This window comes from Pinus tabuliformis, chromosome 1_1 (assembly GCF_031772625.1).
Source record: "Pinus tabuliformis cultivar Carrire ecotype Pingquan chromosome 1_1, CPIR1, whole genome shotgun sequence".
In the NCBI taxonomy this organism is placed as follows: Eukaryota; Viridiplantae; Streptophyta; class Pinopsida; order Pinales; family Pinaceae; genus Pinus; species Pinus tabuliformis.
The window spans coordinates 39,850,596-39,994,774 of record NC_142297.1 but is presented as its reverse complement, the minus strand read 5'-3'; the positions used below and the strand labels follow the sequence as shown (position 1 = coordinate 39,994,774).

Here is a 144,179-nt window from a genome sequence, read left to right as displayed (position 1 = left end):
ACCTTGGATCCTCATGATAAAGCATTTCACCCGACTTCAGAAGATTTACGACCTCATGCTTTAAGGGGCAACTGTTATAGACATATTTGGGCATTGCAACCCCAATCACATATGTCAATAAACCAAGGGCTTTTAAACCCCTAAAAGTGCGTTTCATACCCTAAAGGATCATGGTCAACTGATTACATCATTTCCCAGAAGTTCCACCTGAAAAACTACTCAGAACTGGTCAAAACTGACCCATACAGACTGTTCCTTGGTTAAGGTGTGATGCATCTCACCTATTACACACAGAGGGTGCGATGCATACTGAAAAGGCCTTCTGTAGGGTGTGATGGGCGAGAGTAGACAAATGGCAGAGACAGTTTGCTACGTGGAAACCTAGAGAATCTTCTAGAAACTTCTCATATGACACTTGCCTCTCTGAATTCGCCTAGGGATGAGTAAGAGATCATGAAATCTCCAAGTGGAACCAAGAACTATCAGTGAAATGACACTAATCAAAAACCCAGAAGCTGACTCACCCCCTTGCAAATATCTATATATGGATCCCTCATCACAGAGATATAGAGGCTAAAATTTTGTAATTTGTAAGGAAGTGTTGTTGGTTTCTCTTTGAGACATTGTATTGTTGGGTGATATTTCTTTTCATGAGGTGAAGAGGGCTTTCATGCTAGGAGGATGATGCTGGATCAGACAGCTGGGTTGTAATCCTCTCTTCTACTTCTACTATCAATAAAGTTATTTGAGTTTTCCTCCATATACTTGTGTATTTGTGAATCTTGTATTTGTGAATGCAATTGTATGGTTAATGTACTTTTGATTCTGCATTGTTTATGGTATCATAGATCTCTATGCTTTGATGGTGTTTTGTTGCTTTGCCTCCACAGGTGTTCTTTGAAGCGGGACAAGTGAGAAAGTAGCGGCAAGCTCTATCAAAGGAGAGAGGAAACAAGCAAGGAGCCAAGCAAAAGATTAAGGTTCATGCTCTCTGCTTCTCTATTATCTGTCATCCATAAAGGAAAACACAAGTTACTTTGAATTGTTTGTTTCTAAGATAGCTACCCGTCTTAGTGGGACTAGCAGATCAAATAGACACTATTTTTCTCAGAAACACAGTCTACCACCAAGCTCATGGCAAGCTGTGAAGCCTGGTGTAAGGAAGAAGATCCGTTCACTCTGGCTATAGTGAATAGGATGATCCTCAATGATAAACTCTCCACGTGCTTGATTGGAATTTGACTCCCAAACTTTTCTAGATGATTCGGGCAATATATATGCACGTAGTCCTCGATAGAGAGACTACCTCATGATCTGCCTGTGGAATGTACTACCTCTCCCCTCCGAGAAAGGCCTGTGATGAAATAAATATCCTCAATATCTATCTTGAGTGGCATTTGATCAATCATGTATGAGTCATCATCGATGCTCCAGTAGTGAATGAACATTTCAAGCAAGCGAGTGTTTGCTTTCATGTTTGGAATTTTAAAGAAATTTAGCAAACCGCATCCTCTTAAGGCATCCGGGGCCTGGAGATTGTTCATAACCTCATCATCCACTGTGGCATGCTCTCTTTCCCTCCATGTGACTGGCATCCTGAGGAAAAAACAAGTTTGGACCGTTAGATTTTTGTTTTGAAGTTTCACAATGAATACATGGGTCTATTTCATACACAGTCACATCTAGGGCCTGCGTATACGCGGGTTGCATATATCCAACCCGAGTATATGCCGCAACAAATTTTTTGACATAAATTCAACGGTGAAATTTGATTTAAAAATTTTAAAACCAATCACAAATGAATGCAAGATGAGTTTAAGGGTTACCTGGTGATTTTGGGAAGATTTGAATGGTCGAATTCGGCAAATGGAAAAGCTTTCTTCTTTTTATTCACTCCTTGTACTCTCAACTCAAACGGTGATAATGGTGAGTAAAAAAACTATTTTATAAGCTTTGAAAATGTAAAATTTTTTCAAAACTTGATTTTGTTTTGTCTCATGTAACTTTTAACTTGGGAGCTTGGAATGTCGAGAATGGTTTGATTTTCAGGAAAATTTGGATGCTTTTTCGATAGTTTCGAGACGGTTCCATGACTGCTGACCCATCATAGCAGGTATTGTTTTCTCACTGGCATATAGGTTAGGGAAGCCATTTTTCCTTTGCATTATGCATACTAGCCTCCATTTGTCGATACACTTGCCATATGGTCCATCCCATCGTGTTATGGTCTATAAACCATCTTCACTTGCTGATTTTTAAATCATGACATGATGGTAGAGCCATCATTTTCATGGGCATCGTCGTTAGCACCTCACTGACATTTGTTGCCCATGCTACTTCAATTTGAGTAGGCTCGGGAGTCCTCTGTAGTCTTGCCATGACTTATGTGATGAAGACTCATTCCTCTTTGCTTCTTCGCTTCGTTCTGGCCTTATACCCTATTAGTGCCTAAATCTACCTCAGGCTAAAGGAAGGCAGGTCTAGGGTAACATCAAACCCTGCTTAACCTGGTAGCTAGCCCTACCAGGTCGGGAGAGGGCTCTCTTCTTGTCAATCTCAAAGAGAATATGGCAACTAAGGCTTAAGATGACTGAAAGTTAATACGATTTTAGGCTAGGTATATGCTCAGAGGATTTTGATTGATTTTAATGGTTGGTTGTTGGATCAGATGAGGAAGGTAGCTTTGGGTTTGGGAAATCAACTCAGATTTGCAGAGGTTTCTGTGGGGTGAGGTAGGCAAGTGTTTTAGCACTTTGAAATGAATGTGATGGTGAGTCTAAATATTGGTGAGGAGTTGGGGAGGGCATGCAAGGTTCATGATTCCTCTTCAAACAGTATAAAACATTTAAAACTAAATGAAACCCCAAGGCAGAGCACTGAACATCAATGGATTCCACCTATGAATCTTGATTCATTTAGTTATGTAGAAAAAAGATAGATTATGGCACATATACACATAAGAGAAACTAAATAACAGAGGAGAAAACAATTTCAATACACATTAACACAAGAATCCCACAAAATGATGCAAAACCCTGGTTCATTTCCTTGCCAAACTGCAGAAGTGATTTACAATAGTGCTCAATGCATCCACAAGAGTCCAAACTTTAAAAATGACTAAGAAAGTACATAATATAGGCATCAAACCACCTATGCTAGCCGTTAGGGGTTGAATCCATGAGTTAAGGAGCTGTTTCAACAACATCTAAACTAGGAACTAGAAAATAGGCAGTGGAACAATTTGCCTCTAAAACTATGGAAACGGATTCATTCAACCTCAAACCACCTCTAACTAATGTATATACCCCCTCAAGTCATTTTTCATCAAATTTACATCATATTACATCATTTACCATAAAACATTTACTAAGGAGAGGAGAAAAAGTCAACTGATAGTCAAATTGGGCAAAATTATGAGTTTTTAGGCAAAATTGGCAAAATTTGCCTGATGCGCAACACCCTGAGATTGATGCGCAATGCCACTTCAAGGCTTATTTTGGAGGCCTTCCACTTCACCAAATCAGGCCTAAGATAGCTTGTTGGAAAGCCCTGCCTGTCTAGTTTCTGGAACACTTTGAATTTTCTGATTTGGAGGTCATTTACCCCTCAAAAGTGGATTCTCCCAAGACTGGTTCCTGTGTGTCCAAAAAGTGGCAGAGAGGGCACTTTTTGAGTGTTTTTCCTTTTAGGTGACCCAGATCTCCTCCAAATTTTATGAAACTTTCTGGATTTCATTGTTTTTCCATGAGGAATCCAAAACTACAAGCCATTTTGCAAAATACTGAGCCAACTCAATGTGCAGCACCGGTGGCACTGCGCATCAGCCGGAATTTCCTATGTTTCTATTTTTAAAATTTGGAAAATGACAAAATCGTCTCAAAATTTTCCCAATTTTGGCTCAAAGCTGCATCATGGGTTACTTTGTTGGGATAAAGTGACATCAACCAAAATTTTGAGTTTTTCATCCTTATTTTTTCCCTTTGTTCCATTTTTCCCCTACATCCGGAATTCTTGGGACCTCTGCAATGATGGTGGGTAAAAGAGTGAAGTTTATCCTAGCAAGATGTACCATATTGTTATCCATGTTTATCACAAACTGCCTTGCTAACTCATGGTGAAATTTGACCCTCTCAACCATTTCACAAAACTCAAAATAGGACTGATATCTGAAACATGTGGTGGCTAAAGGGCAAGCAAGGAGTTCAGTCATGCTAATAGGTTCCTCCCTAATGATTTTTCCACCTTTGTGAGGCTTCCTGGACTGCACATTTCTTTCCATTGAGCTATCACTAGGAGTTTCTTCTTCAAAATCATACTCACTGCTTCTTTCCATGATGCTTGTCTTAGGGATGTGATGTGATAATGATATGATGGAAAATGATAATGGATGAGGACAAGGAAGATGAGTATGAAAAGATTTTACAAATGTGGAATGGAGTTAGGGAATGAAGGGAGAGATTTTGGAAATTATGGTTTTGAGAGGGACTTAAGGTTTGATGAAGGGAATGAGTTTTCTTAGGGGAGTGGGATAGGGAAAATGGAATTAATGGATTGATTTAGGGAAAACGATGTTGGTTTGGTTATGGAATGAAAGTTTTACAATGGAATGGAAATTTATGAAGACAAGCTAGGGTTTGATTTTCAAGATGTAAAACTCATGAAGAAAACATGTAGAAGACCAAATTCAGCTCAAGACCAATGAGAACTTACTTGTAGGAGAGAAATGCAACATTTTTGAGAGTTTTGGGTGATTTGGAATGGTTTTGGCACTTTATTGGATAATGCGCAGCGCGCTGGGCCCAATGTGCAATGCCCTTGTAATTTTACACTGACTGAAACCCACTGATGCGCAGCGCCAAGCTTGTGATGCGTAGCGCCAGAAAAATTTGCTAGAAAAACAGGGTTTTGACCTTCTTTTGCTCAATTTTCCTCCAAATCGCGATTTTAGCTCTTCAAGGGTGTTTTGCACAATGAAATAGATGAATAGCATAATTTCACTTTATATATGGATGCATTTTAATTTTTCCTTATTTCAAACCCACTTTTATAAAGTCATAGTCACTTTTGCTCAAAAACTCTGTTTTTCATTTGAAGTGTGACTTTTCTTGATCAATTGATGGACTGATGCATTGATGCTTTTGTTTTTTTTTGTAGTGGCTGGAGTTGGCAAGGTGACCAAGGGCAGCTGCTAAACTTATTACATATAGAAACACTTTAAATTACATAAAATTTGTACATAAAATAAAAAACTTTGTTTTCACCTCAAAACAGAGTTTTGAGGTAAAAACCATTTATTGAGCATATCATCAGTGAATTTATGATTCTATGAACTTATAAAACCTCCTCATGTGCCTGCTGACCTTTTATTGAGTTTTGGATGACCATGATGGAAAACCCTAGACCTAGTGAGACTAAAACCCTAAAACTGACTTTTGTAAATGAAATGAAACAAAATGACAGTAAATGACCTAAAACATGTGAAAATAGGCCAGCAAGTGAATGTCATGAGGGAAATTGACATGAACCACTACCATCAGTTGATTCATGACCTAATGGAATGAAACTGATCGGATGGGACACCTAATATGCATGCAAAAAGAGAAATTTGATCACTGATGGAGGGATGAAGATACCGACACTAACATACCCTAGAGGCTCCTTCGTGTTGAGTTGTACTACTGCATTTCATTTTGACCATTTGCACCTTTTGGCCTTGAGCCGGCTTCACTTGGACTCGTGTTTAAGCCAACTTTTGACCATGACTTTTGCAAAATCAAACTTGTATCCCCTTGACTTTTGCAACTTGACACACCCTGACCCATGGAAGGAACACACCTTTGAGTGTCTTTGACCTGTTTTCACCTCCCTGCATTGAGCATAGGATTGTTCCAATCCCAGGAACTAGATCATCTATTCCACCGACACTCGTTCTTTCCACTGTACTATAGCATTCTTTTATTCTTTTTCTAGCTTAAAGAAAATGACAAAAAAAATTATATATTCTAAAAAGGAGTGGGAATGGGTCAATATTTCCACTTATTGTTGGCAGCGAGAGTCAGTCGTGTCACCCTTGAACAAAGCACTCAAAACAAAGTCTCCTCCATTTGAGCGGGATTTAGTTTGACTTAGGTATGCCTTCACCTTGTTATTGAGTCAGTTCTCCCCCAGTTGGTTATCTATTCCAATCATATGGAGGGTTTGTTCATGCCTCCTACATGACGAACTTATACAGAGTCATCATATGCTGCCACATAGTCACATTGAGTCATTCTTTTATTCAAGGGAAGTTAGCCTGAGTCGGCCTCTCTCCGATGTCTCTTGACTCATTTTTCAGTCGGCCATCCCTGGTTGTCAGTGTCTTGTCTATCATCACATCAGTTATATTGGTCCTTTACTCGTGTCAGTTTGAGAAGGTCTCCATTGAATTCTTTCTGGTGGGTCTTGTCCTTATCGACAACGACATCTTGCTCTAAGGACAGGCCTAGAGCCGCACCCTAGCCCTATTTTCATTATTGATAGGTCACCTTGTGCTCAGCATTGATCAGTATCATGGGTCTCTGACTGAGTGGTTTCCGTTGTGTTTGACATCAGCTTATGCTATCACACATTTGGATTCGTGTAGTACCTTGGTTTCCATTTGACTCTATTGGTGGATACCTCGCCTTTGTGACAGCTTTCATTATTGGTTGGTTCAGAGGGTTTCTGTCGTGCGCTAGCCACATCTTGTGTACGCCGGAAACGTGCTTCGGTTGGGTTACTACATCTTTTTTGTTCGATTCCTTCCAAATTATTGGCCTACGAGTTACACTCACGCTAGATTGATGAAAGATGCCTTAATTCCTTCCTTCTAGCAGATCTTTCCCCATCGACTATGACTCATTGCTCTGGGGCAAAGGTCCAGAGTCCATTTGGTAGTACCTTGGGGTTTGCAGTCATTAGTGGCAGATCCTTCGCTATCGACAGTGGGAAACCATCATTGTCTCTTGATTGATAGATACTTACAGGTGTTTGACTCCAGCTCATCTATTCATACTTGTTAGATTGTTCTGGGTACCTTGACGCTCATTATCATTATCGGTGAGTGGTCTCGCGTTTGTTAATGGTCTACATCAATGACCGGTAATCAAATGATTTCTCACATGGTCGACTTCAGATCATTTATTCCCATGGTGTATAAATGTACCATGATGGTCAGTGAAGACCTCGGGTTGCATCAGCGTTCATTGGTTCACTTGACAGTTGCTCCTGTTGCTGCTAGTTGATACCACTCCACCTTATATGTTGCAGTCATTCATGGCGACATTCTATATGCTAGCACCTGAGTTTGTAGTGTAGTACCACCTTACTCCATCATGTTCATTTGGTACCTTTTGGATCACTCTTTGATATCAGTGATCAGCTTCATCCTTCAGCATCATTGACATTCTTATATGTGATATTCAGACATGTACTTGTTCGATCGTGATCAGATGATCCATTATGTATTTTCCAGTCTTCTATACTTGTATACTTAGTGGATCCGCTTGTACTTGATATGCGGACATGCTTTACTTTCTCTGATCATGGATATGCCCGCCTCAGATAGTGTTTCTTTCTGATCTCCTTTTGTGGCTTAGCAGGATGAACTCTGGTGAAGTCCTTCTCAGTTTTTTACAGGTTCCTTTCCATGTACTTACTTAATACATTTCGGCGATCATGTACCCCTTCTGACCTCATATATTAGGGGGAATTTGTTATAGGTCCAAATATCACTCTTGATGTTTGTGATGTTACACTCATGGCCTAGGGAAACCCCTCCTTCCAGACCTGGTCCAAATACTTAAAAAACAGTGTTTTACTCCCTATACGCGACATTTCCCTGAGCTAAATGCGTGTGTACGTGGGTCTGTGTATACCCAACTCACGTATATGTCTTAAAACACTTAAAAAAATTAAATCTCCTTAATTTTGGGTAGAGATCATGGGTTTTACCTGTTTATTACCTATTAGTGCCTGTGGCCTAACTATTCCCAACAAATTCCCAACTAAAAAACTACTTTGGGAGAAGTATAAAAAGGCTTCAATGGGAAGGCCTAAAGGAGGAGATAATAGAGAGAAAAATCACTCTGCTGAGATTATACCTGATCAGGTCTAAAGATCCTTGTGCTTCCAGCACTTCCCCCATTATAGAAAACCCTTGTTTCCTTGAGTTATGATGTCTTTTCATTAGTTGAGATATCCTTGTGTGAGTCATGGAAGGAGCCTTTTGAAGACTTGCGATTGGATGAATGCGGAGGACGGTTCCGCTTGGAGCTTGCAAGAGGAAGATTCAGGTGATATCATTCCTTGTTTTACTTAGTTATTTTCAATAAAGAAAAATTTGTCTTGTTCTCGAAATCAATCTTCTTCATGCTTATGATGTTGTTATTATGGTCCACATATGAATAGCTGTTTCAATTATATAACTAACTACCTTTCAATATGCTATGAAGTTGATTTCTTTCTGATTCTTGGTCCATATACTGATATGCTTCTTTGAATTGGTTATTTTGTAGGTTGAAGGATCGAAAGGAACTCCAAGAGGGTTTGGACCCTGGCTAGATCTACCTGAACGAAGGACCCCCAGGTGCACCTCTCTTCACGTAGTTTGATTTTATTAGTACCATGATTGTGTGGAATGCTTGTTTTTAATTGTAGATAACCCCCACTCTGCTAGGGTATTGACCCAAGACCCTAGGGGACTTTGTCCCTCAACAGCTGGGCCCCTTCATTGACGGTACCAAGAAAAAACTAGGTGGCAAGGGATTGAAAATACCGAAAAATCGCTTCGATAGAGTTGCCTCTCTATAATAACAAAATTAAGGGAGCCAAGGCTGAGAAAAGATGCAAATTAGAGTACCCCTAAACATTGGAAACAAAGAAGAAAATCGACTGTGCAAACACAGAGGAGTGGGAAACCCTAGTTGCCAGCTGAGCAATGGTGCAGAGTTCCTTCAGAGGCAATCCATGAGTGAGAGGTTAAGTAATCAAACTCCCAGTTAATGCCCATTGTTTTAATGTATTCCATTTCCTTTTAATTTCAAATTGGTGGTAAATGGCATGTATAATGCTAGCATTATAATAGGTATGATTCAAATATGAGCTACAAATTAGGTTTTCACATGTAAAATTTTGTTTTGTTTTGATACAAATGTTTTATTGGTGATGTTATGATACAAGAATGAATATCAAAGACTAGCAACCTGAAGGAATAAATCATAATGCACTAAGAGGTGTTCCAAAAGGCAGAATGTATTAAAGTTGAAGATAGATCCTTGGATGATATTTTCTCCTGGGAGACATGATCAATCAACTGATGAGAATAAGAGTAGTCCTACAAAGCAGTTAGCCATCGATTTTGGATTATTTTTAGGAAATGAACATTGTACATGTGCAATGGATATTGATGAAGGAATTCCATAAATATTACAAATGCTCCAAGGATACAAAAAAATTGATGAATTACATCCGCAATGATGGCATTCACCCATGGTTTTCTCTTCCCAAGTAATATTAGCAATTTAGGAATATTGCATTGAACAATATGATTAAAAACCCTAGATGTTAGCAAAAATGTTGGCTTATGGGGGCCTGACCCAGAATCAACATTAGGTAGCCAAACAAATCCCTACACTACTGGCCCTTTCGGTATCAGCCCCCGGAGCGCGAACTGAAGTCTCACCCAAAGTAGTATGGGGGGATGATGGAACCAAGTTTCCACACCCTTGAGATGGTTGTGATGTTGGTTTATTCCAACTATACCTACCTTCGTGTAGGTCGCTTCCCGCTCTGTTCTCAGTATCTTCGTGATCTATTACAATCGGCGTCAGCGCAGCCCTAACTAGGGGCTGAAGTCCTTTCACGTTGCTAGGGTAGTGAACTGCGCTATTTCCCAAACTAGACTAACTGTCTTACTTATCTTATTGACAAATCTTAATTATATTCACATAAAAAGATATTCTTACTTGTGTTCACTTAACCAATATAGTTATACACATTCGTGTATCATATAAGCATTAGAAGTGAACTTCATACCTGATATAACATATGCATAAACAAGAAATAAATATGCAGAAATGATAGAAAACTTCTCTTTATTAATACTTCTAGAAGATTACAGACTCAACTCACCTCGCGAACTCAGCTGTAGGGGTCCGCGCACTCAGCTTCGAACTACTAGGCCTCTGCGCACTCAGCTGCAGAGCCTCTACCTACACTACGACCCAAAACTTAGACTTACACTTTAGAGATATATCACACACATCTTCATTATTCAATCTTAGATTCTCTTTTAACTACTTAAAGATTCGCTCTATTTATACAATCCCATGGTCCACGAACCATAGATAGATCTTCTACAATCGACATTACATTATAAAAATAAGGGCGGACAAACCTATGACTCTTTAACAACTACGTGCTCCGCACCCACAAAATGCAGAGTATTTACCTTGGAATTACAACACTGGATCAAAATCTAGGCTCTAAGCCCCAAAACTTCCCTTAGGGGATCCCTCTCCCAACAGGCCCCCGACACAAACATCGTGACTTGCCCTCGAGTCACTCTGTAGGTACGTAGATCTTAGTGCAGAGACCTCCCAGCTATATTTGGATCGCTACAAGTTCGGTAGCACACTAAGTGGCTACATGCTGGACTTCCTCCATGCACTGTTTGGTGACTGCTGCCCTAAATCCTCTTCTAAGTTACTTGTAGTTGCGCGAGCTTTGCTTCAATGGAGGTTGTAATTGTATATGCCATGTCGATCCATGGCTGTAGGCACGCTTTCAAGACTGCCTCCTTATGCCGAGCGACATCCACCTGTTCCTTGAGCATCTTTTCCTGCTACATCTGTGTAAGCCTTTGTGTAAGGGAAACCATCTGTGCGATCCCTTTTACCTCTTCATATTTCTGTTGCAGCTCATGCACTTTTGTCTCTAGGCACTCCAATTTTGGGTCTTCCTGCAGGGTGGTGAGGACCTCGAATGACTGTTCGAACAACTTCATGCAGTCTGTCACTACACTGTCAATTGCCGCCATTGATGTTGTGGCCACAGTGGTGCACTACTCTCTGACTTCTGGCGGAGTTGAAGGATGCACCTTAAACTGTAGTTCTGCTATCTAAAGGTTCAACTCCAGTTGAACCTTGGCCATTTCTACTCTTGTGTCACGCACCCCTGTGGCTAACTTACGGATGTGCATCTCCACCGGTTCCTCTGCTTGAATGGCCAACTCTAGGACCATTTGGAAGGCTTCCTCCACAACTTGCATTATCTGTTTTTTCAGCTTCATGGCCTCATTGCACTGTAGGCTCAACTGTTCAATGTTGACGTGCTGCTCACTCATTACCTGTAGAGTGCGACTCTCCGTGGCCTGAAGTTCTTTGGTGACTCCATCCTGCAAGAGATAGAGAATCTCCCAAGGGAGCATAGCCATGTTTAATCCGATCCATTTTGAAACTGCTGACCATAGGCCTGTCAGCCTCATTCACTATAATGAGTGATCCATTTGGTTGCACTATTGTGTTGATCATCTTGGTACGAAACATTTCCTCGGCAGCTGAAATGCCGACTAGGAGGCTGGTGGACACTATGCCAGCCTATGGAGTGTGCACCTGCAACTCCTGTATTTGTGTCCAGAGAGCCCCCAATACCAGTTGGTGTTGTTCCTCAAACTGCTAGAGCGCCTCTGTGGTGACATTCCTCACTGTTTCACCGATATCGTGCAAGTCCCATTCAGTGAGGGTGATAGGGTCAAAAGATGTCTTCGAGGCCTTTGTTTTCTTTCACAGCCCTACCTACTCTTGTGGTCACGGATGTTTGAGTTGGGTGGACGTTGTCTATGGGTCCACGCCACCTTGTTCTATGTCTGTCTCTAGTTCAGGCGAAGGTGACTTTTATCATTCGCGCTCTTCGTCTGTTGTTTTCTGCTGCTCCGCCAACTTCACAATGTTGCACACTTCCTGAGCCTTAGCCGTTGCTTCTTCTTTCCTGTGATTTTCCTGCAGTTGTGCCATCTGAAGTTTTGTCACTTCCTTCTTGCACTGTGTGACGAACTTCTCTGCTTCCATCACGGAGTCAGCTGGAGCACGCCACTCTGGCGGCAAAGACTTAAGGACTATGAATATCACAATGTTAGTCGCCAAATACAGTAAATCATGCCACGTATTCATAGGGTCCTTCCGTGCCTTGATGAAGACATGGTGGAAGTCGGCTTTGAATTCTGCAAAGCTCTGCAGATTGTTGTAGACCGTGGGTGATAACCACAGCTTATGATTGATCCCCATTCACATGTTCATTTCCATTAGCACCCAAAATATCTTGCTTCCTCTGATCTGTTGTGTGTCCTTGGTCGCCCACAACGAAGAGTACTTCACTGCCTTTGGAAGGTCCAGTGCGACCGAAGGGAACTGGGTATCTTCGGGTAGTTCCTATGGCACCAATATGATTGACAACATGAGCTTTGCGTAATGAAACATTTTGCCCTGCTCTTGTGCCTCGTGGTAGTTCGCAAGGAACTCACTGCATAGATATTTTGCCTAGTTGAACTGGACCCCTTCTGCACATTGCGTTGCTAGTGCAACTACTGGCGCGGGCACCTCATTCGCGCGACACTTTTGCATCACCTTCCCTACCAATATATGTGTCACGACCTTGACTGCAAGGTTGTTGATGCTGGATATGGCATACCCTCACTTCTTCTCTTCCAACTTAAACTTCTTTTTCATGGCCTCCACGAGGGCCAACTCGCCACCTTTTCCCTCTGAAATGTTTGCTGGATCCTCCCCTAAGCAAGGGAGCTATGTAATCTAGTGAATTAGATGGTTTATGATGGGGACGGGCTCCTCCAGCCACAAGCACCCATCTTGCACCAAGTAGAGAAGCTGCCTAATGACGAAAATGGTCATTGGGGCATGGTGGTAATGTGGCACCCAGAGAAGGTTTAGCAACCCTACTTTCTTGACACCTCTTAGCCATTTGCATGGCTCCAATTCAATCATTCCATCTGGCGTGTCTATCTTCTGGCGCATTAGCTTTGTAGTCACTAAATGCAGGAACCTCTCGTGGTCTGAAAGGTCTCAATCTTCAAATCTCAACGCCGGAACCCGTCCCAAGTGTGGTTCCTCAATAATAATATTGTCAGGGAGCAACGAGGTTTGTAGAGAGTTCTTGCTCTCATTTATATCCTTTGGAAACTTGGCTTTACACTTTCACGGAGGAACATATTCTGGCAACCTAGTGATAGGGTCCATACCCTGGGTTTCGACTTCCATCTCTACATCCTCCTCCTCCACCAGGATTTATTCAAATTCTTCCTCCTCGTCGGCCTCCAAATTAATGGCCTTCCCTTTTTCCTGCAATGTGAGCTTGGTCGTCAGTGGATTTTGGGGCAAGACATGCACTGGTATCATGTTCTGCTTGTTCCTCTTAGGTCTCGGTGTGTGGGGTGATTTAGGGACCTCTGTGATTATTCCGACACTCTTTGGGGCTTCCTGTTATAGACATTTTTGTGCCTTACAGCATTGAGCATGAAATGTCCATAATCTAAGGGATCCAAAGTCCCTAAACATGTTGTTCCTACCCCTAGAGGAACAAGGCCAACAAACCACAGCAATTCACAGAAGTTCTCCACCAGAAACTGCTCAAAAACAAGTCAATTCAGGATCATGTCAATGGCTCCACTGGCTGTCTGCGTTGAATGTCAATGGTAACACTGGCTACCTGCGCTGAATGTCAAAGCCAACACTGGCTACCTGTGCTGAGCGAGAATGGACATGTGGCAGGCTCATTTCTCAAGGTGTCAAAACCCAGGAAGCTTCCAAAATGACACTTGCCTCAGGGAATTCGACTGGTGATGAGTAAGAAGTTCCATATCTCCAAGTGGAAGCAAGAACCTCCAAGTGGAATCAAGAACTGACAGAGGGAGAGGACACTAGTCAGATCTCAAGCTGACTCATCCTCTCTCCAAAACATCTATATATGGATCTCTCCTCCATGAGATCTATAGGTTGGAATCTTGTTATTGCAAAGAATTGCTGTTGGTTTGAGACTGGAATCATTGGGTGCTTAATGCTTTGAAGGGAGGTGAAGATAGGAATTCCATTTTGCTGGGAAGGAGATGCTGGATTGGAGCCCTCTGGGTTGTATCTCTTCCTGAACCTTGTTATTCATCAATAAATCTATCTTGGTTTTCTCCTATATACTGATGTATCTTTGATGTATGATTGCATTAGTGTATTTGGTTTATTTCTAATCCTGAATCAGTTACGAATGTGAATATCTGTCTTTGTGTAGTGTTCTTCTCTTGTCGCAAGTAGTTGTTCTCTTGTCGCAAGTAGCTGTTCTCTTGTGATCTTGCAGGAACCTGTTGAAGCTGGGCGAGCGAGAAGGCAAGTAGCTGTGAACACCCAAAGAGAAGAGGATCTGGATCGAGGGACAAACGGAAGACACCGGTTAGTCCATCCATCTCTCTTCATTCTTAATTAATAAAGGAAGAATACTAGAATAGCTGTCTCTGTTTGTTGCTAAGGCACTGTCACACCTTAGGTGGATAGGATCGTCCTGCATAGACATTTTTCCCCACAACACTTCCACTTCCGCAATTTCCTTCATCTCTTCCTCAGCGGTCACTAGTCCTGTGTCCATGGCTTCTTTAGGTGTTGACATATTGCTATTCCATAGTTCTTTTAGTGTCTCTGGTAGCTGATCAAATAATGAATTCGCTTTCAGAGTCTTGAATAAGTCTTGCTTCATGAATACTTGAGCATGCAACAATTCAGCTCTCAAACTACCAAGTGTTTTTCTCTGGACAACCACTTGTAATTTATAGTGCCTTTTGAATTTGAATTCGACTGTTCTCCCCATGTTTGGTCCATTAATGCTAGATTGGTGGCATATTTTCGAGAATCTAGCCCATAAAGTTCACCTTAAATTCCTGCCGCCTACTCCATTTGGCTTCAAACCAAGCATCAAATCATGAATAATGACTTTAACAGTCACTTTCTAGCCAACCCGCACGCTAGCACAGATGTTCTCGCGTTGTCGTGGACCTTATGACACTTCGCTACTGCATGCAGTCCTGACATCGTGCAATTCCTGGGCAGAGTAGTTTATAGTCCCGTGCCTACTTTCAGCTGCCTAGAGCACTAAGACTATGCCACTTTCATATAGTCACATTGTCAGATCACTGGTGTATTGCTTCAAGCGACTACCATTCACCTTTCCTGGGAAGGGTTCTCAATTCAACTTTACCAACTATACCACGCCTCTGTTGGTAATCTCCTTAATAATATACGTCCCTAACTAGTGCATTCTGAACTTTCCGGGGAACTTATCAAACTTACTATCATACAACAAAACCAGACTGTTTACCTTGATTGTGCGTAGCTTAATATGTCGGTCATGCCATGATTTTTCGTGCTACTTTTGGACATGCTGATGAAATCCAACCAAAAATCGTTCTTCTTCAAGCTCATCCAGCTGCGTGAGCCTCTCTTCCAAGGCTTCACGATCCGTCAAACCTATGAGCATTGCTATGTGTACACTAGGCATGATGTATTCCATAGGCATTACAACTTCCACTCCATAGACAAGCCTAAAAGGTGTTTGTCCCGTCAAATTCTTGCATGTCCTCCGATAAGTCCATAATACTGCAGGTATGTGTAGGTCCCAAAAACTTCGCTGCACATTGCATACGTTGGTCAGTGCATTTTCAAGCACTTTGTTGAACGGCTCCACTATCCTGTTAGCTTGTGGGTGATAAGGTGTGCTCTTCTGGTGATACACCTAAAATTCCTCTGTTAGCGCGCTGATTGTCTTGTTCAGGAAGTGTGTAACGCGATCGCTCATCAAGATCTTCAGACATCCAAATCACATCAGTACATTTTCAAATAGACACTTCGTGGCAATCGCGCCCGTGAAATCCTTCATCAGCTGCACTTCTGCCCAATGAGTTAGATACTCTGTCACAGTGATAATATACCTCGCGCTTGTCTTTCCTTGAGGTTTGATGGGTGCTACAAAATCTATTGCCCATTTTTCTAAAGGTTGCAACGAAAATTTATGGATTCAAAAGCATCTCATCCCTCTGCGATGGCCTGCATATTCTTTGACATACATCACATGCTTTGCAATATGATTTTGAATCCTGATGAAGGGTTGGCCACCACAACCCTTCACGAAGAATCTTCTGCGCAGTTGCTCTTCCTGCATAATGTCCTCTCGTGGCACACCCATGAGCATATGCGAGGATGCTACTTCGTTCAAATTCAGGTACATATCTTCACAGTATTTCATCATTCCCCATCTTGTATAGATGCCCAGCAAGGACAAAAAAATTTGTCACGCGCACCACTAATTCCTTCTTTTGCTGGACAGAGTATCCTTCCGGTGCAGTTCCAGTTGTTAGAATGTTAGGGTCCAAACCTAACCCCCTTATTTATGTAATAGGATCGAGTCATAGTTATAGTTAAGTAAAGAGTCAATAAAGCCCATATTAATAATTGTAAATGGTTAACCTACATTTAATGAAGGGACCACAGTTAGTTGCAAATGGGCCATGGTATTAATAAGAACCATGGTATTGCCCCATGGTATTGCATGTATGAATCTTATATAAAGGATAGAGACTCCCCTCGAGGAGCATCATGTCTTATTTTGTAATTGAGATGAACTCTATTGGAGGCTGCCCCCTTGAAGAGGCAAGTGAACATTGCATTATGAATAATAAAATACTTGTTGTTATTTCTCATTGTTTTATGTTTTGGGTATATTTATTCGCATATTTGGTATTTTGGTATCGTCTTGTTGGTTAATAGAATAACAAGCGGTATCAGAGTGCTTTCCACAGTCGGTGGGATCTCCAATTTTTAGTAAATTTTTTTTTGGCTAGAGACGTGTTCCGACGTCTTTAAACCATGGGATCTATCATTGAGTGCATAAACCTGCGGATTTGGGGAGGTATGCGCACAGGAAATGCAAGAGTTGGTCATGCTTGTTGGACTCCCTTGTAACCCCTGTGGGTACCCCTTAGAGTAGTAGCACATTAGACAGAACCGTGCATAGTCTGTCTTCCAAGTACCCTTTGGGTATATTGGAAGCCCCCTAGCTCCCTTGAAACCTCGCCATAGATACACCGTCGAACATCTTGCTACTACAGTACACCGAGAATAGCACTTAGAGAGATTGCTCGCACGTACGATAGGGTAGTCAGGTTGTATGACTAAGGGTATGGTTGATACTCCTTAGTCAGTGCCCTAAAAAATTGGGCTGAGTACCACTGTCAGACCCTTATGTATATTGCAATCTGTAGCACCTGACACTCCTAAAGACCATAGTTCCCTTCTCTATCTCTAGATCACAAATAATCTTTGCCAGATCAGATCTCACAAGTGGGGTTTTATCGCAGCAGCAATAATTAGTTCCGTCGTTCAGATCTATCAGATCAACCATTCAGATCTATTAGATCCATTAAGATCCGCAGCAGAAATCAGTTCCACCGTTCAGATCTATCATCTCAGCCATTCAGATCTATCAGATCCATCAGATCCGCCATCCCAATCTAGTAGTTTGGGCTCTGTAGCTGTCGTAACAATCAGATCTGCCATTCATATCTAACTAATTGTGGGGTTCGTATACCTGGGCATGATTTTCGCAGGACTTCGGGCAGCATTGACATTTCTAGGATTCGGCTACTATAGTATTCCTAAGCAAGGAGTAAAACTCCGTTTTGAGTAGAAAAAAAAAATGTACCTGAAGAACCAGTTATCTCGTTGCATGCTTTGGCTAGGATTTCTTCTCCCCAAACTCTCAAAATCAGAGGTTTTATTAATCATAACCCAGTAGTAGTCTTGATTGATAGTGGCAGTACACATAATTTTATCCATCAAAGAGTCGTGGAAGTAGTGCATTGTTTTGTCTGAGAAGTTTCTAACTTCCAGGTCCAAATTGTTGATGGGGGGACAATGAAATGTGAAGGCCGCTGTGAAAATGTCAAACTTCAAATGAGGGATTATCAGTTAAAGACCCACATGTTTTCCATACACATGGGAGGGTGCGACATTGTCCTAGGTGCTGAATGGCTTCACACACTTGGCCCAATCACAATGGATTTCCAGGAGTTATATATGAGCTTTAAGAAAAACAACCACACACATACCCTCCACGGACTCCAGGCGAGAGCTCCTTGTTTCTGGGAAAAATAGTGTCTTTTCGATCTGCTAGTCCCACTAAGACGAGTAGCTATCTTAGAAACAAACAATCAAAGCAAATTGTGATTTCCTTTATGTATGATAGATAAGAGAGAAGCAAAGAGTACCAACCTGAATCTTCTGCTTGGCTCCTTGCTTGTTTCCTCTCTCCCTTGATAGAGCTTGCCACTCCTCTCCTACTTGTCCCGCTTTAGAGAATACCTATAGAGGCAAAGCAACAAAACACCATCAAAGCATCTCGATCTATAATACCATAAACAATGCAGAATCAGAAATACATTGACCATACAATTGCATTCACAAATACACGATTATATGGAGGAAAACTCAAATAAATTTATTAATAGTAGAAGAGGGGATTACAACCTAGTTGCCTGATCTAGCACCATCCTCCCAGCATCAAAGCCCTCTTCACCTCATGAAAAGCAAGATCACCCAACAATACAATGTCTCTTCTCAAAGAGAAACCAATAATACTTCCTTGCAAAATACAAAATTCCAGCCTCTAGATCTCTTAGATGAGGGATCCATATATAGATGTCTTGCAAGCGTGTGAGTCAGCTCTGGGTTTTTGATTAGTGTCATTCCACTGATAGTTCTTGGTTCCACTTGGAAATTTCTTTGATCTCTTACTCATCCCTGGGTGAATTAAGAGAGGCAAGTGTCATATGAGAAGTTTCTAGAAGATTCCTTGGGCATCCACCTAGAAAATTGCCTCTGCCATTTATCTATTCTCGCTCATCGCACCCCAAAGAAGGCTCTTTTAGTATGCATCACACCTGGCTGGTGTAGCAGCCATTATGCATCGCACCTTGACCATGGAGTAGTCAATATGGTCCAATTTTGGCCAGTTCTGAGTGGTTTTTCAGGTGGAACCTTTAGGAAATGATGTAATTAGTTGACCATGATCCTTTAGGGTATGAAACAACACTTTTAGGGGCTAAGAAGCCCTTGGTTTATCGACATATATGATTGGGGTTGCAATGCCCAAATATGTCTATACCAGTTGCCTCCTAAAGCATGAGATCATAAATCTTTTGATGTCAGGTGAAATGCTTTATCATGAGGATCCGAGGTATTCGAACTGGAAGGTGACCTGTATAAGATACAATACAATACATCATCATCATATTATTTTCATGATCTAGCTGAGGTAGGCATTCCCATTCTCAGCTTTATAAATTCATTTTCATGTACATGGAATAGATAACCATCTGCAGTTGCAGACTGGTGATTCTTTATATGTAGAGTCATCATCCCTTAGCTTGGATGACCATCTGTGCAGCTTCTGTGTACATTTGATGTCTTTATTTTCCTGAATATATTGTAGCCTGAATGTATGAAACTAGATTCGGGGTCTTGAAACTTGTTCAATCTGCACCCGATGTACAAGTCGATCCATGTGAAAAGATGTTTTGGAGTCAAACATGGAAAGACATTGCCTGATTACCAGCCAATGATGTAAGCTATTAACAAGCGCGAGAGGAATCATCAATAATGATAATGGCCCTCAAGATACTATAGTACAATTCATGTGGTGTGAATATATGAGTCGATGTCGAACACCATGCAAAATATTTCGGTCAAAGGCCATTGATGTAAACTTGTCGCCAAAAGTGAGAAACTTTCCATTGAGGCATGCAAGCTTCAAAGTACTGAAAGGGTTGTTTCTAAGTCAACTTCTTGGATAATGAGCTGATGTCGACAAGAAGTGACTCGTTGTATGAGGGCCTTGATGTATCCCACATCTACGACATGAAACTAAACAAATGATTTTTTGGAGGTGAAAACGATCTGATGATACAAGGTTCAGGAATGGTGGTCACGAAAAATTGAGGGTGAAGGTATTGCAATGGATGAGGCGTTATTTGGGTGGTGAATTCTCTGAATGACTTCTCTTGAACATGTCAGTGACACTGAAATGGATTTTTAGCATTAACCCCAAAAGATGGATGGTGTGGAGGACCAACGGTGATATGACCGGTTGTTGTGGGGAAAAATGCCTATGTAGAACGATCCTATCCACCTAAGGCGTGACAGTACCTTAGCAACAAACAGATGCAGCTACTTCGGTTTCTTCCTTTATGAAATGTGAAAGAGGAGAGATTGGTAGACTTACCGTTGTCTTCCGGTTGTCCCTCGATCTAGATCCTCTTCTCTTTGGGTGTCCACAGCTACTCGCCTCCTCGCTTGCTCAAGAGAACAGCTACTTGATTTCCACGAGATCACAAGAGAACAGCTACCTGTGACAAGAGAACAACTACTTGCGACAAGAGAAGGACACAACACAAAGGAAAATATACATATTCATAAATGATTCAGGATTAGAAGTAAATCAAATACACTAATGCAAATCATACAAAATACACCAGCATATAGGAAAGAACCAAGATAGCTTTATTGATTGATAACAAGGTTCAGGAAGAGATACAACCCATAGGGCTCCAACCCAGCATCTCCTTCCCAGCAGAATGGAATTCCTTCTTCAGGTCCCTTCAAAGCATTAAGCACCCAATGTTCCAACCTCAAACCAACAACAATTCTTTGCAATTACCAAATTCCAGCCTCCCTGATCTCATGTAGGAGAGATCTATATATAGGGATATTGGAGAGAGGATGAGTCAGCTTGAGGCTGGTATGAAGCTGACTAGTGTCCTCTCCCACTTTCAGTTCTTGATTCCACTTGGAGGTTCCTGCTTCCACTTGGAGATTTGGAACCTCTTACTCATCACCAGTCGAATTCCTTGATACAAGTGTCATTTTGGAAGCTTCCTGGGCATTGACACATTGAGAAATGAGCCTGCCACTTGTCCAGTTACGCTCAGCGCAGGTAGCCTTTGTTGGAGTTGACATTCAACGCAGGTAGAGAGTGGAATAGTTGACATTCAGCGTAGATGCTCAGTGGAGCAGTTGACATGATCCAGAATTGGCTTGTTTTTGAGTGTTTTCAGGTGGAGAACTTCTGTGAATTGCTGTGGTTTGTTGGCCTTGTTCCTCTAGGGGTAGGAACAAAATGTTTAGGGACTTTGGATCCCTTGATTATGGACATTTTATGCTCAGTGATGCAAGGCACAAAAATGTCTATAACAGTTGCCCCCAAAAGTATGAGGCCGTTTATCGGGTGAAATGCTTTATCCAGGAGAGTCTGAAGTTCATCCATTTGCTGGGAGGAGACCTGTAATAAGATACAATACAATACATTATGATTCATACTGCTTTCATGATCTAGCTGAGGCGGGCATTCCCATGCTCAGCTCTATAAATTCATTTTAGTACATAGAACAGACGATCGTCTGATGATAGACCGATAATTCTGGCGAAATTATCATCCTTTGAGTAGGATGATTATCTACTGCAATGATGTACATGTCAAATGTCTTTATTTTTCCTGAATATATATCGTAGCCCGGATGGATGAAACTAGATCCGGGGTCTTCAAACTCGTTCGATCTTCACTCTAAGTACAAGTCGATCCATGTGAGAATTGCGTTGAAGTCGAACATGGAAAGACATCGCTTGATTACCGGTCAATGATGTAAACCGTTAACAAGCGCGAGAGGAATCACCGATAATGATAATGACCCTCAAGGTACTATAGTACAATTCACGTGGTGTGAATAAAGGACTTGGCGTCGAACACCACACAAAATCTTCTGGTCGAAGGTCATTGATGTATACCTGTCGCCGGAAGTGAGAAACTTGCCATTGAGGCATGCAAGCTTCAAAGTACTGAAGGGGGTGTTCCTAGATCAACTTCTTGGATAATGAGCTGATGTCGACAAGAAGCGATCTGTCAGAGGAGGGCCTTAATGAATCCCACATTAGTGACACAGAACGGAGCTAATGATTTTAATGGAGGTGAAAACGATCTGTGAGATATGATTCAGGGTGGCAGTCATGAATGGATGAATGATAATGTATGGCAGTGGATGGGACCCGGTTGACTCTTTCTGAACAACTTCTCTTGAACATATGGCGACACTGATGCGATGGATTGGTAACATTACCCCAAGTATGGATGGTATGGCGAGACCATGGTGATGTGACCGGTGAATGAAACAACCCAACCCGATTGTGGTACGGAGGAAAAGTGTCATGTTCAAGAGCGACCTGCTACCATCAAAGTTTTTCTCGATTCTTTCCCAATTTTTCCCCAGTCATTTCTGACCAGTACCTCTTTATTTTTGTCAATCTTGAGGAGGATAACATATGCTTGTTCTATAACTTGCCCTTCGGGCAAGCCCATCGCTATGTTTTAACGAGCCTAGCGATAGTGAAACTCGTTCTCGTCTAAAGACAAGTTTGTCGCTATTTAGTGATCTTAACGAGTCTAACGACAAAGAAAACTCGGTCCTTTTCATTTTTAGAGAGTCTGAAAAGGTACATAAAGTGAACTCCAAAATTCCTTTTTCGTCATCTAATCCCTTAAGTCCGAAAAAGTATAAAACAATACAGAAGGGATGAGTTTTCGGTATTTTTAACGAGCCGAACAAAACAAGCGCTCGATCTTTTTGTGCAATAATCCCTCAGGTCCAAAAAGATTAAAATCTAGAGGAGGGATAGCTCTTCCGGTTGCTTTAACGAGCTGGAAGGCCAAAACTCGGCAATCTTTTCATATTTTACGAGTCAATTGAAAAGAGCTTAAAGAAGACTCGTCTTTTGAGGAATGAGTGATGAACAGGGATAGCAGCTGATTCCAGGTACAGGTTGGAATTTTCCAATCATGACAGTGTCACAAGGATGGCTAGGCGAGATCACTCTTCGCAGCTGTTCCTCAAAATGGGTAAACAATCAAATGGAGGTAAACGATCGGCCAAATGAACAGTGGAGGTGATGGTGCACAAAACACGACCAAGGTTTTTATGGTTGATCAGGTTACATATTCAATGGTTATTTACCGGGATGGGTTCATTTTTTAACGAGCTTGAATGCGCCAAAACACTGCTCAAGCTTATGTTTATTTTTTAACGAGCATGAACTATGCTGCTAAAACTGCTCGGATCTTGCTTTTCTATTTTTTAACGAGCATAAATTCCGCGGTAAAGCTGCTCGATATACCAGTCATATGATAAGATTGTCTCATGGGAGATTGCTATTTTTTATGGAGCTTCATCTCCCTACGCTCTGCTCCATATCCTTTCTTTATGCAAGTTCGGAAACGGCTAACCCAAAAAACAGATAAACAACCGCTCTTTGCTTGCACTCCAAAAGGTTTGCATGCCCCCAGGTATAAAATACAATTTCAAAGTTACCTCTCCTGCTTATCACATCCGCTTTTCTTTGGGTGCTCACAACTACTTGTCGTCTTGCTAGTCTAGTTTCAATGGGTCTATACGAGATTACAAGAGAGCAGCTACTTGCTTTCTCGCTAGTCCAACTTTCAATATATTATTTGCAAGATTGCAAGAGAACAACTACTTGCGACAAGAGAGCAGCTACTTGTGACAAGAGAAGAACACTACTCAAATACAAAACATTTGTTTTACTAAGAGAGGTCACCTCTTTCAGATTACCCAAAGATTTTCTCGTTAATCTTTCAAACAAAACACTTCCTCGACAATGTCTACCGAAATAGACAAAGGTGAGCGACGGTTTCCGTCCGCCTCACATAATTTTGACAAAATAATCTTATTCTAGAACAACCCTCTTTCCTCTACGGACGGGGTACAGACTAGTCATATTCTCTCGCGGAAACCTATCCTATACCCAAAGTTCTCTGCCGAAGCAGACCAGGACGCATGCCCCCTGGGTTCCAGTCATATCCTCCCGGATTACTCGCGCTCATCAGGAGGACGGACCATGGGTTGAGACATTTCTTTCGTGAATAGGCCATTTAGGTATGGTATATGACTATTTGCGATGTGTGATCCGGGAAATGAAAGTTGGTCCACGAGCTTGACCATTCTTCCTTCATGCGGAAAACACATTACTCTAAAGAGTGAGGAGACTATTGCTCCCATGCAATATATATAGTCTCGTCCAAGGAGTAGCTTATAATCCAAGGGTCCTTGAACGACCATCACGTTCATTTGAATGGTCTTCCCTTTCAATGTTATCGGCACATTGGGGAGGATCCCTAAAGGGCGACTGGTTCCTTTATCAAAGCCCGAGAGATTTCTCATCTCAGGCAAAAGCGCTGGGGAACCCAGTGTTTTCCAAGCAATAGAGGAAAGGATACTCACAGATGCCCCTTCATCAATGATAGTGTCAGCCATTACCATTCTATATATTTGGACTATTATTCTGAATGGTATACTGGCTGGCAACCGGGGTCTGCCTAGTTGGTTCCAGTCAAAGGACACAACAAGGTTGCTTGGTGGTGGGACCGAATATACGGCCGGATAGCGCTCTGATGAACTTCCTTCCTGCGATAAAGGAATGGCGGCATTGCCCCCTTGATCATCAGAGTCGGTGCTGATGAAGAGAATTTGGACGGTGTCGTCTTTATTCTCCTCAGTGATGGTGTCATTTGAAGATGAATCCTCAATGACGGTGTCATTTGAAGATGAAACCTCCGAAGGCAAAACCGGGTCAACTGCCATTTCGACCTTTGGACTTTCGTCCGGTTTGGATTCAGTAGGTTCATTTTCAGTGACTGACGCCTCAGCTGACCACTTGAGCGGGCCAACTGTATTCTCAACTAGCGAGGGACTTGGCAGGAGTTTTTGATATCCAGGAGGAAGATGCGCTCGTAATATCGGGCGATCTTCCAGAACTCTTTTCGCCTCGTCTAAGAAGGGACAACAGTGGATGGCGTGATCGCCTTCACACAGTCTGCAGGGAAATTTAGCTTTCCTGCTCTGTCCTGGAGCTTCACTCCCACTAGTTGACGGTGAACAATCGACATGGCTATCGGAGGTCGATGCTACCGAATTGTGCAAACGGGGGGACCAATCTCTTAGTATCCGGGGGATACATGGAAAATCTCTATGGAAGTGGTCTCCCCTGCATATGACGCATGGCGATTTAGGCCTTACGAGTGCTGTGTGTGGATTTTTGTTAGATGACGCTTATTTGCCCCCAGTCGCCTTAGGCTCCTTCTATTTCTTTTCTTTCTTCTTCTTCTCCTTCTTCTCCTTAGGAACCTGGTTCTTTGACCGACCAGTTCCGTCAAGCGAAGAGGAAGGAGGAGAGGAAGATGAAGTAGAAGGCTGGGAGGCAACCCTTGTCTGATCTAACTGTTGACTCAACTGTTCAGGAATGGTGGTATTCTGAACGACATTGGTTGAAAAGAGCCAAACTGGTAGGGCAATTGTCAGTCCTGGAAGCGACAATGTGGCCATGTGGGGCGCACCAACATCTCCTCAAGAGGAGAAAGGACTAGGATTTCCACCAAGGGGAACTCCTTGGTTGGTGTGCTCCATCTTTTCAACCTAAAGATCAACGCGGAAATAAGGGTGATTGTTCCATTTAAAATAAATTGTTAACGATGCTTTTAGACACAACTTGCTTTTTCAGTATTAAAGAGTCGAGAAAAAGCTAAAGATGACTCTAGTCTCCTTCGATGTTTTAACGAGTCCGAAGTGACAAATGCTCGTATGGACTTTTTCTGTTATAGAGTCTGAAAAAGGCCAAAAGAAACTGCTCTGGAGATCTACGCAGAGGGTGTGCCAAACCTTTCGCAAAACCACGGAATACTTTTTACGGTACTGGTGGTCGATCTTCGTGAATGCTGTGTTCACTGCATTGCGATCAGTAGGGCGGTCGACACGGCTTCCTAAGGATAAAGGATATATGCCTATAGGGGTCTCCCAATATATACGCCATGGTACGTGGGAGCACAAGTCCGTATTAGCGCTATCGTCCCTCAGGAGGAATCACCCACCTTCCCCGAGATCAATAGTCACTATGTTTAACGACGCCGGAACACGTCTCTACCTAGACCTCTATGTTGTGCGTTATGTTGCAAAGCGTTGTTAGGTTCATTCAATATATTTTAAGTTGATCTTTTTAAAGTTTGTCTTTCAGGATCACCACGAGATGTATAGTACAATTCCTAAATGCAGTCTAAGATGATAAGCAAGCTTTATAATCTTTCAACTTTGAAAATCCTAGCTACTAAGGGAAAAGAGAGCGACTATCTTTTCTCAAAGAGAAATCAACACACTCTAATGCACTCTTCCTAAATCAAGCATGCAAACTTTATCAAAATGCAAATGCACAATGCAGGTGTTTGTTTTCCACTTTCTTAGTATAAATGCCTACAAAGAAAGCTTTTTGTACAACTTTGAATTTTCTTTTAAATGACTGAAATAAACAAGTTTACTTTTTCCAAAATCAGCAAGGGTAGAAGAGATTACAATCACTTTACGATTTTTCGAAAGGAATACTCGTTTCGACACTTAAAAGTGACAAATTCAAACCAATAAGCAAAAGAAAATGATAATCAAACTGCAAACAGCCAATGAATTCTCTCCTAAGATCACAATCAATCAATCAATCAGATCTGAACCAAAGGCTACAGGATGATCACTTTACTCATGCAAAGGAAAACTGTAAATGACGCCACAAACACATAAAAACACTTACAGTCTTTTTGTACAAAAATGAGGCGGAATTCAAGCAAAGAAAAGGGGTTATCAGACTGGTACCTATGCTGGTTAAAGGCAGCAAAAACAGAGATGAAAGCAGGGCAAAAGACAGCAAAGAACCCCAGCTGCACAAGGCAACACTAGTTCAGCGCAAGTCTAACACCGCCAGTTTGACATTCAGCGTAGGTAGCCTTCACGGGACTTGCGTTGAAATGCAGACTGCCTTCACAGTGTCTACGCTGAAAGAGAAACTCTCGTTTCCCTTGGGTTCCGGGTCATAAAATGCTCAAAAATCAACTGTTTCAGGCCAAATCAGAAACACAAGCAAGGTATAAACAGAGGGATGCTTTGAGAGGGTACTAAAGACTATCACAAAGGATCATCAAGTCATTTGTGAGCCCATTGTTGGGATCATAGACAAAAACCCAGTGAAGGATCAAAGCAGCAACAATCTACTTTGCGAAGCAGTTCGATTGTTGCCGTTGAGTCTACGAAGTAAACAATGATGTAAACACAAACAAAATGACTAAAACAATTCCTCCCCAGCGGAGTCGCCAATTTGTTGTGGGGAAAAATGCCTATGTAGGACAATCCTATCCACCTAAGGCGTGACAGTACCTTAGCAACAAACAGATGCAGCTACTTCGGTTTCTTCCTTTATGAAATGTGAAAGAGGAGAGATTGGTAGACTTACCGTTGTCTTCCGGTTGTCCCTCGATCTAAATCCTCTTCTCTTTGGGTGTCCACAGCTACTCGCCTCCTCGCTTGCTTAAGAGAACAGCTACTTGATTTCCACGAGATCACAAGAGAACAGCTACCTGTGACAAGAGAACAACTACTTGCGACAAGAGAAGGACACAACACAAAGGCAAATATACATATTCATAAATGATTCAGGATTAGAATTAAATCAAATACACTAATGCAAATCATACAAAATACACCAGCATATAGGAAAGAACCAAGATAGCTTTATTGATTGATAACAAGGTTCAGGAAGAGATACAACCCATAGGGCTCCAACCCAGCATCTCCTTCCCAGCAGAATGGAATTCCTTCTTCAGCTCCCTTCAAAGCATTAAGCACCCAATGTTCCAACCTCAAACCAACAACAATTCTTTGCAATTACCAAATTCCAGCCTCCCTGATCTCATGTAGGAGAGATCTATATATAGGGATATTGGAGAGAGGATGAGTCAGCTTGAGGCTGGTATGAAGCTGACTAGTGTCCTCTCCCACTTTCAGTTCTTGATTCCACTTGGAGGTTCTTGCTTCCACTTGGAGATTTGGAACCTCTTACTCATCACCAGTCGAATTCCTTGATACAAGTGTCATTTTGGAGGCTTCCTGGGCATTGACACATTGAGAAATGAGCCTGCCACTTGTCCAGTTACGCTCAGCGCAGGTAGCCTTTGTTGGAGTTGACATTCAATGCAGGTAGATAGTGGAGCAGTTGACATTCAGCGCAGATGCTCAGTGGAGCAGTTGACATGATCCAGAATTGGCTTGTTTTTGAGTGTTTTCAGGTGGAGAACTTCTGTGAATTGCTGTGGTTTGTTGGCCTTGTTCCTCTAGGGGTAGGAACAACATGTTTAGGGACTTTGGATCCCTTGATTATGGACATTTTATGCTCAGTGATGCAAGGCACAAAAATTTCTATAACACCGGTGAATGAAATAACCCAACCCAACTCAATCATGGTGATGGAGTGAAAGTGTCATGTTCAAGAGCGACCCACTACCAATAAAATTCTTCAAGTTTTCTTCCCCTTTTTCCCCAGTCATTGCTGACCAATACCTCTTTATTTTTGTCAAGCTTGAGGAGGATAACATATGCTTGTTCTATAATTTTCCCTTCGGGCAAACCTGTCGCTATGTTTTAGCAAGCCTAACGATAGTGAAACTCATTCTTGTCTTGGGTGGACAAGTTTATCACTATTGTTTTTAATGAGTTTAATGACAAAGATAACTCGGTCCTTTTCATGTTTAGGGAGTTTGAAAAGGGATGAAAAGTAAACTCCAATAGTCTTTTTTCGTAGCATAATCCCGTAAATCTGAAAAAGTACAAAATAATACAAAAGGGGTGACTTTTTGATCGTTTTAGCGAGCTAAAAAAGACAAGGGCTCGATCTTTTTATTTGATAATCCCTCAGGTCCCAAAATATTAAAATGTACAGGAGGGATGGCGCTTCCCTTTAATTTAACGAGCTGGAAAGGCCAATAGCTCGACAATCTTTTCATATTTAGTGAGTCTAAAAAGAGCTTGAAAGAGACTCGTTTTTGAGGAACAAGTGATGTTTTCGGGTAGCAGCTAGTTCCAGGTAAGTTTGGAACTTCTCAAAACATGGCAGTGTGAAGAGGGTGGCTAACAGAATCACTTGTGGCAGCTGTTCCTCAAAAGGGTAAAAAATCAAGTGGAAGCGCATGATCGGTTAGAAGAATGGAAGTGATGGAAGTGTTAGCACCTAAATCTACCTTAGGCTGAAGGAAGGCAGAAATTAGGGTAACCACAAACCACACTCAGTCTGGTAGCTAGCCCTACCAGAGCATAAGAGGGCTCTCTCCGAGTCACACAGTAAATAGATGATCGAAAACGGTCTGAGATGACTTACAATACAACGTTTACCTTAGGCTAGTAAGTGAATAGGGATTCTGGAAACAATTTTTTGAAATGACCGAACTTCTGGGATGTTATGGGACTGTCACTTAGTAAAGAACAGAGAATTTAATACAAAGTCACAGATTATTCTGTGGGGCAAGGTAGGCGGAAAATGTAACAATTTATTTTAAGGTACCATGGCATGAATAGATTGATAAAGAAAGTGAAAAGGGCATAGTGACATGAATCCTTTTCAACAGAAGAATAACATTGAACATGAAATTTTCCCACATGCAGAGCAATAAAATTGAATTGTACCTAATCTCACTCAGAAATTTTCACTGGAAATGAATATGAATTGAATTTTGAAACATAACGAAATACATATGAAAACATAAGAGACACATTTGCTACACTCACAACCACAAGAATCTCATGAAACATAGCCGCTTCCTTTCATTAATTCTCTGTCAAATATACACAGTGAAGAAACAGAGTTTCTTTCCCACAGTCTCCCAGAAGTTACAAGCCAACCAACCCTTTGCAAATAACTTGCATACAATATATATAATGTGTAAGGAAGAGATAGAACGCCCAAGGGTTGGGGAGTTACTTGAATCATTGCGAAATGGAGATGGAGAGCCAACCATCAGCTACAGGTGCAGCGTTGCAAACATGACATTTGGCTTTAGGCGACCGTTTGCCTTCCTTCGCCACTTGGATAGAAGCCCATATGGAGAAAAAACTCTTTAAATGCCACCTTTAGTGCCAAAAAGCTGAAGTGTAGATGAGCGGGCCCACTTGGAGAAGTCGCGACCCGAAATTTCGCAAAACGGAAGCAAATTGGCAATTTTTTCCTCTGTGCGCCGCGCCATTTTTTCTGTGCGTCGCACTACTTTGGGACCTGTTTTGGGGCACTTGCAGGTGTCCAAAATGTGCCCAAGTGAGCTTGATGGAAAGCCTGTCCTGTCTACTTTATAACCCAACTAGAATTTTCAAATTTGGTGCTCATTTTCCCCTCCACATCTTCATTCTCCCAAGACGGCTTTTTGTGTGTCAAAAAAGTGGCAGAGAGGCCATTTTTGGGTGTTTTTTGACCTTTAGGGGACCCAGAACTTGCCCAAATTTCCCGTCGGGACACTATTAGTCGTGATGTTTGATGCTAAATCCAAATCTGCAATCCATTTCACAATTGGAGCCCTATAATTTTAGCGTCGCGCCAGTGGCGCGGCGCACAGGGAGAAAATCCCTGTTTTTTACCCAAAAAATTATCAAGTGACCAAAATTTCCCCAAATTTTTTGAAATTTGGGCTGGAGGTTCTCTATGGGGTGCCATGCTGAGCCAAGGAAGCCTCAGCCAAGATTCTAAGCCTATCTTGCTCTTTTTCCCGTTTTTCCCTTCTTGTTGCTTTCCTCAATTTTGCTTTTAAACTCCTTATCCGGGCCTGTGCACTCATGTTTCGTACCCTGTAACGGAAAGCCATGTGTCTCAATAGAGCAAGGTCCCAGTCAGCTTTGTCTAGTAGCCTCTCCAAATGCATGTTGACCCTCTCAAGGTTGGCCTCCCGGTCCTCATTGATTGCTTGCTCTAAATATGTGAGCGCAACCCTTCTTCTCTGAGTAGCTTGGCGATGCTCACAGATGTTTTGCAACTCCATGATCATGTGTTGGTCCTCAAGCTGTTTGTTTCTCCGCTCCAGGTAGTTCATGTTCCACTTGGCCCTTTCTAAATCAATGGAAAAGTCTTCAATCTCTGATTGCTGCTCCCGGATGATCTCTATAAGCTCTGCATTTGTTGGTTCTGCATCTGTCTCATCATCCTGGAGGAGAACAAACTCGGTCTCTCGCTCACCTGATGGCCCTTCCTCCTGCATTGGCTCCTTACCCTTACCCTGCTCCTGTGATGCTGATGTCGGAAGCGAGGCCCCTTCCACCCCAGGTGGAGATAACACTCGCTTTGCTGCTGCAAATAAGGGTCTACTGCCTTTCTGATAGGTGATGTATACTGGCATAGTGGCAGTCTCATGTCACTCATACTGATGAGATGGGCCCCCTACCTCATGCTCTGCCTCTGAAACCACCTGTGGAGCGTTGAAGAAGTCACGGGAAATGAAGTCCTCCCAAGAAATACCCTGCAATCCCAACTGATGGTCTACCAAAATCCGGATAAGGGAAAAGTGATACACACTGTTGAGCTGCTGTCGAGGGGTCTTGTGCTGCATGAAATTTCTCATCCTCTCTATGTTCTCGCAGATGAAAAATGGGAGGTTCATCATCCGCACCCTGGTAAAGTGCATGAGCAACTTGATGTGATAGGCATAAAGGCGATAAAACCTCCCCTCGCAACTGAAGTACTTCATGATCAATTTCATGAGCGGGGCATACTCATCTTTCAGAAATCTGAATGGAAAAACTCTCGTGAGGTGGCTCAAACAGTTATCTTTGATGTGAGGCTCATAATGATGCCTCTCTACCTTCTTTTTCTTATGCCACTGCTCTCCAAAGTTTGGTATGCCTGTTGCCACTGATATGGTCTCGGGTGTCAATGTGAAAGTGACCCCAGCCAAGATAGACTGTCCTCCATGTAGGTGAAGTGCAAAAAGTCGGGCCAACTAATGATGAACTTTGACATTTTCCACCCTCTGGCAAAATTAGAAACATGCTAAGTGCTGGAAACAAGACATAGCAAGAGGGCATGCCTGCAACTCGGTGAGGGTGTTTGGTTCGTCTCTAAGATGTCTGCCACTCCGATGATGTCTCCTTTGGGCCCTTTCTCCCAAAGTTGTGTCACTGTGGGTCTCCTCCTCATACTCTGATGAAACTTTGGATGCCATTACTGTTGTTTGTATCCTAAGTTTTATGTTGCCCTTGAGTTCCAATGAAGTTGATAGCTGCTCTAAAAATCTGCTGCCAAGGGGACAATAAAATAGGGAGTATTAGGAGGGGAACGATGAAATAGGAATAGGGGTTTAAAGGGAGAGATTTATCAGGGATTTAAGGGTAGTTTGGGTATGGGGTTGATGGGGTAGGGTTTGAAATATATTGGCATCTTTGTCACTGTAGCATAAACCCTAGGATCAATGATTTCTTTGTTTCCCTTTTGTTTGCTTTACAAAAAATTTTTGCATTTGATTTCTACCCCTACAACCATGCTATCCCTTTCAATTTTGGTGCAAGAACTGAGGTAGGTGGCCTACCTTTCAAATTTGGTGAGCATTCAAAAGTTTTTAGGCAGATTGGATAGCTTCTGGGCCTTGTATTTCTGTGCGCCGCGCGCTCTGCCCAGTGCGCCGCGCCTGTGCAATATTTCAACGGCGGGCTGGCTGCGTGTGCGCCGCGCCCCTGGTTATATGCGTCGTGTGCTCCCAAAACCTACTTCCGCTCACTCAAACTTCTCCAACCTCACACTCACACCTTTGAATTGCTTTCTCCAAGTCTTGCAAGAGCACAATGCCTTTGATTTGGGTCAAAACATGTATTTATAGCTTTGGAGGAGATGGGTTTGATTTTTGCCTCTTTGAAAACCCCTTTTCTAATGTTGTGTTTTGCACTTTTTCATTGACCTTTAAACACACTGCTTTTCATTTTCCCTTTGAAATTTTGGCTCAAATGATTAAATTTTCGGCACGTCTTTGCAGGGACTGTATGATAGAGCACTTGGCCATTTAAATCATAACTGCATCTGAAAAGTCAACTGGTTATTTTTGGAAAATTTTGTCATAAATGACCTTGTTTGACTTTTCTTCAAAACAGAGTTTTGAAGAAGAGTCAATGTCTATCCAAGTGACGATGAAGCTCTCTGAACCATAGTTGTATAAGGGCCTCCCTCTGGCCTACATGGCTTGTTTTGGACATGTTTTCAAAGACCAAATTGATGAATTCCTAGACCCAAACATAAAAATGACTTTGTCCTGTAAAGGATCACACCTTGACTGTCATGAACTTTCAGTGATTATGGACAAAGACCTGAGCCAGTAGGAGCCGGACATGAGGGAAAATGATTAGCATGACTTTCTCCGCCAGATCATGGCTTGTCCCTAGCGAAATGCAGTTGAGTGAATGGAGCGGGACACCTAAAATTGAAATGCACAAAGAGTTTTGATCTCTGACGGAGGGCTGACCAGACCAACTCTAACATTGGCTCCAATGGGGGATGGTAGCTCCTTGGAGGTGCCAAGAACAACAGATCTCTGGGGGAGCTAGACAGTGCCTTTTTGTCCATTGGGCTATGGAGTCATCATTTCGATAAGCAACACAGGACTCTGACTTATTTATGGAACTGAAATGACCAAGAAATTGACTCAAACTTGACATTGAAATAACTCAAAAACTAACTTTACAGACTGAAACCAAACTGAAATGAAAATGGTATTTACAATGACAGTGGAAGCAGCATTAATAGATCAATAGTGATACCGCTTGAGCAGCCAACCATTGACCGGCCCTCCAGGACAATCTTCCCCGTTCATTTCCTTCAGAAGAAAGGCATTCTGACCCCTATATGCTGTAACCTTGAAAGGACCTTTCCACAAATTTTCAAACTTTCCGTGCTTGCCTTTCTCTTCATTCCTTGCATCCCACTTCAGTACCACATCATCCAACTGAAATTTATCTGCTTTTGCTTTTCTGTCATAGATTTTCTTTATTTTCTCCTGCAACTTGGATGTGTTCTTGAAAACTTCTTCTCTTGTTTGCTGCAAGTGGATCATTTGATTTAGCCTTCTTTGCGTGGGATCTTCTTCACTGCCGGCCTCCTGAAGAAGTCTGACCACCGGGGCAGCAAGTGAGGTGGGGAATACTGTGTCAACTCCATAAACAAGCTCAAACGGTGACATACCAATAGACTTTTTCTGACTGATCCGATTTGCCCAAACCGCATGGACCAACCTCTTGTTCCAGCTCTTCTTATTTATTTCCAGCAGCTTCTTGATGATGTTGACCAAAGATTTATTCGAAGATTCTGCCAATCCATTGCCTTGCAGATGATAGGCAGTTGAATGACCCAAAATTATGTGATATTTATGACAAAATTCTACCATCCTTTTCGATTTGAAAGCTGCTGCATTATCAGTGATTAATTTGTTTGGACAACCAAATTGAGACAAGATGTTATTTTCGAGAAATGAAATGATTACCGTGTCTGTGGCTTGTCTGGTGGGGGTTGCCTCAATCCATTTTGTGAAATAGTCTGTCGCTGTAAGGATCCATCTATGCTGTCCGGAAGAGGCGGGATGAATTTCCCCAGTGAAATCCAACCCCCACTACTAGAAAGGAGCGCTCACCTCAATAGGCTTAAGTAGAAAAGTTTGTAATTTCTGTTTTCCTTCGAAAATCTGACAGTATTGACAACGCTTGACCATCTTATGCACATCAGCAAACAAAGTAGGCCAGTAGTACCCTGCTCTCAAAATTTTGTTCGCTGTTGACTTCCAAAAATGATGAACACCACACTCTCCTCCGTGGAAATCCTCCATGACTTTCTTTGCCTCCTCTTCCACCAAACACTTTAACACAATGCCACCGGGATCTTTCCAATACAGTGCAGAATTCAAAATGCAAAACTTGGCAGCCTCCAATTTGAGTGTTCTCGCTTTGTTTCTAGTCATGCCGGGCGGTGGTGATAGATTTTTCAGCACATGTATTATATCTAAATACCATGGGGACAAAGCAAACATTTCGGATACCTGAATTGACATTCCTTCCTCATTCTCGTCGGACATGGCAACAATTAGATTTATATCCAAGGTATGCAAGTTTGACTCGGCCATTAGATTCGCCAACCCCTATCCTTTGACCAGCTTTGTAGGCTTTATTTCCACATCATATTCCAGCAAGGTTGCAATCCGTTTGCCTCTTCTCCCTTCCGGATCGGTCTGCACTAAAACATCCTTTACAGCAGTATTAGGAACATAGGCCAGAATGTGAGAATGTAGGATATATACCCAGAAATCCTTCAATGCCTTCACCAATGCCAGGGCTTGCTTCTCAATGATGTTGTACTTTAAAGTTGCATCCCTTATAGCTCTGCTGAAGAATGCAATGGGTCTTTCATGATCATCTCTCTTCTGCAATAATACTGCTGCCATACTGTGCTCAGAAGCAAATGAAAACAATATGAAATCCCAAGTGTAGTCCGGGCTTACTAGAATGGGAGCTGAAGAAAGGGCCAATTTGACCAAGTTGAAATATTTTACAACCTCCTCTGTCCATTTCACCTGGCTGTCCTTCTTAAGCATGTTGGTCATTTCTCTTAAGTGTTATGCAAGATTAGGCACAAAGCGACGCAAAAAATTCATCTTACCATTGAATGATTGTATCTCTTTTTTGTTCCTAGGCAGATCGATTTGCTGAATTTCTTGCACACTGCTGGGTCTATACGAATGCCATCCTTTGAAATGATGTGCCCAAGTAATTTGCCTTCCTCCATGGCGAACAAGCTCTTCTTAGTGTCGCACGGAATGAGTCGATCTTGCGGACAAGATAGACCTTCCTAGAATCTAAAGAAGACCTAACGACAAACAAACCAACCAGACACTATCTTTCTCTAAATATGCTTTAATAAACAATAGCAAACAAGTGTTTTTAGGACCTACCTTTGGTCCAACGCAAGCTTGTGGATGCCCTCGCTCCTTTGATCCCAATGAGCTCCTTTTCGTGAATATGCAAACACAAACAAGGCAAACAAATTAAATAGCACCTGAAAAACCAATTGCATAAAACATATTTAACATGAAAGTCAAGGAGTCCATGAAACGAATAGCATAAGATACTTGTTGAGAAAAATGAGTTTGATTGTATTAATTCAAAAGAAGAAGAAATTTACAACCTTTGCCTTGACGCTGTACAAGCTCCTCCCAGGGTCCAACAAGATGTCTCCTCTACTTTGACAAGTTTCACTCACTCTCCAATGGAACCAAGAGGTATGTGATCTCTCCTCTCAAGCTCAACCAAAGAGTCTTAATTTCACCAGCATTTACCCTCAAAATGTTCAGCTTCTAACCTCCCTAGTCCTCACCCCAATGCCTGTATTTATAGTGCAATGGAGGGAAGTTACTAGGTCCTCCTTCAAAGGGATAAAGCCCTCCTTCAAAGGGATAGCTCCTTTAGTCAAGGGATTAGCTCCTTCTCTTTTGGGATGCATGAACCATCTCAGAGCGAATAATCCACGTCAAAATTCCTTCTAGAAAACTCTAGAATTAACCCAAAGTGAGTTTTTTAAGATAAAAATTGCGCCTTTTGACTTTCACAGGGGTCCGCACCTGCACCGTTAGGGACAGAGCGGGTAGGTACGCAGCTTTTGTACACAGAAGGTGCGGGACCACAGGTGACAATGAGAGAAGGTGCAGAACCAGAGTTACATTGATTTTTAATGTCTTTCTCCCATTTCCAAAGCTTGATTTGAAGAACTGAGGTCTTAGACTTGCTTAGGAGGTCAGTATAAGTGATGATAGACCCATACTGACTGTAAATAATCACAGTGACGATATTTTTGTGTAACAGATTGCCCCCTAAAGTGCGAAGTCTGTAGTAGATGAGGATTTCATTTATCATATAGTAAGAGTGAAGTACTTTATCATTTCGAGGATCATCTTGTGGAGAGCCCGGTTGGAACCTGTAAAAACATTCAATGCCAGATATATATATGAGATCATATCATCGCTGAGGTAGGCATTCCCATACTCAGATCAAAGCTAACTAGAAAACTATCTACTGCTCTGATATAGGAATGATCTTGTAAAACATCACAAGTATAGACTCGTGTGAGCACAGTATGGACGCAGCCATCTGTTTATGAATAGTCCACAATACAATGAATACAAAATTCCTCGCAGCCTGGATGGTGGAAACTAGATCCAGGGTCTTCATTTCTACTTCCCGAAAAAGTATGATTCTATCCAGGCGAATAAATGTGTTGATGTCGAACATGGTAGAAACCACTTGATTACCAGTCAATGATGTAAACTGTTAACAAGTGTGAGAGAAACCACCAGTGATGTCAATGGCTCTCAAAGTACCCAGTACAATCCATGAGATGTGAATAAATCTGTTGATGTCGAACATATCATGGAATCCTTCGATCGAAAGTCAATGATGTAAACTGTCGTCAAAGGTGAGAAACCTGCCATTGAGGCATGCAGATCTCAAGGTACTGACGATTCCTAGATCATCTTTCTAGATAATGTGCTGATGTCGATAGAAAGCGATCCATCGTAGGCAAGCCCACAACATGAAATCATAGATCAAGTTGAAGAAAACTAGTTGCAAGGATTGACTCAGGGATGGTCAAGATGGATGACAGATATTTTGCATATGAATGTCTTATTGGCAGTGACTTCTTGAACACATAACGACACGACAGATGGCTTGGTGACAATTGACCCAAAGTTAATACCCAGAAACCGGCTGAAGACTTTCAATGTGGTTTGATCGACTGTTAGGCAAAGGTTTTCCCAACCCAGGTGAATAAAAGTGTCGTGTTCAAGAGTGGTTACAAAGTATGACAAACAGACTCATTTTTCTCTCTTTTCCCCCACCATTTCTGGCAAGTACCTCTTTATTTTTGACAATCTTGAGGAGGATAACATTTGCTTGATTATAAGCTCATCCTTCGGATGAGTCCAACTTAGTTTAGGTTCGAACCCTAAGAAGGAGTGGTTCGTTCCTGTTTGTAATTGAACAGGTCCTTTACTGTGAAATTTTAACGAGTCCAGTATAGGAGAAACTCGGCGTTTTTCAATTTTAGAGAGTCTGAAAAAACTTAAGAAGACTCCAGGGTTGACCTTTTTCGTAAATTTGTGTCTCCCAAGCTCGAAAAAGTATAAAATAATACTTGAGAGAACCGCTTGATCTTTTACGACCAAGGAGTACTTTTCATTATTAGTGCCCTTGACCCGAAAAAGTAAAAAAGCGATCAATGGCACGTCGTTTTATAACCAATATCGAATTCGAAACGACAAAAATCCGACAATCTTTTCATGTTTTTACGGTCGGAAAAGGGTTGTAAGTGGACCGTCTTTTAATTCCGTTTTAACGAGTGTAAAAGAAACGCTCGGCAATCTTTTCATATTTTAGGAGTCAGAAAAGAGCTTAAAGATGACTCTACATGTTTTTCTGTCGAAAATGATAGATTTCGCCTGAATAATCCTTTATCCTGCACAAAAACACAAACATTACTCATACCTGTTTGAAATGGATAAAAGCATTGCAAAATACCTTTTCAAAGTGAAACATAAACAAATTTGCGATTTATTTACTCAAAAAACTTATAAAAAGGGCCTTTGTCAATTCATTTTTACCGTTTGAGTTTGGGTGAGAAAATAGTGCTTTTGCTTAGAAAACTTCCCGTGAAGATTGTGGAAAATCCAACTGTCGAAATCGAGCGCCGTCTTCTCCAGGTAATCCACATCATCCTACTCTTCATTTTCAACCATTTAGTTTTTTGATTTAGTCCTTCATTTTATTTTTTGGGAGGGTTTTTAGGCGCAAAACCCGCGCGCGGGGGTCCGCAGGTTTACCATTGCGGACCCGCGGACCCCGACCTTTTCTCCATTGGGAAAAAGCTCGAGGTCCGCACCTTCCGTGTGGATAAAGTGCGTACCCACGCATTGTGTCTAACTTGGAGTGTGCGTACCCCGCCGCAAGGGTTTTGAACCCAAAAATTCTCAAAAATGGACCAATCAAAATGTTTTCTAGCAATTTAATTAATATTTATACTTGATGCAGAGAGTATATCATGCTAGATTGGCATGAACGAGAGCATGAGGATGTGGATACTGCCGCATAAAATCATCAGCCTTCACTTGATGCTTTGAGGGCGTGCGGACTATACAAATTCTGGACCATTCCTGGCATGAGGGCTCAGGTGGATTTCTTATAGTGGCTGGTTGATAGATGGAGCATACAGGACCAGTGCTTTTTCATTGGCGGCCACCGGCTCGAAATCGAGCCGGCGAAAATTTATTTCTTGACTGGTTTGCCTAAGAGAGGCGAAGACTTGACTCTGTACGGGACTAGGCCAGGTGGCCAATCTGTCGATAGCCTCCGGTTAGAGTACTGCAACAGCTAGGTTAAAGACAAAGGGATAGACATAAAGACCATATCCCGTCCTGACCTCATGGTGATTGCGTTTACTGTCACCAGACTTTGCGGAGCTAGCCAATGTGAAAGGCCAACTGACTAGGTCCAAGAGCGAACGACTAAAGACCTTTGGTTATGGGGCTTTGGTTGTGCGTTTTGGCCTGGAGAGGGTTCCTATGCTGATCCCACAGCACCTTACCGTTGGAGCTGGGCTTCCTCAAGAGCCCAAACTGATGCGATGGGTCGCAGTCATGGCCCGTCACCCAGACGAGAGGACAGAGGTTGCTCGGTTCAAACCTGAGTATTTCCAATGGTTGGAAAACCAGGTCTTTTCCATTCAGGACTTCCCTTACACTGGGATAGATTTCCATGGTGACCCTGTTATGCTCTTAACCTGCAAAATGATACCCAAATATAGAATATGCGAAGAAAAGATACCCAGAACACAGAATAGCAATGATTTTATTATTCAGAGAGTAATGTTCACTTGCCTCTTCGAGGGGGCAACCTCCAATAGAGCAGAGCTCGACTACAAAATAAGACACAATGCTCCTCGCGGGGAGTCTCTATCCTTTATATATGACTCATACATGCAATACCACGGGCCAATACCGTGGGTTTTATTAATACCATCTATCTAATACTACGACCCATTTGCAACTAACTGTGGTCCCGTCATTAATTGCGGGTTAACCACTTACAAATATTAATATGGGCTTTATTGACTCTTGACTATGACGTGATCCCATGACATAAATAAGGGGGTTAGGGTGGGACCCTAACATGCCCTCCCCCTTAAGACTAGCCTTGTCCTCAAGGCTGAAGCTGCGGAAACTGCTGAAGAATAGTGGTTGGTTCCCAAGTTGCATCTTCCGGAGAGGTGTCTTTCCATTTGACGAGGACTTCCTTAATCATGCGGCCGCGCAGGTGCTTGTCTCGTGTGTCTAGAACCTGTTCGGGTTGAAGCCAGATTGACCCTTCTTCGTCCAATTCATGTAGACTGGTTTGAACTCGGCAATTGTTCCCAATCACTTTCTTGAGGCACGATACATGGACAACTGGATGGATTTTTGCCGTAGGTGGCAAAGCCAACTTGTAAGCCACTTCTCCAATGCGCTGAAGTACTTGGTATGGTCCGTAGAATTTTGGAGAGAGCTTTTGACAACCCTTATCTTTGAGTGATGTTTGATTATATGGTTGCAGCCTCAAAAAGACCTGATCCCCTTCTTGAAATTGGTGCTCTCAGTGATGCTGGTCAGCCTGTTGCTTCATGCGGTTCTGAGCTTGATGAAGATTCTCTCTAAGATGGGCGAGCATGGTTGCGCGGTGTTGTAGGAGTTGATCCACTGCTTGTACTTTGGAGCACCCCTTGAGATAAGAAGTAGGGGAAGGCGGAAGTTGACCATATACTGCATCATAGGGAGTCATTTTGGTGGTGGCATGATAGTTGGTGTTATACCACCATTTTGCCAGAGGTAACCACTGTACCCAAAGGTGTTGCTTTTCTGAAGTAAAACACCTAAGGTAGGTTTCTAGACATTTGTTGACGGCTTCGGTTTGCCCATCTATTTGCGGATGATATGAAGTACTGAGTTTGAGTTGAGTGCCTTGTATTCTGAAGAGTTCCTACCAAAAATTACTGGTGAAGATCGGGTCGTGGTCGAACACAATAGAAGTGGGCATGCCATGCGATTTGAAGATCTGATCCATGAAAGATTGAGCAACCAAAGTTGGTGTAAACGGGTGGGGTAGGGCACAGAAATGAGCATACTTCGACAGTCGGTCCACAACCACCATGATGACTGACTTGTTCCCTGACTTTGGAAGACCTATAATGAAATCCATAGAAACCTCCGTCCAAATTGATGCCGAAATGGGCAATGGTTGTAATGTGCCTGGTGTGTTGATGGTTTCCCCTTTGTGGCGTTGACAGACATCACATTCTGCTATGAAAGTAAGGATGTCCTTTTTCATGCCTGTCCAAAAAAATGATCTTCTGGTGCGAGTATACGTCTTTTGAAAGCCCGAATGTCCTGCAATGGGAGATGAGTGCAATTCTGCCAAAATTCGACTTTTGAGGGTGGATGTTGGTGATATTACGACTCTGTCCTTGTAGCGAAGAATATCATTCTGCCACGAGTAGCCTTTGCTGGAATTAGGATCTACCTGCAATTGAGAAATGAGTTGGGAGAGCCCGGGGTGTGAAAACCATTCCCTGCGAGCCTCTTCAATCCAGTCTAGAATGGGGAGGGAAATTGCGAGCAGAGTACTTTCCTCCTCAAATTGGCGAGATAATGCATCTGCTACACTATTGTCTTTCCCTTTCTTGTAGATGATCTCATAATCATATCCCAGCATTTTGGCTAACCATTTATTTTGTTGTGGGGAGGATAGGCGTTGCTCCAAAAAATATTTAAGACTGTGATGATCTGTGCGGATTTGGAAACGTCGCCCCAATAAGTAAGGTCGCCAGGTCTCGACTGCATGTAAGATGGCCATCATTTCCTTCTCGTAGGTAGATTGGCCCAGATTCCTCCCACTGAGTTGTTGGCTTGTGAAGGCCAATGGTCTCCCTTCCTGCATTAAGACCGCCCCAATACCTGTACCCGAAGCATCACTTTCAATGACAAAGGATTTGGTGAAGTCAGGTAGTGCTAAGACTGGAGTGGAACACATGGAGTTTTTGAGAGCGGTAAATGCCTGTTGTGCTTCCTCGTTCCAGAAGAAGGAATTTTTCTTTAGGAGTTGAGTGAGGGGCTTCACTATGCGGCCATAGTTGCGGACAAATTTACGATAATAGCCTGTGAGACCCAAAAATACTCTCAAGCTCTTCAAGGTCTTAGGTTGAGGCCAGTCTTGCATTGCCTGGATCTTTTTGGGGTCCACCTTGACACCTCAACGCCCCACAATGTGGCCCAAATACTCAACTTCTTCCATGCCAAACGAACACTTGGACATCTTGACAAATAATTTATGCTTGCGGAGCAGTTGCAAGAGTAGATCTACATGCTGAAGATGTGCAGCCCAAGTTCCACTATAGATGAGGATGTCATCGAAGAAGACAATGACAAATTTTCTGAGATATGGTTTGGGAATGTTATTCATAAGGCTCTGAAAACTAGAGGGGGCATTACAGAGACCAAATGGCATGACCCGGAACTCATAATGGCCTTCATGAGTTCTGAAAGCCGTCTTGGCAATGTCGACTTCCTTCATGCGAATTTGGTGGTAGCTTGAGCGAAGATCCAACTTAGTGAAGAATTGAGCCCCATTGAGTTTGTCCAGCAAATCGTCAACCACCAGGATGGGAAATTTATCTTTGACTGTCAACTTATTGAGGGCACTGAAGTCAGGACACATCCGCCACTCCCCATATTTCTTGAGCACCATGACCACTGGGGATGAATAAGGACTAATGTTGGGACGAATGACACCTGCTTCCAATAGTTCCTTGATGATTTTTTCTATTTCATTCTTTTGGGTGAACGGATATCTGTATGGCCGCACATTTTGGGGTTGGGCCCCTGGAACCAAGGTGATGCTATGATCATGTTCCCATCGCGAGGGTGGAAGCTCATGAGGCTTGTCAAAGACCGTCCGATGGTTATTTAAAATCTGTTGCATCTCAGGATGAATTGGCAGAGACATGGTTTCGACTACCTGGATGGCATTAAATTGAGCTACCACTCCATGATGGCCCTTTTTTAACAATTTTTCCATCCTATGCGAGCTGATGATAGAGGGGGCTCCCACCTGGAGTCCACGGAGGGTATGTGTGGAGTTGTTATGCTTAAAACTCATATATAACTCCTGGAAATCCATTGTGATTGGCCCAAGAGTGCGGAGCCATTCAACGCCGAGGACAATGTCGCAACCCCCCATGTGTATGGGAAACATATGGGTTTTCAACTGATAATCCCCCATTTGAAGTTTGACATTTTCACAGCGGCCTTCACATTTCATTGTGCCCCCATCCGCAATTTGGACTTGGAAATTAGAAACTGCTCGTACAAAACAATGCGCTGCTTCTGCGATTTTTTGATGGATGAAATTATGGGTACTTCCACTATCAATCAAGAATACTACTGGGCGATGTTTAAGAAAACCCCAGATTTTGAGAGTTTGAGGGGAAGAAATCCCTGCCAACGCATGCAGCGAAATAACTGGTTTGTCAGAGACATTCTCCTTTGGGTTGTCTTCTTCTAGCGCCTCATGTTCCTCAAGTGGTGGATCTTCCTCTGTTGAACTGTAGTCAGTGGCATCTATTTGAAAAAATTTGGGCTCCTTGCATTTATGACCTGGGGAGTATTTTTCATCACAGTAGTAACATAGTCCTTGCTTCCTTCTTTCGGCCATTTCCGCAGGTGACACCTTTTGGACCTTAAGTGTTTGATTCCTGTTGTGAGCCTGTGGGGGACGACCTTTAGAGGGGAAATTTAGGTGACTGTATTGGGCTGCTAATGCACGTTCCACCTTACGAGCTACCTGGCAAGCCTCCGTCCACGTGGGAGGGTGGTGAAGTAGAACTTGAGCTTTGATGGCTTCTTTAAGACCACTGATAAAACATTCCGTGTAGAACTCATCTGTGAGACCCCTAGTGCGGAAGGCTAAGGCTTCAAAAGCGGTAATATATTCATCCACTGTACCAGTCTGTCGGAGCTTAGTGAGATGACCCAAAAAAGAGTCTTCCTGTTCAAAGTGATCTCGAAGAGCTTTGGTAAATTGGGTCCAAGTCCTAGAAGGTCCATTGCAACGCTGATGCCATTCCCATCATTGCCACCGTTCATTGTCCAAGTACATGCTCCCCAACATAAGCTTAGTCGCATCATCTGGGATATGATTCAATTTGAAATACTGCTCCATTTGTGCTAGCCATGCGGACGGGTGAGAACCGTCAAATTTATGCATATCCAACTTGGGAGGTCACTGACTGGGTGGTGGATGGGTGTGCCAGACGTGAGGAGAGTGGCTAGACTCACCCTCATTGTATTCATTTCTATTATACTCCTCCTCGTGGGCTTGCTCCTTGCCCTTTAGAAGTAATTGTTGTATCTGGATACTTAGTCCTTGAAACTCACGTTGGAGGGATTGCACGGAGTCTTCCAGTTTGTCCATCCTTTCATTTGCCATCGCTTGAGCTCTAGTCTCTACCATACACCAACCTGATGAAAAATTGGGACCGCCGAAAAAATTTGACTAATAAATTGAATGGTACCACCTTGCTCAGCTCGTCGTCCTGATTCTGATGGGCTAGATCACCAATAAGCGCCCCAGAAGATCTCAGACTCTTTTTTTTTTTTTTTTGAAAACTCCTAACGGAGTTTTACTCCTTCTTGATCAACACTGCAGTCACCAAATCCTCAAAATGTCAATGCTGCCAAAAGTCCTGCGAAAAGTATACCCCGGTATAGGAACCCTTCACAACAACTCCGATCTGGTGGGTCTCAGAGATCTGAATGGCGGAACAACTGCTGCGGTGGATCTGATGGATCTGATGTCTGCTGCTACTGCACCTCTTTGCACCCGTGGATCGGGAATAGATGATGTGTGATCCCTCAATAGAAAAGGAAACTATGGTCGTGAGGAGTGTCAGGTGCTACAGATCGCAATATACATAAGGGTCTGGCTATAGTACTCGGCCCAATGTTTCAGGGCTCTAACTAAGGAGGATCGACCGTACCCTTAGCCGTACAACCCGACTTCCCTATCGTACGGGCGAGTAATCTCTCCGAGTGCTGTTCTCGGTGTACTGTAGCCACAAGACGACCGACAGTTTATCTATGGCGAGGTTTCAAGGGAGCCTAGGGGGCTTCCGATATACCCAGAGGGTACGTGGAAGACAGTCCGTGCGCGGTTCTGTCTAATGCGCTACTACTCGAAGGGGTACCCACAGGGGTTACAAGGGAGTCCAACAGATGTGACCAACTCTTGTATTTCCTGCGTGCATGCCTCACCAAATCCGCAGGTTTATGCGCTCAATGACAGATCCCATGGTTTAAAGATGTTGGAACACGTCTCTAGCCGAAATTTTTTCTTTTGCTAAGAATTGGAGATCCCACTGGCCTTGGAAAGTGCTCTGATACCACTTGTTATGCTCTTAACCTGCAAAATGATACCCAAATACAGAATATGCGAAGAAAAGATACCTAGAACACAGAATAGCAATGATTTTATTATTCAGAGAGTAATGTTCACTTGCCTCTTCAAGGGGGCAACCTCCAATAGCGCAGAGCTCGACTACAAAATAAGACAAAATGCTCCTCGCAGGGAGTCTCTATCCTTTATATATGACTCATACATGCAATACCACGGGCCAATACCGTGGGTTTTATTAATACCATCTATCTAATACTACGACCCATTTGCAACTAACTGTGGTCCCATCATTAATTGCGGGTTAACCACTTACAAATATTAATATGGGCTTTATTGACTCTTGACTATGACGTGATCCCATGACATAAATAAGGGGGTTAGGGTGGGACCCTAACAGACCCAGACATGGCTCTTCCACCAGGAGAGCAGTGGGACGAGTCAGGTAAAATCCTTTTCAACTTTTCCTATTTTAATTTCTTTTTTTATTTTTCCATCATCTCAAAACTGATAGTAAAAATTTCAAATGCAGATGTGGGTCCACAGGGACCAGCCACTCTCCGGCCTTTCGAGAGGAGGCAACCAGTTGCACCTGCGCCAGCCCCACAGGACGAATCGGTAGAGGTTTTGGCCGAGTTGGAGAGTCATCTTGAGCGCTTGACAGGGGATATTCTTGAGACCACTATAGACAACATTCCTCGTCGACTTCAGCGCTATGTGATTGGAGTCCCGGGACCTTTTAGGAGGTTCCTTTGCAAGGTGGCCCGGGCAGTGGCTTCTTATAGAGATCATCACATGTGACATTTTGCTTTTTGTACTTATCATTTTTGCCGATCATAAGGTGTTTTTCAACCTATGATCGAAGATGATGTATTTTTTGACACACTCCTATATATATATTACTATTACCGGCTTATCTTGTAAATCATGTTATGGAATGGTTTTAAATTTACATGTATGATTATTGCAAATGTCTATTTAACATTCGAGACGCAATTGCATCTACTAATGTATTTAAATACCTTGGAATATGCTGATATTCAATGTAATCAAACTCACGTTCCAAGAGACGCACTCTCAAAAATCATCTTAATAACACTGGATTTCTAATGGCATACACTCTATTAAGCTGTAATACAACAAGTTCAGAATCCAACCTCACTATCAAACTCCGAATCCCAAATGAAATAGATTCAGATAATAACTCAATCACTGCACTATACTCTGCAATGTTGTTTGTTGTTTGACCGAGGCTTACCCCATGCATAGAAACTAACTTGTTAGAGGGCGAATAGATAACCCAAGCTGCGAAAGAGATGTTTCGTGTATTATGACAAGCACCATCAGCAAATCCAATGTATGTTTGGAGAGGCATCGACATCTGCAATACCAAGAGTAAAACCAAGATAAGCAGGAATAATGACGGAAAAACAATCTCTAAGCTAAGCACACTTTTTAAACTAAAACACACCAGCTAGAAAGAAAAACTATCCTAACTAAAAAATCTCCATACCCCATCCTTTTAAGCATAATACCTCTTCAAGTAAAGGCCATTTCTGGGTTTACCCAAAGAGTCCCCATCAAAGTCTACCAATTCATAAGCCCCTTTGGCTAGCTTTCGCTTGACAACATAGGGACCATGCCACATAGGAACGAATTTTCCAGCACCTAATTTATCATTAGCTTGATCATAAACTAAGACTAGATCCCCTTCCGAAAATTTTTGAAGGGTCACATTTCGATCATACTGAGCTTTCATTCGCTTTGCGTGAGTCTCGATCGCCAATGCAGCATCACGTTGATTCTCATCTAATTTAGCGAAGTATAATAAATTCTTTTCCTCTTCGGAAGTGGCTGGAAGTAACTCGATGGCCATTTGCAGTGACGTGATTTCGCACTCAATGGGTAACACAGCTTCCAAACCATAGACTAGTTGGAAAGGAGTGAACCCTGTTGATGTTTTTACTGAGGTTCGGTACGCCCAAAGCGCTGAAAATAGCATGTTGTGCCAATTCGACCGAAAAATCCCAATGATTCGTCGGATCATGATAACTAAAACTTTGTTGATGGATTCAACACAGACCATTCGCTTGTGGCTAATAAGGAGTTGAACTATCGTGACGTAAACCAAGCTGGCCTGTAAGTTCGGTCATCATAACGTTTCAAAAATGATGCCCATGATCAGTGATTGTCGCTTGTGGGACACCAAACCTAGAAATTATATGATTGAACACGAAAATTGCAGTTGTCTTGCCGTCTGCCTCGAATGTAGGCATCGCCTCGGCCCACTTAGTAAAATAATCTACCGCAAGGATGATATACGCATGCCCCCCGGCCGAGTGAGGGTTACATGTAATAAAATCGATACCCCATTTGGCAAAAGGACCAACTACAATTATAGGGTGGAGAGGAGCAGGTGGAGCGCGCAGCTTACGATCAAAAATCTCGCAGTTGTGGCATTTTCGGACTGCGGTAATACAATCTTTAAACAAGGACGGCCAGAAATAGCCAGCGCGCAATATCTTTTGGGCTGTGGCATACCCAGACATATGACCGCCACATGCTCCAGAGTGACAGTCATTTTGAACCCTTTCAGCCTCTTCGTGAGTTAAGCAACGTCGAAAAATAGAGTCCGTCCCACGACGATAAAGAGTATCTCCAATAATTTTGAATTGTTGGGAGTGGAACCGAATTTTCCAACGTTCCGACCTTGAAATTTCTGGCCGAAAGGATTGGGTCTGGAGATAGACGATGATATCCCCATACCACGGATCTAAAGTGCTGATTAGAAACAAAGATTCGTCCGCAATGGGCTCCTCTGCCACAGTTTCTGTGTCAGCACGCGGGAAGTCACACATTAACTCTGCAAAAACTAAAGATTTCTTAGACTTAGATTTTTCAAACTCCAAGTCGAACTCCTGCAGGATAACAATCCATTTAGAGTACTTGCCCCATAGCAATTGTTTGGTCAAAATGTAGATCATAGGGTTGCAATCTGAAATTACCGTAGTTTTACGTAGTAAAATGTAGTGACGAAAACGTTGGACAACTTGAACGGATGCCAATGCCAATTTCTTCACATGTGAGTATTTTAGCTCAGTTGGATTTAACGTTCGACTAAGGTAATATATCACATGTTCCGTTCTGTATTCATCTTCCTGAACTAAGACCATTCCAATGGTGGAATGGGAGGCGGCGAGATACAAAAAGTAATCCTAGTTGTAGTTGGGAGGATGCAACAACGGTGCATGGGTCAACGTGTGTTTGAGTGCATCAAAAGATTTCTGAGCTATCTCATCCCAAGAGAATTGAGTGTTCTATTTCAACAACCGTGTAAAACCCTTTGTAACCTTGGCGTAGTTAGGAATGAAGTGACGTAAAAAGTTTTCTTTCCCTTGCAAACTTTGGAGTTGGCGAAGACTCGAAGGAGGAGGCAGTTTGATGATAGCTTCGACCTTTGAGGGATCAACGCGAATGCTGGCCTTCGAAACTACAAATCCTAGCAATCGACCCGTTTCTATACAGAAGACACATTTGTGTGGGTTCAACCGAATACGATAATGCCTACACCTCATAAAGATTGCTCGTAAATGGACGAGGTGGTCAGCTCGATGTAATGAATGAGCAGGTAAATCATCGAGATACGGTTGCACAATGTGTTGGATGTCATGAAACGCATAAGACATCACCCTCTGAAAAGGTAATTTGCAATAGGCAAATGTCCCCCATGGACAAATGAAAGTCGTTTTTGGTTGATCGGCAGGTAGAATGTTGATTTGATTGTATCCGGAAAAACCGTCCATAAAGGAAAATATTTCACTTCCGGCACAATCATCAATGATTTGATCGATATAGGGAGTTGGGTAGTTGTCCTTTGGACAGGCTCGATTAATGTCCCTATAATCGATGCATATTCTTATTGTTCCTTGCTTTTTGTTAACCGGAACAATATTCGATACCCAATCCGTTAACGGGATCGGATAAATGAAACCTGCTTTCAATAGTTTTTCAACTTCTGCTTTAATCGCGACAGCTTTTTGCGGGTGAATCTGACGCAAACGTTGCCGGACGGGTTTAGCATCCGGGTAAGTCTTAATCTCATGAACAACAATCGCGGGATCAATTCCTGGCATTTCCTCATAGGACCAGGCAAACACGTCGCGAAATTCTTGAAATAGGGCCTTATATAATTGAATTTCGTCATCTATACACGAGGCACCTGTTGGCATTATGGCTAAAGTGTTGTCCTTGATGGCAACCCATTCAGGTGATAGATCATAGTACTTCAAGTCAGCAGCAGAGATTGATGATCAGATATCAAATATTGAAGAAAATAAGGGGTACGCAGGTACACCTTACAAAAGGTGCGTACATGCAGGTCAGTGTTACATAAAGTGCGTACATACCCGCAATTATCTCGTTCAGGAGGTGCATACCCCCAGTGCACACTTTTCAAGGCAAAGAAATTCACATGTGGGGTTTTCTTATGTTTTACTCTTGGTATTTAGCCGACGGTATTGTGTTATTATGGTGTCGGCCCGTGGTATTGATCCATGATTTAAGGAAGAGCTTTCCTATATAAAGCAAAGGAGATCATTTGGCTTGAGCATGTTTTGGGTTGAATATCTTATGAGGGCTAGATCTGGTCTAGATCTAAATAAGGCGAATCTACTAATGGACTTAGATCTCTTCGGCGCATGTTCAGATCCGTAGATCTGACTGTCTGGGTTATTTCTGAAGTCTTGAAATCATCTATGCCCGAAGGTACGCAGGTACAGTGAGAGAAAAGTGCGTACATACGCAGGAACGAAGCATTTCAGGTGCGAGGTACGCAGGCACAGAAGGGTTGCAGGTGCGTACATACGCAGGCGCAGAAGGGCTTCAGGTGCGAGGTACGCAGGCACAGAAGGGTTGCAGGTGTGTACTCAAAGAGAGGTACGCAGGCGAGCAGTTGAGCAGGGTGCGTACGTAAGCAGGTGAGCAGTTGAGCAGGGTGCGTACTGTAAGCAGGCAAGCAGTTGAGCAGGGTGCTTACCGTAAGTAGGCAAGCAGTTGAGCAGGGTGCTTACGTAAGCAGGCCAGCAGTTGAGCAGGGTGCTTACTTCTCTTAAAATCTTTGTTTATCATTGCTGTGTTCTGGGTTTGGTCCTATTATTGCTGATTTGGTTACTACAGTTGATTGGGTGATTCTTCTATACTTGATGAACATTTGATGCTTATGGATCCAGTTTGAAAATTTATGAAAAGTGGTCCTTGTAAGAAAAGAAGTAGGGGGTTGTAGCTCCCTTCCAGGAGAGACTGGAAAACGAGAGAGAGTTGTAGCTCTCTGCAGGTTGCAGCCTGCGTACTGGTAAAGGACTGCACCAGTACAAAATCATTGTAAAGGAGTTCTAATTTGAAAGAAGATAGAGACATATTGCAGCAGGTGGTTTTCACCCACATTGGGTTTCCACCTTACATCTTGTGTTCTTTGGTGTGACTATCTGTTTTCTTTGTTCATGTTCATTATTTTATGGTATTGACATGCAAAAATAATTCAAAGAACAAATAAGGAAGATTTATTAAAAGAATTAGATAATACTGATTAACCCCCCCTCTCAGTATTATTTCCAACAATTGGTATCAGAGCAGGTCCTTCAGAGAAGCTTGATCGCTTGAAGGTAGATCATTCATCATGAGAAACTACGAGAGAGAAGCATCAATCAGGCCACCGGTTTTTGATGGGACAAACTTCAATTATTGGAAGGTAAGAGTTACTGCCTATCTTCAATCTCTTGGTACAGAAGTTTGGGACATCGTAGAGACAGGCTACGCTTTTCCTTCAGCTACTCCTACAGATGCAGCTGAGAAAAAGAAGTATGAAACAAATGCCAAAGCAGTCAGTACCCTATTAGGATGTATATCCCAAACGGAATTCATGAAGGTAATGCACTACAAATCCGCAAAAGAGATATGGGACAAAATTGTCACGAGCTATGAAGGAGATGAACAGGTAAAGCGTGCTAAACTTAAAACTCTTAGGATTCAGTATGAGACTCTCAAGATGTATAATGATGAAAGTGTGGCTAACTATTTTCTTCGGGTAGATGAGATTGTTAATTGTATGAAAAATTTGGGTGAAGAAATAAAAGAAGCTATAGTGGTTGAAAAGGTTCTAAGATCATTGTCCCCCAAGTTTGAATCTAAAGTATCTGCAATAGAAGAAAAGGAAAATCTACGAATTCTTACTATGTCTCAGCTACATGGAATTCTAACTGCTTATGAAATGAGAAAGGGAGGTCCATCAGAGAGAAGAGAAGCTGCTTTCAACGCATCAGGCAAAGAAGATTATTATGAAGCAAGCCATGTCCTAGAAGAAGAGGAAGAAGAATCAAATTTTGTCAGAAATCTTCAAAGGGGTTCTGGAAGGTTCAGAGGTAAGTTACCTTTTAAATGCTTTGCTTGTGGAAGAGTAGGTCATTATGCTGCAAAATGTCCTTATAAGGATAAAGGAAAGAAACCTGCTAGATGGAACAAGAAACAGAGTGCAAATAAGAAAAGCTACTACACTCATGAAGATAGTGATGGTCTATCAAACAGTGATGAAGATGAACGAGGTAATGAATATTAGTTGTTAATGGCTTTTGAAGATGATGATTATATGGATGCTATAGATGTGGATAACCTTTATGATGAAATTACTAGACTCAAGAGATGTATAGAAGAAAAGAATGTGATAATTGATACTCTACAATTTCAAATTGATGAAAAGGAAAAACATCTTGAAAAACTAGAAGGTGAAATTGTTGGTCTTAGAAAAGAGATTGAGAAAACAAAAGCTATTAATATTAAGTTTGTCAAAGGATCTGAAACTTTGGATGAGATTATCAATGTGCAGCGGTCTCCACTAAATAAGACAGGTCTGGGCTATAATGGAGAAACTTCTCAAGCATCCACCTCAAAAATTTATCTTGATGCAGCAAAAAGAAATGAGCAAAAGCACAATGAAGACCATCAGGTAAAGCAGGGACGAATTGCAAATAGAAACTATCAGGGGCAATCCATCTTAAGGGTGAACAAAAGCTACAACCAGCCACAGGTAAAATCTTTTCAATTTGGTTCAAGAATAGATGACAATAGAAATTACAATCAATTGGCTGGTAGATTCGATAACCGCAGAAGTTTCTTCAATGGACAATGCTTTTCTTGCCATAACTTTGGTCACAAAGTAGCTCAATGTGTTGCATATAAAACGATCATGACTAGGGAAGCTAAAAAACAAAGAAGTATGACCGGGATTACAAAAAGGACCTATAACAACTTTTCGGTTCTTGAAAATGAAGTTGAATGTTCTATTTGCAATAACTTTGGTCATGAAGACTCTGAATGCAGGAGCAGGTTTCAGCAGAAAAAGGAACAAGCCTCAAGCACCAAAACATGGAGAATAAAGGAACCACAAACAGAAAGATGTGGGATAGCATTTTATGCAGAAGGACAGGAAAATCTATGGTACATTGACAGTGGATGTTCGAAGCATATGACAGGTGATAAAGAAAAACTTGAGTCATATTCTGATCTAGAAAAGGGAAAGAAAGTCTCTTTTGGAAATGATACTCCTGCAACTATAAAAGGAAAAGGCATTGCTCAGTTAAAAGAAAAGGTCAAGGCTTGAAATGTTTTGTATGTTGATGGACTGAAGCATAATCTTCTAAGTGTCAGCCAAATGTGTGATCAAATAACCGAGGTTATATTCAGATCAAATGGATGTCTTGCTCGTGATCTTGATACAGGTAAAACAGTGATCAAAGGCAAAATAACTCCAAATAATCTGTACATATTTGAAGAAGGACAACAACAATGCTATCTGAGCAAGGATGATGAGCACTGGTTATGGCATCGGAGGTTGGGACATCTAAGCTTTTCACAAATAAGGAAAGCATGCAAATATCAGGCAGTTCGCGATCTTCCAGATATCAAAATTCCTGACAACACCATATGCAAATCATGTCAGTTTGGAAAACAAACCAGAACTAACTTTCCAGAGAAAGAAGGATCAGCTAGCATGCCTCTTGAGCTAGTACATACAGATACATGCGGTCCCTTCAGGAAAAGAACACCTCGAGGAGAAGAATACTTGATATTATTCATTGACGATTTTTCCAGGTTTGTCTGGTTAGGAATGATGAAGCACAAAGATGAAGCATTCGAAAAATTCAAATCCTTCAAAGCCTTGGTTGAAAATGAATCAGGTCACAAAATTAAGTGCCTCAGATCCGACAGAGGTGGGGAATTTACTTCAAATGATTTTTTCGATTTCTGTGAAGAACATGGGATAAGAAGAGAATTCTCTATAGCAAGAACTCCTAAGCAAAATGGAGTTGTGGAAAGAATGAACAGAACAGTCCAACAAATGGCTCGTGCTATGCTTGATGAGTCAGGAACTCCCGCAACTTTCTGGGGTGAAGCTGCACATGCTGCGGTTGTTATACTCAACAAAACAAATGTCTGGGTGAACAGCACTCAAACTCCTCATGAGCTTTGGAGTGGTAGGACTCCTTCGGTAAAGCACTTCAAAATGTTTGGGAGCAAATGCTATATCAAGAATACTGATGAGCAGCTTGGCAAACTTGAACCTAGAGCAGATGAAGGCATTCTTCTTGGTTACTCTCCATATAGCAAAGCATACAAATGCTACAACAAAAGACTTCGCAGAATTGCTGACAGCATTGATGTAGTGGTTGATGAGAAGGGATACATTCCTAGGCAAGTACATCATGAAGACATCGAAGAAGATGAAGGCTACCCCGAATGACAGAATGATGAAGAAGAAGAACCTCAAGAAGAACCAGAGGAGCAAACAAGAATAGAAGAAAAGACTCCATCCATATATGTTCAGAAGAATCATCCAGAATCTCAGATTATGGGGCAGAAAGAAGCAGGTGTTCAAACAAGAAGAAAAGTTGCAGAAGCTTCAAGCTATTTGGCATTACTCTCCTCTACTGAACCACAAAATGTGAAAGAGGTATGCAAAGATGAATGTTGGGTGAAAGCAATGGATGAAGAACTTGAGCAGATCGAAAAGAACAACACTTGGGAGCTGGGTCCTAGACCAAAGGATAAGAATGTTATCGGAACAAAATGGGTCTTCAAAAATAAATTGAATGAAAATGGAGAAGTAATTAGAAACAAAGCCAGACTTGTTTGTAAAGGGTATGCGCAACAAGAAGGAATAGACTTTGAAGAAACCTTTGCTCCTGTTGCAAGACTTGAGGCCATCCGAATGTTTCTTGCTCTCTCAAGTTTTCAAAACTTCAAATTATTTCAAATGGACGTGAAATCAGCCTTTCTGAATGGAGACTTGGAAGAAGAAGTATACATTGAACAGCCAGATGGGTTCATTCTTGGAAATGATCCAAACCTTGTATGCAGATTGAAAAAGGCTCTCTATGGTCTCAAACAAGCTCCAAGGGCTTGGTACTATTGCTTGGACAAATATCTTCATCAACAAGGTTTTTCAAAAGGATCAGCAGATAGCAATCTTTATATAAAAGTTGAAAATGACAAATTGCTAATACTTGTTGTGTATGTAGATGACATTATTTTTGGCAGCAATGAAGAAGCTATGAGTCAAAGCTTTGCCTTGGTCATGCAGAAAGAATTTGAAATGTCCTTGCTAGGAGAACTGACATATTTCCTTGGTTTGCAAATCCAACAAAAGGAAGGAGGAATCTTTTTATCTCAAACCAAGTATCTCAAACAGATTTTGAAGAAATATGGCATGGAAGATGCAAAACCAGTATGTACACCCATGGTCACAGGATGTAGCCTCAGTGCAAATGATGAATATGCAGCAGTACATCAACCAACCTACAGATCTATGATTGGAAATTTACTTTATTTGACAGGTACCCGACCGGACATCATGCATGCAGTTGGAATAGTTGGAAGATTTCAGGCAAATCCGAAGGAGACTCATCTTCAAGCAGTGAAGAGAATTTTCAAATATCTTCAAGGGACTCAAAATTATGGCTTATGGTATCCTAGAGATACAGATCTTACACTTCATGCTTATACAGATGTAGATTGGGCCGGAAGCGTGGATGACAGGGAAAGCACAAGTGGTGGTGCGTTCTTTATGGGTTCCAGACTGGTATCTTGGTTCAGCAAGAAACAGAGTTCGATTGCCTTGTCTACCGCTGAAGCGGAATATGTTGCTGCTGCATCTTGTTGCACCCAACTCCTTTGGATGATGCAGACTTTGCAGGATTTTCAAATAACTTGTACACCACCTATCCCCATCTTATGTGATAACACAAGTGCAATCAACATCTCAAAGAATCCGGTTATGCATTCAAAAACCAAGCACATACCAATCAAGTATCATTTTCTCCGGGAACAAGTGCTTGAACAGAAGGTCAAGTTGGAGTATGTTCCTTCTAAGGAACAAGTTGCTGATATTTTCACCAAACCATTGCCCAGGGACACTTTTGAATACCTCAGGCAAAAGCTGGGGGTTGTTGATGCATCATCTTATTGCTGAACCTCTTCTCATTGATGGTATAGGTTCAGGGGGAGCATATAATGCATTGTTGGCATTATGGAGGATGTGCAGAAGGAGATCTTGGAAGTAGCTGCAACATGTCTCTATCTCTTTCATGGTGGATTATGGTTCTTCGTTGCCGATCTGGTTCATATTCAGGGGGAGCATGTCCTTAGGGGGAGCATAACCCTTTGCCCTTGATGTCAAAGGGGGAGAATGAAGCTGAAGTTTTGAGGTTGCCAACAAGTCCAAAGGGGGAGATTGTTGGCATTATGGCTAAAGTGTTGTCCTTGATGGCAACCCATTCAGGTGATAGATCATAGTACTTCAAGTCAGCAGCAGAGATTGATGATCAGCTATCAAATATTGAAGAAAATAAGGGGTACGCAGGTACACCTTACAAAAGGTGTGTACACGCAGGTCAGTGTTACATAAAGTGCGTACATACCCGCAGTTATCCCGTTCAGGAGGTGCGTACCCCCAGTGCACACATTTCAAGGCAAAGAAATTCACATGTGGGGTTTTCTTATGTTTTACTCTTGGTATTTAGCCGACGGTATTGTGTTATTATGGTGTCGGCCCGTGGTATTGATCCATGATTTAAGGAAGAGCTTTCCTATATAAAGCAAAGGAGATCATTTGGCTTGAGCATGTTTTGGGTTGAATACCTTATGAGGGCTAGATTTGGTCTAGATCTAAATAAGGCGAATCTACTGATGGACTTAGATCTCTTCGGCGCATGTTCAGATCCGTAGATCTGACTGTCTGGGTTATTTCTGAAGTCTTGAAATCATCTATGCCCGAAGGTACGCAGGTACAGTGAGAGAAAAGTGCGTACATACGCAGGAACGAAGCGTTTCAGGTGCGAGGTACGCAGGCACAGAAGGGTTGCAGGTGCGTACATACGCAGGCACAGAAGGGTTGCAGGTGCGTACTCAGAGAGAGGTACGCAGGCGAGCAGTTGAGCAGGGTGCGTACGTAAGCAGGTGAGCAGTTGAGCAGGGTGCATACTGTAAGCAGGCAAGCAGTTGAGCAGGGTGCTTACTGTAAGCAGGCAAGCAGTTGAGCAGGGTGCTTACGTAAGCAGGCCAGCAGTTGAGCAGGGTGCTTACTTCTCTTAAAATCTTTGTTTATCATTGTTGTGTTCTGGGTTTGGTCCTATTATTGCTGATTTGGTTACTACAGTTGATTGGGTGATTCTTCTATACTTGATGAACATTTGATGCTTATGGATCCAGTTTGAAAATTTATGAAAAGTGGTCCTTGTAAGAAAAGAAGTAGGGGGTTGTAGCTCCCTTCCAGGAGAGACTGGAAAACGAGAGAGAGTTGTAGCTCTCTGCAGGTTGCAGCCTGCGTATTGATAAAGGACTGCACCAGTACAAAATCATTGTAAAGGAGTTTCTAATTTGAAAGAAGATAGAGACATATTGCAGCAGGTGGTTTTCACCCACATTGGGTTTCCACCTTACATCTTGTGTTCTTTGGTGTGATTATCTGTTTTCTTTGTTCATGTTCATTATTTTATGGCACTGACATGCAAAAATAATTCAAAGAACAAATAAGGAAGATTTATTAAAAGAATTAGATAATACTGATTCACCCTCCCTCTCAGTATTATTTCCAACAGCACCTATATGAATGTTCTCAACAATTCCGGGCTTAACCGAAATGTCAATGGGAATAGTTCGAGAGATGTTTCCCAAATTTAACTCTGAATCGGGATGTTTCATTGGATTCTGAGGTTCCTTGACATATTTAGTTGTAAAGATTGATGAGAAATCATTTTCAAAACGATCATTCTCAGGTAAAAATGAAGATCTGTGATGGAGATCTTCCCATGGTAAATCATCTACACATAGGATTTCACGAATTTGCTCATCAGAGTGAACAAGTTCAGAAAACGTAGTTGTTGGAGATAATACTGAGAGGGGGGTGAATCAGTATTATCTAATTCTTTTTCAATATATTTATACTTTGAATTATTATATGTCAGTACCATAAAATAATGAGGATGAACAAGAAAAACAGATAGTCACACCAAAGAACACCAGATATAAGGTGGAAACCCAATGTGGGTGAAAACCACCTGCTGCAATATGTCTCTATCTTCTTTCAATTAGAAACTCCTTTTACAATGATTTTGTACGGGTGCAGTCCTTTACCAGTACGCAGGCTGCAACCTGCAGAGAGCTACAACTCTTTCTCCTGGAAGGGAGTTACAACCCCCTACTTCTTTTCTTTCAAGGACCACTTTTCATAAATTTTCAAACTAGATCCATGAACATCAATCAATCATCAAGTATATCTGCATCAAACAATCTCCTTTTCCCAATTAGCACTGAATCAAGTAAACACTTCTTTGACAGCTGTACCCAGAACACAGTAACAGTAACCACACACCAAATTCCGAACCCAGAATACTGCAGCAATAGACAGAGGCAGCTAGATCATAATTTAAAGATATACGCTACTTCAACAACCTAAAACCTGCGTGCAGATCTATAAAGAATAATTCCTTCTTTCAAATATTCAGACACTAATTAACCCAGATTGTCAGATTTATAGATCAAGCATGCGCCTCATATAACAGATCAAAATCATACAAAGATACTATTATTCAAGCATAAAGATTATGACCCATCAATAGAACTTATCCTTCTTTATGCGCTAAGGTTCCTCCTTCATTCAGATCCAGATCTGCACCATAACCCAATCACAAATATTTCAGATCTAGCACTTATTAGATATTCAATTCATTCGATGATACATTGCCAAATGATCTTCTTCCTCTTATATAGTCTTAGGCCTTCCACAATACCACGGTCCAAAACCATAGGATCAAAAAACTGTTGGAATAATACCATGAACCAACCATGAAAGTGCGTGAGATCAACACTTTTGGATGCAATACCACGAGCCAAAACCATAGGATCAAAAACTATCGGACTAATACCATGAACCAACCATGAAAGTGCGTGAGATCAACACTTCTGACGAGGTACCATGGTCCAAAACCATAGGTTCAAATACCAAGGACTAACTACCATGGACCAAAGGTAAGTTCTCCAACATATACGCGCTTTTCCTTGCATGAAAGTGCGTGAAATCAACACTTCTGACAAGGTACCATGGTCCAAAACCATAGGTTAAAATACCAAGGACTAACTACCATGGACCAAAGGTAAGTTCTCCAACATATACACGCTTTTCCTTGCATGAAAGTGCATGAACTTTTTCTCTACATGAAATAAACTTTTCTCTGCATAAAAGTGCGTGAACTTTTCTCTACATGAAATAAACTTTTCTCTGCATAAAAGTGCGTGAACGTTTCTCTACATGAAATAAACTTTTCTCTGCATATAAGTGCGTGAACTTTTCTGCACTATAATTTATCATCTGAGATGAGTGGGTGTTGTGCCCTACAACAACCCCCCATTTCATATCATCTGTATTTATAAACAATCAACATATGAAATGGGTCCCTTTTAAAAAAATTAATTGGTATTAATGAATTTGTTCGAAAAAGGAATGATAATCAAATGTGTTTGTGAATTGAAGCCTTTTTCGAATAACAATGTTTCCAAAATAAAACAATCTTTTGTTATTGCGATAAATCGATCGCAAGATCGCATATCGCAATAACAAGAGAAACGCATTTAAACGGCACTTCGGTCTTTGCCGATGTGATATCGCTATCGGTGATTGGCGGTATTCAATGCATACACAAAAAGAGCACATATCTTATACCCCGATGCGACGCTGTATCAGTGATCGGCTATCGGCACTGCCTCTTGTGGGAAAACGCTTTAAGTTATAAACCCCGACCCGATGCGATATCGCTATCGGCTGTCGGCGGTATCCCATACACTCTCATAAGGCACTCAGGTCTTTCCCCAATGCGATGCGATATCGCTATCGGAAGTCGGCAAATCTCTTAATATGCATCTAGTAATGTGTTCACACGCTAGTCCGATGCGATATCGCAATCGGCATTCGCTAGGACTACTTTCAAATGATAGTGTAACTCTTTCCCCCGATGCGATGCGATATTGTTCGTCGGTAATCGGCATTTTCAAAAAGTGATTGCTTTAAGCCTTAAAGTTATATTTAAATCCGGTTGATAAAGCGCAGATTTCAAAATGCCGTTAAAAGCAGGGATAAGGTAATGCATGCGTATTTAATAACTTTGCCCCTTCGATTAACGAATATTTGCGTCTAAGGCATTATCATATCTATTGCACGCGTTAGGGGGTCATTCAGCTGAATAACAGTGTAAAGGTCATTTAATGGGTAGCACGCCTTAAAAACACCATTAATGCATATGCGATCTCTTACAAGTGATTGGATCCGCAGCCACTTTTTGAAAATTAATATCGCCACGCTTCAAGTGATATATATCTTTCACATTATGCTTTGTCTTCATTATTTCTCGTGTTACGATTTCTCTTCCATTTGTGTAGAGTTCGTTTGTTGAGAAAAGCCTGAATATGATGGGGAAGAAAAATAAGAGGACTTCTGGTTCCACTACAACACCTGTTGCAGGTCAAGCTGCTACAATTTCGAAGAAAGGCCTAATCTCGGACACTACGTGCACTGGTCTTGCTAGGACCACATGGCAGGGCACATATAATCTGTTGGAGGCCGAGCAACCACAAGTGACAGTGAGAACGGCTAGTGTAGATGTACTAAGGAAGTCTGATGCAACGCTCAAAGACTTGGCCGACTCCTTTTTACACAGAATAGCGGCCAGAGAGCAGGTTCTCCCTTACACAGATGTGGTGCGCAGGGCAATTGAAGAAATCCCCATCACTGATAGAACTTTTCATACAAGGGATGGAAGGATTTTCGGGTCATTCAAGCCTGATGACCTGAGGCGAATGTATCATCTGCCTGAACCGGAGCTAGTCTATAACAGAGCCTTCGTGGAGAAATTCGCAAAAGAAAATGAATCACCATCCGAACCCCTCCGAGATTGGAGGCAGAACCCAGCCAAACACAAGCATGAAAGTTCGGGTAAGTACTCCAACGTTTCTTTGGCTTCTCCCTATTGCTATGCGGGGATTATGATGTGTAGATTGTGGGGATTACATGACTCCGTTAATATCAATATTGACATGGTTCCCTTAATGGAAGCGGCTATCAATAGTATAATTATGGATTGGGCCAATATTCTTTCTGATAAGTTGGTCGTAGCTGTTCGTGAATTTAGAGCCAAAACTATAGTCACCGAAAGGAAAATCCCGCCATTTTATTATACTGCTTACATTATGGATACCCTGTGTTTTAATTCTGATTTTCCTGTCCTCGGTTGGAGATGGACCACCCAAGATCCAACACCCATTCATTTATACCATAAGAAATTGTGGAAGTCCTCTTACAAGGATCATTTGTACCAAATTTGTAATGGTTTCATGGTACCCATTTACTATTCTATTTATGACAAACCCATTCCCAGAATTTCCTATGAAGCTTCTTTTGACTTACCAGCCGTAGCGAGTTGGTTCGGGGAAGAGTATTTCACCTATATCAGAGTTTTTGGGAGTAAGGCTAGGCCACATGTCCTCCCTTTGTATATCCCAGACAAGCTGTTAGCCCGGGAAATCTGCTACCAGATTATGGCTGAGAGTGTCACACAAACTCTCAAAGAGGAGAAGAAGAAAGGTTGGCCCTCTTTTCCTTTAAGAATTGGGGTTTTTACTCTGCTTAATTACAAGCATGCAGAAAAAGAAGCGACAAAACTCCAAACTTTATCCCTGGCCACTATCCCAAACAGACTCTATGATCCAAAGCAAACTGCCTACATTGCCCTAGAACAAGCAAAATTAACAAAAGTTGATCATCAAGAGGATATGTTTGATGACCTGTTCGCAGGTACCGATACAATAAGCCAAACCAAACAGCTTGCCAAAATGAAATACAATGATGAGGCATTGACTGAGTTTAATAAACTTAGGGAGCAGAGGTTGCAAACTCTGCCTCTAGATTTATTATCCAAACCTCCAGCGTCTTCCTCAAGTGAGCCTGGTCGGCAACAGATACATCCACCTCCTGTTACAACTAAAGAACAGGATAAACAACAGGAGGAAAGGCAGAAGAAGCTGCAGGCTGAGAAGCAAAGAAAAGAGCAAGCAGAGAGGCAGAAAAAGGAGCAGATAGAAAGGCAGCAAAAGGCACAGAAGGAAGAAGAGCAGAGGAAGAAGAAGGAAGAAGAGAAACTAAAGAAAGAACTAGCAGATAGGCAGAAAAAGGAATTGGAGGAGCAGCAGCGAAAAGCACTTGAAGAACAGCAGAAGTTAGAACAAGAAAAAGAACGGAGCAAAGCCCATACAGAGCAACATAAGCAAACCTCCACCGATCCTGAATTGATTAAACAATGGAACCAATTCGATTCCATTATCAGTGGTAAAGAAGGCTCCAAAGACACAGATGCCTCTAAAACAAGCGATGCGCCCGATACCACTTCTTCTCAGGTTCTAGGAGGAACCAGCGGCCCACCCATTTCACAGGATGTCGAGGTAATCAATAAGGACCCTTCCGATCAAATTGTTCTCCAGGTGGAAGAAATTCCTCCCCTGGATATTTTCTACAGCCCAAAGCATAGAGCCGTTATTAAGCGCTCTAAGAAAAGACGAAGGCTTGATCAACCTTCTACCTTTCCCGAGCAAACAGTCACGGGCAATATGGTCTGGAAGGAGGATTTGGATCCCTCCGATGATCTAACAAAACTGTCTCAATTCGCGGGAGCTTATTCTGCAGCAACTATCGACAAAGCGTCGGAGGTAAGTCTTCTGTTGAAGACTAAGGACCATGAAATATATGCATTACAGGCAGAGGTAATTGAAGCGAAAAACAAAGCAGTACAGGTGGAAGAGCAGTTGCTGGCTCAACAGCAGGAAAACAATTTGTTAACCCAGCAACTGCAAATTGAAAGACAAAGGATAAACCAAAGTGAAACGGAGAAGGCAAAAGAATTGTCGGAGGCATTGTCACAGTTGAAAGCATCAAATGAGCTGATGATGAAATCGAAAGATGAGCGAATAGCTCAACTGTCAGCACAGCTCGAAGGCATCAAAAGCACACAGAATGTGAAAAATTTCAGAGCAGAGGCAACTCAAATAAATAGCGCATTACTGTCTCAGATCAGACTTCTATGTCAACAACTTGCTAAGGCTGAGCCATTATGCGAAATATCTACAACAGTGTGTGAGCAAATAGAGAAGGCCAGAAATGAGCTAGATCAGGCCGAAGATGCCATATCCGATTATCTTGAGTGGCAAGACACTGAAGAAGGAAAAGCGGCGAATTTGTCCCGAATCCATGAAGCGTACAAGGACATACTCTTCACGGAATGGAACACTCAGGTAATGAAAGCAGAAAGGGCGGCTTCCAGGTGTAAAATAATTGCCAGCAATATGATCGACCTAGTCAATGATACACTTTATTTGGCAAACATGATCTCCAAGTGCACACCTGGAAAAATAACAACAGCAGATATGCTTGAACAAGCAAGTTATCATGGCTTGGAGGAACAGAGAAAGTTAATTACCGGAGTAAATACTTTAACCTCTGAAGCATATTGGCTCTTTCTAGTCAAACCACATACTCAAAGGTCTGCTCTCAAGTGTTTAACAGATGCCCTCGGATGCCTGATCCCTGACATTCAGGATGCTACATATGATGCCCAGCTAACTTCGCGTCTCAACACTCCACCAGAAGTAGAGCCAATGCTGGCGATATGTCAGCTAAGGAGTAAAGGCAAAGAACCCACCGAATGAAGCATTGCCGCCAACTGCCAGATCGCCAAGAAAGATGGAAAAAACATTTATTGATGCCAATTTAATAGCTTTTCAGTTGTTTAGATATTTAGATTAGTATAGTATTTATAGACCCTTTCATTGTTTTGGAAAGGGTCGTAAAATTTTGTAATAGACTTAAAGGCTGAAGTTTGCACTATTGTGCTTCAGTCTATATTCTTTTGTGAAACTCGACCAACGGTTCTTAATTTTGATTAGAAGGCTGTTTTACACAATTGCGCACGACTGTCTGTTGTTTGGAATGCTTTCCGATTAGAAGGAAGGACTGCGACATAGTGATTAATATACTAGATTGATCGAGCAGCTTACATGGTACTATTATCTGTATCTGTGTTCTTTCTTATTATATGAATTACTGTGTTATTATCTTTGCTATTGTTGAATGCATGTATGCAATATAACAATGAATCTTCATTCCGTTTCACTATTGAATGTTTTGGTGATTTGTTATCTCTTTCACCCATGCATGTATCAATGATATAAATGATTAAGTGTAGTAATTCGCTATAATCGCTCTGCATAACTAATTATGCAGAGCAATTTTAAATGGTTTAAACATCTATGCTTAAGTGTTAGAGTCATCTATATGCCTGCCTTAAAGCGCAGACCATCAAACGCTACGCTTTACCAAGTGATAAGTCCCGGGATTAGATTATAGTTATTACATTTCGCTTATAGTTTAGCTGTTCGCTTATTACCATCTTATGTCATAAGTCACTCATCCATCCCGTTTACTTATAATTCTTGGGAAACTGGTCCCATTATCCCCAGTCGGAACCACTATTCCAAACGGAAAAGGAGCTGCACTGGTTTCCCCAATGTTGTTGCAACGATTTTTGGGGCATCAACATTTTTGGCGCTAGAAGGAGGGCCTTGACTGTGAATGGCAAGCGGACCCAAATCGGCAAGTCATTCTAAGAGTAATTCTCCCTCCAAATCTCCTCGTTCTTCTCAATTACATGCTGGTTCGCCAGCCCATAACCAAGAAGAGGAGGAATCTACCACCACTGCTCAATCCCATCATGTCGCAGAACAACTAAGTCTTGAATCTCCTAAAGTCCAGTCTCTAATCCATAAACTTCAGAGCTTCTCGATCTCACCACAGAAATCTGAGATATCAGAAAGCAGTGCGACTTCGCAGTTCAACCTCACTCATCCTCTTACCAGACTTCAGAGCGAAAAACTTGGTATTGAACCCACTGAGTTTCCTTTACCCAAAAGGAAAAATCCAAAGAAAAATACTGAAGGATCTGATAGTGGGGATTTTTCTTCCACATCCTCCATTTCATCTCCTCATCTGCAAAGTCAACCACCCACCCCTCCATTACAAATTGTTGTTCATCAGGGAACAGGAGCCTCAATATCCCAACCTATTCACTCTTCATTTTTAATACCTCACCACACATCTGGAATCCCGACAGTAGTGACAACCACTGTCGCTAGCATAATGGCAGATCCATGGACTAGGTCGGGTGCAGTCAACATGCCTGGACCATTGCATGATCTACCAGATGCTCCCGAAAAATGGCTGCCTAAATTTAATCCAGATAATGGAACCTAAGCTGAAGAACATATTAACAATTTTATGTTAGCAGTTAACTTAAAAGGAGTGACAGAGCAAGATGTTGTTGTAAGACTTTTTCCCTACACTTTACAAGGATCAGCAGGATCCTGGTATTTTTCCTTACCTTCTGGTTCAATTACCAGTTGGAACACATGCCAAGAGCAGTTTCTTACCAAGTATGGAGATGATAGGTCCTTAGCTACTTTAATAAACGATCTCTCCAATTTGAGGATAGAGCATAGAGAACCAATAAAGGAGTTTAATGCCAGATTTAATAAACTACTGAATAAAATCCCTACCGCTTCTAAACCAAGTGAGCAAATCCGAAGCGAATGGTATATTACTGCCCTACCTGCCAACATAGCCATCTTTGTAGATAGGGCTGGCAAACCTACCTTAGCTGAAAATATGAGAGAAGCACTTGCCGTTGAAAAGCGCATCAATGCTCTTGAAAAGAAAGCTGCTCTAGAAGATCGAAAAGCCAAAAAAGTCTCGTTTAAAGAAGATTCCAAGAAGAAAACCCCAAAGGACCCATATGACATGGAAGGTTTACAAAATGTCCTTAAAACATTGTCTAATGAAATTGTTGAGATTAAAAAGCAGGTGGCCGAAACTTCAAGCAAAAGACCATTTAGGACTTTTAAGAAAACCGAATCAAAGCCACCTAATGTTATATCTAATGCCGATTCAGACCAAGAAGAAGAGGAAGATGAAACACCTTCACAGACCGATGATGAAGAAGAAGTAGCTGAATGTCACGGAATGTGGGATTTTATACTCCCAAACTCTGATATGGAGAATGAAAAAGAAGCCTTTCCGGTTACTACAAGAAGTAAAAGCACTCCTGAACCCACCCAGGCAACTTCAAAGAAGAGGAGCGCAGGCGCTACTACAGCAAAGGAAAGAGTTCCCCCAAAGAAGTCACCTATGGTAGTTCCTCAAAACCAGCCTTCAACTTCTAGTTCTCCTTCAACATCCAAGACTCTAGTGGTATCCGACTCAATGGAATATAACATTGTTGATGATATGAAGAAAACCAAGGCAAATATAACCATGTTTGAACTCAGTAAACTGAAACATCAGCAGAAGCTACTTCTCAAAGAATTAAATGTTGTTCCCTCTATCCCCCTTCCCAGTGCAAGAGCTGCCAACGATTCAGGCCAGCCTCCTGCAGGCATGGTTGAAATTACCGATTCAGTCTTAATCGGAGATAAATCAAATTCTCACACTCCACCCTTCCTGCTCACTTATGAGATTTATAATAGAAACCTACACAACTGTTTAATAGATTCAGGGGCCTCATCTGATATAATTCTAGCTTCAGTTTGCTCTAAGCTGAACATTGAACCCCAGAAGTCTGCCATTCATATTGTACAGTTGGATAGGACTAAAGTGTAGGTAGTGGGTGAAATTAATTCTGTAACCATCAGGTTGTCTGCCGACCCCATAATTGTTCAAAGAATTGACATCTTAATTTCCGACATACCTGAATTTTATGGTTTAATATTGAGCAGAGATTGGTCCGAAAAACTGCACGGGTATATTTCTACAGATTGGTCACATATGTGGCTTCCCTACAAGGGAAAGCCAAATCAAATAAGGATCGATCGTGAGAAGCATATGACCCACACAGTTACTGAATTCGAGCAAGAAAACCAACCTATGGCATTCAACAACAACATTTTGGGGAACTATTCGGCAGAATCATTCTTTGGCAACTTTGTTGCCCAATCATCTCCTTTTTCAGTGAATCATTTTACATCTCAAATAGAAAATTTTTCACAAACTGATAGGTCCAGATGTTTTAATGATGCTGAGAAAAATGTAGATACTTTTGTTAATATTCCTTTATTTTGGTCTCTGTATTTTGATGGCTCTAAGTCCTCTGAAGGTTCAGGAGCTGGATGTGTATTGGTTAGTCCGCAAGGAGAAAAGACAATGTTGTCTTGTAGGTTAGAGTTTGAGTGCACTAATAATACAGCCGAATATGAGGCTTTAATCCAAGGATTATACAAAGCAATCGGCCTGGAGGTGCGATATCTAAAGGTATTCGGCGATTCGGAAATCATTGTCAAACAGGTTAGAAATGCAATTCATTGCCTTTCAACTCACCTTAAACATTACCAATCGCTCGTTCAAGAGCTCACCTCACACTTTTTGCCATTCAACATTTCTTCTATACCTCGATCTCAAAATTCAGCCGCAGATTTACTAGCCAATGTAGCTTCAAAGCTTCTGCCTTCTGAAGACTACAGCCTTGATAGATTTTCTATAGAATTACTTTTCAGACCTTCAATTCCTGACAATGTCACTAATTGGAGAGTATTTAATCATGATGATGATATTTTGCAATTTTTAACTTCTGAGAATTCTTATGATAAGCAAGTTATTGAGGAAGATGATCATGATTCCCAGATGAAAGAAGTGCCCAAAGAAAATTTGATCCCTAAACCAGTGGTAAAATTAGAAGATCTTTATGATATCAAAGACAGGTTTAAACCTGTAATTAATACAAAGCTTCAGAGTTCTACCCTTAGGTTTGAATTGATAAATCTAGGAACCAACGAGTCTCCTCAAAACATCAATTTAGGAACAGGACTATCTCAGAATGAAAAGGAAGCATTTATTAAATTGTTAAGAAAAAACAAACAGGTTTTTGCTTGGAAATATGATGACTTAAAGACATATGATACATCTATTATCCAGCATACCATTCCTATGCTTCCTGATAAAAAACCAATTCAGCAAAAATTAAGAAAAATACACCCAAATTTAGAGAGCCAGATTAAGTCGGAGCTTAATAAGCTCTTGAAAGCCAAAATTATTTTTCCAGTCCAACATTCAAACTGGGTCTCTAACATGGTGCCAGTCAGAAAGAAAAATGGCGACATTCGAATTTGTATTGATTTCAGGAATTTGAACAAAGCGAGCTTAAAAGACAACTTCCCATTGCCTACCATGGAGCTAGTCCTCCAATCGGTGGCAGGTTCTGAATTGATGTCTTTTCTAGACGGTTTTTCAGGGTACAATCAAGTTCTGGTACATCCTGATGACCAGCTTAAAACTACATTCAGAACAAAATGGGGAACCTATGCGTATCAGAAAATGCCTTTTGGTCTTATAAATGCCGGAGCGACATTTGAGAGAGCTATGGACATGGCCTTCAGAGGGTTAATTAATCGATCAGTAGTCGTCTATCTAGACGATATTACTGTGTATTCTAAGAAGAGAGATAATCATTTGCACGACTTAAATCAGATCTTTCAGCGATGCAAAAGATATGGTATTTCTCTAAACCCAAAAAAGTCCTTCTTTGCTCTAGACCAAGGAAAACTCTTAGGCTTTATAGTATCCAAAGATGGTATTTATATTGATCCTGATCGGATTAATGAAATTTCTGAAATCCCTTTCCCACATAACAAAAAATCAATGCAGTCATTTTTGGGTCAGATTAATTTTGTCAAACGATTTGTTCCAGATTTTTCGCAGATTGTATTACCACTTCAGACAATGATCAAGAAGAATTCAGTCTTCAAATGGGGATCAGAAGAAAAGCAAGCTTTTGAAGTTATCAAACAGTCAATAATCAATGCCCCAGCCTTGAATACTCCAAATTTTTCTAATCATTTTACACTATATACTATTGCATCCAACACTTCATATGCCGCAGTACTCACACAACTGAATGATAACAACTTAGAAGCACCCATATCATTTTTCAGTTCAAATCTTCAAGGTGCCGAATTGAATTATTCTGATGTGGAGAAACAAGCCTTTGCTGTGTTCAAAGCAGTCAAACATTATAGACCCTTCCTTTTGAAAACCCACACGAAAGTTATAGTTCCTTTCCCAGCGGTAAGACAACTATTAATTCAGAAAGAATTGGGTGAAAAAAGAGCCAATTGGGTTACAGCGCTTCAAGAGTATGATTTAGAAATAAAGCCAGCAAAGATTGTTAGGGGCCAAGGTTTTTGCAGGATATTGGCAGGAGCATCAAACATTCACGAATCAAGCGATGAGGATCAGATTGAATCCATCAATCAGATAAGTGTCACTGATTCTGAATCTCAATATGCTGATTTGATATTTTATTTGAAAAACGGTTATGCTCCTCCAAATTTATCTTACAAAAATAAAAGGGCCATTAGGTTAAAAGCTAAGAATTTCACTCTCATTGATGATGTGTTGTTTAAACAAAATTATGATTCTATCCTGTTAAGATGTCTTGAGAAACCTGAAGCTCAAAAGGTTATGCAGGAGCTACATGATGGACCAACTGAGGGACATTTTGGAGCTGACACAACAGCTCATAAGATTATTCATGCTGGATACTATTGGCCTACTCTATTTAGAGATTGCCATGAGTACGTAAGAAAATGCCTTAATTGCCAAACATCTGGTGGAAGACAACGAAAATCAGCTTTCCCTCTGCAACCTGTCAACATTGAACAGCCATTCGAACAATGGGGATTAGATATCATCGGGGAAATTACTCCACCATCTTCCAAACAACATAGGTATATCCTTACTACTACTGATTATTTTACTAAATGGGTAGAGGCTATTCCTTTGAAGGCGGAAAATGCAGAGGCAATCATCGAGTTCATTGACCAATTCATCATTACCAGGTTTGGTGTTCCAAACGCTCTTGTTTTTGATAATGCTTCCTATTTCTCAGGAAACGCTATATATGATTTTGCTATTAAAAGGGGGTTTAAACTGAAATATTCTTCCAATTATTATCCCCAGGGAAACGGTTTAGCCGAATCTACTAATAAGAATCTCATCAAAATCATTAAGCGAACTGTTGAACAGAATCATAGAAACTGGCATAAATCTTTGGTCTTTGCATTATGGGCTGATAGAATAACACAAAAGGCTTCTATAGGGACCTCTCCTTTCAATCTAGTATATGGAAAAGAAGCCGTGTTGCCTACAAATCTTATTCTTCCATCTTTGGCCCTAGTACAGTACATTGAAGAGACTCCGTCTTCTTCTATCCAACTTAGACACGACCAAATTCTCAAATTAGAAGAAGAGAGGGAAAAAGCCAGAATCACTCATGCCAAACATCAACAAATCATTAAAGCATCTTTTGACTCAGCATCATCCCATTCCAAACAACTTCAAGTTGGTGACTTAGCTCTCAAATGGGACAAGGCCCATGAGGATAAAGGTAAGCATACCAAATTTCAGAAAATGTGGCTTGGACCATTTCAGATCTTTGAAAAGATAGGCCATTCAACTTTTATATTGCAAGACTTATCAGGGTTGAGAGATTCTCTCCTCGTCAATGGCCTGATCCTGAAAAAATTCTTTAACTGAGAAGGTAACCCCTTCTCCTTTTGTAGATTTGCGTAGTTTGTAGGATTGGTAGGAAATAAAACTGTAGAGTATCTCCATTGACCTTTTGTTGTGTTTGAGGAAGCTGTCTCACAAAAATAATATAAATATTTGTTTTTAGATAATAGAACCCTCAATCAAAAGAAATAGTTTCTAGGAAATTAGATATCCTTGTGTTCTGAAACTATAATTTAAATTTTGAAGACTCCTCTCAAGAAGTAAAAGTTCTGAATCATTTTCTGTTTTTAAAACTAGTCTCCAAAGGTTATCTGTTAAAAGATAGAAGCTAACCCATTTTCAGTATCTTCAACTCTTCACCTGTCATCCATTTGCTCTTAAGGAGAAAATTGTTCACCCCATTCACTAAAGGTTATGATTACTCAGAGTGTAATTCTAAAATATAAAAGATTAAAGATAAGAGGTCTTATCATAAGCCTGCTTACCATGTTCATAGGGAAATAAGTTAACTGACATTACCAATACTGCCTACCAAAACAGGGTAATGGCTTGAAATTTCAAGACAAGGGGTCTCATCACGAGCCAGCTTGATCAGTTAAATTATTACCAGTGAATGGCATTGTCATAAGCTAGCTACCAAACCAGGACAGTGGCTTTTTATCTTATTAATTACAAAGAAAAACAAATGAAAAATAAAATATGAAAATATTTTATGGATTCATTCTGTTAATCACACTCTTATGTGAATGGAAAAGTAGACAATACTATGGTTAAAAGGTATCCCTGTCGAGACTATAAATGTTTACTGGCAACAGAGGCTCTACCTATGACAAAGGAGTTAATTATAAAAGCTGATTTGGGAAAGTTTTCTATTTTATCACTATGAACCAATAAAGACTTATTTTAGAAACTTATTATGTATTTAGTTTCTTGAAACTAAATGTGACGAAGTTAACAAAATGGAGTTCACTTTAGTCAGAACACATGAATATCTAGTTATATTAGAAATTTCTCCTTCTGATTGAGTTTCTATTTTTGAACAGCTTGAGTGTTTATATTAATTTCAGAGATAACTGGTTCTACCAACGAATCGCCAATTGTTGTGCCCTACAACAACCCCCCATTTCATATCATCTGTATTTATAAACAATCAACATATGAAATGGGTCCCTTTTAAAAAAATTAATTGGTATTAATGAATTTGTTCGAAAAAGGAATGATAATCAAATGTGTTTGTGAATTGAAGCCTTTTTCGAATAACAATGTTTCCAAAATAAAACAATCTTTTGTTATTGCGATAAAGCGATCGCAAGATCGCATATCGCAATAACAAGAGAAACGCATTTAAACGGCACTTCGGTCTTTGCCGATGCGATATCGCTATCGGCGATCGGCGGTATTCAATGCATACACAAAAAGAGCACATATCTTATACCCCGATGCGACGCTGTATCGGCGATCGGCTATCGGCACTGCCTCTTGTGGGAAAACGCTTTAAGTTATAAACCCCGACCCGATGCGATATCGCTATCGGCCGTCGGCGGTATCCCATACACTCTCATAAGGCACTCAGGTCTTTCCCCGATGCGATGCGATATCACTATCGGAAGTCGGCAAATCTCTTAATATGCATCTGGTAATGTGTTCACACGCTAGTCCGATGCGATATCGCAATCGGCATTCGCTAGGACTACTTTCAAATGATAGTGTAACTCTTTCCCCCGATGCGATGCGATATTGTTCGTCGGTAATCGGCATTTTCAAAAAGTGATTGCTTTAAGCCTTAAAGTTATATTTAAATCTGGTTGATAAAGCGCAGATTTCAAAATTCCGTTAAAAGCAGGGATAAGGTAATGCATGCGTATTTAATAACTTTGCCCCTTCGATTAACGAATATTTGCGTCTAAGGCATTATCATATCTGTTGCACGCGTTAGGGGGTCATTCAGCTGAATAACAGTGTAAAGGTCATTTAATGGGTAGCACGCCTTAAAAACACCATTAATGCATATGCAATCTCTTACCAGTGATTGGATCCGCAACCACTTTTTGAAAATTAATATCGCCACGCTTCAAGTGATATATATCTTTCACATTATGCTTTGTCTTCATTATTTCTCATGTTACGATTTCTCTTCCATTTGTGTAGAGTTTGTTTGTTGAGAAAAGCCTGAATATGATGGGGAAGAAAAATAAGAGGACTTCTGGTTCCACTACAACACCTGTTGCAGGTCAAGCTGCTACAATTTCGAAGAAAGGCCTAATCTCGGACACTACGTGCACTGGTCTTGCTAGGACCACATGGCAGGGCACATATAATCTGTTGGAGGCCGAGCAACCACAAGTGACAGTGAGAACGGCTAGTGTAGATGTACTAAGGAAGTCTGATGCAACGCTCAAAGACTTGGCTGACTCCTTTTTACACAGAATAGCGGCCAGAGAGCAGGTTCTCCCTTACACAGATGTGGTGCGCTGGGCAATTGAAGAAATCCCCATCACTGATAGAACTTTTCATACAAGGGATGGAAGGATTTTCGGGTCATTCAAGCCTGATGACCTGAGGCGAATGTATCATCTGCCTGAACCGGAGCTAGTCTATAACAGAGCCTTCGTGGAGAAATTCGCAAAAGAAAATGAATCACCATCCGAACCCCTTCGAGATTGGAGGCAGAACCCAGCCAAACACAAGCATGAAAGTTCGGGTAAGTACTCCAACGTTTCTTTGGCTTCTCCCTATTGCTATGCGGGGATTATGATGTGTAGATTGTGGGGATTACATGACTCCGTTAATATCAATATTGACATGGTTCCCTTAATGGAAGCGACTATCAATAGTATAATTATGGATTGGGCCACTATTCTTTCTGATAAGTTGGTCGTAGCTGTTCGTGAATTTAGAGCCAAAACTATAGTCACCGAAAGGAAAATCCCGCCATTTTATTATACTGCTTACATTATGGATACCCTGTGTTTTAATTCTGAGTTTCCTGTCCTCGGTTGGAGATGGACCACCCAAGATCCAACACCCATTCATTTATACCATAAGAAATTGTGGAAGTCCTCTTACAAGGATCATTTGTACCAAATTTGTAATGGTTTCATGGTACCCATTTACTATTCTATTTATGACAAACCCATTCCCAGAATTTCCTATGAAGCTTCTTTTGACGTACCAGCCGTAGCGAGTTGGTTCGGGGAAGAGTATTTCACCTATATCAGAGTTTTTGGGAGTAAGGCTAGGCCGCATGTCCTCCCTTTGTATATCCCAGACAAGCTGTTAGCCCGGGAAATCTGCTACCAGATTGTTATAGACAATTTTGTGCCTTACAGCAACAAGCATGAATTGTCAATAATCCAAGGGATCCAAAGTTCCCTAAACATGATGTTCCTACCCCTAGAGGAACAAGGTCAGCAAACCAACAGCTCTCAGATCAGTTCTCCACCTGAAAACACTCAAAAACAAGCAATCCTGAAATCAAAGCAGGTGCTCCACTAGGCTTCTGCGCTGAAACACAACTGCTCCATGGTGTACCTGCGTTGCAAAGCAGGTAGAACAAAGCCCACCTGCGTTGGGCGAGTTTGGACATGTGGCACAGTGAATCATTGCTTTGGAATCTTCCAAAAATGACACTTGGATCAGGTATTTCGCCTTGTGATGAGTCAGAGGCTTTGTTTCTCCAAGTGGAAGCAAGGTTCACCAAGTGGACTCAAGAACTGAAGATCAACTAAAGATTAACTGAAGAGAGAGAGGACACAAGGCAGCTACACATCAGTTGCAAGCTGACTCATCCTTTCTCAATTCATCTATATATTGAGCTCTCTCCTATGAGCTCAGGAGGCTGGAATTTTGTGCAAAGTAATGATATGCTATTGGTTTCATTCTTGAGTTATTGGGTGATTGTTTGAGAGAGGTGAAGAAGAGCAATTCTTTCTGCTGGGAGGTGTTACTGGGTTGGAGCCTGCAATGGTTGTAATCCTCTCAGAACCTTTATTTCTTCATTAATAAAAGCTATTGAGGTTCTTCTATGTGCTCTTGTTTCAATTGTGTATTGTGATGATTGCATGTTTGGTTTACACTAATCCATGAACCAGTTATGATTGCACGCCTCATGTAGTTTCCTTCTTTGTTGTTTTGCAGGATCTCATTGCAGCTGGGCGAGCAGAAGGACAAAGAGCTAGGAACAAGCGGCCAAAGAGGAGAGTTTGGATTCGACATTAAGCGCAAGGCAATGGTTAGTGCTTTCTCCATTCTCTTTTGCTTTCATAAAGAAGAAAACCTTCAGTAGTTTGCTTTACAGTTGTTGCTAAGGAACTGTCACCCTTAGAGTGGGTTAGGGTCATCCGAGTCGGATACTTTTCCCTACAACACAGATTATGGCTGAGAGTGTCACACAAACTCTCAAAGAGGAGAAGAAGAAAGGTTGGCCCTCTTTTCCTTTAAGAATTGGGGTTTTTACTCTGCTTAATTACAAGCATGCAGAAAAAGAAGCGACAAAATTCCAAACTTTATCCCTGGCCACTATCCCAAACAGACTCTATGATCCAAGGCAAACTGCCTACATTGCCCTAGAACAAGCAAAATTAACAAAAGTTGATCATCAAGAGGATATGTTTGATGACCTGTTCGCAGGTACCGATACAATAAGCCAAACCAAACAGCTTGCCAAAATGAAATACAATGATGAGGCGTTGACTGAGTTTAATAAACTTAGGGAGCAGAGGTTGCAAACTCTGCCTCTAGATTTATTATCCACAACTCCAGCGTCTTCCTCAAGCGAGCCTGGTCGGCAACAGATACATCCACCTCCTGTTACAACTAAAGAACAGGATAAACAACAGGAGGAAAGGCAGAAGAAGCTGCAGGCTGAGAAGCAAAGAAAAGAGCAAGCAGAGAGGCAGAAAAAGGAGCAGATAGAAAGGCAGCAAAAGGCACAGAAGGAAGAAGAGCAGAGGAAGAAGAAGGAAGAAGAGAAACTAAAGAAAGAACTAGCAGATAGGCAGAAAAAGGAATTGGAGGAGCAGCAGCGAAAAGCACTTGAAGAACAGCAGAAGTTAGAACAAGAAAAAGAACGGAGCAAAGCCCATACAGAGCAACATAAGCAAACCTCCACCGATCCTGAATTGATTAAACAATGGAACCAATTCGATTCCATTATCAGTGGTAAAGAAGGCTCCAAAGACACAGACGCCTCTAAAACAAGTGATGCGCCCGATACCACTTCTTCTCAGGTTCTAGGAGGAACCAGCGGCCCACCCATTTCACAGGATGTCGAGGTAATCAATAAGGACCCTTCCGATCAAATTGTTCTCCAGGTGGAAGAAATTCCTCCCCTGGATATTTTCTACAGCCCAAAGCATAGAGCCGTTATTAAGCGCTCTAAGAAAAGACGAAGGCTTGATCAACCTTCTACCTTTCCCGAGCAAACAGTCACGGGCAATATGGTCTGGAAGGAGGATTTGGATCCCTTCGATGATCTAACAAAACTGTCTCAATTCGCGGGAGCTTATTCTGCAGCAACTATCGACAAAGCGTCGGAGGTAAGTCTTCTGTTGAAGACTAAGGACCATGAAATATATGCATTACAGGCAGAGGTAATTGAAGCGAAAAACAAAGCAGCACAGGTGGAAGAGCAGTTGCTGGCTCAACAGCAGGAAAACAATTTGTTAACCCAGCAACTGCAAATTGAAAGACAAAGGATAAACCAAAGTGAAACGCAGAAGGCAAAAGAATTGTCGGAGGCATTGTCACAGTTGAAAGCATCAAATGAGCTGATGATGAAATCGAAAGATGAGCGAATAGCTCAACTATCAGCACAGCTCGAAGGCATCAAAAGCACACAGAATGTGAAAAATTTCAGAGCAGAGGCAACTCAAATAAATAGCGCATTACTGTCTCAGATCAGACTTCTATGTCAACAACTTGCTAAGGCTGAGCCATTATGCGAAATATCTACAACAGTGTGTGAGCAAATAGAGAAGGCCAGAAATGAGCTAGATCAGGCCGAAGATGCCATATCCGATTATCTTGAGTGGCAAGACACTGAAGAAGGAAAAGCGGCGAATTTGTCCCGAATCCATGAAGCGTACAAGGACATACTCTTCACGGAATGGAACACTCAGGTAATGAAAGCAGAAAGGGCGGCTTCCAGGTGTAAAATAATTGCCAGCAATATGATCAACCTAGTCAATGATACACTTTATTTGGCAAACATGATCTCCAAGTGCACACCTGGAAGCATAACAACAGCAGATATGCTTGAACAAGCAAGTTATCATGGCTTGGAGGAACAGAGAAAGTTAATTACCGGAGTAAATACTTTAACCTCTGAAGCATATTGGCTCTTTCTAGTCAAGCCACATACTCAAAGGTCTGCTCTCAAGTGTTTAACAGATGCCCTCGGATGCCTGATCCCCGACATTCAGGATGCTACATATGATGCCCAGCTAACTTCGCGTCTCAACACTCCACCAGAAGTAGAGCCAATGCTGGCGATATGTCAGCTAAGGAGTAAAGGCAAAGAACCCACCGAATGAAGCATTGCCGCCAACTGCCAGATCGCCAAGAAAGATGGAAAAAACATTTATTGATGCCAATTTAATAGCTTTTCAGTTGTTTAGATATTTAGATTAGTATAGTATTTATAGACCCTTTCATTGTTTTGGAAAGGGTCGTAAAATTTTGTAATAGACTTAAAGGCTGAAGTTTGCACTATTGTGCTTCAGTCTATATTCTTTTGTGAAACTCGACCAACGGTTCTTAATTTTGATTAGAAGGCTGTTTTACACAATTGCGCACGACTGTCTGTTGTTTGGAATGCTTTCCGATTAGAAGGAAGGACTGCGACATAGTGATTAATATACTAGATTGATCGAGCAGCTTACATGGTACTATTATCTGTATCTGTGTTCTTTCTTATTATATGAATTACTGTGTTATTATCTTTGCTATTGTTGAATGCATGTATGCGATATAACAGCGAATCTTCATTCCGTTTCACTATTGAATGTTTTGGTGATTTGTTATCTCTTTCACCCATGCATGTATCAATGATATAAATGATTAAGTGTAGTAATTCGCTATAATCGCTCTGCATAACTAATTATGCAGAGCAATTTTAAATGGTTTAAACATCTATGCTTAAGTGTTAGAGTCATCTATATGCCTGCCTTAAAGCACAGACCATCAAACGCTACGCTTTACCAAGTGATAAGTCCCGGGATTAGATTATAGTTATTACATTTCGCTTATAGTTTAGCTGTTCGCTTATTACCATCTTATGTCATAAGTCACTCATCCATCCCGTTTACTTATAATTCTTAGGAAACTGGTCCCATTATCCCCAGTCGGAACCACTATTCCAAACGGAAAAGGAGCTGCACTAAGGTCCGGACCGGGTGGTTTCCCCAATGTTGTTGCAACGATTTTCGGGGCATCAATAGTGGGTTGCCATCAAGTACAACATATGTATCATAATGCCAACAATCTCCCCCTTTGCACTTGATGGCAACAACAACCAATCACTCTCCCCCTTTGACATCAAGGGCAAAGGGTTATGCTCCCCCTAAGAACATGCTCCCCCTGACTATAAACCAGATCTGCAAAGAAGAACCATAATCCATGACCATGAAAGAGATAGAGACGTATTGCAGCAATATGCAGACCAGCATCCATGATCTCCTTCTGTACTTCCTCCATAATGCCAACAATGCATGATATGCTCCCCCTGAACCTGTGCCATTCGATCTTTGACCAATCCGCAACCCAGCACATGTATGCATATACTTCAGATGAATCTTGCGTATAACCAACAATCAGAAGAGATTCAACAACAAGATGATGCATCAACAACCCCCAGCTTTTTCCTGAGGTATTCAAAGGTCTCCCTAGGCAATGGTTTGGTGAGTATATCAGCAACCTATTCCTTAGAAGGAACATACTCCAACTTGACCTTTTGTTCAAGCACTTGTTCCCGGAGAAAATGATACTTGATTGGTATGTGCTTGGTTTTTGAATGCATGACTGGGTTCTTTGAAATGCTGATTGCACTTGTATTATCACATAAGATGGAGATGGGTGGTGTACAAGTGATTTGAAAATCCTGCAAGGTCTGCATCATCCAAAGGAGTTGAGTGCAGCAAGATGCAGCAGCAACATATTCTGCTTCAGTTGTAGACAAGGCAATCGAACTCTGTTTCTTGCTGAACCAAGATACTAATCTGGAACCCATAAAGAATGCACCACCACTTGTGCTCTTCCTATCATCCACGCTTACGGCCCAATCTGCATCAGTATAAGCATGAAGTGTGAGATCTGTATCTCTAGGATACCATAAGCCATAATTTTGAGTCCCTTGAGGATATTTGAAGATTCTCTTTACTGCCTGAAGATAAGTTTCCTTTGGATTTGCCTGAAATCTTCCAACTATTCCCACTGCATGCATGATGTCTGGTCGGGTACCTGTCAAATAAAGTAGACTTCCAATCATAGATCTGTAGGTTGGTTGATGTACTGCTGCTGATTCATCATTTGCACTGAGGCTACATCCTGTGACCATGGGTGTACATACTGGTTTTGCATCTTCCATGCCATATTTCTTCAAAATCTGCTTGAGATGCTTGGTTTGAGACAAGAAGATCCCTCCTTCCTTTTGTTGGATTTTCAAACCAAGAAAATATGTCAATTCTCCAAGCAAGGACATTTCAAATTCTTTCTGCATCACCAAGGTAAAGCTTTGACTCATAGATTCTTCATTGCTGCCAAAGATAATGTCATCTACATACACAACAAGTATTAGCAATTTGTCATTTTCAATTTTTATATAAAGATTGCAATCTACTGATCCTTTTGAAAAACCTTGTTGATGAAGATATTTGTCCAAACGATAGTATCAAGCCCTTGGAGCTTGTTTAAGACCATAGAGAGCCTTTTTCAATCTGCATACAAGATTTGGATCATTTCCAAGAATGAAACCATCTGGCTGCTCAATGTATACTTCTTCTTCTAAGTATCCATTCAGAAAGGCTGATTTCACGTCCATTTAAAATACTTTGAACTTTTGAAAGCTTGAGAGAGCAAGGAACATTCGGATGGCCTCAAGTCTTGCAACAGGAGCAAAAGTTTCTTCAAAATCTATTCCTTCTTACTGCACATACCCTTTACAAACAAGTCTGGCCTTGTTTCTAATTACTTCCCCATTTTCATTCAACTTATTTTTGAAGACCCATTTTGTCCCTATAACATTCTTATCCTTTGGTCTAGGAATCAACTCCCAAGTGTTGTTCTTTTCGATCTGTTCAAGTTCTTCACCCATTGCTTTGACCCAAAATTCATCTTTGCATGCCTCTTTTACATTTTCTGGTTCAGTGGATGAGAGTAATGCCAAATAGCTTGAAGCTTCTGCAATTGTTCTTCTTGTTTGTACACCTGCTTCTTTTTGCCCCAAAATCTCAGATTCTGGATGATTCTTTTGAACGTACCTGGATGGAGTCTTCTCTTCTACCCTTATCTGTTCCTCTGGTGCTTCTTGAGGTTCTTCTTCTTCATCATTCTGTCTTTGAGGGTAGTCTTCATCTTCTTTGATATTTTCATGATTTACTTGCCTAGGAATGTATCCTTTTTCATCAACCACTACATCAATGCTGTCAACAATTCTTCCAAGTCTTTTATTGTAGCACTTATATGCTTTGCTGTGTGGAGAATAACCAAGAAGAATGCCTTCATCTTCTCTAGGTTGAAGTTTGCCAAGTTGCTCATCAGTATTCTTAATATAGCATTTGCTCCCAAAGATTTTGAAGTGTTTTACCGAGGGAGTCTCACCATACCAGGGTTCATGAGGAGTTTGAGTGTTGTTCACTCGGACATTTGTTTTATTGAGAAAAACAACCGCAACATATGCAGCTTCACCCCAGAAATTTGCGGGAGTTCCAGACTCATCAAGCATAGCACGGGCCATTTGTTGGACTGTTCTGTTCATCCTTTCCACCACTCCATTTTGCTGAGGAGTTCTAACAGTAGAGAATTCCCTTCTTATCCCATGTTCTTCATAGAAATTGAAAAATTCATTTGAGGTAAACTCCCCACCTCTGTCGGACCTGAGGCACTTAATTTTGTAACCTGATTCATTTTCAACCAAGGCTTTGAAGGATTTGAATTTTTCGAATGCTTTGTCTTTGTGCTTCAAAAGTCCTAACCAAACAAACCTGGAGAAATCATTAATGAATAATATCAATTATTCTTCTCCTCGAGGTGACCTCGTCCTGAAAGAACCACATACATCTGTATGGACTAGTTCAAGAGGCCTGTTGGCTGATCCTTCCTTCTCCGGGAAGTTGGTTCTGGTTTGCTTACCAAACTGACATGATTTGCATATAGTGTTGTCTGGAATTTTGATATCTGGAAGACCACGAACTGCCTGATATTTGCATGCCTTCCTTATTTGTGAAAAGCTTAGATGCCCCAACCTCCGGTGCCATAACCAATGTACATCATCCTTGCTCAAATAGCATTGTTGTTGTCCTTCTTCAAATATGTATAGATTATTTGGAGTTCTTCTACCTTTGATCACTGTTTTCCCTGTATCGAGATCACGAACGCTACATCCATTTGATCGAAATATTACCTCGGTTCCTTGATCGCACATCTGACTGACACTCAAAAGGTTATGCTTCAAGCCATCAACATACAAAACATTTCCATCTTTGACCTTTTCTTTTAACTGAGCTGTGCCTTTTCCTTTTATAGCTGCTGGAGTATCATTTCCAAAAGAAACTTTCTTTCCCTTTTCTAAAGCAGAATATGATTCAAGTTTTTCTTTATCACCTGTCATATGCTTCGAACATCCACTGTCGATGTACCATATATTTTCCTGTCCCTCTGCATAAAAGGCTATCCCACATATTTCTGATTGTGGTTCCTTTATTCTCCATGTTCTGGTGCTTGAGGCTTGTTCCTTTGTCTGCTGAAATCTACTCCTGCATTCAGAATCTTCATGACCGAAGTTATTACAAATAGAACATTCAATTTCATTTTCAAGAGCCGAAAAGTTGTTATAGGTCCTTTTTGTAATCCCAGTCATACTTCTTTGTTTTTGAGCTTCTCTAGTCATGATTGTTTTATATGCAACACATTGAACTGCTTTGTGACCAAAGTTATGGCAAGAGAAACATTGGCCATTGAAGAAACTTCTGCGGTTACCAAATCTACCACCCAAATGATTGTAATTCTTATTGTCATCCATTCTTGAAGAAAATTGAGAAGATTTTACCTGTGGCTGGTTGTAGCTTTTGTTCACCCTTAAGACAGATTGCCCCTAGTGTACCTGGTAGTCTTTGTTAGTTCTTGATGTAATTCGTCCCTGCTTTACCTGGTGATCTCCATTGTACTTTTGCTCATTCCTTCTTGCTGCATCAAGATAACTCTTTGAGGTGGATGCTTGAGATGTTTCTCCATTATACCCCAGACCTGTCTTGTTTAGCGGAGAACGTTGTACATTGATGATCTCATCCAGAGTTTCAGATCCTTTGACAAACTTAAGATTAATAGTCTTTGTTTTCTCAATTTCTTTTCTAAGGCCAACAATTTCACATTCTAACTTTTCAAGAAATTTTTCTTTTTTCATCAATTTGAAATTGTAGAGTATCAATGATCACATTCTTTTCTTCTATACATGTCTTGAGTCTAGAAATTTCTTCATAAAAACTATCCACATCTATAGCATCCATCTAATCATCATCTTCAAAGGCCATTAAAAGTTTATAGTCATTACCTCGTTCATCTTCATCACTATTTGATAGACCATCACTGTCTTCATGAGTGTAGTAGCTTTTCTTATTTGCATTCTGTTTCTTGTTCCATCTAATAGGTTCCTTTCCCTTGTCGATCTTATCCTTATGAGGACATTTGGCAGCATAGTGACCTACTCTTCCACAAGCAAAGCATTTGAAGGGTAACTTACCTCTAAACCGTCCAGCACCCCGTTGAAGATTTCTGACAAAATTTGATTCTTCTTCTTCTTCTGACCCATGTCCTGATTCATAGTACTCTCCTTTACCTGAAGCCTTGAAGGCAGCTTCTTTCCTGTCAGATGGACCTCCTTTTCTCATTTCATAAGCAGTTAGAATTCCATGTAGTTGTGACATTTTAAGATGTTGTAGATTCTCCTTTTCTTCTATAACAGAAACTTTAGATTCAAACCTAGGTGACAAAGATCTTAGAACTTTTTCAACCACAACAACCTCTTTTATTTCTTCACCCAAATTTTTCATACAATTAAAAATCTCATCCACACGAAGAAAATAGTTAGCCACACTTTCATCATTATACATTCTGAGATTCTCATACTGAATCCTGAGGGTTTGAAGTTTTGCACATTTTACCTGTTCATCTCCTTCGTAGCTCAAAACAATCTTGTCCCATATTTCTTTTGCGGATTTATATTGTATAACCTTCACAAATTCAGAAATAGATAGACATCCTAGAAGAGTATTAACCGCCTTTGCATTTGTTTCATATTTCTTCTTCTCAGTTGAATCTGTAGGAGTAGCTGATGGACAAGTATACCCTGTTTCTATAATGTCCCATACTTCTGTACCCAAAGATTGAAGATAGGCAGTAACTCTTACCTTCCAATATACGAAGTTTGTTCCATTAAAAATCGGTGGCCTGATTGATGCTTCCCTCTCATAGTTTCTCATGATGTTAGATCTTCCTTCAAGCGATCAAGCTTCTTCAGAAGGACCTGCTCTGATACCAATTGTTGGAAATAATACTGAGAGGGGGGTGAATCAGTATTATCTAATTCTTTTTCAATATATTTATACTTTGAATTATTATATGTCAGTACCATAAAATAATGAGCATGAACAAGAAAAACAGATAGTCACACCAAAGAACACCAGATATAAGGTGGAAACCCAATGTGGGTGAAAACCACCTGCTGCAATATGTCTCTATCTTCTTTCAATTAGAAACTCCTTTTACAATGATTTTGTACTGGTGCAGTCCTTTACCAATACACAGGCTGAAACCTGCAGAGAGCTACAAATCTTTCTCCTGGAAGGGAGTTACAACCCCCTACTTATTTTCTTTCAAGGACCACTTTTCATAAATTTTCAAACAGGATCCATGAACATCAATCAATCATCAAGTATATCTGAATCAAACAATCTCCTTTTCCCAATTAGCACTGAATCAAGTAAACACTTCTCTGACAGTTGTACCCAGAACACAGTAACAGTAACCACACATCAAATTATGAACCCAGAATACTGCAGCAATAGACATAGGCAGCTAGATCATAATTTAAAGATATACTCTACTTCAACAACCTGAAACCTGCGTGCAGATCTATAAAGAATAATTCCTTCTTTCAAATATTCAGACACTAATTAACCCAGATTGTCAGATTTATAGATCAAGCATGCACCTCATATAACAGATCAAAATCATACAAAGATACTATTATTCAAGCATAAAGATTATGACCCATCAATAGAACTTATCCTTCTTTATGCGCTAAGGTTCCTCCTTCATTCAGATCCAGATTTGCACCATAACCCAATCACAAATATTTCAGATCTAGCACTTATTAGATATTCAATTCATTCGATGATACATTGCCAAATGATCTTCTTCCTCTTATATAGTCTTAGGCCTTCCACAATACCACGGTGCAAAACCATAGGATCAAAAAACTGTTGGACTAATACCATGAACCAACCATGAAAGTGCGTGAGATCAACACTTTTGGATGCAATACCACGAGCCAAAACCATAGGATCAAAAACTATCGGACTAATACCATGAACCAACCATGAAAGTGCGTGATATCAACACTTCTGATGAGGTACCATGGTCCAAAACCATAGGTTCAAATAACAAGGACTAACTACCATGGACCAAAGGTAAGTTCTCCAACATATACACGCTTTTCCTTGCATGAAAGTGCGTGAGATCAACACTTCTGACGAGGTACCATGGTCCAAAACCATAGGTTCAAATACCAAGGACTAACTACCATGGACCAAAGGTAATTTCTCCAACATATATGCGCTTTTCCTTGCATGAAAGTGCGTGAACTTTTTCTCTACATGAAATAAACTTTTCTCTGCATAAAAGTGCGTGAACTTTTCTCTACATGAAATAAACTTTTCTCTGCATAAAAGTGCGTGAACTTTTCTCTACATGAAATAAACGTTTCTCTGCATATAAGTGCGTGAACTTTTCTGCACTATAATTTATCATCTGAGATGAGTGGGTTGCCATCAAGTACAACATATGTATCATAATGCCAATAGTAGTTAAACCCGAGGTTGATGTGAAAATTGATTCCTCAAGGACCACATTCATTAAGTCATTTTCGGTTGAACACGGGTTTGCAAAAGACTGCATGGCTTCATAGGCAATTTCATATAGACTCAAAGGCATGGAATTACCAAATGAGTCTATTTCAGATTCAGAAGGAACGATCCAAGGATCGTCATAAAAAATGGTGTCTGATGTAATCATATGAATGGTTGCAAATGGAGATGATGCGTTGATTGGAGGAAAAGGAAAAGTTCCCAGTAAACCGGCATCTTTAACTAATCCTACTCCAACATCCTTATATGGGATAGTCGTTTTACCAACATGCTGAATACTCTCCGAAGAGGCTGGGTCGGATGAAAATTAAGCCAGCTGGTCTATTGTTACGATCTTTCCATTATGTGGAAACTTTATTACTCGAAAGACCGATGAAATGACCGCTGTCATAGCGTAAGACCAACTTCGACCCAAGAGAAGGTTGTAGTCTAGAGGGGCATCAACCACCTCCACATCTAGACTAACGTTTTTTCCTTCAACCCCTATAGGCAAATCTTGTAGAATGCCAAAAGGATGAAACCCACGGCCATAAAAGGCCTTAAGAGTTGTCGGGGATTGATTTAGTGAAGGAGAACCAAGCGATCTCCAACACTGTATCGACATAATACACGTTGAGGCTCCCTCATCAATTACAGTCCGATGAATAGGCCTGTTTTTTACTATCACTGGGATTTGGAAAGCCATTTGATGAGGCAAACGCGGTGTACTATTTTCTAGATCAAAGATTATTAGGTTTGGGTCCTGAACGTCAACAACTCCTATAGCTGACGAAAGTAATTTACGCTGTGCTGGGCATGATTGCAGCACTTCCAAAGCCGACATTGCTGAGGGTGAAACAACTAAATCCTCAACAATGTTATAATTCTGAGCCGCTCTCGCATGTGGATTGAAAGCTGACTTTCAAAGTATACGCTTGGCGGGCGGTTTGATTACTAAGTTTGGATTAGGTTTCTCGATCTGTAGTGGATCGGAACCGGGAGCCGAGGTTGATGGATTAGAATGAGAAGATTCTGCTTCTTTGCCATCAACAGGACTTTAACTACCATAATCTTGCGATCGAGTCACAATCCTAACATGGGACATCATCAATATGGGTTCTTCATTGGCACTCGAGGAAGAACCTATCATCATACTGTCTTGACTTGGAAATGGATCCTTCAAGACAACAGGAGTTTGGGAACCTTTGACAATATTCGCAACCTCTGCACGATGAGGGCAGTCTCTTGTAAAATGTTCTTCGTCACAAATGAGACATGGATAACGAGGTTTGCGCTTTTCATCATTGGATTCCGCCTTTTCAGGTTTCTCCTTTGAACTTTTGTCCGTTTTATTCTTCTTCTTTCCTTTCTTCTTCCCACCGGGTTTTGATTTAGCCGTAGATGATTCTACAACGTGAATATCGGCGGAAAACCTCTGCAGAAGAATCTCCTGTCGGGGAATCAGGCAAGGTTATGATAGGAGAAGGACTCTTGGAAGACTTCTTCTTACTTTTAGTGTTAACTGTACCAATCATACCGTCAGCGGCATGAGATCCCGAAGGAGCTGCAGTGATTTGATTTGACTTGGGAAGATCGGGGATCTTTTCGTGTAACGTACCTGACTGAGTATAGACCAAGTCAAGGTACTGTGCTTGAGCAATCACTTGCTCCTCAGTAACAACTCCTGCTTTAGCAACATCTTCAGTGATCCTTGGCAACAAAGATTTTACAAACCACTCAGCCAAGATTTGATCCGGAATAAATACCTTCACTAAACGTCGTTGACGTCTCCACTCATGAATATGATCTGAAATATACGTGGATGTCGATTGTTTTAGCGAAGTTAACAATTCCGTGCCATTGTCATATCAGACTGGCAATTGGAAATGAGTTAAAAACGAGGTAGCTAACCAACTAAAATTATAAAAAGTGCCTCGCGGTAACTCAATGTATCACTTGGCCGCGAGACCAATTAGAGTGCGCTGGAAAAGTCTAAGACGGATCGAATCATCTGTGATAGAGTTAGACACACACCACAGGTGGTAAGTCATCACATGGTTCGATGGGTCCTCTCCAAATTTACCTTCGAACTTGGGAATGTCACTGGGCAACTTATTCGGCATTGGCGACCAAAACGGAAGATAATTAATCGGATCGTTCGTTAGGCGCGACAAATCAGGTAAGTCCAAAGTTGCGATAAATGGTAACTGCCGATTAGGATCCCTAAAACTCTGGGTCATGAGACCAGCCCCAGGAGGAGGATATCCAGGATAACTCGGAATAGGAATCGTGTTCGGGATATTGTATCCTCCCGGAAAACCAGGATTAACCAGACCGTACTGGGGTTGTTGAGGTTGTTGATAAGTGTACCCAGGATACGGTTGATACTGATAAATTGGCTGCTGGACAACAGGACCGAATTGGTACTGTCCTTGGTACGGTTGATAGGTGAATTATGGTTGACTTGTGACAACCGTACTTAAACCAGGTTGTCCTACAGGCATCTGAACCGTAGTTTGAATCGTGGATCCAGACGGTGGTAAAGATGTCTTAGGAGTAGATACAGGAATAGTAGAAACTGGAGCTGTTGATACTCCAGAAGTAGATGGGGTAGATTGAACAGATGTTGCGGCAGTTGCAGCAGTCGTTTGAGATGGAGTACGAGGCGCAGTAGGCCCAGACTGAGAAACTACCGAAGGTACAGAAGTTTGAATATTAGACTGGACTGGTTGCTGGGGTGTACCAGAAACTAATGGTTGTCTAGTTTGAGATGACAACTGTACACTTGGCTACAACACCTGTTGAGTTTGCGATGGATCCCACACTATGTTCATTCCGGGGTACTGACCCATAACAGGTTGAGAATATTGAGGACCATAACCGGGTTGAGGGTAGGATTGATAATTGAAAGGTACATTTCCCGTTCCTTGAAGATAAGATTGACCTTGGGGTGGTTGGAAACCTTGATTCGAGTACTGACCTTGGGGTAGATACCCCTGAGGCACGTACTGATACTGGGGTTGACCTTGAGGTATAAATTGATACTGGGGTTGACCTTGGGGTACATATTGAGTCTGGGGTTGACCTTGAGGAACGTATTGTACCGTAGGTATGTACTGTCCTTGAGGTTGCCCCCCAGATGCAAATTGTGTACCTTGAGGTTGCCCCCAGGCAGTAACTAGCCACCTTGAGGTTGAGAATTGGGAATAGAACCTGACATCATAAGAATGTCTTCTACGCTCAACGGCTTTGCACCATTGCTTCCAGTGAATAACCCTTGTTCAATGGGTTGAGGAGATGCTCCCGAAAAAGTACCAGAAAGTGACTGATACCCAGAGGGAACAGAAGGACCGCCGTACAAAAAAGATTCAGGCGATTGAGTAAACATGGACGACTGACCTGACATATTTATGGGAGTATAAAAACCTCTAGGATGATAAGGAGCACGAGGTGGTGAAAAACTTAATGTTGGGTTTTCCAAATAATTAGTCAAAGAAAGATACCAAGTAGTACTTCTAGGTGGACTGTAAAAAATTGGTTCACGCTCCCTTAGATCAATAAAAGGTTGATTTTCAGGGATAGGGATGCCTACTTCTTCTTCCAGAGCAAGTTCTTCAATAGCTATCAAACCAGAAGGAAGATTTTCGGTGATTACTCTTTCTACCCTATGTGAATTAGGAGCACTAGAAGTTGGAGAGACAAACCCCGATGTTGGAGTAACAGGTTCAGATATCTCAGGTTCTTCACCTATATCACTAGTAGATGAAAAGCTACCAACAAGTTCGGAAACCGAAATAGATTCAGGATTATAACCTATTACTAGAGTTTGGTAATCAGGATGTACAACCAATGAAGACTCTCCTTCCTCAGGTGATCCAACTTTACTACCACTAGGAGTTACGAGGACTTTCAAGCCTTCAAGCTGGCTCGGGACTTCTTCAGGAGGTTGGCCCCGAAGTCTACGGGACTTCCTCAGTAAATCAGCCACGGTTACAAACTCAGGAGACTGGCCCCGAAGTCTACGGGACTATCTTGGTAATTCATCCACAGTTAAAAACTTTTAACTACTTCACACGCAAACAAAGTAAAATCTTAATGAAAACCACGTAAAGCCTCTAAAGAACCAAACAAATTTGAATCACACGCCTAAAGAATCTAGAGATCAAACACACACAAAAAGTAACTTTCTGGACCGAAAACACTCGTTGGTGATGAAATCCAATGTCGCAGAATTCAGTACAGAAATGGCGGTTGGAACAGTTACCCTGGCAACCTGCTTAATGAATAGAGTGGACCAAGTTCCTCCACTTAACCGTCTCGAGTGAAGTGAACCCCCCAGAAAATCCAAGTGAGTCTAGCCAACGTCTGCTCGAGGTACAGTGGGATCTTCTAACCACTGTCACCTTGGGAAGAATCCTAAAGAATATGGTCACTAAGGCTACCAACTGAGACAAATACACCTGGGGGAATAGTCTATGATCCAATACGCATGCAAGGGCAGAGTAGCAAGCTCAATCCCCTTGAAGGCTCCTTGACATAATCCAAGGTTTACCAACAAGTGACCCCAGGCTCCTCGACAATGGTTAATCCGAGGTTTACCATTTTTAATACTTGAATATCTGGCGTCATTCCCAATGAGGAAGGATTGATTCCCACACTGGTTCGGACACGATCTCGTGCTTCTCCTTTAAGAGGAGCTTTCCCAGAGCATAACAATTGGATTTCTTCCTACCACAAGATACAACTACTTGTTTGTTTTTACTGTCTTGGAGAGTTAATTACTCTCCTACTCCAAGACACTAGCCTAAGCTAAGTTGGTGTATCAGAGCCCTAGAAATAAAATGTTACTAGGTGAATTTTACTTTAAGCATTAATTTTAGTGGTTTTTGCTTAAGTCAAGAGGTGGCGGAGATGAAACTCATGGTGTAAAGACTTGACTCGAAATCACTAAAAAGATGCACCTAAGATTATTTAAACAATCTTTTCTCTTCGATGAACTTCTAAACTAAGAAAGAGTTTGAGAATGCAAATACTTTGTAAACACAAATCTTTCTCAATTAAACAAATTAAAAGAAGAGCTTTTCCTTTCCAAAGCACTTGAAATGAGACAACTAGCTATTTCACAAAATTTTTCCCTTTTCTTTTCAAAGCACTCAACCACTACAAAAACAAACTTTTTCCAAAAGATATTTTTTATATTTTGTAAATAAAACACTCAAAACTAATGAAAATTACTAACTTTGAGAGCTACAAACTATAAAAAGCTACTTGAAGTCAAAGCCTACTAAAAGTCTTTTTGAGGATGTTTTACTTAGCTAAATGTGAGCTAAGGACTAATTTATGCAGAATCACAATTAGTCAAAAAACAACCAATCTCTCGTTTTCTTTTTAAAAAAAATGAAAATTCCAACTTTCAAATACAAGTTTTTCGAAATTTTGAAATGAGAAAACACAAAGCGGATTCCTCAACGAGGGGAGATTTCATAAATGGTCAGACTCATAAGAAGACTAGTAGACACCAAGGTAATCTGTGGTCCCTACTGCTTCTAAGCTCAGAGCCACTACACAACCAAAACGAAAAACAAACCCAACAAGCAAAATTCCTAGGAATTCTACCTAAAACCCTAACACTAATGAAATTAAACCAAGGAAAGTTTTTGATAGGGAACAAGCGGGTCTGGGCAATGGCTAAAACCTATAAAAAAATTCTAAACTGATAAAAAAGAGAAAAATTTAAAATTTTTCAAATTTTTGACAGGGTACGCAGGCAACCTGTTTACACAGGTGCGTCCACGCTCTGTGCACAAAGGAAAAGTGCGTACAGGTACGCACTGTGCCTAACTCAGAGGGTGCGCACCTCTCCCAAAACTATGAAAAATAAAAACTGACTCAAAATTAACTAAATTCACCCAATCCCACAATCATCAAGTCAAAAACAGAAACAGAAAATACAGTTTCTCAGGTCAAAGTATAAACAAGGAAAACAATCAAGTCCCCAGCGGAGTCGCCATTTTGTCGCACGAAATGAGTCGATCTTGCGGACAAGATAGACCTTCCTAGAATTTAAAGAAGACCTAACGACAAGCAAACCAACCAGACACTATCTTTCTCTAAATATGCTTTAATAAACAATAGCAAACAAGTGTTTTTAGGACCTACCTTTGGTCCAACGCAAGCTTGTGGATGCCCTCGCTCCTTTGATCCCAATGAGCTCCTTTTCGCGAATCTGCAAACACAAACAAGGCAAACAAATTAAATAGCACCTGAAAAACCAATTGCATAAAACATATTTAACATGAAAGTCGAGTCCATGAAACGAATAGCATAAGATACTTGTTGAGAAAAATGAGTTTGATTGTATTAATTCAAAAGAAGAAGAACTTTACAACCTTTGCCTTGACGCTGTACAAGCTCCTCCCAGGGTCCAACAAGATGTCTCCTCTACTTTGACAAGTTTCACTCACTCTCCAATGGAACCAAGAGGTATGTGATCTCTCCTCTCAAGCTCAACCAAAGAGTCTTAATTTCACCAGCATTTACCCTCAAAATGTTCAGCTTCTAACCTCCCTAGTCCTCACCCCAATGCCTATATTTATAGTGCAATGGAGGGAAGTTACTAGGTCCTCCTTCAAAGGGATAAAGCCCTCCTTCAAAGGGATAACTCCTTTAGTCAAGGGATTAGCTCCTTCTCTTTTGGGATGCATGAACCACCTCAGAGCGAACAATCCACGTCAAAATTCCTTCTAGAAAACTCTAGAATTAACCCAAACTGAGTTTTTTAAGATAAAAATTGTGCCTTTTGACTTTCACAGGGGTCCGCACTTGCACCGTTAGGGACAGAGCGGGTAGGTACGCAACTTTTGTACACAGAAGGTGCGGGACCACAGGTGACAATGAGAGAAAGTGCGGAACCAGAGTTACATTGATTTTTAATGTCTTTCTCCCATTTCCAAAGCTTGATTTGAAGAGTTGAGGTCTTAGACTTGCTTAGGAGGTCAGTATAAGTGATGATAGACCCATATTGACTGTAAATAATCATAGTGACGATATTTTTTTGTAACAGTTAGGATTCAATGATAGACCATATTTCCTGCACTTTTGAAAGAAAATTTTTAGGTGATGCATGTGCTCTTCATCAGATTTGGAAAATACCATCAAATCATCCAAGTACACCACCAAAAACACATCCTTCTCATTTGCAAAAGCCAAGTCCATTTCCCACTGAAATGTGGCACCTGCACTCTTTAAACCAAAGGGCATTTTGGCGTAGTGAAAGGTTCCCCATGGAGTGGTGAATGCTCTCTTGTCTCTATCATCTTCATGGATAGAAATTTGGTTATATCCGAAATAACCATCAAACAGTGACATACGAGATGCCCCCACTACTCACTGAAGTATATGGTCCATCTTAGGCAGTGGATAGTTTTCCTTCAATGAGACCTTATTCAGATTTCTGAAATCAATGCACAGGCGGATCTCACCGGTCTTCTTGCGTACAGGCACTAAGTTAGATATCCAATCTAAAAATCTGATGGGCACAATGATACCTGACTTGTACAACCTGTTTACCTCCTTTTCGATAGATGGCAGCAACTTTGGATTTATCCTTATCAACTTCTGTCTAAATGGTTTTTGATTGGGCTTGATAGGTATTGTGTGCTGAATAATATTTGTATCATAGGTTTTCAAATTAGAATAGTCCCAAGAAAACACATCAGCAAATGAAGCCATCAAACTGATGTATTTGTCCTTGATCTTTGGCGGTAATGATTTGGACAATTTTACCAACTTTAGATTGGCTATTGTACTGATGTTGACTTCTTTTACACCTTTCCCCATTGGCTGCAATGTTGGCTTACGAGCTACATCATCCTAATCAAAAAGTTCCTCTAGAGGTATCAAGCCTTTAGGAATGATGTTATTCTTCAGTGGTAATACGTCCATTTGATTGATATGCACTTCATCTGTACCATTCCCTTTGCCCTCATCGTTTTCCACATCAATTGAGATTTCTTTGAACTGGCCTCTGTTGAGCAGAAAATCCTTAATCTCCTCATCATCTTGAAACACTTGCCAATATCGCTGATTGTCTAGAAAGGTTGGACGATGCTTGACATGGGTTTCAAATTTATTGCTGGAGTTCATGGGGATCTTCAAGCTACTCGCTGCCTTGGCAAGAGCATCAGCAATACTATTTTGTATACATGGCACACATGTCAAGGTTTATTCTGAAAATAACTTCAAGATGTCTAAAACTGCATTACGATAGGCCCGCATCCTAGGATTTTTTGCTTGATACTCACTTCTGACCTGTTTTATTACCAACTCGGAGTCGCCATATACCGAAATCCTTTTTGCATTCAAGTTTCTAAGAATCTTCAGGCAAGCAATCAGAGCTCCATACTCAGCTTGGTTGTTTGAACATTCAAAGGCCAGCTTGTAAGAGCAAACCCTCACGTTGCTAGGCACTTTGTTTGGGGTGGAGAAAGGACTGCGTACCCAAATTCCAATTCCAGCGCCATCATTCCCCACTGCTCCATCGAAATCCATGGTCCACAGGCCTTCTTCCTCTTCTTGTAAGTGCTGGAAATCTGTTTGTCGTGCCTTGTCTACTTGTTTTCCATTACTTCCAGCTGATTGCCCAACATTTTCCTGCTTTTATTATCTTTCTTTTTTCAAAATTTCTCTGAAATTTTCTGTTATTTCCGGAATGTCATCTGCTTCTACTATCTGACTATCTATTTCATTTAAACTATCTGAAAACAAAACAAAAGACTCTAAATCTGTATGTACATAGTTAATAGGATGATTTATAGGTTTCTCGTTGCTTGTGATCATATATTTCATTTTTTGTTCCCGATATAACTTCCTCATTTGTCCAAACATCGGGATTGTTGCATAGGAGAAATCCAACTGTAGTGTTCCTTTCAATTTCGCTACCCAAGACCTGGAAAGAAGCATGCCAAACCTTGGACGAATATCTACTACCACCACATCCATCAATACGTTTTTCATAGGAAGCTGATCCAAACTCACAACTAAGTCTTTGATGAGTCCTATACATCTTAACCTGCTAGAATCGAATGAATAGAGATCATGATATTGCCGAGTGATGTCCAGACCAAGCTTATCCATGATAGCTTTGGGCATGAGATTGTGAGAAGCTCCGGAATCGAACATGGCATTGTGTAACACAAAATCATGCAATCGTAAACTGATATAGAAAGGTGGCACATCGCTATTAGGAGACTCGTCGTTGGATGCTGGTCCAAAAATCATTTTGGGTTGATCATCTTCTACATTTACCATGTCAGACATTGGGTCCAAATTCAACATTTTAGAAATCTGTCCTCTATAACTGTTGTTCTTCATGATTTCAGTCAAGGGGATGGATACCTTTAACTTAGAAATCTCATTCTCCAGGCTAAAAGCGGGAGTCTTTTCTACCTCTTTGACTGGGATCTCTTTCCTTTCTTTTCTTTTGATGTGGCTGGTTGCTGTGATTGTTCTGCTGATTTTGATTTGCTGCTTTCTGGACCAACCACCTCCTTTCCCTTTCTTTGTGTAGCCGATGAATCATTTTTTGTTGTTTCACCCTTCTTCTTTTTCTGAATTGGTTTGGCCAGCACATCTCTGTTTCTAAGAGAATAGCACTGCTGTTGTGCAGACAAATCATTCATATACCCCCTTTGATATTCTTCTAATTCTTCTTCCAACACGGTGTCGCTAGCTAGAATAAAATCAGTGTCTTGGTGTGCAACTGAATTCACTGCACATTCTTCATCTTCGGTAATGTAAGTAGGCAGCTCATCTGGAGTAAAGAGGTGGTTTTCTTCGCCTATTACATTCCCGTCTTCATCTGACTCCGGTCTATGCCCAAAATTCCACTACAAAGGTGTTTGTACTGGCTGTTGTGTTGTCTGCTCTTGAGTTCGCTGATCTCTTTGTCTTATTCTATATTGTGGCTACTGTTGGCCACGAAAGTTAGGATTCCTAACTTATGGCTCTGGCTTGTCAAGTTTTACCCTTTCAAGCATCCCCTCTACCTTTTTGAGAAGTTGATCCATTGAAGAAGATTCTTCTTTCACTGTGGTTTTCTTCTCTGCTTTCGCTCTAGCTCTTTTGGACAGCAGATTTGCCTCAACGCTGACCGCAATTTTCTGCATGTCTTCCATTGTAGCCGGTTCTCTCTCCCTTAATTGGTACGCCATGTCAGCATCAAAGCCATCTGGAAACTTCATCATTGCTAGTCCCACAGGTGGCTTTAGATGATCTGGAATTTCGTTACAGACTACATTAAATCTAGCACAATAATCTTGGACCGACTCACCGGAACTCCATTTGATTTGTTCATACTCGGCCAGAATTTGAAGGGGATTCTTTTTCACTTCCCACTGGTTGAAAAATTGTCTTTGTAGTTCAGCCAAGGTAGTGATACTTGCAGCTGTCAAACCACTGAACCATTTCCTCACATCACCTACAAATGTCTGTACAAAGAGCCTCATTGCCACGTTCTCTGCATCAATCTCATGAAGTTCATAAAAGTCTGCCATTTTGTCTACATGTTGCTGAGCAGTAATGCTATTATGAGTGCCATCAAAAAACAGGATTTTACTTTGATAATCTATTGGCATGTCATCTAGGACTTGGGGCAGAACAAGGGGTGTGAAACGGGTAGCCATCATTCTTGGTGGATTTGGCCTTGGAGGTGTTGGAGGAGTGTGCACAGTTTGCAAGGGGCTTGCAATTGGAGTTTGGGGCTATGTTGCAATGTAATTATCAATTAATCTATTGGCTCTTTCTGTTTCAAGGTTTACAAGAAATTGTGGATTGGGGACAGTATAATCAACATCCCTTTTGGATTTAGACTCAAGCAGTGATATCTCAAATCGTTCGTCAAACTCAAGCTCTTCAAGATACTCAAAAATGTCGGGACATGAATGGGATTTGAACACGAGAGTTATGGTGCTTTCTTGACGAAGGAGTCTTGGGATCAAATTGGGATTTTTGTAAATATGAGGAGGATTCGGGTCTGGATTGGCTCTGGTATATCGTCTTGAAGCCAGCGTGCTATTGAAAAAAAATCACAGGACACAACCAACTTACTCAGCCTTTCCAATCCTAAGCTCATCATCCGGAAGCTTAGAATTACTATGAAACAAGGGGATTTGATTTCAACTTCCGCTCCCCAGTGGATTCGCCACTATGTTAGCACCTAAATCTGCCTTAGGCTGAAGGAAGGTAGAAATTAGGGTAACCACAAACCACGCTCAGTCTGGTAGCTAGCCCTACTAGAGCAAGAGAGGGCTCTCTCTGAGACACGCTCAGTAAATATATGATCGAAAACGGTCTGAGATGACTTACTATACAATGTTTACATTATGGTAGTAAGTGAATAGGGATTCTGGAAACAATTTTATGAAATGACCGAACTTCTGGGATGTTATGGGATCGGCACTTAGCAAAGAACAAAGAATTTAATACAAAGGCACAGATTATTCCGTGAGGCAAGGTAGGCGGAAAATGTAACAATTTAGTTTAAGGTACCACGACATGAATAGATTGATGAAGAAAGTGAAAAGGGCATAGTGACATGAATCCTTTTCAACAGAAGAATAACATTGAACATGAAATTTTCCCACAGGCAGAGCAATAAAATTGAATTCTACCTAATCTCACTCAGAAAATTTCACTGGAAATGAACATGAATTGAATTTTGAAACATAACGAAATACATATGAAAACATAAGAGACACATTTGCTACGCTCACAACCACAAGAATCTCATGAAGCAGAGCCACTCCCTTTCATTAATTCTCTATCAAATATACACAGTGAAGAAACATATTTTCTTTCCCACAGTCTCCCAGAAGTTACAATCCAACCAACCCTTTGCAAATAACTTGCATACAATATATAGAAAGTGTGAGGAAGAGATAGAATTCCCAAGGGTTGGGGAGTTACTTGAATCATTGTGAAATGGAGATGGAGAGCCAACCATTAGCTACAGGTGCAACGTTGCAAACATGACATTTGGCTTTGGGTGACCATTTGCCTTCCTTTGCCACTTGGATAGAAACCCATATGGAGAAAAAAATCTTTAAATGCCACCTTTGGTGCCAAAAAACCGAAGTGTAGATGAGCAGGCCCACTTGGAGAAGTCGTGACCCGAAATTTCGCGAAACGGAAGCAAATTGGCAATTTTTTCCTCTGTGCGCCGTGCCATTTTTTCTGTGTGTTGCGCTACTTTGGGACCTGTTTTGGGGAACTTTCAGGTGTCCAAAATGTGCCCAAGTGGGCTTGCTAGAAAGCCTGTCTTGTCTAATTTCTAACCCAACTAGAATTTTCAAATTTGGTGCTCATTTTCCCCTCCAAATCTTCATTCTCCCAAGACTGCTTTCTGTGTGTCAAAAAAGTGGCAGAGAGGCCATTTTTGGGTGTTGTTTGACCTTTCGGGGACCCAGACCTTGCCAAAATCTCTTTCCCGGACACCAATAGTTGTAATTTTCGATGCTGAATGCAAATCTGCAAGCCATTTCTCAATTGGAGCCCTAGAATTTTAGCGTCGCGCCAGTGGCGCGGCGCACAGGGAGAAAATCCCTGCTTTTTACCCAAAAATTATCAAGTGACCAAAATTTCCCCAATTTTTTTGAAATTTGGGCTAGAGGTTCTCTATGGGGTGCCATGCTGAGCCAAGGAAGCCTCAGCCTAGATTCTAAGCCTATCTTACTCTTTTTCCCATTTTTCCCTTCTTGTTGCTTTGCTCAATTTTGGGTTTTAAACTCCTTATCCGGGCCTGTGCACTCATGCTTCGTACCCTGTAACGGAAAGCCATGTGTCTCAATAGAGAAAAGTCCCGGTCGGCCTTTTCCAAAAGAATCTCCAAATGCATGTTGACCCTCTCAAGGTTGGCCTCCCGGTCCTCATTGATTGCTTGCTCCAAAGATGTGAGCGCAACCCTTCTTCTCTGAGCAGCTTGGTGATGCTCACAGATGTTCTGCAACTCCAGGTTCGTCTGTTGGTCCTCAGGCTATTTGTTTCTCCGCTCCAGGTAGTTCATGTTCCACTTGTGTTGTTGGGAAAAGTATCCAATACGGAATGACCCTATCCCACTCTAAGGGTGATAGTTCCTTAGCAACAATCAAAGCAAAGCTATCTAAGATTACTTCTTTATGAGATGTAAAAGAGAGGAGAAAGAGATCCACTAACCGATGTCTTTCGCTAATGGTTGATCCAATCTTCTCTCCTTGCTGCTTGCTCCCAGCTCCTTGCTCTTTCACGGGCCTAGTTACACAAAGATCCTGCAAAATGACAAGAGAGGGAAACTACAAGAAGCATACATTCATAATTGATTCAAGGATTAGAATAAATCAAATACACAAGTACAACAATACATCATTGAAACACATGCGTATAGAAGAACCTCAAATGATTTATTAATGGAAGAAAGTAAGGTTCAGGTAGTGATACAACCATAAGAGGCCCAATCCAGCATCACCTTCCCGACGGAAATAAATCTCCTCTTCACCTCCTTCTAGCAATCACCCAAAAATTCTATACTAAAACCAACAGCAATTCTTTGCACAAAATTCCCGCCTCCAGATCTCATGGGATGAGATCCTTATATAGAGTTTTGGAGAGAGCATGAGTCAGCTTGAGGCTGGTATGAAGCTGACTAGTGTCCTCTTTAACTCCAGTTCTTCTTCAGTTCTTGAGTCCACTTGGAGATCCTTGCTTCCACTTGGAGTTTTAGAACCTCTTACTCATCACTAGGCGAATTCCTTGATCCAAGTGTCATTTTGGAAGCTTCCTGGGCACTGACACATTGAGGAATGAGACTTCCACTTGTCAAATCTCGCTCAGCGCAGGTAGCCTTTGCTGGAGTTGACATTCAGCGTAGGTAGACCATGGAGCAGTTGACATTCAGCGCAGATGCTCAGTGGAGCAGTTGACATGATCCAGAATTGACTTGTTTTTGAGTGTTTTTCAGTGGAGAACTGATTTGAATTGCTGTGGTTTGCTGACCTTGTTCCTCTAGGGGTAGGAACAACATGTTTAGGGACTTTGGATCCCTTAGATTATGGGCATTTCATGCTTCATGCTGTAAGGCACAAAAATGTCTATAACAGTTGCCCCCTAAAGTATGAGGTCGTTTATCGGGTGAAATGCTTTATCAGGAGGATCCGAAGTTCATTCAATCGCTGGGAGGTGACCTGTAATAAGATACAATACAATACATTATTTTTCATACTGCTTTCATGATCTAGCTGAGGCGGGCATTTCCCATGCTCAGCTTTATAAATACATTTTCTGTACATAGAACAGACAATCGTCTTATGGTAGACTGATAATTCTCTGCTGAAATTATCATCCTTTGAGTAGGATGATCATCTGCTGCACATGTCAATGTCTTTATTTCCTGAATATATATCGCAGCCCGGATGGATGAAACTAGATCCGGGGTCTTCAAACTCGTCCGATCTTCACTCTAAGTACAAGTCGATCCATGTGAGAATTTCTTGGAGTCGAACATGGAAAGACATTGCTTGATTACCAGTCAATGATGTAAACTGTTAACAAGCGCGAGAGGAATCACCGATAATGATGATGACCCTCAAGGTACTGCAGTACAATTCACGTGGTGTGAATAGAGGACTTGGCGTTGAACACCACGCAAAATCTTTCGGTCGAAGGTCATTGATGTATACCTGTCGCCAGAAGTGAGAAACTTGCCATTGAGGCATGCAAGCTTCAAAGTACTGAGGGGGGTGTTCCTAGATCAACTTCTTGGATAATGAGCTGATGTCGACAAGAAGCGATCCGTCAAAGTAGGGCCTTAATGAATCCCACATCAGTGACACAGAACGGAGCTAATGATTGTGATGAAGGTGAAAACGATCTGTGAAATATGATTCAGGGTGGCGGTCATGAAAGGATGAAAGATGATGTATGGCAGTGGATGGGACACGGTTGACTCTTTCTGAACGACATCTCTTGAACATATAACGACACTGATGTGATGGATTGGTAGCATTACCCCAAATGTGGATGGTATGGCGAGACCATGGTGATGAGACCGGTGAATGAAACAACCCAACCCGATGTGGTACGGAGGCAAAAGTGTCATGTTCAAGAGCGACTTGCTACCATTAAAGCTTTGAGATTCTCCCAATTTTTCCCCAGTCATTTCTGACCAGTACCTCTTTATTTTTGTCAAGCTTGAGGAGGATAACATATGCTTGTTCTATAACCTACCCTTCGGGCAAGCCCATCGCTATGTTTTAACGAGCCTAGCGATAGGGAAACTCGTTCTCGTCTAAAGACAAGTTTGTCGCTATTTAATATATTTAACGAGTCTAGCGACAAAGACAACTCCGTCCTTTTCATTTTTAGAGAGTCTGAAAAGGTACATAAAGTTAACTCCAAAGGTCCTTTTTCGTCATCTAATCCCTTAAGTCCGAAAAAGTATAAAACAATACAGAAGGGATGAATGTTCGATAGTTTTATCGAGCCGAACTAGACAAGCGCTCGATCTTTTTGTGCAATAATCCCTCAGGTCCAAAAAGATTAAAATCTAGAGGAGGGATAGCTCTTCCGGTCACTTTAACGAGATGGAAGGCCAAAACTCGGCAAAATTTTCATATTTTACGAGTTAAATGAAAAGAGCTCAAATAAGACTCGTATTTTGAGGAACGAGTGATAAACAGGGATAGCAGCAGATTCCAGGTACAGGTTGAAATTTTCCAATCACGGCAATGTCACAAGGATGGCTAGGTGAAATCACTCTTCGCAGCTGTTCCTCAAAATAGGTAAACAATCAAGTGGAGGTGAATGATCGGCCAAATGAAAAGTGGAGGTGACGGTGCAAACACGACCAAGGCTTTTATGGATGATGAATTTACGATCTCAAATGGTTATTTACCGGTTCATTTTTTCTGGATGAGCTTGAACTCTGGGGGAAGCTTGCTCACAGGTGCATTTATTTTTTAATGAGCATGAACTCTTGCTAAAACTGCTCAATTTGCGTTTATTTTTTAACGAGCATGAACTTTGCTAAAACTGCTCGTTTATACCAGTCATAGGATAAGAATTTCTCCTGGAGATCGCTATTTTTTATGGAGCTTCATCTCTCTACGCTTTGCTCCATATCCTTTCTTTATGCAAGTTTGGTTACGACTAATCCAAAAAGCAGATAAATAATCACTCCTTGCTTGCACTCCAAAAGGTTTGCATGCCCCCAGGTATAAAGTACAATTTCAAGGTTATCCCTCCAGTTTCCACATCTGCTTTTCTTTGGGTGTTCACAACTACTTGTCTCCTTGCTAGTCTAGTTTTACTGGGACTATACGAGATCACAAGAGAGCAGCTACTTGATTTTCCTCGTTAGTCTAACTTTAAAGAATCTTTGCAAGATCGCAAGAGAACAGCTACTTGCGACAAGAGAACAGCTACTTGCGACAAGAGAAGAACACTCCTCAAAGACAAAACATTTGTTTTACCAAAGGGATACCTCTTTCAGGTTACCCAAAGATTGTTCCATTAGCATTTAAACAGGACATTCCTCGGCGGTGTCTACCAGAATAGACAAAGGTGAGTGGCGCTGCCTTAAACACATAACTTTGACAAAAGAATGCTTTTCTAGAACAACCCCTCTTCCTTCTTTCGGACGGGGTACGGACTAGTCATATTCTCCCATGGAAATTCTACCTTATACCCAGGGTTTTCTCTGCCCGAAGCAGACCAGGATGCATGCCCCCTGGATTCCAGCCCTATTTTCCCGAATCACTCGCACTCATCAGGAAGAAGAACCGGGGGTGGAGACATTTCTTGATTGAATAGACCATTCAGGGTTGGTATGTGACTATTTGCGATGCATGATCCCGGAAATGATTGTTGGTCTACGAGCTTGACCATTCTTCCTTCGTGTGGAAAACAAATTACTCTAAAGAGTGAGGAGACTATTGCTCCCATGCAATATATATAGTCTCGTCCAAGGAGTAGGTTATAATCCAAGGGTCCTTGAACGACCATCACGTTCATTTGAACGGCCTTCCCTTTCAATGTAATAGGCACATTGGGGAGGATCCCTAATGGTCGACTGGTTCCTTTATCAAAACCCGAGAGATTTCTTATCTCAGGCAAAAGCACCGGGGAACCCAGTGCTTTCCAAGCAATAGAGGAAAGGATACTCACAGATGCCCCTTCATCAATGATAGTTCCAGCCATTACCATTCGGTATATTTGGACTATAATTCTGAATGGTATACTGGCTGGTAACCGGGGTCTGCCTAGTTGGTTCCAATCAAAGGACACAACCAGGTTGCTTGGTGGTGGGACCGAATACACGGCCGGATATGACCCTGACGATGTTCCTTCCTGCGATAAAGGAATGGGCGCATTGCCCTGATGCTCATCAGAGTTGGTGTTGATGAAAAGAATCTGGATGGTGTCATCCTTATTCTCTTCAGTGAGGGTGTCGTTTGAAGATGAATCTTCAGTGACGGTGTCATTTGAAGATGAAACTTCTGAAGGGAGAACCGGGTCAACTGTCGTTTCGACCTTTGGACTTTCGTCCGGTCTGGATTCAGTAGGTTCATTTTCAATTACTAACGCTTCAGCTGACCACTTGAGCGGGCCAGCTGTATTTTCAACCAACGAAGGACTTGGCACGCGTTTTTTGTATCCAGGAGGAAGTCGTAACGGTGAAACTGGACGATCTTCCAAAACTCTCTTCGCTTCGTCTAAGAAGGGACAACGGTGGATGGCGTGATCACCTTCACACAGTCTGCAGGGGGATCTTGCTCCCCCTCTTTGTCTAGAACCTTCACTTTCGCTGGTTGACGGTAAGCATTCAACATGGCTATCAGAGGTTGATGCTTCCGAACTGTGCAAACGAGGGGACCAGTCCCTTAGTATCCGGGGAATACAGGGACAATCTCGGTGGAAGTGGTCTCCTCTACATATGACACATGGCGATTTAGGCCCGGTCTGTGCTGTGTGTGGATTTTTGTCAGATGTCTTTTGCTTGCCCCCAGTCGCCTTAGGCTCCTTCTTCTTCTTCTCTTTCTTCTTCTTCTCCTTCTTCTCCATGGGAGCTTGGCTTTTGCCGGCTCTACCTTGCGAAGAGGAAGGATTGGAGGAAGATTTATAAGAGGTGGAAGGCTGGAGGGCAGCTCTAGACTGATCTAACTGTTGACTCGACTGTTCAGGAACCATGGTGTTCTGAACTACACTGGTTGAGAATAGCCAAACTGGCAGGCCAATTGTCAGTCCTGGAAGCGACAATGTGGCCATGTGGGGCGCACCAACTTCTCCCCAAGAGGAGAAGGGACTAGGATTTCCATCATGGGGAATTCCTTGGCTGGTGTGTTCCATGTTCTCAACCTAAAGATCAACGCAGGAATGGGAGGTGATTATGTTCCGTTTTAAAATAAATTTTATAACGACGCTTTAGACACAACTTGCTTTTTCACTTTTTAAGAGTCGAGAAAAAGCTAAAGATGACTCTAGTCTCCTTCGATGTTTTAACGAGCCCAAAGTGACAAATGCTCGGATGGATTTTTTCAGTTATAGAGTTTGAAAAAGGCCAAAAGAAACTGCTATGGAGTTCTAGGCAGAGGGTGTGCCAAACTTTTCGCAAAACCACAGAATACGTTTTACGGTACAGGTGGTCGATCTTTGTGAATGCTGTGTTCACTGCATTGCGATCAGTAGGGCGGCCGACACGGCTTCCTATGGATAAAGGCTTTATTCCTATAGGGGTCTCCCAATATATACACGACGGTACGCGGGAGCACAAGTCCGTATTGATACTTATCGCTTCACCGTGGAGGAATCACCCAACCACTCGACGCTAAGATATCACGTTTAACGACGCCGGAACACGTCTCTAGATTAGACCTCTATGTGTTTTTGTTATGTTTCAAAGCATTGTTATGTAAATTCAATTCATTTTAGGTTGATCTTGTTTAGCAGTTTGCCTTTATGGATCACCACGAGATGTATGGTACAACTCCTAAATGCAGTCTAAGAATGATAAGCAAGCTTTTTCAATCTTTCAACTTATGAAAATCTTAACTACTGAGGGAAAAGAAAGACATCATCTTTTCACACAGATCATAGAGCACACACTAATGCACTTTTCCCTAAATCAACATGCAAGCTGTCAAAATGCACATGCATAATGGAGGTATTTCTTTTCCTCTTTCTTAATGTTGATGTATTACAAAAAGAAAGTTGTTGTATAACTTTGAATTCAATTTCAAGTGAAAGCAAACAAGCTTTTGTCCAAAATCAAAAGAACACCTTAAGATTTACTTGTTTCAACACTATAAATACATAAATTCAAACCATATGACGAAAGCAAAAGCTCAATTAGCTATGAACAGTAAACAAACTAACTCTTAGGATCAAAACGACACTTTATCACAGGTCTAGATCTAAGAGGCCATAGCAAGACTAGTTCACTTTCGTTATGGGAAACTGTAAATGAAGTAAGAAATACAAAAAGAACAAATACAGTTTCTTTATACAACCGAGGCGGAATAGTGGCAAAGAAAGGTGGTTTCAGATAGGTACATTGACTGGTAACAGGCAGCAAAAACAAGACTGAAAACTGGGCAACAGAAAGCAGAGAACCCCAGTTGCACAAGGCCTAACTGGTTCAGCGCAACCTCTACACTGTCAGTTTGACATTCAGCGCAGGTAGGCTTCACGGGACCTGCGTTGAAATGCAGACTGCCTTCACTGCAGTTGTGATGAAGAAGAAACTTTCGTTTCTCTCAAGTTTTGGGTCACAGATTGCTCAAAAATCAATTGTTTTAGGCCAAATCAAAGGCTATCAATCAAGTACACACTAGAGGATGATTCAAAGAGGATGAAGACTATCACTAAGAGCTATTTAGAGTCCTTGTGGATCAGCTCTTCAAATCATAAACATGCCCAGAAACTGAGCTAGAGTAGCTGCCCTCTACTTTGCATCTGAAAGATTCAAATGCAGTTCGATTCGGTACTCCCTGTGTTTAGGAAATGAATAGCAAAAAACACAAGCATCCAACAAGATACGGTCCCCAGCGGAGTCGCCAGTTTGTTGTTGGGAAAAGTATCCAATACGGAATGACCCTATCCCACTCTAAGGGTGATAGTTCCTTAGCAACAATCAAAGCAAAGCTATCTAAGATTACTTCTTTATGAGATGTAAAAGAGAGGAGAAATAGATCCACTAACCGATGTCTTCCGCTAATGGTTGATCCAATCTTCTCTCCTTGCTGCTTGCTCCCAGCTCCTCGCTCTTTCATGGGCCCAGCTACACAAAGATCCTACAAAATGACAAGAGAGGGAAACTACAAGAAGCATACATTCATAATTGATTCAAGGATTAGAATAAATCAAATACACAAGTACAACAATACATCATTGAAACACATGTGTATAGAAGAACCTCAAATGCTTTATTAATGGAAGAAAGTAAGGTTCAGGTAGTGATACAACCATAAGAGGTCCAATCCAGCATCACCTTCCCGATGGAAAGAAATCTCCTCTTCACCTCCTTCTAGCAATCACCCAATAATTCTATACTAAAACCAACAGCAATTCTTTGCACAAAATTCCCGCCTCCAGATCTCATGGGATGAGATCCTTATATAGAGTTTTGGAGAGAGCATGAGTCAGCTTGAGGCTAGTATGAAGCTGACTAGTGTCCTCTCTAACTCCAGTTCTTCTTCAGTTCTTGAGTCCACTTGGAGATCCTTGCTTCCACTTGGAGTTTTAGAACCTCTTACTCATCACTAGGCGAATTCCTTGATCCAAGTGTCATTTTGGAAGCTTCCTGGGCACTGACACATTGAGGAATGAGACTTCCACTTGTCAAATCTCGCTCAACGCAGGTAGCCTTTGCTGGAGTTGACATTCAGCACAGGTAGACCATGGAGCAGTTGACATTCAGCGCAGATGCTCAGTGGAGCAGTTGACATGATCCAGAATTGACTTGTTTTTGAGTGTTTTTCAGTGGAGAACTGATTTGAATTGTTGTGGTTTGCTGACCTTGTTCCTCTAGGGATAGGAACAACATGTTTAGGGACTTTGGATCCCTTAGATTATCGACATTTCATGCTTCATGCTGTAAGGCACAAAAATGTCTATAACAACTTGGCCCTTTCTAAATCAATGGACAAGTCTTTAATCTCTGATTGCTTCTCCCGGATGATCTCTATAAGCTCTGCATTTGTTGGTTCTGCATCTGTCTCATCATCCTGGATGAGAACAAACTCGGTCTCTCACTCACCTGATGGCCCTTCCTCCTGCACTGGCTCCTTACCCTTACCCTGCTCCTATGATGCTGATGTCGGAAGTGAGGCCCCTTCCACCTCGGGTGGAGATAACAATCGCTTTGCTGCTGCGAATAAGGGTCTACTGCCTTTCTGATAGGTGATGTATACTGGCATAGTGGTAGTCTCATGTCACTCATACTGATGAGATGGGCCCCCTACCTCATGATATGCCTCTGTAACCTCCCGTGGAGTGCTGAAGAAGTCATGGGAAATGAAGTCCTCCCAAGCAATACCCTGTAATCCCAACTGATGGTCTACCAAAATCCGGATAAGGGCAAAGTGATACACACTGTTGAGATGCTATCGAGGGGTATTGTGCTGCATGAAATTTCTCATCCTCTCTATGTTCCCGCAAATGAAAAATGGGAGGTTCATCATCCGCACCTTGGTAAAGTGCATGAGCAACCTGATGTGATAGGCATAAAGGCGAGAAAACCTCCCCTCACAACTGAAGTACTTCATGATCAATTTCATGAGCGGGGCATACTCATCTTTCAGAAATCTGAATGGAAAAGCTCTCGTGAGGTGGCTCAAACATCTGTCTTTGATGTAAGGCTCATAATGATGCCTCTCTACCTTTTTTTTCTTATGCCACTGATCTCCAATGTTTGGTATGCCTGTTGCCACTGATATGGTCGCGGGTGTCAATGTGAAAGTGACCCCAGCCAAGATAGACTGTCCTCCATGTAGGTGAAGTGCAAAAAGTTGGGCCTGTTATCACTGACAAAATTTCAATGCCAAATGTCTTACATTTGTTTGATGGTAAAGGTCGGTGCTAGTCTAAGTTTGAGTTTTTGTTTGCCTTAGAGTCTGAGTCTTATGAGTCAACTATGTATTCTCATTCATCACCGGTCATTCTCATTCATCCCCGGTCCCATAGCCATGTGTCAGTTTTGTTCAAAAGTTACTATGTGTCGCAAAGCTTTTTAGGTTATTTCGTAGCTCATGAAATAATTTTGAAGTGTTTCCGCAGCACATAAATCCTTTTCAGCAGTTTCGCAGCGCAACATGCTTTAAGTGATTTCGTAGCGCATAATTCATATTTTGCACTGGCTGCGCTACGAAATTGGGGATTTGTTCGAATCCATAGCAAATCTCACCCAGCTGTCAGACTTATCAGAATCCGCTGTGTTTTAGATCGTTAGGTGTCGTGGTACTGGCACGTGTTGCAGTTGTTGCTGAGAAGGAGACAAAGGGTTCGCTTGCGTGCCTCAGGATACAGTCTTGACACGAATAGTCCAGTGGGTTCAATTATCTGTTTTATTTCAATGTGGTATTCTGACCTGTTCATGAAACACAATTAGAAGAACAAATCAGTTGATGTTGTTGGGCGCTAGGGCTTTTATAACAGGTGAAAATGTGAGCGGTTCCTTGTCATGGGCAGTGAGCTACTGCCGAAATTACATTTAAAAAGGAGCGGCAGTAGAGACATTGTTTTGATTTTCAGCTTTGAAGATTCAGATGGAGAACAGTTCTCAGCCACCTGGATTCTGCTTTCACCCGACGGATGAAGAATTGTTCACCCACTATCTGAAAAGAAAAGAACACACATTATAGGATTTTGGGATCAATACTCGGAAGCAAGAGGGCAGCCAGAGAAGCCATCTTCTACTCATACACAACCTACATTAATGGTTTTGCTGCCATTCTGGAAGAAGAGCACGCTGTCTCTCTATCAAAACACCCGCAGGTATTGTCTGTATTTGTCAACAAAGTCGGCAGTCTGCAGCCAACTCACTCATGGGGATTTCTCGGCCTAGAAAAAGGAGCGGGAGAGTCTGAAAATGAAGAAATTCCTGAGCAATCGCTATGGAAAAAAGGAGAGTTCGGGAAGAACATTATCATTGCTCACCTGGATACAGGAGTATGGCCTGAATCTGCAAGCTTCAGTGACAAAGGTTTCGGGTCTGTTCCTACCAGATGGAAAGGGATCTGCCAAAATGGCACAAAATTCACTTCAAGTCAATGCAACAGGAAATTGATTGGAGCTAGATACTTTATCAAGGGATTTGAAGCTTTATATGGGCATCTGAATCTGTCTCTATTAGAGGAATATCGTTCCCCGCGAGACAAAGAAGGGCATGGAACGCACACTCTGTCCACAGCGGGTGGGAATTTTGTGAGAAATGCAAGTTTATACGGACTTGCAAAAGGAGGAACTCCCCATGCCAGAGTTGCAACATACAAAGCTTGTTGGCCTGGCTTGTTCGGATATGCTTGCACTGCTGCGGATATGCTTGCAGCATTTGATCAAGGGATACATGACGGTGTAGATGTTTTCTCTATTTCTGTGGCATTTTTCCCTGACCCAGATTATTTTGAAGATGAAATTGCCATTGGAGCGTTCCATGCAGTCCAGAGAGGAAAGATAGTTGTCTCCGCTGGAGGAAATTTTGGTCCAGAAGGTGTTGCAAATGTGGCACCACGGATCATAACTGTGGCAGCAAGCACTGTCGATAGGGAATTCCCTTCAATCGCTACTCTTGGAAACAACACGACATATACAGGACAAAGTCTGTCCCAATTCCAGTTACCAAAGAACAGACTCTACCCTCTTGTATCATCGGTGAATGTCAGAGCTCCAAATACAAATGAAACTGCTGGAGAGAGGTGTTTTCTGGGAGCTCTAGATCCCAGGAAAGTTAAAGAAAAGATCGTTGCTTGCCTCAGCGGTATCAACGACAAGATTGAAAGATGAAATTTGTATTGCTTCTACTGTACAAGATGGTATAAATCGTGGTGCACATGGTGTGACATCTTTAAAAGATGCAATGTCTTTTTTCAAGTCTCAAGCTATTTGGCCAGACGGTTTTAGTTCCAACTAATGAGTCAGGCTTAGATGTTAATGTTAAAGGAGCTTTCCAAGAGTTTACATCTCATAAGAAAGAGAGACACTCATTAGATGGTCAAATTCCTGAGAATTCAAAGTTGGAAAAGATGAAAGGATCGTTGCATAATGTTGGTGTGAAGGCTAAAATGAAAATAGTTAAATCTGAGAATGCCTCGGGGTGACATCCAATATTCCACCATCAGACTCAGGACCCTGTATGCTCGAAGGTAGTGATGAATCAAATGCAAATCTGCCCTGCAGGGAAATCCATACAGCACAGCAGGACTCGAATGAACCGCTATCTGAACTGGATAACAACATGAATTCCTTTTCTAGAGAGCATCAAGCCTCTGTTCCTATATCCATTTATCCGAGACATATTCCAGTGCAAAATGTTGAAGGAGAGGTAAAGGCATTTGTTGGAAGAGTGGATACAGTATACAAAGTAACCATTGAAGTTTTCTTGCCACGAAGATTTGGTGATCTGGACCGTGATCTATGTTTGCATTGGGGTCTATATCTGTCAAATTCTTCAAGATTGGTAGTTCTGGATGCTGCTAGTGTACCTAATGGTACGACATCTGTGACTGTAAATAAACAGAAATTTATGAAAACTCCATTCCAGCAAGATCCTACAGGTTCCCATACCCTGGACTTAGCATTTGATTCAAGCCAAGCACCTTTATTTCTTACATTTGTATTAAAGAGTTCCAATGATCTTTGGGTCAGGACTCATTTGGGTAAGAATTTTTGTCTGCCTGTTGGTTTTGGTCGAGGAAAACCAGATCCTCTTGGATTTTCAATGGGCAGGGATGGATCTGTCAACTTTGCTTTATATTCAAGGAGTGCAGAGAATGTTGTCTTATGCCTCTACAATGCCACAAGCACTGATACTTCTTTAGAGATGGACTTGGATCCTTATATGAACCGGACTGGAGATAGTTTTCTGTTTCATTTAAGGAGATGGGAGAACATTACCAGGTCCCAGAGTTGCAATTAAGGAAATGCATCAGCTCTTCAACCTTTTTGACTCTAACGACAGATGTTTTTATTTTTTGAAATTTCAAGTTCAGGGGAATTTAAAGTGGTTACAGAATGGATTCAAGAAGGTGCTGCAACAAACAAATTACAACAATCTGCTTCGATTGAGTTCAAGATATATCAAACGGTTTGCCTGCAAGAAACTTTTGCCTGCACACATGTTCATGGACAAAGCTTACAACGCATCAAGAACGTGGCAGTTTTCCACATTTTGGGTAATTAAAGGCTAAAAGACATGCTTCTGTGCATTCGAATATTTTGGGGAAAACTGAAGCCGAGAAGCAAGGGTAGTCTCCTAATATTTCTGAGCAGTTAAAAGATTCAACACTGAAGGTCAACATGGAGCATTAAACGTCCAGCTCAGCCAAACTGAAAGAGGACCAGGTGTCAAAGAACGAGGAGAAACCATCATGCATGTAATATGGAGTTATAGCCATAGTTGATTTAGAACTCTTAAAAACTACAGTCAACAGTCAGTTGTAATTATTAGTTAGGTAAATAGTTGATAGGTGTCATTAGAGGTAGTTATCGAATTCCCCTCATGCTGGAGGAGGAATATCGATACAGTAGAATAAGAACTCTATATATAGCTGAAGCAGAAATGTAATTAGGGTTGGAAATTTGATAACAGAGGACTATTTTGGCTTATGTAAAGACAGAGTTTCAGTAATATATTTGGCTGCTTTTCTTCTTAGGATTCATGAAGGATTTCCATGTTCAGAATGTGTGATGTTATTCTTTCCTTAATGTCTTTTACAGTTGCTTAGATGTGTAATCACTCAGAATTCACTTATTGTGCTCTGACTTCCTGTATGCATTTATGAACTGTGGTTTTATATGAGTTGTGTTCTGAACATCCAAATGCTAAATGCCCTGACTTCTATGTAAAGGCAGTATCATTGTTTACTGAGGTTTTATTGACTCCATAGGCCCAATGGATAATCTTGTTTAATGTATTTCCAGCAATCATTTTATTCACTGCTATTTCACAAGAGTTAGCCATCTTATTCTTAATCAAAATCAATAACCCTATGAGAGAGCCCTCTCAGGCTAAGGAGGTGAAGCCTTAGTCAAAAGATTGGTTTGAAACAGTTACTTAGAATCAACCTGACCAGCAGCCTATCAGGACTTGATTTTGAGATAACAGGGCCAACTCATGATGAACTCTGACATTTGCCACCCTCCGGAAAAATTCGAAACATGCTAAGTGCTGGAAACAAGACATAGCAAGAGGGCATGCCTGCAACTCGGTGAGGGTGTTTGGTTCGTCTCTAAGATGTCTGCCACTCCAGTGATGTCTCCTTTGGGCCCTTTCTCCCGAAGCTGTGTCACTATGGGTCTCCTCCTCATACTCTGATGAAACTTTGGATGCCATTACTGCTGTTTGTACCCTGAGTTTTATGTTGCCCTTGAATTCCAATGAAGCTGATAGCTGCTCTGAAAATCTGCCGCCAAGGGGACAATAAAACAGGGAGTATTAGGAGGGGAATGATGAAATAGGAATAGGGGTTTAAAGGGAGAGATTTATCAGGGATTTAGGGGTAGTTTGGGTATGGGGTTGATGGGGTAGGGTTTGAAATATATTGGCAGCTTTGTCACTGTAGCATAAACCCTAGGATCAATGATTTCTTTGTTTCCCTTTTGTTTGCTTTACATAAACTTTTTGCATTTGATTTCTACCCCTAAAACCATGCTATCCCTTTCAATTTTGGTGCAAGAACTGAGGTAGGTGGCCTACCTTTCAAATTTGGTGAGCATTCAAAAGTTTTTAGGCAGATTGGATAGTTTCTCGGCCTTGTATTTTTGTGTGCCGCGCGCCGGGTATGCGCCGCGCCAGTGTTATGTTTACACACTGGGCGGGCCCTATGTGCGCCATGCACAATGAGTGCGCCACGCCCTTTGGTGTATGCGCTGCGCGCTATGAAAACACCCGAATTTCTTCCTAATTGTTTGACTCTCCAACTTTTTCGACTATGCACCCCTCTCCTCACAGCTTGGCTTGCACAATGAGATGGTCTTGTGGTGATTTTGCATTAACCAAATAGTGGAGGAATAGGGAGAGGGTTTGGTAGTGATTTAGGGCAGGGGTTTAGGAAAAATGACAAGGAAGGATGGGGAAAAATGATAGGTGAGGGGAATAGGTGAGTGGGGTGAAACCTTGGCAATATCAACACAAATTTACAACCCCAGCCCTTCATTTTCTTGGTGATTTTTCATGGTTGACATTATGCATTTTGTGTGACATCTCAAACCTCTTCACAAACACCATATCCTTGACAAAATTTGATGAGCAGGTGATGTCATAAGGCTTACCTCTCAATTTGATAGCCTTCACCCAAGTTTGACGTGGTTTGGTAGTGTTTCTTGGCCACTGGACTGTGTGAGCTACACGCAATTCCCAGTGCGCCGCGCGCCTTGTATGCACTGTGCCTGTGAAATCTTTCAACGGCGGGCTGGCTGCGTGTGCACCGCGCCCGGTGAGTGCGCTGCGCCCCTGGTTATATGCGTCGCACGCTCCCAAAACCTGCTTCTGCTCACTCAAACTTCTCCAACCTCACACTCACACCTTTGAAATGCTTTCTCCAAGTCTTGCAAGAGCACAATGCCTTTGATTTGGGTCAAAACATGTATTTATAGCCTTGGAGGAGATGGGTTTGATTTTTGCCTCTTTGAAAACCCATTTTCTAATGTTGTGTTTTGCACTTTTTCATTGACCTTTAAACACACTGATTTTCACTTTCCCTTTGACATTTTGGCTCAAATGATGAAATTTTCGGCACCTCTTTGCAGGGACTATATGACAGAGCATTTGGCCATGTAAATCATAACTGCATCTGAAAAGTCAACTGGTGATTTTTGGAAAATTTTGTCATAAATGACCTTGTTTGACTTTTCTTCAAAACAGAGTTTTGAAGAAGAGTCGATGTCTATCCAAGTGACGATGAAGCTCTCTGAACCATAGTTGTATAAGGGCCTCCCTCTGGCCTGCATGGCTTGTTTTGGACATGTTTTCAAAGACCAAATTGATGAATTCCTAGACCCAAACATAAAAATGACTTTGTCCTGTAAAGGATCAGACCTTGACTGTCATGAACTTTTGGTGATTATGGAAAAAGACCTGAGCCAGCAGGAGACAGACATGAGGGAAAACGATTAGCATGACTTTCTCCATCAGATCATGGAATTGCCCTAGCGAAATGCAGCTAAGTGAATGGAGCGGGACACCTAAAATTGAAATGCACAAAGAGTTTTGATCTCTGATGGAGGGCTGACCAGACCGAATCTAACATGAAGAACACAACCAAGGTTCAAAAGGCTGATAGCATGGCAATCACAGAGGTCGTTTACTGAAGGCGGGTTTATTTTTTAATGAGGTTGAACCTTGTGCCAACATGTGCTCAGTGGCGGGTTTATTTTTTAACGAGCTTGAACCTTGCGGAAACATTTCTCGTGCCAGTCATTTTAAAGATGTTCCTCATTGGTAGGTTCATTTTTTGACGAGCTTGCACCATGCGAAACTTTTCTCATTGCCTTTTCGTGTAGGCTAGAAATGACCACACTAGAAAGCTAACTACATTAAATGATAAGGAACTACTGAGGTTAGGTAGGATGGTTTTGTCCTCTGTCGAGGCAAAACCCTTCCTTTGGTCCATTTGGTGTGCAGACATTTTGGACCAACTGCCTAACCTAAGAAGTTGACACTAAAAAGCTAAAAAATGAAATTGGTCATCTTTTGCTTGCATAAAAAGGTTTGCATGCCCCTAGGCATGGAGAAAAGGAGAGTTTCTAGGTTACCATATGGAAGTCCTTGCGGTTAGGCAGGATCGTTTCTGTCAGTGGTTAGACAAAAACACTTCCTTGGCTCTGCCCATCGAAATAGACAAAGGTGAATGGTGTGAGCTTCCAATCACATAACCTACGAGGAAATAAATGTTTCAGACCGATCCCAAATCCTACAAGGAAATGGTGTTTTAGACCAATCATATAACCTACAAGGAAATCTATCTTTTCAGCTGGGTTTGTCTGTTGAAGCAGACTAGGGTGCATGCCCCCTAAGCTTCATTACATTCATTGGACTACTCGCGCTAATTAGGTGGATGTAATGAAGGTTGAAGAGACATTCTTGATGCAAAGAGACCATTTAGGGATGATTTTTGACTTGTAACTGTGTTTGAACCGGGAAATGAAATCTGGTCGATAAGCTGTACCATTCTGCCTTCATGTGGGAAACACATCACTCAGAAGAGTGTGGAAACAATAGCTTCCATGCTATAAACATAGTCACACCCAAGGAGTAGATTGTAATCTAATGGCCCTTGGACTACCATCACGTTCAAGTGAACGATTTTCCTTTTCAAAGTTATTGGCAACTTCGGAAGGATCCCTAACGGTCGACTAGTTCCTTTGTTAAAGCCTGAAAAATTTTGTGTCTCAGGTAGAAGCGATGGTGAACCAAGCGCTTTCCAAGAAGTTGAGGAAAGGATACTCACTGAAGCCCCTTCATCTATGATAGTGCCAGACACGATCATTTTGTAAACTTGTACTATGATCCGAAATGGTACACTAGATGCAAGGCGGGGTATTGCTAGTTGATTCCAATTGAAGGAAATGACTAGACTACTTGGAGGGGGTACCAGATAAATGGCTAGATGAACCTCCTGAACTAGGGAACTTTCCTCTTGTTGTAAAAAAATGGGTGGATTGCCCCTAAGTTCATTAGACTCTGTATTAACAAAAATAACTTGAATGGTGTCGTTCTCATTCTCTTTGGAAATTGTATCATTTGAAGGTGGACCTTCTGACAGCAAGACTGGGTTGATTGCCATCTCAACCTATTGACTTTGGTCTAGTATGGACTCAGAAGGTTTACTTTCAATGATAGGTGTTTCGACCAACGATTGAGTTATGTCAGTCAGATTTTCAACTAGTGATGGACTTGGTAAGAGTTTCTTGTATCCAGGCGGAAGTCGCTGCGGTGAAGTAGGATGGTTATCCAAGACACTTTTGGCTTCGTCCAGAAAAGGACAACGGTGAAGAGCATGATCGCCTTCACACAACCTACATGGAAATCTGACCTTTCCTTTTTGTCCATTGACTTCATTTTCACTAGTTGATGGTGTGTTGTCAACCTGATTGCCAGAGGTTGATGACACCGGATGGTGTGAACGGGGAGACCATTCTCTCAAGATCTGCAGAATGCAAGGACAATCTTGATGAAAATGGTTTCCTTTGCAAATTATGCATGGAGATATGGGTTTGGAAAGTTCGGTGGGTGGATTTTCACCGGGTGATGCATGGTTGCCTCCTCGCTTGACTGACTTCTTCTTCTTCTTCTCTTTCCCTTTCTTCTTCTTCTCAGCTACTTTGTTTTTAGTATCACTAATCTCACCAAGTGAAGAGGAAGAAGGAGAGGGAGAAATAAACGAAGTAGAAGGCGAAGGGACAACTTCAGTATCATCTGGTCGCTGATTCGATTGTTGAGGAATTACAATGTTTTGAATGACAGAGGTTGAGAATAGCCATACTGGCAGGCCAATTGTGATTCCCGGAAGGGAAAACATAGCCATTTATGGAGCACCAATATATCCCCACGAAGAGAAAGGATTAGGATTCTCCCCAAGGGGAATTCTTTGATTGGTGGACTCCCTTACTTCAACCTAAGATCAACAAAGGAATATGGATGTTATTCCGAATTAAATAAATATTATGACGCTTTGACACAACTTTGCTTTTTCAATTTTTAAGAGTCGAGGAAAAGCTAAAGATGACTCTAGTTGCCTTCGATTTTTAATGAGCCTAAAGTGAAAATTGCTCAGATGGACCTTTTCTTTTAAGGAGTTGAAAAGGAACGAAAGTGACTACTTTGGAAATCTAGATAGAGGGATTACCAAACCAATTGCAAAACTGCAATGTACACCTTGGTGGTAAATTAAAGAGAAATTACCAAGGACTTTATGTATGACAACCAATCTTCCCGAATGTTGTGTTCAGTGCATTGCAATCGATAGGGTGGTAGACATGGCTTCCTATGGATAAAGGATATCAGCCTATTGTGGTCTCCCAATATATACTCGATGGTACAGGGAGCACAAGTCCATACTAGCACTTGTCGTATCAAAGAGGAGGAATCACCCAACCTTCAATGAAAATGATAGTTACCAAGTTTTATGATGCCAGAACATGTCTCTAGCCTAGACTTCTAGATGTGTTGTGTTAGGTTCCAAAGCATTTTCATGTTCATTGAGATTTATTTTAGAGTTGAATAGAGCTGAAAACAAGGAGGAAAAAACCAAGTTCCAAAGAGAGAAATAGATTCACTCAGTCATGGCACCTGTCCTTAGGGAAACAGGGATGCATCTCACATGGAACACACGGGAGGTGCGATGCATACAGGCTGCCAGTTACAGGCAGTGCGATGGGCCAGGGAGTGAAACTAAGTTGGGTTTTTGGCTCAAAATTCGCAGCTAAGTTTAGTTATTTCAGATAAACTATGATAGACAGTAAAAACAAAGTACAAGGGTATGATCGTAGGAGGTTATTGAGCTACCACAAGGGCACTTAAGATGTTTGCAAGTCATATGTTCAGTTCATAAACCAACCCAGAGATTAACTGAAGCAACATTCATCTACTTTTCACTTGCATAGCAAGAGCAGTTCAAAGGCTAGCTGGATAACTTCAGGCTTCGTCTGTAGTTTATAAAGCAAACAACAATAACAAATAAAAAAACTAATCACTCCCTAGTGGAGTCTCCATTTTGTTTCCATGAAAACTAGTGTCTTTTCGATCTATTAGTCCCACTAAGATGGGTAGCTATCTTAGAAACAAACAATCAAAGAAAATTGTGATTTCCTTTATGTATGATAGATAAGAGAGAAGCAAAGATTACTAACCTGAATCTTCCGCTTGGCTCCTTGCTTGTTTCCTCTCTCCCTTGATAGAGCTTGCCACTCCTCTTCTACTTGTCCCTCTTTAGAGAATACCTGTAGAGGCAAAGCAACAAAAGACCATCAAAGCATCTCGATCTATAATACCATAAACAATGCAAATACATTGACCATACAATTGCATTCACAAATAACAAGATTCACAAATACACGATTATATGGAGGAAAACTCAAATAACTTTATTAATAGTAGAAGAGAGGATTACAACCCAGCTATTTGATCCAGCATCATCCTCCCAGCATCAAAGCCCTCTTCACCTCATGAAAAGCAAGATCACCCAACTGTTGGAAATACTGAGAGGGGGGGTGAATCAGTATTTCTTTTTCCCACTATTGTTTTACCAGTTAAAACATATATATTCATAACACAAGATGAACAACAAGAATAAATGCTTTTATTAATATAAACTATGCAGTAAAATAGATACAATATATAGATTGTCAAAAACAGTTTCCAAGCTCCAACTTGGACTTTGGTGAGGCTCCAACCTCTAGAGCACCAACTCTGTTTTGCCAAGACACCAATCTTGGACTTAGGAGTACCAACTCCCAAGGACTTCAATCATGTTCAGTTCTGAGGCTTCAACCCCAAGGACTCAAATCCTTCTTGCTTCTGAGGCACCGACCCCAAGGACTCCAATCCTGCTTACTTCTGAGGCACCAACCCCAAGGACTCCTATCCTTCTTGCTTTTGAGGCACCAGCCCCAAGGACTCCAATCCTGCTTACTTCTTCTCTCAGAACTCTTTTCTGCTGAGTTCTGTCTATTTATAGCTTCACTGTAGTCTCCAAACTACAGTATCAATGAAAACTAGTCTTCTCTTGAAGTAGTCTTCCCAATTCTTCATACTGCCCACACAGAGTGTCCAATACCCTTCATGACTTCTGATAATGTCTTCACACAGCTTTAGTCAGTCCACTGTTAGCTGAACTAAGCTTTGCATAAAGAACAACTTCTTGTTCAAGCTTATGATCTCAGTTGGCTGCTTCTCCCCTTCGACTATCTGCTATCTTGTTAGCCCTGCTGCCCTCTTTCTGTACTGCTGCATCCTCTCGTTGCCTCTGTCTCCTCTAGCTTATTTTCCACACCGTTCAACAGCCTTCAACAACATTCACTGCTACTGCTTCTGCTATCTCACACTCTGGTTCTTCACAATACCAACAGCCTTAACAGTCCTCTGTTTTTGCTGCTTTTATGCATTCTCGTGCCTCTGTCCATTCATTTCCTCTTACTCGTTGGCTCTTTGGCTTCCTTTCTCCGCAGGCTCTTCGGATTCCTCAACGCTCGCTTATTCTCTCAGTTACCTCCTCGCTTGCTTGCTTCTTCAGCTTCTCGAACTTCAGTTTCCTCTGTCTATCCAAGCGTTCCAATATTCACAGGACACATACAAGAGGAAGAGAGGCCACATACATAGAGAATACTTATTACAAGTTAAACCTGTAACAATGCTCCTTTTATCCATAATTATTTGACATACACAGGGCTTTACAATGTTTATGGAGGCTTTCATTCGGAGAGACTATACCATCAGCGCGAGCCCACATGTCACATTACCACCGGCATCATTGGCCCTTCAAACCACGCGCAAGGCAAATATGTAAATACACAGGAAATATGAATGAAACAGTCGAAACTTATTAAAGAGCCGGACTTCAATTTTAATTCACCCGTATTTAAACTGTATCGGGTCCGCAACATTCATCGCAATCGGCACTCACAACATATCGGCAGTCACCAATGGCCGATGGCCGATGGACGTGATAAGACATTAAGCCAAATCGCAATATAGCATCGGGTCCGCTCTTACAATCGCAATCGGTAGATTTTCATATAACATAGCCAATTCCCCAATACCCGGACGCGATATTATTTTAAATTGTTTTAATAACTCCGTCGGGTCCATACCTCTATCGCAATTGGCGCTTCTGGTCGGACAACCTTCCATGTAGCATTGCGATGGGCGGATGTGATAATAGATTCAACCATAACACAATCCCGCATCGGGTCCGCGTACATATCGCAATCAGCTTTTTGTGGTTGACAGCCCCTTATACATCACGATTACTGCGGATGCGATATAGTATTCAATCAAACTATGATATGCCATCGAGTCCGCGTATATTATCACAATCAGAGGCAGGGCCTTTGTCGCTCCTGATACATGCTCCCGACGCGACGAATGCGATATTAAATTGCAACGTATTGCAATGGTCCCATGGGTCCGCACATATTAACTTTGTTTATATGCTCCGCTGTTTTAACTTTGTTTTTATACTTCTCCGCTTATGTTGCTCCAATAGCTGTTCATGTATGTATATCTCTCTCTCTCTCTCTCTCTCTCTCTCTATATATATATATATATATATATATGTATATATATATAGATATGTATATATATATATATATGTATATATATATATATACATATATATATATATACATATATATATATATATATACATATCTATATATATATACATATATATATATATATATATATATATATATATATATATATATATATATATATATATATATGCGCAAAATAGAGGAAGAAAACACAGCTATCGGGAGCTATCAGGAGCCATATATCCACAGATAATACTATCGGGAGCTATCAGAGGAAAAACCCATATATATATATAGATATATATATCTATATCTATATAATATATATATATATATATATATATAGATATAGATATATATGGCTCCTCCGTTTTCTCCTCTTGGCTCCGTCTGCTCCTCTTGGTGGCTCTGTCTCCTCCTCGATAACTCTGTGTGCTCCTCTTCTTTGGCTCTGTTCTACTCGCTTAGTTTGCTCCTGTAGTTCCGCTAATTCTGTTTCCGCATATATATATATATATATATATATATATATATATATATATATATATAGATATATATGGCTCGTCCTGTAGCTCCTCTTGCAGCTCCTCTAACTCTGTTCGCATATATATATATATATTATATATATGTGTGTGGCTCCTCTTGTAGCTCTGTCTGCTCCTCTTGTCTCCATCTGCTCCTCTGGCTTGGTAGTGTCTTCCAAAGACCTCCTTGCATATATGAATGCCTCTCTTGCTCCAATATCCTGTTATGTGCTTTCATATGCCTCCTTAGGTAGCTCCTCTTTGCTTATGGCTTGGCTATCCTGATGGCCTTGCTCCTGTCTCTTCATGAATCTGCTCTGCATCCCCTTGGCTTCATGTCATCCTTTAGTATCCAGAATATTGCCATTTGACATCAATGACAATGTAGGTCAACACCAATAATACAATGTCTCTTCTCAAAGAGAAACCAACAACACTTCCTTGCAAAATATAAAATACCAGCCTCTAGATCTCTCAAATGAGGGATCCATATATAGATGTCTTGCAAGGGTGTGAGTCAGCTCTGGGTTTTTTATTAGTGTCATTCCACTGATAGTTCTTGGTTCCACTTGGAGATTTCTTTGATCTCTTACTTATCCTTAGGCGAGTTCAAAGAGGCAAGTGTCATATGAGAAGTTTCTAGAAGATTCCTTGGGCATCCACTTAGCAAACTGCCTCTGTCATTTGTCTATTCTCGCTCATCGCACCCCATAGAAGGCTCTTTCAGTATGCATCACACCTGGCTAGTGTAGCAGCTAGTATGCATCGTACCTTGACCATGGAGCAGTCAGTATGGTCCAGTTTTGGTCAGTTCTGAGTGGTTTTTCAGGTGGAACCTTTAGGAAATGATGTAATCAGTTGACCATGATCCCTTAGGGTATGAAACAACACTTTTAGGGGTTAAAAATCCCTTAGTTTATTGACATATATGATTGGGGTTGTAGTGCCCAAATATGTCTATAACACTCCCTCTATCATCAACTCACATTGGATGGAAAATTTGTTAAAAAAGGGCCACAATGGAGTTATAGCCCAATTTAATGCCATCCAGGCCTTTGAACCCAATTCTCTTCTTATTCATCCTGAAATGTAATATATCTTGAACAACCATTTGCCAGTCTTTGAAAAGCCTCACGAGCTTCCACCCTCAAGAGGGGAACATGATCATAGCATTACTTTGGTCCCAAGGGCCCAACCACCAAATGTGCACCCATATAGATATCCGTTCCCCCAAAAGAATGAAATTGAAAAAATAATCAAGGAACTCTTAGAAGCAGGCGTCATTTGTCCCAACATTAGTCCTTATTCATTGTTGGTGGTCATGGTGCTCAAGAAAGATGGGGAATGGCATATGTGTCTAGACTTCAGGGCCCTCAATAAGTTGATGGTCAAAGATAAATTTCCCATCCCGATTGTTGATGATTTGTTGGATGAACTAAATGGGGTTCAATTCTTTACTAAGCTCGACCTTCGCTCAGGCTATCACCAAATTCGCATGAAAGAAGTTGACATTCCAAAGACTGCTTTCCAAACTCATGAAGGCCATTATGAGTTCCTGGTCATGCCGTTTGGTCTTTGCAATGCCCCATCCACTTTTCAAAGCCTTATGAACCACCTACTCAAACCATATCTCAGAAAATTTGTCCTTGTTTTCTTTGATGACATCCTCATCTACAGTCACACCTAGGCCACACATCTTCAGCATGTAGATCTGCTCTTACAACTGCTCCGCAAACATAAATTATTTGTCAAGATGTCCAAGTTCTCTTTTGGCATGTAAGAAGTTGAGTATCTGGGCCACATTGTGGGGCGTGAAGGTGTGAGGGTGGACCCCAAAAAGATCGAGGCAATATAGGATTGGCCTCAACCAAAGACCCTTAAGAGCTTGAGAGGATTTTTCGATCTTAGAGGCTACTATCGCAAATTTGTCCGCAATTATGGTCGCATTGCTAGGCCCCTCACTCAACTCCTAAAGAAAAATTCATTCCTCTGGAATGATGAAGCACAACAGGCCTTTACAGCTCTCAAACATGCGATGTGTTCCACTCCAGTCTTAGCACTACCCGACTTCACCAAATATTTTGTGATTGAATGTGATGCTTTTGGTATAGGTATTGGGGTGGTCTTAATGCAGGAAGGTCGACCCTTGGCCTTCACGAGCCAACAACTAAGTGGGAAGAATCTGGGACAATCTACCTATGAGAAGGAGATGATGGCCATCTTACATGCAATAGATACATGGTGACCATACTTATTGGGGCGACGTTTCCAAATCTGTACAGACCATCAAAGCCTTAAATATTTTTTGGAGCAATGCCTATCCTCACCACAAAAAAATAAATGGCTAGCCAAAATGCTGGGATATGATTATGAGATAATTTACAGGAAAGGGCACAAAAATATTGTAGCAGATGCGTTATCCCGCCAATTTGAGGAGGAAAGTACCCTGCTCGCAATTTCCCTTCCCATTCCAGAATGGATTGAAGAGGCTTGCAAGGAATGGTTTTCACATCCCTGGCTCTCCCAACTCATTAATCAATTGCAGGCGGATCCAAATTCCACAGCGGGCTACTCATGGTAGGATGAGATTCTTCGCTACAAGGACAGAGTCATAATATCACCAACATCCACCCTTAAAAGCCGCATTTTGGCAGAGTTTCACTCATCTACCACTGCAGGACATTCAGGCTTTCAGAAGACGTATGCTCGCACTTGCAGATCATTTTTTTTGGATAGGCATGAAAAAGGGCATTCTTACTTTTGTAGCTGAATGCGATGTCTATCAGTGCCACAAAGGAGAAATAGTCAAATCCCCAGGCACATTACAACCATTTCCCATCCCGGCCTCAATCTGGATGGAGGTTTCTATGGATTTCATTACGGGTCTTCCAAAGTCAGGAAACAAGTCATTCATCATGGTGGTTGTGGACAAACTTTCTAAGTATGCTCATTTTTGTGCCCTACCCCACCCTTTTACATCAACTTTGGTCGCTCAATATTTCATAGATTAGATCTTCAAATTGCATGGCATGACCACTTCCCTTGTGTCTGATTGTGACCTGATCTTCACCAGTAACTTTTGGCAGGAACTCTTCCAGCTATAGGGTACCCAACTACAACTCAGTACTTCCTATCATCCACAAACTGATGGTCAAACTGAAGCAGTCAACAAATGTCTGGAGACCTACCTTAGGTGTTTCACTTTAGAAAAGCAACATCTCTAGGTACAGTGGTTACCTCTAGCCAAATGGTGGTATAACACCAAATATCATGCCACCACCAAAATGACTCCATATGAAGTAGTTTATGGTCAACTCCCTCCTTCCCCTACTTCTTATATCAAGGGATGCTCAAAGGTACAAGCAGTGGATCAACACCTACAAAACCACACAACCATGTTGGCCTACCTTAGAGAGAATCTTCATCAAGCCCAAAACCACATGAAGCAATAGGCAGATCAACATCGCTCAGAATGCAAATTTCAAGAAGGGCATCAAGTATTTTTGAGTCTACAACCATATAAAAAAACATCACTCAAAGAAAAGGGTTGTCAGAAATTATCTCCAAAATTTTACGGACCGTATCAAGTACTTCAGTGCATTGGATAAGTTGCCTACAAGCTAGCTTTGCCACCCACTGCAAAAATCCATCAAGTCTTCCATGTCTCATGCCTTAAGAAAGTGATTGGGAACCATTGCCGAATTTAAACCAGTCTACCTGAAGTGGATGAAGAAGGGTTAATCTGGCTCCAACCTAAACAGGTTCTTGACACACGAGAATGGCACCTCCGTGGTCGCACGATCAAGGAAGTCCTAGTCAAGTGGAAAGACACCTCTCCGGAAGATGCAACCTGGGAACCAACTACTATCCTTCAGTAGTTTCCATAGCTTCACCCTTGAGGACAAGGCTATTCTTATGGGGGAGGGCATGTCAGGGTCCAACCCTAACCCCCTTATTTATGTAATAGGATCGAGTCATAGTTATAGTTAACTAAAGAGTCAATAAAGCCCATATTAACAATTGTAAGTGGTTAACCCACATTTAATGAAGGGACCACAGTTAGTTGCAAATGGGCCATGGTATTAGATAGATGGTATTAATAATAACCATGGTATTGCCCCATGGTATTGCATGTATGAATCCTATATAATGGCTAGAGACTCCCCTCAAGGAGCATCGTGTCTTATTTTGTAATTGAGCTCAGCTCTATTGGAGGTTGCCCCCTTGAAGAGGCAAGTGAACATTGCTTTCTGAATAATAAAATATACTTTTAAGGACTTTCGCGATGTTTTCCTTGGTCTTATGAGGAAATTCATGGCATGGACCCTTCTATTGTCAAGCATGAGATCAAGAAAGATAGAGCATTCTTTTTACAGTATTTTTCGTGCTCATTAATCCAAAAAAAACCTCGAGTCTCCTTCTTCGAGCTCGTTAAACTACCACGAAGAAGGTGGAGCATTATTTTTATGGTATTTTTCTTGCTTGTTAATCCGAAAAATCCTTGAGTCTTCTTCTTTAGGCTCATTAAACTACCATGAAGAATATCGAGCATTCTTTTTATGGTATTTTTCTTGCTTGTTAATCCGAAAAACCTCGAGTCTACTTCTTTGGGCTCGTTAAACTACTACAAAGAAGATATGAGCATGTTCTTTTATAGGATGTTTTCTCACTCTCAAACTAAAAAATCCCTAAGTTTGACATCATTGGGCTCATTAAAAACATACAATAACGGTCCGAGCAAATCGTTTTTCGCTCTTTTTCTAGCTCATTAAACTAAAAAAGATCATTAGAGCATTCTTTTTAGGCACTTTTTTCTCACTCATAAAACTGAAAAAATCCAGGCTCGTTAAATATTTATAAAGATGACCCGAGCATTCTTTTAGGTACTTTTCTCACTTGTTAAATAGAAAAATCCCAAGTTTTTGTCACCGGGCTCGTTAAAACATCTATGGCAACAACAAGAGCACTTACTTTTTTTAGACTATTTCTCACTCTTAAATCGAAAAATCCCCAAGTTTTTCCCCTTCTTCGGGCTCATTAAATCCACGAAGAAGGAATGAGTAGTTCTTTTACCTCTTTTTCCTTGCTCAATAAACTAAAAAAGGTACCTTGAGTTTTCTTCATTTGACTCATTAAAATTTGATGAAGGTATTGAGTTTATTGTCACGCGACTCATTAAAAATTCACGACGAAAAATGAGTTTAGACCGTCTCCTCGTACTCGTAACGAAATTAGGTAAACATCTATTGAACATAGGTTTCTCTTTATCTGGATTCAATAGATTAACTCACGGAAAAGTAACTGATCTGGGTATACTATTAACCTTTTGTTGTACCCAGTTAACAAATATGACAAAGGGACCACCCTGGAGTCGTTCTTTACGATCTTTTCAGACTCTGTAAATATGAAAAGACCAATGAGTTGTCTCATCTGGACTCATTGAATTACATAGACGAGGTATAGAGTCTCTCTTTTTGTGGTCCTCTTCAGACTCTTAAAATATGAAAAGATCGATGAGTTATCTCATCTAGACTCGTTAAATTACACAGATGAATGATAGAGTCTCTCTTTTTACGATCCTTTTCAAATTCTCAAAACATGAAAGGATAAACGAGTTTACTTGTCTGGACTCATTAAACTAATTATATAGGGCATAGAGTCACTCTTTTCACGGTCCTTTTCAGACTCTCAAAATATGAAAAGATTGATGAGTTTACTCCTCTGGACTCACTAAACTATTTAGACGGGGAAAGTAGACAATACAACTGCATTCAGTATTAGAAAGCGTGGTTTGGCAACAGTCGTTCCCTTGAACATGGAACTCCCTCAGATAAACCTTCCTTGTGACAGCCTCTCAATATGAATCCTACAATCTTATGATTTTTTACCCTGATGTTCTTGCATCTCTATTGTTAGGATATTCCGACACATAGGAAATAGTTAAGTACAACTTGGTCTAGTATAGATTTAGGTATAGAGTTAGGTAAAGTGTGTTTCTTTACTATGTACATTTGTAACTTACAATCTGACGGTTCATTCTCTCCTCGGTATTACCGACACTTGATCCGTGGCTTCACACCCGATTGGTCCATGATCTCTATTTAAAGAGCATGGAGGGTCATTTGTAGGGTAATCCGTCTATGAGAGAAGCATATGTAAATTTTTATTCTTTTATTAATAAATTGCCTGAAGTGGCCGCGTTGGCTCAGGCCGTGGACTGTTTCTCTCTTTGAGGGTTTTAACCACGTCAAAAGTACTGGTGTATTGATCTGTGATCTGTTTGTGAGCGGTGTCCTTTGGTGTTCTGTCTGAGGAACTTACCCTATAAATTCCTACATGGTATCAGAGCAATTTGAGGGCCGCGTCCGTTGGTGATCCAAATCTGAAACTGGTAGAACTGCATCCGACAACCGTTTCCTAAATCTACTGTTTCTGACTGCTTTCGGTCTGAGAGGACTGCTCTGTTGTGTTGGGAGCATCTGTTCCAGTGAGGAACCCCTTTCGTTTCATGTGAAAAGGTTTTCGGTAGCCCTAGCTACGTCATTTTTAAGATCTGGAGGTATACAATGTTTATTTGCAGTACAGCCATTTTCTCTCTGTTTATTTAGCCTTTTTTATTACCAGATCTGAACCTTTCATTTCTACGTATGCTCTTTGCCCCGCAACTCTATGCGATCTGGGCAAATCAGAAACAAAAAGGAAGGATTTTTCTCATGCGTATGCTTTTTTCCGCTGCGCCTTAGTGTGATCTCGGAAAATTAGAAACATTGACGAAAATATTTAGTTTCCGGCTAAATCTAACTTCGAGCCGCAAGGTTTGAGATTATTTAGTTTCCGGCTAAAGCTAACTTCGAGCCGCAAGGTTCGTTTTTTTTTGTATGTGCGTGTTGGGTTTTTTGTTTTTTGTTTTGTAGGGAAAAAGAGCTTTCTCAAAGCAAGCACGCAACCCAAAGCATCATCCCCCCCCACTCTCTCTCTCTCTCTCTCAAACTTTTTGTATAGCTCACTTGGTGCAAAGCTAATTTATGAGAGTAGAGGTCTTGGGTTCAAGTCTCCATTTTGTGGGGGCGGATTTTTCATTTCCGCACATTCCCGCACTTTGTCGGCGACTTCATCAAATTTTATTCAAAAATCCATAACGTCTTCATCCAGAAGCTGTTTTCAAAACCGTTTTTTTGAAACAGCCTAATTTTTCAAGATCTTTCCATTGAAACACTTAGTTTCAGCATCTATAGCTTCAGTTTTTTTTTTTAAATGGAAAGTCCATGCTAAGTTATTCTTGACAGCACCAACTACTTCCAATGGTGGTCCTACATTGTGGATTTACTTAGAAGTAAAGGTCTTTACAGAATAGCCACAGGCCAAGAGACCAAACCGAAAGATGAAGACAAGGCAGCTAAATGGGAAAATAGGCAAGACCAAGCACGTGGGTTGATAGGGATGTCTATTTCTCCAGATCTTAGATTGCATATTCCAGAACTTGATACTCCTGATGAAGCAATGAAACAAATTACTAAAGTATTTGGAATTAAAAATGAACTTAAAGCCCATCAACTTGAAATTGAATTGCTTACATTGGACCCCAATAATTTTCTTGCATTGAAGATTTTTTGTCCAAGTTCAAGACCCTTAGACTTCTCTTGGAAGGTGTTAAGGTTAAGAAAGAAGATAGTAGCCTTATCTACTCCATTCTCACTAAGTTGGGACCAGCCTATTCTGTGTTTGTTTCCACCTTCCAGTCTACAAGAGAAGCCTTCATTTCTCAAGGACAAACCTACAAGTCCCCTTCCTTTGATTCCTTTTGTGATTCTTTAATAAGAGAACAAGAAAAACTCTTACACCTTGGTCTTCTTCATCTTTAAAACTCTTCTAAGAAAGCGTTAGTTGCCCAGCAGCAACCAAATCCAAAGAATCCTAAGAAGTTGTATCCTAAAAAGAATGGTCCTAAACCAAACAGGGGTCCTAAGCAATTTTAGCCTCAAAATGAAAAATCATTTCAACAAAATGATAAGACAAATAAAAACAAAGGGAAGAAGACTGATAGACATTGCAACTTTTGTAATCGAGATGGCCACTTAGAATCCAAATGCTTTAAGAAGATGGAAGCCTTGGAAGCAGAAAATGAAGAAGCATAACATCCATTTGGAGCACTCTTCAACTTCAACTTCATCTTCAGGAATGGCACTTTCTGCATGTGGTTGTCAAGCATCTCGGTCTGGCTATGCACTAAATGTATCTTCTTCTTCTCATTCTCATGAGTGGCTCATTGATTCTGGAGCTTCTTATCACATGGCCAAAAACAAAGCCATTGTTTCTTCTTTAAATGATTGTAACACCAAAAATATATATGTTGGTGATGATAGATCTCTTAGTGTTGTAGGGACTGGAACTGTTCATATAGACAATGGTTAGTTTAATGATGTATTATGCGTTCCAACCTTATCCTGCAACCTTCTATCTGTACATCAGATAACTCATTCAGGTGAAGGTAAAATCGTTGAATTTTCACCTCACGATGTTGTAATTAAGGACCTAAGAGATCCTAGACAGATTTTAGCTACTGGCATTGCTGATGATTCTACAAGGTTGTATAAGTTTCACAACTTTGGGTCATCAAATCTTCCCTCCGTATTTTTTGCTCATAATGATGAAATGAGCAAACTTTGGCATGAGCGATTTGGTCACTTAAACTATCGCTCTCTTCAGAATCTATGTAAAGAAAATATGGTGACAGGTCTTCCAATGGTATCTTGCAGAGATGGTGTTTGTTTCAGATGTGTGCTCGGAAAACATCATCCAGACAGTTTTGAAAAACGTGCCTCTTGGCACGCCTCAGCCCCTTTACAACTCGTGCATAGTGATTTATGTGGTCCACTTCCAGTTGCTTCATTCTCTAGCTACAAGTATTTCTTAACTTTCATTGATGATTTCTCCAGACGCACTTGGGTATACTTCTTAAAACTCAAGAGTGAAGTATTTAACATGTTCTTGGCCTTTAAGGCCTTTGTTGAAAAAAAATCTGGACATCAAATTCTTAAGCTAAGATCTGATAATGGCGGAGAATATGTTAAAAACACATTCATCAACTTTTGCACTGAGAATGGAATTCAAATGCAACATACTGTTCCATATACTCCACAACAAAATGGTGTAACTGAAAGGAAGAATCGCACCTTAAAGGAAATGGCTAGTTGTATGCTTCAATCTAAAGGACTTAGTCTTAATTATTGGGCAGAAGTAATTAACTGTGCAAATTACATAATAAATCGCACTCCTACTAAGGTTTTAAAGAATATCACTCCAGAAGAAGCATGGAGCTCAATCAAACTAGATGTAAGTCGCTTTCGTGTTTTTGGAAGTGAAGCATGGGCCCATATTCCAGATGAGAATCATAAAGCTTTAGAACCTAAGAGTGAAAAATGTATTTTTGTTGGATATTCTGAAGATGTCAAAGGATATAGACTTATTCCACTTAAGTCCAAAAATGTTATCATTAGAAGAGATGTAAAGTTTGCTGAAAATATATCGGCCTGCGAGCCTAGTTCGGCGGATGTGCCACCTCTCCCTATCTCTTCTACTTTTGAAAATATTTCTTCTTCAGATGATGAAAGCGAGGATGAAAATCCTCCCCCACCTTCTCAGGATCCTCCTTCAGCTCCTCAGCTTCCAAAATGGGTCCGTGCTACTTGGGATGCAGCAAGTGATCTTGTCGGTGATCCTACAGATCAGCGATGTACACGTTCTTAGTTCGAGAGAGCCTCTTCTTTACTGGCTCAAGCTTCAGTGAATTATGATCCTGACACCTTTGCAGAAGCTTCAGGCCATCCATATTGGGAAGCAACTATGAATGAAGAATATCATTCATTATTGGCAAATGATACATGGGATCTTGTTCCTCTACCAAAGGGACGAAAACTTGTTAGATGCAAATGGGTTTACAGAACCAAGTATGGACCAGATGGGAAAGTTGATAAACATAAAGCTCGTCTTGTTGCTAAGGGTTTTTCACAAGTTGAAGGCATTGACTATACTGAAACCTTCTCCCCTGTTGCCAAAATGAACTCTATCCGCCTTGTTCTTTCCCTTGCTGCCTCTTTCAAATGGGAAGTCCATCAGATGGATGTTAAATCCGCCTTCTTGCATGGGGACTTGCATGAAGAAATATATATGGAACAACCTATTGGATTTATACAAACAGAATCCAACCTTGTATGTCGGCTTAAGAAATCCCTTTATGGTCTCAAGCAAGCTCCTCGAGCTTGGTATGCCAAAATGGACAACTTTCTTTTAGAATCTGGCTTCTCTAGGTGTCATTCTCACAATATTGTCTACACCAAGAAAGTGGGCAAGTCTCTTATCATTCTTGTTCTTTATGTTGATGATCTTATCCTGAATGGTAGTGATCCCAACCTTATAAACCATGTGAAGTCTAGCCTTAAAAGGAAGTTTGAAATGACAGACTTAGGACACTTACATTATTTTCTCGGTCTTCAAGTCTTGCAATCCAAGGAAGGTATTTCCCTTTCTCAGTCCAAGTGTGCCTGTGATATTCTACGCCATTTTCACATGGAAGACTGTAAGTCAGCCCCTTCTCCCTTTTAGTCTGGAGTCAAACTTTCAGTCACTTGTACTTCTCCTGAAGTTGATGCTACCTTATACCATCAACTTGTAGGAAAACTTTTGTATCTAACCCATACTCTTCCTGACCTTTCCTTTGTTGTTGGCCTTGTTGCTCGGTTTATGAAAAACCCACGTGAAAGTCATTGGAAAGCAGCTAAAAGAATACTTCGTTATGTTCGAGGTACAATTCAGTTTGGGATTCATTACAGTGCCGAAGCAGCTCCTTTATTAGTTGGTTTCACTGATTCCGATTGGGCTGGTGACCCTGATGATCGGAAGTCTACTGCAGGTTATGTGTTCACTCTTGGTTCAGGACCTATTACATGGGCTTGCAAGAAACAAGGTGCCATTTCTCTTTCTTCAGCAGAAGCAGAGTATCGTGGTGCCGTAGAAGCTAGTAAGGAAGCCTTGTGGCTTCGTCAGATCCTGTCAAAGTCTGGCTTTCAGCAGCAGCATCCGACTACACTTTGGTGTGATAATCAAAGTGCCATTCAGCTATGCAAAGATCCAGTCCAACATCAGCGCAGCAAACACATTGAACTGCACATGCACTTCGTCAGAAAGCTCATTCACGATCATGTCCTTGAAGTGCAATATTGTTCAACAGATGATCAAGTTGCAGGCATCTTTACAAAGGCTCTCACAGAGGCGAAGTTCACTAAACTTTGATTTATGGTTGGAGTTCAGGAAGTTGTCACTAAGGGGGGATAGGCTCTAGTGCCTCCTTCCTTCTCCTATTGTGTCATATTTGTAAATCCTTCAATCCTATCCCAAGTTGTTCTTAAGGGGGGATGTTAGGATATTCTGACACATAGGAAATAGTTAAGTACAACTTGGTCTAGTATAGAGTTAGGTATAGAGTTAGGTAAAGTGTGTTTCTTTACTATGTACATTTTGTAACTTACAATCCGACAGTCACGATATGTAGTGATCCGATGGTTCATTCTCTCCTCGGTATTACCGACACTTGATCCATGGCTTAACACCCGATTGGTCCATGATCTCTATTTGAAGAGCATGGAGGGTCATTTGTAGGGTAATCCGTCTATGAGAGAAGCATATGTAAATTTTCATTCTTTTATTAATAAATTGCCTGAAGTGGCCGCGTTGGCTCAGGCCGTGGACTGTTTCCCTCTTTGAGGGTTTTAACCACGTCAAAAGTACTGGTGTATTGATCTGCGATCTATTTGTGAGTGGTGTCCTTTGGTGTCCTGTCTGAGGAACTTACCCTGTAAATTCCTACACTAAATATGAAAACATGGCTTTGCTTTTGGCCATGTGATAAGAAGCTCCAGAATCAATGAGCCACTAATGAGAATGAGAAGAAGAAGATACATTTAGTGCATAGCCAGATCGAGATGCTTGACAACCACATGCAGAAAGTGCCATTCCTGAAGATGAAGTTGAAGTTGAAGTTTGCTCCAAATGGATGTTATGCTTCTTCATGGCTACTTTCAAGGCTTCTGTTATCACAAAATCGTGTACTAAGGGCTGCTACTTAGTAAGATCTCATGAAACTGTTTCAGACCAGGCTTTAGACTAAGGTTTAGCCTCCTTAGTCAGAGAGGGCTCTCTCACAGATTTTTGATATGCATTAAGGACAAGAAAAGATGGCTAACTCTTTAAATAGTAGATGAATTTTAAGCTGGTTGGAACAACAAAACTAGACCTCTTCCATTGGGCTCATGGAGTCATACACTTCTGCAGTAAACTATTAGATACTCAATCATGGAAGCCAAGACATATAATGTCTAAAACACTCAGAACATTTCTCAAGAAGAACCTCAACTCAAAAAACATACACAGGAAGTCTGAGCACTAGGTGAATTCAGAGTGATTGCATATTTAGTGAGCTGTAAAACAAGAAGAATAAATACCAAACCACATATACTCTGAGCATTTGAAACACACGATGAATCTTGGGAAGAAAAAGTACTCTTTATATTACTGTCAAAGTCTTTTACATAAGCCAATATGAAAACTCTGTTTCTTTGATAAATCTCCAACCTTTTTTACATCAGAGTTTTTCCTATATATAGGAAAACAAAACTACAACTACTTGAGACTCCTCCTCCAGCACGAGGGGAGCTCGAAATCCTATCATTAATTGCCTTATCTATATCTAAACAAACTTATTAAATACAAAGGTATTGCGCTGTGAATACATAGAGTCCCATTCCTATTGAAACACTAATTCTATCTCCTCGTGTGCATTGATGCTTTCTTGAACTTTGACACCTGTACCATTTCTGTAGTGGCCAAGACATGCTGGAGAAACATTCACTGGACGAGCAGCTTCGGATACTTGCTGTGTGGATGACTTATTAGTTGATGAGGATATGTGCCCTGTTTTCACGGTCCCTGCCTTCCATTAGTCTTCATGTACTAAAAGACTATGCTCCAAGCCATTTAATACCTTTAATAACCACGCATAATCCAATATGCCTCATGATCTGGACGCTTTGTGAACTGAACAGGTGTACCACCCAAAATTTCGGTAACCCTACCAGAACCCTAACAATTCGGTCATAAAGTAACTTTAGGAAGACTTTTAGCAAAAAACAAAAAGTTACACCTTTTTCTTCAACACTCACACCTGTCACCCTTTGAATATTTGGATAGCTTTGTATAGTCTCCTTACTGGCCTCGAGTCATCCTTTTCAAGATTTGCTGACCTCAGCATCAATTTCATTTTTTCTCATAAAACAGTCATCTACAGCAGTTTCGTAGCGCGCTACGAAACTGCTATAGATAATCAAAACAGAACATATGAATCTTAAAGCACTGTTGACTTAACTTCATGATTTCTTCAGCTACTTTGTACAGGTGTAAGGGATCCAAAAAGTTTCAAAATGATGGAAACCAAAATTTATCAAAACTTGGAAAGCAAATTTCCCCTTGGATCAATGAGCTAGTTTACCTAGTTTCTTCTTCAAACTGCTAACCTCTTTCTTCAAAACTTTGTTTCTAGCTCTCAGGGTTATGTTCATCTTTCTGACATGTTTGGCTTGTTTGATGGCTGGAACCGTCCAGGTGTACACCTCAGCCACTGCATCTACCTGACTAGCAAAGCTTTTGCTACCTTTCATTACAGCTACGAAACTGTTGTTCTGCCTGAAAAATAGCTCTTGGGACAGAGCTCATAACTTCTCACAGAAAACGTATTTGGAAAAACTGAAGGAGGCTTTTATGAAACAATCCGTGCTGAACAAAAACCTCTTTTAGTTTTTTGAAACCTTACTCCAGCTGCCCAGAATCTGTCTTTGAAGAAGATGTGTAAAACAGGAAATTAAAAACTGCACCTACAGCAGTTTCGTAGTGCAACCTTTAGTCACTCGTTTCTCTCAGATCGTAACGGATTTGAGGAAACTGAAGGAGGTTTTTCTAGTTCAGTCTGTTAGGAATAAAAACCTCTTTCAGTTTTCGAAAATATTCTTTCCGCCGCGCTAAATACCTCCTGGAAGCTGACTGCTTAAAACAGAGAAACATGCCTGTCTTTATCTACAAACGAGCTTAATGCCTGCAAAAGATTTGGGTGCAGAAGCTTAGACATTGCAGAGACCTCATGCAGAAATATTTCCACATTGGTAAACATATGCCTCATTGCAAAATTCTCTCCCATCCAGATAATCTCTTTGACTTCACCAAAGCTTCCACTTCCAATTCTTTTCTTCACATGCAAGTCTTTGCAGGAAACCTTTAAAGGAGCCCCTGTTCTAACCTCTGACATGAGAGCTTCCCTTGCACTTGCAACAGTGTCAAAATAAATGATGTGATATCCACAGCTTGATCCCTTGTTTATCCACTGATTACCACGGAAGGCTTCTTCCAAGGAAAGAGTGCTCCTGATAAACCCAATGAAACACCATCTGCTAGGGTACTAAAAAACCTTATAAACTGACAACTGTTGATGTAAACCCAATGGATTTTGATAAACATGACAGCTGGGAAAGAATGACTATGGATTCGAGCAAATCCCCAATTTCGTAGCGCAGCCAGTGCAAAATATGAATTATGTGCTACGAAATCACCTAAAACATGTTGCGCTGCGAAACTGCCAAAAGGATTTATGTGCTGCAAAAACACCCTGTCCTTAGGCTAGGCTAAAAAATTGTGGCAACAGAATTTTCGGTGATAACAGTGGCTCCACTTGGGATAGTGCGCCCTTGTGGTACACCAAGAACATGCAGTTCCAGTGCCTTATAAAACTTATTTGACAAACAGAAATTTGCTTGACCAGCATGACTGTAGGAGAAAGAAAGCTACATCTACTGAAAAAAGAAATGCTCAGTTAACCTTGAGCTTATTTGCATTTACCTACCTACCTACCTGTTGTGCCCTACAACAACCCCCCATTTCATAACATTTTTATCACAAACAATTTACATATGAAATGGGTCCCTTTTAAAATTTTTAATTGGCATTAATAAACTTGTTCAAATGAGGTATGATAATCAAATCAATTTATGCAAAAAACCCTTGTTGAGCAAATGATAAGCAATTTTTGGTTAAGTCCAAAAAAGTAATCGCATGTTCGGTTGCCATCTTGGTTTTTCCCGATGCGATATCGCTATCGGCCATCGGCAATAGCCAATGCACACACAAAAGGGCACATACCTTTTTCCCGATGCGACGCGATATCGGCGATCGGCTATCGGCATGGCACTATGTCTTGTGAAAAATGTTTTAACACTCCGGCCCGATGCGATATCGCATATCGGCAATCGGTACAATCCTACGCATTTTCATAAGACGTTTATATCCTTTCCCCGATGCGATATCGCTATAGGCATTCGCTAAAAGCAATTGATACACATTTGGGGGTTATGTTCGCGCGCCGAATGCGATATCGCAATCGGCGTTCGCTAAAGAACTTTCCCAAGTGATCACGCCACACACACACTTCCGATGCGATATGATGACGCTTAATGATGACCTCAGTTCCAAAAGGTGATTATTTCAAAGCATTAAAGTTATATTTAAAATCGATTTGACAAAATCACAGATTTCAAAATGCCGTTAAGTAAAGGGATAAGGTAATGCATGCGTATTTAAAGCTTTGCCCCTTCGAATTAACGAGAAATTACGATTAGACCTTTGAAAAAAATCTATTACACGCTTTAAGGGGTCATTCGGTTTAATAACTTAAGTAATGGTCATTTATGAAGCTGCAGGCCGTAAAATCACCATCATTACATCTACGGTGCCTTCTCAAATCATTAGATCCGCAGCCTCTTTTAGGAATAATCTCGCCACGCTTCAAATCATATATTTATCCCGTTATGGATTGTCATTGTTATTTCTTTGTTACGATTTCTCTTGCACTTGTGTAGAATTCGACTAACGAGAGAAGTCTGAATATGATGGGAAAAAAGTTCAAGAAGATGGCAGGTTCTACTGCGACACCCGCCTCAGGCCAAGCTGCTACACCTTCAAGGAAAGGCTTAATCTCAGATACTACATGCACTGGTCTTACTGGTACTACATGGCAAGGGACATACAATTTGCTAGAAGGAGAACAACTAGAAGTGACAGTAACGGAGGCAAGTGTGGATGAATTAAGAAAGTCTGAGGCAACTCTTAAAGATTTGGCTGACTCTTTTCTGCACAGAATAGCAGCCAGGGAACAAGTCTTGCCTTATACTGATGTGGTACGTTGGGCAATTGAAGAAGTTCCTCTCACTAATAGAACCTTCGTTTCTAAGGATGGAAGGATTTTCGGCTCCTTCAAGCCTGACGACTTAAGACGAATGTATCATTTGCCCAATCCCGAGCAAGTCTATAACAGAGCATTTGTGGAAAAATTTGCCAGAGAGAATGAATCACCAGCCGAACCTCTCCGAGATTGGAGACAAAATCCAGCAAAACACAAACAGGATATGTCGGGTAAGTACTCCAATGCCTCTCTGGCTTCACCTTACTGCTATGCTGGAATTATGATGTGTAGATTGTGGGGATTTCATGATTCTGCAAATATCCATGTTGATATGGTTCCCTTAATGGAAGCGGCCGTTAATAGTATAATTATGGATTGGGCCACTATCCTGTCTGATAAGTTGGTCTTAGCTATTCGTGAGTTTAGGGCAAAAACCAGAGTCACTGAGAGAAAAATCCCACCTTTTTATTACTCTGCATACATTATGGATGCCCTTTGTTTTAATTCTGAGTTTCCTGTCCTTGGTTGGAGATGGACAACCCATGACCCAACACCTATTCATTTGTATCATCGTAAATTGTGGAAACCTTCTCACAAAGACCATTTGTACCAAATTTGCAATGGTTTTATGGTTCCCGTTCACTATTCTATTTTTGACAGACCTATCCCTAGGATTTCCTATGAAGCCTCTTTTGACCTGCCAGCCGTAGCCCATTGGTTCGGCGAAGAATGTTTTTCTTATATCAGAGTTTTTGGAAGCAAGGCCAGGCCACATGTTCTTCCCGTATACATGCCAGACAAACTGTTAGCCCGAGAAATCTCTTATCAGATGATGTCTGAAGGTGTTACCCAAACTCTCAAAGAGGAGAAGAAGAGAGGATGGCCATCGTTTCCTTTAAGAATTGGAGTTTATACGCTGCTAAATTATAAGCATGCAGAAAAGGAAGCAGCAAAACTCCAAATGCTATCTCTAGTTTCTATTCCCAACAGACTCTATGACCCGAACAAGGCTGCTTTCATTGCCTTGGAACAGGCTAAGCTGACAAAGGTTGTTCACCAAGAAGACCAGTTTGACGACCTGTTCATGGGTGCTGATTCAATAAGCCAAGTCAAACAACTTGCTGCGATGAGATATGAAGATATGGAATTAACTGAATTTAATAAACTTAGAAAGCAAAGGTTGCAAACTTTGCCTCTAAAGTTATTATCTACAACCCCAACTTCATCCTCAAGCGAGCCTAATCAGCCAGAAATAAATTTACCTCCCGTTACAATTAGAGAACAGGAGGAAAGTCAAAGAAAGCTGCAGGCAGAAAGGCAGCAAAAATCACAAATTGAACAAGAGAAGAGAAGGCAAAGGGAGATAGAAGAACAGAGACAAAGAGAGATAGAAGAACAGAGGAAACGAGAGGAAGAAGAAAAAATAAGGAAAGAACTGGAAGATAGGCAGAAAAAGGAATTGGAGGAACAGCAACGGAGAGTACAAGAGGAGCAACAGCGGAAGGCATTTGAAGAACAGCAGAGAATTGAAAAAGAAAAAGAACAGAGTAAGCAAATCTCTGTCAATACTGAATTGATTAAGGAATGGAACCAATTTGATTCCATTATAAGTGGTAAAGAAGCCTCCAAAGACTCAGATGCCTTAAAGACTCCCGATATTACTGTTTCTCCGGTTCTTGAAGGAACCAGCGGCCCACCCACAGTACAGAACGTTGAAGAAGTTACTCAGAATCCATCTGATCAAGTTGATCTTCAGGTAGAGGAAATCCCTCCTCTAGACATTTTCTACAGCCCTAAGCATAAAGCCGTTGTAAGACGCTCAAGGAAGAGGCGAAGGCTTGATCAACCTTCTGTTTCAAATGAGCAAACAGTCACGGGCAATGTCGTCTGGAAGGGAGAATTAAGTCCCTCTGAAGATTTAACAAAGCTGTCGCAATTTGCGGGAGCTTATTCAGCAGCAACCATTGACAAAGCATCCGAAGTGAGTCTTCTTTTGAAGACTAAAGAGCATGAGGTATATGCATTGCAAGCAGAAGTGATAGAGGCAAAGAATAAAACGACACAGGCGGAAGAACAATTGTTGGCTCAACAACAAGAGAATCATTTGTTAACCCAGCAAATTGAAAAACTAAGGATAGACCAAAGTGACATTAAAGCACGTGAATTAGCAGAGGCATTATCACAGTTGGAAGCATCAAATGAGCTGTTAATGAAATCTAAAGAGGATCAAATAGTTCAGCTCTCAGCACAGCTTGAAGGTATTAAAGGTGCCAAGAGTATTGAAGATTTCAGAACAGAGGCAACTCTGATAAACGGCGCTTTAATATCTCAGATTAGACTCTTGTGTCAACAGCTAGTTGAGGCTGAGTCACTTTGTGATATATCTACAGCAGTATGTAAGCAAATCGAGAAAGCCAGGACTAACTTGGATCAGGCCGAAGATGAAATAATAGAATATATTGAATGGCAAGATACTCCAGAAGGGCAAGCTGCTAATTTAGCCCGAATTAGTGAAACATACAAGAACATACTGTTCATGGAATGGGAAACACAGGTAATGAAGGCAGAGAGGGCAGCATCCAGATGCAAAACAATTTCCAAAAACATGATCAATATAGTCAATGATACATTGTATCTGGCTAACATGATTTCACAATGCACACCTGGAAACATAACAACCGCGAATATGTTGGAGCATAAGAATTATCTTAAGCTGGAAGAACAAGGGCGGTTAATTACTGGAGTGAATACCTTGACCTCCGATGCATACTGGCTTTTCTTGATTAAACCGCATTCTCAAAGGTCGGCTCTCAACTGTCTAACCGACGCTCTCCAATACCTGATTGCCGATTTCCAAGATGCCACATATGATGCACAGCTGACTTCTCGCCTCAATACTCCACCTGAAGTAGAGCCAATGCTGGCGATATGTCAGCGAAAGAGTAAAGGCAAAGAGACAGCTGACTGAAGCATCACCGCCGACTGCCGAATCACCCAAATTGCAAAATGATATTTGTTGATGCCGATTTCTTAGTTTTCAGTTTTTAGATATTTAGTAGTTAGATTAGAATAGTATTTATAGACCCTTTCATTGTTTTGGAAAGGGTCGTAAAATTTTGTAAAAGACTAAAAGGCTGAAGTTTGCACTATTGTGCTTCGGTCTATATTCTTTTTGAAACTCGACCACTGGTCCTTAATTTTACTTGGAATGCTGTTTAAGTAAATTGTGCACTATTGTCGTTTGCTTGGAATGCTTTCTGGTTGGAAGGAAGGACTGCTACATAGCGATTAATACATTGGATTGATCAAACAGCTTGCATGGTACTATTATCTGTATCTGTTCTCTTTTCAGTTATATGAATTGCTGTGTTATTACTTTTCTATTATTGAATACATGTATGTAATACAAAAACAAGTCTTCATTTCATATCACTATTGAATGTTTTGAGATTTGTTATCTTTCACCCATGTATGTATCAATGATATAAATGACTGAGTACAGTAATTCGCTATTATAGTTCTGCGTAACTACTTACGTAGAGCAATCTCAAATGATTAAACATCTATGCTTGTTGTTAGTGTCATCTATATGCCTGTCATTAAGCATAGTTTATTAAACGTTGTACTGTCTGAATTGATAAGTCCCGGGATTAGCTTATAGTTTTTGTATTTCTTTTATAGTTTAGTTATTTTGTTTATTATCATTTCATATCTTAAATCATCCATCCATCCCGTTCACTTATAATCTTTGGGAAACTGGTCCCGTTATCCCCAGTCGGAGCCACTATTCCAAACGGAAAAGGAGCTGCACTAAGTTCCGGACCGGGTGGTTTCCCCGATGTTGTTGCAACGAATTTCGAGGCATCAACACTACCCTAACAATTCAAACTTCCCTCAGCTCAATCAATATGAAATTTCCAATGCAGCCAATCATTTGTCTCATCTGATATTTGATTTCTTTGACTGCATCGGAGTTCAGAGCCAATATGACAGTGTGATGGCCGCTGCCACTGAAATTGTCTCTGACTGCATCGGATTTCAGAGCCAATGTGATAGTGTGATGACCGCTGCCACTGAAATTGTCTCTGATCTTCTTTGAAAAACTGAAATACTGGAGAGTAAAACTCTTCCATGTAATCAGCTACAGGATCCCAGAATACATGATCAGCTTGTTTTTCCTTGTAACTTTCCAGCTGTGCAAACTGATCTTCAACAGCAGTGTTCAGTTCCTCAATCGTGAAAGAGAAAAGAACCAGCATTGTCTCCTTGCGTTCTGCCATAGAAAACTTTTGAAAATAATGATCATGATTATGGAAACTATAAGCCTGAATTTGACCTTCTAAACCTTCAATTTCTTTCTCAATGTCCTCAGCAAATTCATCCAAAAAGCTCATCTTATCCTCTGCCTTGCAGTCAAAGGATTTTAGATATGAGGACAAGGACAAAGAAAAATATTCATTTATTTCTTCTTTACTATAATCATTATTCCATTTCTTAAAATCTGCAACTGAGGGAGAGTCTGCCACCAACTCTGACCTATCTATCCATTCCTCCAAAAACATGAGCCAAAGGTCTTGAAATGACTTAATGAATTTGGCAGGAAAGCTTTCAATCCACCGTTTACATTTCCCTTGAAGTGAATCATAGAATAACATAATGCAAACGTCCTCATGTTTAACTCTAAGAAGCTCTGAAAATTCACAAAAATCTGATATATGCCTCAAGGTTAAACTCAAATCTTCTCCATTGAATTTTGGACCATTCCTTAGAAAATATGCATCCTTGGGAAAATGATTTGGGAAACCATAAATTCCTGAGAAATCTATGCATGCATACCTTGAACAAAGAATGGCAGCTTCTGGGTCCTTCATAACTCCAGTGGAATCACCATGAATGTATAAACCTTGAATTCTTCAACAATGGAGTCGCCAAGGTAGTTTTGCAGCCTCGAAAATCATTTTGAACTCCTGCTACCTTCAGAAATCCAATCTTCAAATTTCGGGAGAGAGTAAGCTTCAGGCTCCCGGCAGACGCACCAAAATGTTATCACAAAATCGTGTACTAAGGGCTGCTACTTAGTAAGATCTCATGAAACTGTTTTAGACCAGGCTTTAGACTAAGGTTTAGCCTCCTTAGTCAGAGAGGGCTCTCTGCTTGACAAACATCCCCTTCAAGCTTCTTGGGCCTTCACTTCTCTGACTAAGGAGGCTAAACCTTAGTCTAAAGCCCGGTCTGAAACAGTTTCATGAGATCTTACTAAGTAGCAGCCCTTAGTACACGATTTTGTGATAACAACTTCCATCTTCTTAAAGCATTTGGATTCTAAGTGGCCATCTCAATTACAAAAGTTGCAATGTCTATCAGTCTTCTTCCCTTTGTTTTTATTTGTCTTATCATTTTGTTGAAATGATTTTTCATTTTGAGGCTGAAATTGCTTAGGACCCTTGTTTGGTTTAGGACCATTCTTTTTAGGATACAACTTCTTAGGATTCTTTGGATTTGGTTGCTGCTGGGCAGCTAACGCTTTCTTAGAAGAGTTTCCAAGATGAAGAAGACCAAGGTGTAAGAGTTTTTCTTGTTCTCTTATTAAAGAATCACAAAAGGAATCAAAGGAAGGGGACTTGTAGGTTTGTCCTTGAGAAATGAAGGATTCTCTTGTAGAATGGAAGGTGGAAACAAACACAGGATAGGCTGGTCCCAACTTAGTGAGAATGGACTAGATAAGGCTACTATCTTCTTTCTTAACCTTAACACCTTCCAAGAGAAGTCCAAGGGTCTTGAACTTGGACAAAAAATCTTCAATGCAAGAAAAATTATTGGGGTCCAATGTAAGCAATTCATTTTCAAGTTGATGGGCTTTAAGTTCATTTTTAATTCCAAAGACTTTAGTAATTTGTTGCAGTGCTTCATCAGGAGTATCAAGTTCTGCAATATGGAATCTAAGATCTGGAGAAATAGACATCCCTATCAACCCACGTGCTTGGTCTTGCCTATTTTCCCATTTAGCTGCCTTATCTTCATCTTTTGGTTTGGTCTCTTGGCCTGTGGCTATTCTGTAAAGACCTTTACTTCTAAGTAAATCCACAATGTAGGACCACCATTGGAAGTAGTTAGTGCTATCAAGAATGACTTGGCATGGACTTTCCATTTTTAACAGAAACTGAAGCTGTAGATGCTGAAACTAAGTGTACCAATGGAAAGAAAGATCTCGAAAAATTAGGCTGTTTCAAAAAAACGGTTTTGAAAACGACTTCTGGATGAAGAAGTTATGGCTTTTTGAAAAAAATTTGATGAAGTCGACGATGAAGTGCGGGAATGTGCGGAAATGAAAAAATCCGCCCCCACAAAATGGAGACTTGAACCCAAGACCTCTACTCTCATAAATTAGCTTTGCACCAAGTGAGCTATACAAAAAGTTTGAGAGAGAGAGAGAGAGAGAGAGCGGGGGGGGTTGATGCTTTGGGTTGTGTGCTTGCTTTGAGAAAGCTCTTTTTCCCTACAAAACAAAAAAACACAAAACCCAACACGGACATACAAAAATAAACGAACCTTGCGGCTCGAATTTAGCTTTAGCCGAAAACTAAATATTTTCAAAAACGAACCTTGTGGCTCGAAGTTAGCTTTAGCCGGAAACTAAATATTTTCCTCAATGTTTCCGATTTTCCGAGATCACACTAAGGCGCAGCGGAAAGGAGCATACACATGAGAAAAATCCTTCCTTTCTATTTCTGATTTGCCCAGATCGCACAGAGTCGCAGGGAAAAGAGCATACGGAGAAATGAAAGGTATAGATCTGGTAATAAAAAAGGCTAAATAAACTGAAAACCGAAATAAACAGAGAGAAAATAACTGTAAACTGCAAATAAACACTTTATACCTCTAGATCTTAAAAATGACGCAGCTAGGGCTACCGGAAACATTTTCGCGTGAAAGGAAAGGGGTTCCTCACTGGAACAGATGCTCCCAACACAACAGAGCAGTCCTCTCGGCCTGAGAGCAGTCAGAAATAGTAGATCTAGGAAATGGTTGTCGGATGCAGTTTTATCGGCTTCAGATTTGGATCACCAATGGATGCGGCCCTCAAATAGCTCTGATACCATGTAGGAATTTACAGGGTAAGTTCCTCAGATAGAACACCAAACGACACCGCTCACAAATAGATCACAGATCAATACAACAGTATTTTGACGTGGTTAAAACCCTCAAAGAGGGAAACAGTCCACGGCCTGAGCCAACGCGGCCACTTCAGGCAATTTATTAATAAAAGAATGAAAATTTACATATGCTTCTCTCATAGACGGATTACCCTACAAATGACCCTCCATGCGCTTTAAATAGAAATCATGGACCAATCGGGTGTTAAGCCATGGATCAAGTGTCGGTAATACTGAGGAGAGAATGAACCGTCGGATCACTACATATCGTGACTGTCGGATTGTAAGTTACAAAATGTACATAGTAAAGAAACACACTTTACCTAACTCTATACCTAACTCTATACTAGACCAATTTGTACTTAACTATTTCCTATGTGTCGGAATATCCTAACATTTAGAGCATTTACACGTCTACTGACTCATCCATGCTTTTAACTCCATATCTCAAGCTCACAATGATGTGTCTGCATCCTTAAGGCTTCTTTTTGCACACAACCTTTAGTCACAATACACATGAGATTGCAACTTATTCATTCACTAGGCCCCTTACTCATATACATATGTCGTTATAGAGCAAGAGGCCCAGATGCCCTGGTGCCCAGATCTTTTTCTTAAATAACATTTCTTAAGACTTACATGATTAGGGGCTTCCGGTATGGCCAACTTGCATG

The 144,179-nt window shown here is 41.1% G+C and overlaps 1 pseudogene; it reads left to right on the top strand.

Annotated features, from left to right (window-relative positions):
• The first annotated feature begins 35,009 nt into the window (after positions 1-35,009).
• On the top strand, positions 35,010-109,084 carry LOC149211475 (subtilisin-like protease SBT5.3 pseudogene; annotated as a pseudogene).
• The last annotated feature ends 35,095 nt before the right edge of the window (positions 109,085-144,179 follow it).